Source organism: Gymnoscopelus microlampas (assembly GCF_963454915.1).
Source record: "Gymnoscopelus microlampas genome assembly, chromosome: 4".
Lineage (NCBI taxonomy): Eukaryota > Metazoa > Chordata > Actinopteri > Myctophiformes > Myctophidae > Gymnoscopelus > Gymnoscopelus microlampas.
In genome coordinates this window covers 9,544,741-9,688,919 of record NC_139941.1, presented here as the reverse complement: position 1 = coordinate 9,688,919, position 144,179 = coordinate 9,544,741, and the positions used below count along the sequence as shown (strand labels likewise).

Here is a 144,179-nt window from a genome sequence, read left to right as displayed (position 1 = left end):
CTCCAGAAAGATTAGTTTTTACGGCTGTTTTAAATGAGCCCAGCGAACTGCATTTTTTGAGGGATGGGGTTAGACTATTCCATACCTTGGTGGCCGTGCTGTAGAAGGAGAATTTGCCCATGTTTGTTTTATGGGTGGGTGGTACCAGATTGTTGTTTACGCTCCCTTTAGTTTCGTGACTGTGGGTGTCACTAACTTTTTGGAGGTATTTAGACAGATATGCGGGTATAGGGGGCATTTCGGGCAAATCTGCATTTACAATTTTGAAGACCAGTCCCATTTTTAGTTGTTTAACCCTGTCTTCCACCGTGAGCCAGCCTTTTCTGGCAAAGTGAGTGGGAGAGAGGTGGGTCATGGGCCCCAGTTGGAGAAGTAGTCGAATCAGTTTGTTTTGGGAGGTTTGAAGCTTAGTCTTCAGTGACACTGAGGTATTGGAGTAAGCATAGTCAAAAAGGATAGTCAAAAAGGGGCTGAATCAGGGCCCCTAGAGGGTCCTGAGGGTTGACAAAAGAGGAAACTCTGCCCATAAATCTGGTTCTCTGGTTTACTCTTTTGACCATCTTTGTTGCCATGCTTTCACCTGTCAGGTATTTGTCAAGCATACATCCCAAATAGGTAATCTCTTCTTTGCTAGAGATGATTGTGTCATCGACTTTGACCTTGAAGTCAATTACCTTCATCTTACTGAGGGAATGTTTGGTCCCAAAGAGAATGGATTCAGTTTTCGCAAGGTGTAGTGACAGTTTGTTATCTGTAAGCCAGGTACGGATTTTGGAGAGTTCAGAGCTGAGCAGAGCAGAGCTCTATGTACTTGCATACATTGCCTTTGTGTGTGTTGGATGTGCACGGAGCTAGGTGTGTGTGCTACATCTGTGTGTGTGTGTGTGTGTGTGTGTGTGTGTGTGTGTGTGTGTGTGTGTTTGTGTGTGTGTGTGTGTGTGTGTGTGTGTGTGTGTGTGTGTGTGTGTGTGTGTGTGTGTGTGTGTGTGTGTGTGTGTGTGTGTGTGTGTGTGTGTGTGTGTGTGTGTGTGTGTGTGTGTGTGTGTGTGCAAATCTGGCCCTATAAGTCCATAGATGTATATCAAGATACTAGCCCGGCATGGCCAGACTAATATCACTGCATAGATATTAGTCTGGAATCTCTGTGTGGAACCTGCATTTCCGAGGGGCAACTTCAAAAAATGCCTCTGGTGATAAACCCGCCCCATATTTGCATACTGGGCCCTGATTGGTCCCTCACAACTTCGGAGGGAGAGAAATACAATCTCTATTGAGAGGGGCCAGACCTAATCTGCCAAGGGCAATTTTTTTTTGCAATGGCAGATTCGTCTCGAACCAGGCTATTAAGATACCACATTATATAAACCCATTGTAACTTTAAACTCTTAACCATTTGAGATGCATTGAAATTGTTTACCTGGTCATTGTTTACCACCTGGTATCCTATAGTTTCAAATATATATAGAATGTTATAGCGTGTTATTTAAGACAGATGCTATAGGTTCATTATTTACCTGGTATCCTAGTTTCTGTGAGGCACTACACTGTTCTCTCTGCACTCTATGAAACTATTTACCTTATTGTTTATTGAGAGTTCATGTTTATGTAGAGGGTTCAGAAAATGCCTCTATTTAAAGTTTTGCAGTAAAACATACACCCCCCATTTTTTAAGATTATCAGAATTACTCTAACATTATTGTGACACTTTGTATGTGTTTTCACATCTTATTAGACTTCTAAGTCAGTAGATGGCGCCCCTGCGCTCCTGTGAATGACAGAGGAAACACTATAGTCTTGGCCCACGCATGCGCAGCTCAGTAATAAACCGCTGCTGGCTGAGCGAGGCAAGATAAAAGTAACGTGTCTGTTCCTCGTTTTTCACAGGTAATGATTTAACTATATAAAACATTCCTAAGGATGTTAAAACTAATGTGAACTGTCAGTGACATGTTTTGTAACGTTTTGAGTGTACCTGAAGTAAGTTTGGACGAGTAGTTTTATTGTTTTGTTGAGTTGAATAATGGCTGCTGCCAGGTAGATTGTTTCACTGTGTTTCCACACAGAAACCACACAGAAAGCACACGTGGTGCGCGTGCACGTGCGTGCGTGCTTGTGTGACTGAGAACATGTTACTAGTCAATGTGTATTTCAGCTAATGGTATGAAAGTAAGAGTATTAGATTTAGGAAATGTATTATTGTTGATGTTGATGGAATCTGATGATTCTGACCACAGTATTAAGTTTGTATCTTGGAGTAAGAATGCAGAATGTATTATTGTTTTGCACTTTTATTTTTGTTTGTTGAAGAGTATTTTTGCACTTTATTTTGGTTATTGAAGAATACATTGTATTTTTGCATTATTTGATTTATTGTATTTTTGCAAGTATTGTGAAGAGAAATGTCTGTTGGACTGTTAAACAGTATTTTGTGATATTGAAAGCATTTTGTGATATGATTGAAAGTATTGAGATGGTAAATGATATTGATATTTGTTGGGTAATAAACCGCTGCTGGCTGAGCGAGGCAAGATAAAAGTAACGTGTCTGTTCCTCGTTTTTCACAGAATACATGATCCACAGTGCACCATTGCCTGTGTGTCACTTGTACCGACCCAGACACCCCTAGGTCTGAGGCCGGTAACAATTGGGGGCTCGTCCGGGATACAGCGCCACCTAGCTGGGAAAGTGGGAACTGTCACGGAGAGAACCTGTGCCTAAAGCTTCAGGGAAGGCTGCATTGCTGTGCGTCATCCAGAAGAGTAGAGGCCACAGGGGCTAAAGATGGCTACCACAACCCCACGACGGATGCTGATCTTCAAGATCCAAAAGAGAATCTTAGCTTTAAGTACCAGTCAGTTACTGGCTTTTGCCAGTGCGGTTGATAAAGACTTAGACACTGAGGACCTTGCGGTCCTGAGTGAACCAGAACTATTTGATTTGATTGTCGATTTCCTAAGAAGTGAGAAGTTGAGAGGCATGGATGATGAAGGCATGTCTCAACTCCTTCACCTCGACGACATGCTCGATGACATGTTAAGAGCCCCGGATAAAGGAGATGCTGTGGGAGGAGCTGGCGTTGAAGGAGCTGACGACGGAGGAGTGGTCGAGGCTGCACCCCTCCAGGTGGAAGATACAGCGACTCGTCAACTGACCAGTTCAACTGCAGCAACCATGGACAGTCACCAGCAGTCCTCACCCAGGGAAAGAGACATTCACACACCTCAACCGACCATGGACAGAGACAATAACGCACCAGCCAGGAACCACGCCACTACATCACCAGCCAGATCCATCACCAACAGTGCAGGTGGTGCCCCTCCTGGCCGTGCCAGTCCGTCCTCCAGTATGGGTGAGCAGGTGGTGAGGTTTACTGATGTAGCCGCTCTGTTTCCACGCAGAGAGTTTAAACTTTATGGTGGTCAGATTTCTGACACAGGGTCTGAGATGTCATACAGTAGCCTTTGTAAACAAATGGATGAAGGGTTAAATGAAGGGTTTAGTGAGTCAGAGGTTATCCGCACTGTGCTTAAGATCACTAAACCTGGTACATTCAGGGAGATGTTAACTAACAAAGATGACCTTACTATGAGTGAGTTAAAACGTTTTCTCCGCTCCCACATTAGAGACAAAAACAGCACTGAGCTCTTTCAGGAGCTTAGTACTGCCAAACAGCAAGACAAAGAGGGCCCACAGCAATTTTTGTACAGAATCATGGGTCTAAAACAGAGAGTTGTTTTTGAGTCACAACAGCCAGGTGCAGATTTTTGTTATGACAGAAAGCTTGTTCAAGGTACATTCCTTCACACACTCTACCAAGGGTTAAATGAGAAAAATAACCATGTCAGATGTGATCTCAAACCTTTTCTCACAGACTTGCAGGTTAATGATGACCTTCTCTTAGAACAGATCACTAAGTCCACAAGTGAGGAGGCAGATAGGTTGAAACGCCTTGGTACAGTTACTAAAACCCGACCAGTGACTGTAAGTGCAGCTCACACTGAGCAGACTGACCAGACAAAACAGACCAAAGTTGACTCTGAATTACAGGCTAACCGTGCTGCTATTCTAGAGCTGACTGCACAAGTGGCCTCACTGACTAAACACTTTGCCCAGGGGGTCAAACCCACAGAACATGTGACTTCTGAAAGCCCTGTTCCACCCCCCACCCGACCCTCAATTCGACCCCAGACATCAACGAATGAGACCAGGGGCAGATGTCATGATTGTGTGCAAAAGAACATTAAGAGCTGCCCTCACTGTTTCATTTGTGGTCAGGAAGGACATAGAGCAGTTGGCTGTCTGAAAAGAAAGGCATCGGGAAACGAGAGGAGGTCACTGGAGTGAGGCTGCCAGTGACTGTCGCCAGTAACAAGCCTCCAGTACAGGTTAACTCCATTGAAACCGTAAACCCCGTAAAACAAACTACACAGTGCAAGCCAACACCCAGAAAACGTGTAGCACAACTAATTGGCAAGCGATGTATGGTCTCATGTGCAATTAATGGGGTCCCGCTCCAAATGCTGCTTGACTCAGGGGCCCAGGTGACCATGGTGGGGAGGGCGTGGATAGAGGAAGCGTTGCCCAGTGTCAAAATCCAGCCACTCTCATCCCTATTCCCCGATCAAAATCGATATATCGAAATATCTGCAGCAAATGGCACAGCGGTTCCCTTTGATGGATGGGCTTATGTTGACTTACAGATACGCAGTGAGAGCCATGGACATGCTGACATACAAGTGCCCATATTAATCAGTCAGAGCTGCCTTGACTGTCCCCTTTTAGGTAGCAATGTCATTGCAGAGATGATCAAAGAGAACATAGAACAGGTGGATATTACAGCCATACTGAAGGAAGCCATGAGTGTCAGTGAAAGCACAGTGGAAACCCTGATTTCTGTTCTCCAGATACTGGCCCCTGATGAAACGCCTCCCCAGTGCACTGTACGGGTCGGAAAGAAAGGACTAACTATCCTCGCTGGCCAAATCTGTGAGGTGAAGTGCAGAGTCAGAGCATGGCCCCAGGGCAGAACAATGTTATTTGAGCCCAGCCCAGAGAACCACTGTCCTGAGGGTTTAGACCCCTTTCCCTCTTTAGTAGATGTCCCCTGTGGCTCATCAAAAATGGCCAAAATCCCTATTCAGAATTTCACTAAACATGACATCTATCTGTCACAGAGAACCATTCTGGGCACACTTGAGGAAATTACTGAGGCCAAACCCATTAACCATTCCCCCAACAACCCAAAGCCCATAAACCGTCCCACTGCTCAAACCTGCTCCGCTCTGACTCGAGATAAATGGCACCCACCTGTCGAATTGTCACACCTCGAAGAGGAGGAACAAGAGATAGCCAGAGACATGTTATACCACGAGTCAGATGCATTTGCCAAGGATGATGCTGACATAGGTTGCATCCCAAACCTGCAGCTTAAGATTCAGCTAAATGATGAGACACCAGTCCAAAAGCGCTACAATGCAATTCCAAAACCCCTCTACAGAGAGGTAAAAGAGTATGTCCAGAACCTGCTTGACCATGGCTGGATAAGAAAGTCCACTTCACCGTACTCATCCCCCGTGGTCTGTGTCCGAAAAAAAGATAAGAGCTTGCGTCTATGCGTTGATTACAGGGAGTTAAACCGCAAAACTGTCCCAGACCGTCATCCGCTCCCACGCATTCAAGACCTGCTGGATAACCTGGGGGGCTACTCCTGGTTCTCACTACTCGACCAAGGCAGCGCCTACCACCAGGGCTTTGTCGATGAGAGTTCCAGGCACCTGACTGCTTTTAGTACCCCTTGGGGACTATACGAGTGGCTTCGCCTCCCTTTTGGCCTTACCAACGCCCCAGCGGCCTTTCAACGATGTATGGAGGGCGTCTTTGATGGCATGAGAGACGAGTGCTGCTCTCCTTATCTGGATGACGTGCTCTGCTTTTCCAAATCCTTCCATGACCACGTGGAGGACCTGAGGCGGGTGCTCCGTCGCCTGCGGGAGCATGGCATCAAGTTACGTGCAAAGAAATGTGAGCTGTTCAGACGACAAGTGAGATACATAGGGCGCCTAGTGACAAGTGAAGGTGTCCAGATAGACCCTAAAGACCTGGAAGCAGTGTTGCAGTTAAAAGAGAGAGAGCCAAAGAATGTGGGGGAAGTCAGAGGTCTATTAGGCTTCTTAGGCTATTATAGATCCTTCATACAGGACTTCTCTAGGATTGCACGGCCACTGTTTAAGCTAGCAGAGGGTCCCAGTCAGCCCAACCAGAGGCCTGTTAAAGATAATAATGCTGCACCCAAAAGAAATGTCACAAAGTCTGGCCAGCTCCCCTCTAAAACACCTGTCCAGTGGACCCCCGAACACAGTGCTGTTGTCTCTCGCCTTGTAGACATGTTGACCAATCCACCCATTTTAGCCTACCCAGATTTTAATTTGCCTTTTGTGTTAAATACTGACGCATCCAACGAAGGTCTGGGGGCTGTGCTCTATCAACAGCAGGGGGGTAAACTCCGCGTCATCGCTTATGGATCCAGAACACTCACGCCTGCAGAAAAGAATTACCATCTCCATTCTGGCAAACTCGAGTTTCTGGCATTGAAGTGGGCCATCTGCGATAAGTTCCGGGATTATCTCTACTATGCACCCACATTCACTGTGTACACAGACAATAACCCCCTTACTTATGTTTTAAGCACAGCCAAACTCAACGCTGTTGGACATCGGTGGGTGGGTGAGTTGGCGGATTTCCACTTCACCATAAAATACAGGCCAGGCAAGGCGAATGCTGACGCAGACACACTGTCACGGTATCCAGTAAAGCTCCAGGGTCACATAGGGGAGTACACTGAAGCCCTGCCCCCAGATGTAGTTTCCACCATATGGCAGGGGAACAAAGCGGTGGCCGAGAAGGATGTGCCATGGATGGCTGCACTGCAACTCTCATCTGGTGGTGATGACGACCCCTCTGTGACAGTCCCCACCATCACCCCAGAGGACATTAGAGCTGCCCAGAAAGAGGATGCATCAATCTTTGAGGTGATGACATTAAAGAGGAATGGATGGAACCCCAATGACAAAGACAAAAGACAAATGGGACAAGAGACAAGGAGACTAGTACATGAATGGAACAGACTCAAACTTGACAAAGGAATTCTGTACAGGCAATCAGGAAAATGGAAACAGCTCGTTCTCCCCAGTAAGCTGAAGTCCACCGTGCTCAAACACCTGCATGATGACATGGGTCATGTCGGGGCTGACAAAGTAATCCACCTGGCGAGGCAAAGGTTCTATTGGCCATTCATGCAGCATGAAATAGAGGACTATGTCATCCGCCAGTGCTCATGTATTAAGCAGAAACGACCCACCATCCCAGAAAAAGCACCCATGGGTTCAATCACAACCAGTGCCCCATTTGAGCTTATTTCTATCGATTATCTCCACCTAGAGCCAAGTAAAGGAGGCTTTGAGTACATTTTAGTCCTGGTAGATCACTTTACCCGCTTTGCACAAGCCTACCCGACTAAGAATAAGTCAGGCAAAACCGCAGCTGAGAAAATCTTCAGTGATTTTATTCCACGTTTTGCGTACCCTGAAAAATTGCACCATGACCAGGGACGAGAATTTGAGAATAATCTGTTCCAGCGACTCCAGCAGCTGTCTGGCATTTCCCATTCTCGAACTACCCCATACCACCAGCAGGGGAACCCTGTGGAACGCCTGAATAGAACACTGTTACAGATGCTCCGCACTCTCCAAGAGGAAAGAAAAGCTGAGTGGAAAGACCATTTGCCCCACATAGTCCACGCGTACAATTGTACGAGGCATGAAGCAACCGGCTATTCGCCCTTCTTTCTCCTCTACGGAAGAGCCCCACGCTTGCCCATTGACTTAGTGTTTGATCTGAGAACTGATGAAGAGGTGTCGAATCGACAGGAATTTGCACAGAAATGGGCTTCTCGGATGCAAGATGCTTACAGGATCGCCTCAGAGAATAGCCAAAAGTCCTCAGCAAAAGGAAAGAAATACTACGACCATGGTGTTAAAGGGATTGCACTTCAGCCAGGAGATCGCGTGCTTGTCAGAAACCTGTCTCAGAGAGGTGGACCTGGCAAACTCCGTGCTTACTGGGAGGAGAAAGTTCACAGAGTAATTGAAAGGATGGGAGATGGACCTGTGTACAAAGTGCAAGCAGAAAAAGGAGACAAAACTATCCGTGTGCTGCACCGTAACCTCCTGCTACCTGTAAATGACTTGCCATTTGAACAAGATGAGCAGCCCAGCCTTCCCCAAAAGAAACAGAAAAAACAGAGAGACAGACAGACTCACAGCAGAGAAGCAGCTGAGCAGGAGTCTGATGATTCTGCTGAAGAGGAAGGATATTACTACAGCCTCCGACCGTTACCTGTGTATACAAGGAGGCCAGTCAGACATCAGGCACCTCAACCTGAACCACACAGTAATCTCAGAGCAGTAGCACCTGAATTCCAACCTCCAAGACAAGCAACAGAACCAGGTGACGTGCAGCAGCGAGAGGAAACTGTTCCAGTTGTAGTGCCAGCATCAGCACGAGCACCAACACCAGCTGACACACTGCCTGCTGAGCATGTTCAGGAACAACCTATAATGGATGACAATGAGGGTGATACAGGTCCAGGGGTGCCAGAGGAGATGGTTGAACCTGACACAGAGCCACAAGGTGAAGAGGAACTGCCTGCAAGGAGGTCCACCCGGAATGTAAAACCCAGAGAAAGATTCACATATGAACATTTCGGTCAGCCGTCATACCAGCCCTGGAGACCCGGAGCAAACGCCATGTTCACATGTGTGCCTTACCCCATGACCCCTTACCCAGTCCTGCCCGAAACGTACTACTACCCTACCCCAACCGTATGGACTTATTAGACATAGGACAGAGGACTTGTGTTAGCATAGGATTTGACAGACACTGTCACACTGACTGACTTGACAGACATTGACTAACCCCAACGAAACTTACCAGACACTACACAGACCAGACAGATGACCTTTTCCTAGACTATTACCTGACTACTCATTGTTGGTTTAGTTCTAGATGTCAGGAGACATCTCTTAAAGCAGGGGAGAGTGTAGAGGGTTCAGAAAATGCCTCTATTTAAAGTTTTGCAGTAAAACATACACCCCCCATTTTTTAAGATTATCAGAATTACTCTAACATTATTGTGACACTTTGTATGTGTTTTCACATCTTATTAGACTTCCAAGTCAGTAGATGGCGCCCCTGCGCTCCTGTGAATGACAGAGGAAACACTATAGTCTTGGCCCACGCATGCGCAGCTCAGTAATAAACCGCTGCTGGCTGAGCGAGGCAAGATAAAAGTAACGTGTCTGTTCCTCGTTTTTCACAGGTAATGATTTAACTATATAAAACATTCCTAAGGATGTTAAAACTAATGTGAACTGTCAGTGACATGTTTTGTAACGTTTTGAGTGTACCTGAAGTAAGTTTGGACGAGTAGTTTTATTGTTTTGTTGAGTTGAATAATGGCTGCTGCCAGGTAGATTGTTTCACTGTGTTTCCACACAGAAACCACACAGAAAGCACACGTGGTGCGCGTGCACGTGCGTGCGTGCTTGTGTGACTGAGAACATGTTACTAGTCAATGTGTATTTCAGCTAATGGTATGAAAGTAAGAGTATTAGATTTAGGAAATGTATTATTGTTGATGTTGATGGAATCTGATGATTCTGACCACAGTATTAAGTTTGTATCTTGGAGTAAGAATGCAGAATGTATTATTGTTTTGCACTTTTATTTTTGTTTGTTGAAGAGTATTTTTGCACTTTATTTTGGTTATTGAAGAATACATTGTATTTTTGCATTATTTGATTTATTGTATTTTTGCAAGTATTGTGAAGAGAAATGTCTGTTGGACTGTTAAACAGTATTTTGTGATATTGAAAGCATTTTGTGATATGATTGAAAGTATTGAGATGGTAAATGATATTGATATTTGTTGGGTAATAAACCGCTGCTGGCTGAGCGAGGCAAGATAAAAGTAACGTGTCTGTTCCTCGTTTTTCACAGAATACATGATCCACAGTGCACCATTGCCTGTGTGTCACTTGTACCGACCCAGACACCCCTAGGTCTGAGGCCGGTAACATTTACTCTGCTTATTCTGATGTCATATTGTTTATTGACTAGAGTTCATGTTTACTCTCCTTATTCTGGTGATGTCACACTTGTAAGTTGCTCTGAATAAGAGTGTCTACTAAATGCCTGAATTGAAATGGAAATTGAAATTGCAAGTGGGACTGTAGTTTTTAATCAAAACAGACATGAAAACCTGCAGTGGCAAGTTTATTTATTTATTTTGTTCACTGACAGAATTGTGGCGGATCGAGGTTGAAGATGGAATATTCGACCCACGGTCCATTGGTCATTCTGTGGCCTCCGGGGCTGTCAGACTACAGTCAGAGTGTAGGAGTAGTGTAGCGTGCCGCCTTTCTGCAGGAAGCAGTCGTGCTCGTGCGTGCCGACCTCGATGGAGCGCTGACACGACCCCAGCAAGTCATCGAAGAGGAAGTCACTGTCGTGCACCTCCAGCCTCAACATCTCTTTCTCCTGCATGGGCCGAGAACAAGGTTTATTGTAGTTATCCAAAACTAACCAGATAACTAAAACTAGAATTGGAAAAAAGTTAATATTTTTGTTTTCGTTAACTGAAGTAAAAATAAAAACGAGGCAAAAAAACCTGTAACTGTCTGAAAATGTATTTTAGTCTTTGTTAATTTATTCCATACATAAGCCTAGTATTTTGATTGTATGTGAATGTTATACAACTGTGCCAGTTTTAATGTGAATACCTTTTTTAAAAATGGTAGGCTATGTTTTTCTTTTTTTCCTTTTTTACACAATACTTGCTCTGACCTTTTTTATATTTTCCCTTGGAAATATCCTATATTATGGGTTATATTATGCAAAGTATTTTCACAGAATTAAACCCGCTTTGATATCTACAGTATAAAAAATAAATAATGCAACACTTTTCTGAAATTGATAGTCAAAATGAAACAAAAATAAAAACGAATGATACTTATAGTAAAATAACCTGGGCCTTGAAGTAGGTGAACTCCTCCTCCCACCAGGGGTTGGCGTTGTTGTTGCGAACGGACGTTTTACCGAGGACAGCGGGACCGCAGAACACTTTGACGTAACCGTCGGTGGTGCCCAAGAGGCCGCTGGGTAGTTCACTGGCACGCAGGTCAAACACCTTCAGCTGAGTGTGGACTGTGGCCAGCTGGGCACACAGGAATAACAGCAGCAGGAGACTGACAGAGGATGCCATGCTGTTGAACTGAACTTATTCTGTGGAACACAAAAAAAACTAAAAAACAAAGGAGAGCGGTTGGTTGTTGGGACCGTGGTGGTGGACAGTGACAAAGTATTATTGATATTTTTTGGTACTTTGTACTTTGGTCAATTTTAAAAAAGCATGTACTTTTGAAAGTATTTTAAAAACTTTTAACTCAAGTACAAATTTGACAGAGCAACTTTCACTTGTTGTTAAAGGACGACTTCACCCATTTTCAACCTATCTTCATATTATCGGTCCTCACTAATGCCCATTATAATATAGCTGTGGACAGTTCAGAAACCTGCCTACCACTACCAGTGACATCATCGATGGGGAATCCAATCATATTCCTGGAACGTTAGCATGCTATAATGGAAGCCATTGTTCTTGCATTTCAGGTAGGGTAAGTGATTTGCTTTGGTTAAAATAAGTGTTAAATAGCTCTTTATTCTGATAGTACTCATTGCTATAGAGTGTTTGTTCAGTAAAAGGAGTCTCCTTGACTCTCCAGCTCTTTATAAAACAGAAAATGCATTTTCGTTTCAGTTTCAGTTTAATTTCCAATTTTATCCAACCAGGACAGAGAACTCAATCAGGATACAGATTAAAGTGAAATTGGAAGTGATGACACTAAGAAATGAGCAGACAAAATTGGAACTGGAACACTATATAAATTAAGCTTAAAAATGGGTACTTTCTCCTGATTGGCTGAGATTTTGACACCTACCGAAAAATGTATTTTCTGTTTATTAAAGAGCTGGAGAGACGGGGAGACATCTGTTACTGAAAAAACACTCTATAGCAATGATTACTATCAGAATATAGTATTTTAACCTTTTAACAAAATACTTTTTGTTTTAACCAAAAAATATCACTTACCCTACCTTTAATAAAAAATATTTGAAAACATAAAAGCCTGCCTAATGATGATGTCACTGGTAGGCGGGTTTCTGAACTGTCCACAGCCCTCCTATGAGACACAGACCGAGTTGAAAAGAATTGTACCATATTATAATGAGCATTAGTGAGGAACAATTATATGAAAATAGGTCGTCCTTTAGGTAATAGTTGACCATGAGTGTTTTGACTCAAGTACTGGGGTTGAGTACTTTGTCCCCACCCAAACAGTGGTTTGGTGTCCCGTTCTTTTGGATCACAAGATCCTGTGCGCCCCCCTATGGGTGTCAGTGAAATCGCTTTTGGCTCTGTGTTGTTAACATGAATCCAACATACACGGATGATAGTGCTGTCAAACAAGTCTATGAATCTATCAATGAAAAGTTTAATCTGCAACACAATTCTATACAGTATGTATGTAGTGGGGGTCCCTGCTTCATGTCTCTCTCAGCTAAGGAAAAGCCCTTGAAGACCCCTGCAGTAGTGTGTGAACAAGGCCAAAGAAAGTGTTGAACATGTGGTGTGTTTCTCACGTTGGACTGATGTCCCTGTGTGACCTGCACACCGTGCTGGAAAGTAACTAAGTACATGTTCTCAATTTTTTTAAATATATTTTCATTTCTACTTTACTTGAGTATTTCCAATGTATTTCATTTATTATTACATCATTTATTTATGCTTCTGCTCCACTACATCTTAGAGGCAAATATTGTAATTTTAACTCCACTCAAATTATTTGAGAAATTTAGTTACAAGTCACTTTATAGATTCAGATTATTATTACGAAGCATTTATACAGTAAATATTTGACGTTCGAAAATAGCCGATCTACATGTACAACAACGGCTATTTTGCTAACAAAAAATGTTTTAGCCAAGTAAAAGATTGAATACAGGACTTTTCCTAGTATTTCTACATTGTGGTATTGCTATTTTTACTTTCTTCCACCACTGCCAGCAGAGTTGCTGTGAAGTGTCCAGATGTAATATGTAATCTTCTATGGAAACAGGTGGCAACATTCACACACACTGTAAAAACATGTTCTAAATATAGGCTACCTCTAGAGCAGGGGTCTGCAATGTTTTTCAGGTCAAGGACCCCTTAGCTGAGAGAGAGATGAAGCAAGGACCCTCACTACATAAAATTGTGTTCCAGATGAAACTTTTTCATATAGGTTTCATAGATAGCTTCATAGACTTGTTTGACAGCACTGTCAAGAGTTCTTCTTTCCCTCTACACCAAACATCCGAAAATAGCCGATCTACAAGCTCACAACGCCTCGCAGCGCGAGGCGTTGTGAGCTTGTAGATCTGCTATTTTTGAAGACACCTGCTATTAGGGTAGTGGTTCTCAAAGTGGGGTCCGAAGACCCATAGGGGTCCTTGAGGGGGTTCCAGCAAAATGAGTTCATAAAGCATCAAATTCAGTCACTTTAACCCTATCTATTTGTAAATAGCCCATCTACAAGCTCACAACGCTTCACGTTTCGTCGCGAACTGTTGTGACCTATTCCCTGGCACAAGATATTTTCAAATGCGGGGGTCCGCAGCCAAATCCATATAAATGTTGGGGTCATTGACATGAAAAAGCTCGAGAACCACTGCTCTAGATCATACAGCAGATGTATACTCAACTGTGCATGATATGGACGTTAGTTAAGGTGCTAGAAAACACAAAATAGCTTTTACTTTTGTAAACCGATTCTATTTCTGATTCTACAGTCATGGGAATATTTGTTACTGCGATGTGTTTTGAGCTTCCAGGTCTGCTATGTTCACTAAGTTTGAGTCCCGGGATCCCTTCCTACAAATATAGTGGATTAAAAAGTACAATATTTGTCTTTGAAATGTAGTGGAATGAAAGTCATAAGTTTAAAACAAAAACAAATACTCAAAAATAAAGTAAGTACAGTAAGTACATTGCTTAAGTAAATGCACTTTGTTACTACACCACTGCTTGCATCTTATCACACAGCTAGCATCAGCAATAGTCCTCGACTCTAGTGTGTACGGAACATTACCCGATTAGTACAGAACCTATTATAGAACTCTCTTTGCTCAACAATTGCCTATAATTCAATTACAAGGAAAACCTTAAGTGGAAATCTTAAAGTGGAAAAGCATTTCAGAAAGAAACACAACAATGGAGGAAAAATGAAAGATGAAAGCTGAACGAAGTTCCATTGAGCGTGTTTACCTGCGCTGTAGTGGTCCTGCAGCGATCACAACCTGCTCTCATTCTGTGGCATCTGTCTTTAAAGCCACTCTCACACGCACGCACGCACGCACGCACGCATGCACGCACACACACACACACACACACACACACACACACACACACACACACACACACACACACACACACACACACACACACAAATGCCACCTTCAGGGTTGCATAATGCTAAAGAGACACAAACGGTATACGATAATACGATACAATACGTGGGCGTACAATATTGATACGATACAATATTATTATTTATTTTATTTATTTTTTAAATTTTGATGTTTAAAAGTGCTTTATTTATAAATCACAAAAATACCCACAAAAATAAATACAATTACACATGCTTAAGGGACACATGAAGTAAGTTCTCACTAACAGTAAACCACATTGTTTCAGAGGAGTGATAGACAATAACAAATATAATATAAATAATGCATGAATATAAATTCTACTAACCTCATAGTCATATTGTTGTTATCTGGACTTTACCAACCAATTGTAGCCTAGCTATTAACAACATGAGTTAATAACTTAATATGGGTGGGACGCGTGCATTTTCAGAGCATGTTTATTTTAATGATCAATAAATTTATTGTGTTCCACCGCGGATCAACTCAACTAATGTAGATTACTTTTAAGTTCTAAATGATTGGCATTATGTTTTGCATATTAATGTTATAATCCAAATCTTAGTCTTATCTGTGTTTTGACAATTATTTGGGGGCCCACTTGCAATACCCTCATGGCCCACCAGTCTCGAAGTGCAGTCCAGGTGCCCTCATAGTTCTGTGAGGGGGTTCCAAAAGGCCCCTTACAGGTGTGTGACCATAAGAGTGTACAAATGGAACCAAATGGGTCCATTGTACACTCTTATGGGGGTCCTTGATGAAATTAAAAAGATTGAGAACCACTGTGTTACACTAAATGGACCAGAGCTTTCATCGCATCTCATCTCATCTCATCTCATCTCATCTCATCTCATCTCATCTCATCTCATCTCATCTCAACAGCTAGAATAGACAAGGTGTACTTCGTTTATCAGTAGTGCAATTGCCTCTAAACTTTGCACAAATATAATGCATGCCATGGGAAATCCAATAAACAACATTTCATGCTCGCAACTTTGATATTTTCCGTACACTTTGTATTTGTATGAAACTATATTATTTCGCAACACTTTGCCATTAGTCCTCTGATTCAATATGTGTCTAGCATTTGATTATCAAATACAAATGAGATTTCCGGAGGGAGGGGTTTACCAGGCTAATATGTGTCAGGCTGAGCCCCTTTACTAATTCAGCTGTCCGGTATACAGTATGTGCGGCGGCGATAGGCAAACTGTCCTAACAACCTTGGACTGTATCAGCTATATAGATACTCGGCACTTGTGTATCCGTTGCAAATTCTTTAGACCTGCAAGCGCATATCAACACTGCATAGCACAAGACAGCTGTGGCTGTGCACGGCGAGAGCTCTTCTGCTAATTAAATTGACCGAATATGTTGAACCACCTGGCAAAGCAGAAGATACTGTGGTTTGAGGAATGGGCTATACGTCTCTTTTTCTACGATAAGCCTGAGTTATTTTATTTAGTTACAAAGCTGAATATACACATAAGTCAAGAGGCATACTTTAAATCACTGGTTCTCAAACTTTCAATTTCAAGGACCCCCATAACTCTGAGAGTGTGCAAATAAAACCAAACGGTCCGTGTGGTTCCATTTGTACACTCTCAGAGATACAGACCTGTAAAGGGTCCATTTGGAACCCCCTCAAGGAGCCCTGAGGTTCCCTGGATCCCACTTTTGAGAACCACTGCTTCAAATAAATACATAACTAATATACTGTAGGGCATATAAATTTAGGAGTAACATTTGTTTTAGATGTATTTAATTTTGCTTTTCATTTGATTTCATATGTACATTTGTTTTACAAATGAGGGGATAAATACATATAATACTCCAGCCCCCTTAATTATAGTACAATTAATGCACAATATTTCTACACATCTTCCTATATTAATGTCACCATGATGTGTGTTTTCTAACCTCAATGCCATCAGGCCCTGACAAATCAATCAGCCCCATATGGCCACAAAAGTCTACATGCCCATATATGGGCATACTGATGGTATCATGGATCTCCATATATGCCCATAAAAGGGACACGGACTGACAGATACAGAGATCTCCATACATGGGCATATCAGTCAGATCGGCCGTGCAACGTAGCTGTTCGGGCCTCTAGTTAGTATAATTGCATATACATACATACATAGTTGTACAGTAATGATTTAAGCAATCTATACAGGATTAATTAGAACGTTTAACATGCAATTGTTTTTTATTTATTTTGATTTTTAGTAACCAGTTATTTTTTACCCCCTTTTTCTCCCCAATGTAGCCGTCATGCCAATTAATTCCTCCCCACGCACATTTCTGTGTTGTCACTGCTGTTGTATCCTACTGCCAGTGAGGAGCCCCCACCGGGAGGACGTAGGGCCTTCGTACTACTCCTCCCGCCCCACACTCCCTTGCTGGCAGGTGCCACCCAAGCGCCTATTTGCCCATGGCCATGATGACATGGACACATTAAGGTTAGACAACACACTCCATATTTGGACTTTTCAGTCCCTCTGGACCTTCACCAAGAGTGTCTAATCAGGATTATAAAAGGAAACTGGTTTAGATATAGAAGGTTTCCATCTGACTGCGACAATAGGAGTATATAGTTTAGATCAGTGATTTTCAATTTCAAGGACCCCCAGTTTGATCTGCATCAGGCCCCCCATTTGATACCTTTTTTCTTGCTTAACTCTTGAGAGTGTACAAATAGAACCAAATGGACCCTGTCGGAGTTACAGACATGTAAGGGTCCGTTTGGTTCCTACATATCAATCATATAGTTGGCAACCCCATAGAAACCCCCTCAAGGACCCCTGGGGGGGTCTGTGCACTCTTGGAGTTACAGAACCATTACGGGCCCCGACATTGAAAACCAGTGTTCAAGCACTGGTTTTCCACCTAGCTTTCACATTTAACCTAGGAATTCAGGTAGTTTATTTTATTTATTTGCATTTTATTTGGCAGATTAATCAGATTTTAGATCTACACCAAGAGACTTCTTCTTTAACCAAATTCATTATTAACCACTTTACTTCATTTTTTTCCCCTGTCTGCCCGTGTCCCTTTTACGGTCATACTGTATGAATGAGTACTCTAAGGTCATCAGTATATGTCCTTAATATGGCATATTGGTTGGATTGGTGGTTCTGATATCACCATGAAATTGAAGTCACACACACACACACACACACACGAGTTTGAAGTCGGTCGGTCGGATGGTTCTCGAGACTACAGACAGACAGACTTTTTTAAAAGCACATACTTCTATTTTAACTGTAAGTACAATCTTTCACTTGTAGTTGAGTAATATTTACCATATACCAGCAGTATCTATACTTTGACTCAGGGTTGAGTACGCTTTATCCACCACTGGAGTTCTGCTCACAAGCTAGTCAAGGGTCTGAATGCTGTCCAGTAGCTGGGGTTTGAGAAGGGCAGGGCTTTTCCCGGCGGCACCTGCGATGTCCGCCTGCATGCCTGGATCCAATTTAAACGTCAGAAGAGCTGTGGGGACCAGGTTACACTCAGCGAGGGTGACGTCTTCAGACTCCTGTAGCTTGAGAGCTCCGGGAGCGACGAGCTCGAAGGGCTGCCAGCCGTCCGCCAGTGACTCCCGCACGAAGCCGAACAGCGCCGGCATCCGGTCGCAGGCATAGAAGGTCCCTTGCAGCAGGCTTCCATCGGGTAGCCTGATCCTCAGCACGGTGTAATAGTATCTCCTTCTCGCACTCTGCTTCTCTCTCATCGCCTTCGTACGCAGCATGCCGATCTTACACATCAGCTCGCTCCCCTCCTCCTGCTCTCTCTTGAGCTCCTCCGCCGTCCGGTTGTCGAACTCGGGCGACAGCTTGAAGTATCCTGCGTTGATGGAGGCTCTGAAGGCCTGGGGCCTTCTGTCCAGCTGAGCTCTGAGCGGATCCCCTCCCTGGAGGCGACGCACCCTCTCCATCATCAGCTTCAGGGCGTCGGCACTCTGCTCCGGTAACACCAGGAACTCCTCGTCCTCCTCTTCTCCCTCCACGGGGATCCTGGTGCTCTGAAAGCCCAAGGCCTGCAGAAACTCTCTACTCCCCTCAACGCGGTGCACCTTCTCCTGGAAGACCTTGTTGCTGACTTTGATTTTCCTGTACTTCTCTTCCGCAGGCTGCCTGCACGCGTTGTCGACATACTTGCTTATGGTGTCCACGGCAGCCTTCACTCTGTCTCGGTCTCTGTTGAAGGTGTGCACCATCAAGACAGAAGCCTCCACCGGGTCTTGCTCGAACCTCTTGAGAATGGCCTCTTTGAGGCGTGATTCTCTGTCGCTTTTAGTTAAGGTGGCTCCAGTCAGTGGACAGGTGAAGCGCAGAGAGAGAGAAGAAACCTCCTCCACTGGTACTTGGGATCCCTCCTCTGCTATTGCTGCTGCTGTCTTGTCCTTTTCATCCAATGCACCAGCAGCCTCTGCCAGTTCCAGTTCTCTTTTCACCTGGTTCCTGCTGTGGACCGTTGAACATTGTTGATGTCCAATCCTGGCCAGCGCCGCCGCTCCTGCCGCCGTCCTTGCGTCCTCTTCAGCCGTTGGGCTGGCGGTGTCTGAGAGTTTCTTACCAGGACCGTCAAATGCGGTTATAGTCCGGCGCGGGACCGGATCCTCCAAATTCTCCCTCTCCCGCTCCCTTCTCTCTCTCCTCTCCGCTCTCTTATCCTTTGACCTCGTCATTCTTCGCTTTACGTTGACAGCAACAGCAGTCTCTGCGAAGGATTCTTAGATTTAGTCTAGCTCGTCCTAGTAAACCCCATTATATATCCTCTGGTATGACGTCACACACAAACTAAACCGTTGCCTCTAGCCTCCAGACATGCACACAGCAGAGCCATTTAAGGAGAGTTGCGTCACCTCCGTTCACTTCATCAGGCCAGTCTATGAGTGTTAGTCACTATTTCGAGTTTACATGAGCCACGTGACTGGCGCTGTTTCTGCCCCCTCATTGACGTTACTCTCCAATAGAAGGCTTTTTTTGGAATGGCAGATTCGTCTGGAACCAGGCTAGTGCCGAGTGGGAAGTTGGTCGGGAAGGCAGTTGTCCAGAGTTATCTATAGCAGTGGTTCTCAACCTTTTCACGCTGTGACCCCCAAAAATAATCATATTTAAACTGGGGACCCCCCAAAATTATCATAATTGAACTTTGAACTCAAACATGTTTGGGGTCTACTCAGGCTTCCGTGAGCACCCGGGCCCAGACAGTTTTTAAGTTGCTTGATTCAGACACACACGCCCCCTTCCTATACAAAGCCATTGTAACTTCAAACTCCATTTTAACCATGATAGATTCATTGAAAACACCCATCCTTGGTTCCGGTGTCTGATATTGTCCCTAACCCATTTAGACCTGGAACCCCATTATGTACCTTTCAAGCCGGGAGCCCCTTTTGGGGTTCTTGTTGCTATGTACAGTATATAACAAGATCATTTATATATACGTAAATATAAAATGTCTTGCCAATTATTTGGGGTCCCACTTGCAATACCCTCGCCCTGGCCTATAGGTTTGGAAACAAATATGGAGATTCTCCATATTGTCTGTTTGTCTGTCTGTCTATCCCATTTATGCCCATATACTGTATGGAGATCCCTGATGTCATCAATATGGCATCATAGGTTGACATCATAGACTTTCCTCCAAGCTCTGACAAGTAGCTGTCAATACTAATATATATTAATAATAACTAGAAAAAGTGCTCCTCGGAGCACAAGTCTCCGCCAGCAGACTTGTGTTGGGAATGTTGGGAATGTTCTAATTCTTATGTTCTAATTAGAACATGTTACTGTGTCATAGTAACATGACACAAGTGTCCTATCCGTGTCCTATCCGTCCTGTCTGTATAAGTGTCCTATCCGTCCTGTCTGTATAAGTGTCCTATCCGTCCTGTCTGTGTAAGTGTCCTATCCATCCTGTCTGTGTAAGTGTCCTATCCAATTGTTACAGTATCCGCCATTTCTCAGCCATTTCGTGATTATTCCTGTCTTACCTCACTTTGAAAGAGGCAAAGACTCTTTCAAAGTGACACATGTATTTATAGCCCGTTATATGTCACTAGCCAATCAGATCACACTATTTCACCGTATTGTCAAGTGTCACGTGAGGCTCGACCAATGTTTGCTTGGCTGACGGAAAGTGAAAACAAACTCTCCTGGCGGAGACAACAATAACAATAAAATGAGAATAATATCAAATAATAAGAATGATACTATATTTATTATTATTCTACTATATTATTATTATTATTATTACCATTATTATTATTATTACCCTTATTATTATTATTGTCTCCGCCAGGAGACTATGTTTTCACTTTCCGTCCCCCCCCCCCCTCGGCCAAGCTAACATTGGTCAAGCGGCCTCACGTGACACGTGACAATACGTTGAAAGAGTGTGCTCTGATTGGCTAGTGAGACGCATGACGTATAGCGGCCTATAAATAGATGTGTCACTTTGAAAGAGTCTTGGTCTCTTTCAAAGTGAGGTAAGACAGGAATAATCACGAAATGGCTGAGAAATGGCGGAGTAACACTTAAGACAGGATTAATCAAGTAACACTTAAGACAGGATTAATCAGGAACAGTACTGGCGGAGACCTGTGCTCTGAGGAGCACATTTTCTAGTTATTATTATTATTATTATTAGGCTTACATGAGGCTCTGTATCTGTTTTCTCCATACATGGGCATGGTCACTTTGTGGTCTGGCCCCAGCCAAAAAAATCTGTCCCCAAAGTCTGTCCCCATACATGGGCATAGAAGGGACACAGGCTGACACGTCATGTGAAGTCCGGCTTAGCCGTGACGTAGTGCTCTGATCTTATAAAGTACTTATTCTGGGTCTGGCAGAACCAGGTCTCCTGGTCTTGTTATTATATATCTGCCTGGGCCTGCACTGTATAAAACTGCATTTGTGGGACTGCAAATAAAGTATTCAATCAATCAATCTGTGATAAAGTGCTACCCTTGTAGTTCACAATGTACGCAATATAAAATACACTACTGGTTTTCTTTACAGCAGCATATGGTACAGTTATACACACACAATCTGTCTGTGTCTGCTGACTCAACCTTTCCCGTCATTAACAACATCAACTGTACATCAAGCAAAAGACATCATGCAGAATGTCACAACGTGTCACATTGCGATGCGCTGTGAGCTTGTAGATAGGCTATTTTCGAATAGTCGAAGTATAAAACGCAGCTTAAGTCGTTGATGTAGATTTTGTAGAAATTGTGGTATCTTTAAAACCACTTACAGGTTTTAATGCAATATACTAATTGCCAACAACGCCATATTGTAAAGTTAGTTTGATGTTCCAGAGATGTGAATAGATGTTTGAAGAATGGATTTGAGTCATCACTCCATAGTGAGGTTCGTTGCTTCGGATTTATTTCATGGAACAAACAGAGTACAAACAGCTTTCCTAGGGAGCCTCAGCTATGCTAATTGTACCCCCACCCGGCCAGGCTGGAGCCCACAAATGGTCTGAATCCACTCTTCTGTCTGCAGCCCAAAGTAGACCTGCAATCCTATATTAATTCTAACATAAGGAAATATACTACAAAATAATCTAAATCTGTATAGCAACTTCAAGTTTTCAAATAACTGTAGTTGAGTAAAAATCTATCCATCCATCCATCCAGCCAGCCATCCGACCATCCAGCCAACCATCCAGCCATGAATTCATACAACTTTTTTTTTCTTTCAGGGCGTCGGCACTCTGCTCCGGGAACACCAGGAACTCCTCGTCCTCTTCTTCTCCCTCCGCGGGGATCCTGGTGCTCTGAAAGCCCAAGTCCAGCAGAAACTCTCTGCTCCCCTCAACGCAGTCTAAGACCTTGTTGCTGACTTTGATCTTCCTGTACTTCTCTTCCGCGGTGTGCCTGCATATGTCGTCGACGTACTTTCTTATGATGTCCACGGCGGCCTCTTTGAGGCGTGATTCTCTGTCACTTTTAGTTAAGGTGGCTCCGGTCAGTGGACAGGTGAAGCGCAGAGAGAGAGAAGAAACCTCCTCCACTGGTACTTGGGATCCCTCCTCTGCTGCTGCTGCTGTCTTGTCCTTTTCATCCAATGCACCAGCAGCCTCTGCCAGTTCCAGTTCTCTTTTCACCTGGTTCCTGCTGTGGCCCGTTGAACATTGTTGATGTCCAATCCTGGCCAGCGCCGCCGCTCCTGCCGCCGTCCTTGCGTCCTCTTCGGGCGCTGGGCTGGCGGTGTCTGAGAGTTTCCTACCAGGACCGTCAAATGCGCTTTGAGTCCGGTCCGAATCCCTCTCCCTTCTCTTTTTCCTTTCTGCTCTCTTATCTCTTGACCTCGTCATTCTTCGCTTTACACTGTCAGCAACAGCAGTCTCTGTGAAGGGTTCTTAGCTTAAGTCTAGCTCGTCCTAGTAAGCCCCATTATATATCCTCTGGTATGATGTCACACACAAACTAAACCGGTGCCTCTAACAACGGCGATGTGCACACGGCAATGGACATAACTGCACTCTTCTCTCTTTCCGTCTCTGCCAAGAAGGGTTAACAGAGAGAGTCTAAGGGCGGATTCACACTGCGGCCTTGGAACCAGCCTTGAGGCTGGTAGGAAGGAATACCTGGGAAGGAATTGGTAAAGCGTGTGCACTTTGTGAGAAGTTTTATAAGGTTTTCAATAGGGGGCGAGCCTAACTTGTTTGCAATGTTTTTTAAAAAGCTATACCCTTACCTAATACCATTCCAAAAATCTAAAACTTCTTACAAAGTACACTTATAATAGATGCTAGCTTTACCAATTCCTTCCCAGGTATTCCTTCCAACCAGCCTCAAGGCTGGTTCAAGGCCGCAGTGTGAATCCGCCCTAACAAAGCATAGCACGGTACATTCCTGACGCCATACGCAGGCGCAACTAAGGAGCGCTGTCAAATGCTACACCGAGCTGCTCGACAAAGAGAAAGTTGAATAACATAAGCAAAAGCTCTTGTTTTCAATCAATCGCTCCAGTATTTTAGTATTTTATTTTAGTATTTATACCACGCGATTGTGTGTTATTGGTTGCATGAAACCTGTGTGGACTCTTCAGAGCTTAGGCTGAACAACGTTGGCATCCAGGGGGCTACAGTACAGTAAAGTTGCTTGATTCAATATTTAGATATTTATTTGATCAGACACTGCCCGTTCCTGTATATGCCCATTCAACTTCAAACTCACATGTTAACCATTTTAGATTCATTACACGCCGCTGCTTCGGGTGACTGATATTGTCCTAATAAATGTGGAGACCTTCATTTTCTTCCATTTAGTAATTTCACGATGTTAATATTTTCTGTAATGTTGCATCAAGGAGTCCAAGTCCATGCATGAAATCCATGAAATAAGGAGAGAGCGTGTCCAGCGTGTTATATCAATGAATATCAATTATCTAAATATAGCTGCAAGCAGCGATAATACGGGGCCAGTGAATAGAGAGAGAGAGAGACATGGAAACGGAATAGATTGAAGAGAGAGAGAGTGACATGGAAACAATAGATTGATGAGAGAGAGAGATGGAAACATAATGGTTTGATTGGACATCTCAACCTACTGCCATTAACAGGATTCGAACTCTCAACCTTCAGACTAATAGGCTGCAACACTACCTATAGTGCTATAGCTTTGTCCAGGCTGATATTGTCTGTTGAAGATCATAAACTCTTGCCTTCTTTCATGAACCAAGCCCCTGTTTCACTAACACTAAGATCACTCGTTCACAAACCATTTACCAATGAAGAAATTGTACATCTCCTCAGAACCAAAACTAGTGAAAGTAGCCGATCTACAAGCTCACAAACCATGAAAGGTTGTGAGATTGTAGATCAGCTATTTTCAGAATGAAGTATGTCATACGTTGAAAAAACGTACTCTCAAATAAGCATTTCAGGTTATCTTTACCATTTGCATATGTATTCATTGATACAGTCATGTTGTTTGCAATTCAACTTAAATTAAGTCTGCATCAAGTGAGGCTTGAACTGGCAACCTTGGGATTGTGAGGCATTCATTTAAGGGAGACACCATTGGCCCAACAGACAAGTAACTGTGAAAAAGGAGATCACACAGATGATACAGTTTCACGCAAATAGCTGAAAAATCCTGGGTTTAAGTGTTTTTCAAACTGTTCAAAATTGCGGACAATCTAAGGGCGGCACTTACTGGTCAAAGCGATAGATGTGTTCCTCATGAGTCAAGGCACATGTGTAAGCAAGTTTCACGACTTTCGGCCAAACGAGGCATGACTTATGCCTGTTTAAAGTCTGCCTTTTCAAAAAATTGCTATAGCGCCCCCTTTTGGCCAATTGGAGTAAGATTGGTTTCAGTGATATTTGGAATGACCCTGTACATTTCTGCAAAGTTTCAAAGAAATGTGAGTCTGCATGTATGTTTTAGGCACAGATGAATAATTTTCATAAAACTGTAATAGTTAAAATCTATCTCCTCCTGGGATTTTTGAGCAATCTGCACGAAACGTTTAACACTTGAACTTTGGACCTCTGCATACAAAAATTTCCAACGGATTTTCCATAAGTGAAAAAATGCAGAAGTTAGGAGCCAATGACTGTTTTTCATATAATGCAAAATGGTGGGAGATCTAAAGGTCAGAGGTCAAAAGTCAGAGGGTGAAAGTTGTTCAGCATGAGGAGACGCATATGTGTATTCAAGTTTCATGGCTCTAGGTCAAACAGGGCATGAGTTGTACCTGTTCAAAGTTGCCATTTTCAATTGAGTGCTATAGCGCCACCTTTGGACGAAAGATTGTGAGAATTATTTCTTGATCGTTTTTCATGACCATCTACCATATGGCCGAGTTTCGTAAAAAGCGACTGCACGGTTCAGCCAGAACTGCGAAAAGTGGCAGAAGAAGTGACAGAATACTGCCAATAACAAAACAGGTCCAGAGCTGAGCTCTGGCCCCGTAATAATAGCACAATAAGACATGGAAAGGGAATAGATTGAAATTGAGACAAAGCAAATGATTCCAACAGGCGAAAATTCTTTTTAGCCCAACCCAGCTGAGGTGGTCATATATAGGACGCAGGGGGGCAATCCCAGGTGAAAAAACCTCACCCATTAACATCTCAACCTATTGCCATTGACAGGAATCAAACTCTCGACCTTTGGATTCACAGGCTGAGACACTACCTATACCGCTATAGCTTTGTCCAGGATGAGGTCATCTGTTGAAGATAAAAGTGAACCAGTGAAAGCAGCCGATCTACAAGCTCAGAAACATGTTGCTATCTGAAAAGTTTTGAGATTGTAGATCGGTTATTTTCACAATGAAGTTTGTCATACATTAAAAAAACATACTCTCTCCAAGACGCATTTCATCATTACCTTTAACAGTTGCACATGTATTCAATGATACAGTCATGTTGTTTGCAATTCAACTTAAATTAAGTCTGCATCAAGTGAGGCTTGAACTGGCGACCCTGAGATTGTGAGGCCTTCATTTAAGGGAGACGCCATTGGCCCAACAGATAAGTAACTGTGAAAAAGGAGATCACACAGATAATACAGTTTCACGCAAATAGCTGAAAAATCCTGGGTTTAAGTGTTTTTCAAACTGCTCAAAATTGCGGACAATCTAAGGGCGGAGCTTACTGGTCAAAGCGATAGATGTGTTCCTCATGAGTCAAGGCACATGTGTAAGCAAGTTTCACGACTTTCGGCCAAACGAGGCATGACTTATGCCTGTTTAAAGTATGCCTTTTCAAAAAATTGCTATAGCGCCCCCTTTTGGCCAATTGGAGTGAGATTGGTTTCAGTGATATTTGGAATGACCCTGTACATTTCTGCCAAGTTTCAAAGAAAAGTGAGTCTGCATGAATTTTTTAGGCACAGATGAATAATTTTCATAAAACTGTAATAGTTAAAATCTATCTCCTCCTGGGATTTTTGAGCAATCTGCACAAAACATTTTACACATGAACTTTGGACCACTGCCTACAAAAATTTCCAACGGATTTTCCATAAGTGAAAAAATGCAGAAGTTAGGAGCCAATGACTGTTTTTCATATAATTCAAAATGGTGGGCGATCTAAAGGTCAGAGGTCAAAAGTCAGACCACGAAAGTTGTCGGGCATGAAGAGACGCATGTGTGTATCGAAGTTTCATGGTTGTAGGTCAAACAGGGCATGAGTTGTACCTGTTCAAAGTTGGCACTTTCAATTGAGTGCTATAGCGCCACCCTTTGACGAATGAGTGTGAGAATTATTTCTTGGTAGTTTTTCATGAGCATCTACCATATGGCCGAGTTTCGTAAAAAGCGTATGCACGGTTCAGCCAGAACTGCGAAAAGTGGCAGAAGTGACAGAATAATGCGAATAACAATACGTGTCCAGAGCAGAGCTCTGGCCCCGTAAATATTGAATCAAACAACTTAAAAACTGTCAGGGGTGCACACAAAAGCCAGAGTAGATGGTAAAATGTGTTTTAAAGTGAAAGTATGTCAAGTTAAAATGTCCAATTTCCATTCATTCTACATGTAACCATTATAATCCAAGTAGGCTACCTCATTAAAAAGAACCGACTCTATATGGACCCTGATGATTTAGCTGCAAAGGACCCACCACATTGGTGTGTAGTGATCTACAACCAACAACAGAGGGTGCACTACACACACATTATGATTTGCTGTTATTATTTTGTCTAGTTAGGACCAAGTTTATCACAATTGTCAGATGGGATAACAATAACCAGATTGTATTTTAAAGCTCTCAAAAGGCTACTGTATATGCAGCAGCCATATTGGAAATTAATTGGGCCTCTTCCTTAGTTCCTTCACAGGTCTTACCAATTAAGGCTCCATTCCATTTAGTGTAAGGGTTCTCAAACGTTTCAATTTCAAGGACCCCTCATAACACAGAGGGTGTACAAATGGAACCAAATGGACCCTTACAGATCCCTTACGGGTCCATTTGTACATCCGTAAGGGACCATTTGGAACCCCCTTAGGGAACCCTGGACCACACTTTGAGACCCACTTGGTGTATCAGAGTGTTTCCAGTGAGCCAACATGCAACATCAGCACCCTGACTCTGTTTAACCAGAATGGAACAGAGCCTCATTAGTATCATTGGTAAGACAATGATATAACTAAAAGATATTGAATTTCTTTCCAATATGGCTGTGCACAGAGCCCATTGTAGTTCATTTTACTTAGCATAATGTCTATCTGTAAATCCTCAAGCCCCCTTCCTATACAAACCCATTGTAACTTCAAACTCCATTTTAACTACGATAGATTCATTGAAAACAGTGACACCCATCCTTGGTTCTGGTGTCTGATATTGTCCTTAAAATACGTGAGGAGGCCATGTTTTTTCATTCATTCATTCATTACAAGAGTAGATGTTAAAATGACCCCAAACTGTCACTGTCTCTTTCATAGACATATAAAGGTAGACGCCAGCATATGGTACAGTTATACGCACACAATCTGTCTGCGTCTACTGACTCAACCTTTCCCGTCATTAGCAACATCAACTGTACATCACAAACTGACAGATTGGAGCGACAGTTTCATATTTCGTATAATTATAGGTTTGTGGGTTTCCATGCAGGGGATACAGTACACACATATCCATGCATTTCCAAAGCGGAAAGCACAGAGCATGCATGCTAGATGGTTTCAGTTGCATGTCTAATCATTTCCATTGACAGCATCACCGCATTCTGTATTATTTGTTGACCCCTAGCTTGAAAGATAAGCAAAAGACATCATGCAGAATGTCACAACGTGTCACATTGTGATGCGCTGTGAGCTTGTAGATAGGCTATTTTCGAATAGTCGAAGTATAAACGCAGCTTAAGTCGTAGATTGTGTAGAAATAATCTTAATCTGTACAGCAACTCAAGTTTTCAAATAATTGTAGTTGAGTAAATAATTGGTTACAGGTATAGTTACAGTATGTATTGGGGTTCCACGTCTAAATGGCTTAAGGACAATAGATACCAGAACCAAGGATGATTGCTGTTTTCAATTAATCTATCATGGTTAATCTATCCATCCATCCATCCATCCATCCATCCATCCATCCATCTATCTAGCTCACCTTTATATTACTGGAGTATTCCCACTGAGATTCGGAATTTCTTTTATAAGGAAGTCCTGGCCAGATATCAGCAAAAAAAAGTGTCACATAAAATAGACAGCAAGATAAAAGTTTGTGTTTTTTTTCTTTTTTAAGAAAAGGAAAAAGAAAGAAAATATATATAATATAGGCCCTTTAAGTCAAATTTGCAATACCATAGTGTAGAAAATACCCTGTTTACTTGAGTAAAAGTATTGGCACAAGCTCAACAGCTGAGCAGTCTCAATAACTTCTCTTTTGGATGTTAACTTTCTATTCTGATGCCTGCATGCGGGAAATGCCAACGCAGTGGTTTCCTTTATTGGTAGATAAAGGAGTAGTTTCCTCCTCAGACGTGTTAATAATAGTAGGCTGTGATGGGATTCCTGTCTTGAGGAAGTGTTAAGGTCAGCTTTTTGGGGGGGTGATGTCTGCTTGGTACCTTTATTTATAGATGGAAATACCACTGATGCTATGTTCTTCTTTTAGTGGTGGAAGAAGTACTCAGTATTATCAATACCACAATATAAAAAAAAGTGCCGCATTCAAAAGTAAAGAAATATATATTTGCATCGAAATATACTAAAGTAGCCCAGGTAAAATTACGGCAGTGGCTCAGGAGGTAGAGCGGCCGCTTGAGAAACGGTTTCCAGTTAGATCTCTGGCTCCCCCTGGGTTAGTGCTGATGTGTCCTTGAGCAAGACACTGAACCCCTAACTGCTCCATTGGTGTGTGAATGTGTGGGTGAAAGAACATCGTAAAGCACTAGATAAATGCACCATTCACCAGTTTTACATGCCATTAACATTGAAGTAAATTGGACCACCTGGGTGCAAATCAAGTTTTGCACCCAGGTGCCCTGTGTAGTCTACGGCTACCCTGATTGTGACATGCGGTAGGTGGTTTGAAGACACCACTTTTGGTGTATCACCAAACAATGGCCAGTCACAGCTTTTAGAGTTACAATGTAGAATAAACATTTTCTCTTTCTTTTTCCAAATTGGGCCCCATTGCACATAATGGTTGAGCCGTCACTGATGCAGATCTGCTATTTTCACAATATTTATCGGTGGAACCGATAAATATTGTGAAAATATGTCTCAACTCCAACAATTCCAAGTGGTTGTCACTTCCACAGAAATGGGAGTTAGAATCTGAAGGGATTGGGTGGGAAACTGTACCGGATTGCCTGGTTGAGTCACCATTATTAGGAAGTGTGGCCATAATCAATCGCATGTGTCGGCTCGCTCATATAAGTTGCAATGAATAATAATAATGAAAACATATTTGTACTAAAAAATACTTCTGTAGTCTGTTGGCAGTGTGCATACAAAGTTTTGCCACTGACCGCGGTCAGCCATTTTGAGAGATTAGCTCCGGAATGTTTACACACACACACACACACACACACACACACACACACACACACACACACACACACACACACACACACACACACACACACACACACACACACACACACACATATGCAAATTAGACAACAGCCATTATGTGATTTCCACATATTGCAATTTTCCTCTCTGGTGCCAACACTGGTGCCAGCTATACTTTCATTTCTCTTCTGTCTGTCGGCTTCCTTTGCAGACCACAAACCCTAAATGCCTCTCATCATGGATGTTGGTACACAGTCATTGCAAGAAAGATCAAAGGGACACACTGATAATAATATTGGAACCACATATATACAGTACAGTAGGCCTGTAGGCCTACTGTTTATCATTGGTTCTCAAAGTGGGGTCCAGCAAAAGTTAACATAGCATCATCATTTTAACCACTTGATCCATTTATATGGATCAAGTGGTTTTCAAATATTTAAAAAAAGTAGCAGATCTACAAGCTCACTGCGCGTTCGTGCCGCACAGCGAGCTTGTATATCTGCTATTTTTTTAAATATTTGAAAAATATCGAAGACGTTTGGAAAAGTTTTTTCCAATACATCTTCTTTTATGGGGGTCCCTGGCACAAAACATTTTCAGATGGGGGTCCGCGACCAAATACATAAGTAGCATAGTAAAAGTACAAAATGTTTTCAAAATTTTCTTTTTGAAAAAATAGCATCTCTACAACATCTTGTTGCTTTTTTACCTTCTTTTTCTAGCACATGGGTCTTCAACAGGGGGTCTTTAGAGTTACTACAGGGAGGCCACCAAATGTTTGTGTGATAGGAACTTTTTTGTTGTATTTTCTACACTAGCCACTTGTGTATTCCGGGGGGAACATTCACCGGAAATAGCCGTACTATGAAAATAGCCATATTATAAGTGACTCTCTGCGAGGCCTCCTGTAGTCTGCGGTTCGCTCTTTGGTCTTGCAGACATTGAGGGCCAGGTTGTTCTCCTGGCACCATTGTGTCAGGTTCTCCATCTCTCTCCTGTGGGCTGTGATCAGGCCTCAGAGCTCCATTGGCTTCCATTATGAATTCAAGTTAAATATTAGGAAAAAGTATAAAACATGTTTGTGAAAAAATACTTCTGTAGTCTATTGGCAGTGTGCATACAAAGTTTTGCCACTGACCGGGGTCAGGCAGTTTGAGGGATTAGCTCCGGAACGACCCACGCGCGCGCACACACACACACACACACACACACACACACACACACACACACACACACACACACACACACACACACACACACACAGACAGGGGGAAATTATGTTTTTATGCAGTAGGCACTATGCAAATTAGACAACAGCCATGTGTGATTTCCACATAATTGCAATTTTCCTCTCTGGTGCCAGCTATACTTTCATTTCTCTTCTGTCTGTCGGCTTCCTTTGCAGACCACAAACCCTAAATGCCTCTCATCATGGATGTTGGTACACAGATTGCAACAAAGTTCAAAGGGACACACTGATAATAATGTTGGAACCACTATAGGCGTACTGTACAGTACATCATTGGTTCAGTTAACATAGCATCATCATTCTAACCACTTGATCCATTTATCATTATTTAATTGTTTTATTTAATTTTTAAAGACAGCTACAGTGTTACAGACAATACAAAAAACAACACCACGAAAAAAAAGATGCAGCTGTCTTTCCAAACACCCTCCAGGGTCTAGTTCTTACATCAGCCCATCTGAGAATATGAAAGGAGTCCATATTTTATCATAGATGAATGCAGCGATGAATGCAAGGTTGCTCAATTTTCTTTGGTAACTGTCACCATGTTTGAAATTGCCGATCAAGCAGAGGCGAGGGGAAGGCATCAGCCTAAGGTCAAGACAAGGTGACATAAAGAAACATATATCTTCCCAAAACGGGACAAGTCTATGGCAGGACCATAACATATGTACTGTAAGAAAGAACCTTTTTTTCCCTTACATCTCCAACACAAAAAGGTGCATTTCTGGGTGCATATCGTTCAATTTCACTGGAGTATAATGTGTTCTATGTAGGATCTTAAATTGCAAAAGTGTATGTCTCCAATGATATGATTCAGAATGTATGCTTGACCATATCTGTACCCACTCTTCCTCACTGATGCCCTCTCTCCCATCTGTCTCCCATTTTGTTTTTAGCTGGAAAAGCCTCTATCAGCCCATGGTACAATTTAGACAATAATTTTGCTGTTTTTTCTGTTTGTCTCAGGATCCTCTCCATTATAAAGGGTTCTGGTTCGTCAAGTGTATGCTGTGTGGACTGAATAAAACTTCTTAGTTTTAAAAAACAAAAAAATAGTGAGTTAGGTATACCAATTTTTTTTCTTGGATTTCTCTAAAAGAAAGCAAAATTCTGTTTTTATATAAATTTATAAAAGTTGAAATACCTTTGTCCACAAGTTGTTTAAATATACTACCATTGAAGATAAAAAGTAATGTGGGGTTTTTCCAACTGGGAGCATATGGTGATAGAGGTCTTCTCCAGTTCAAAAACTTATGGACAGAATCCCATCACACTTGATCCATTTATAATTTATATGTTGACTATTCAAATCTACAAGCTCACTGCAAGCTTGAACATCTGCTATTTTTGAAAATATCTGAAAAATATCAGATATCAATATTTTGGCTATTTTCTAAAGAATATGACAAATTCTGAAAACTTGTGAAATGGGACATTCTGCATAATGAGTACTTTTGGTACTTTAAGTATATTTTGATACCAATACTTTTGTATGTTTACTAAAAAATACAGTGCTTTAACTTTAACAGAGTATTTCTTCATTGTTGTATTGCTACTGTCACTTAAGTCAAGGTTCAAGGTTCAAGGTTGTAATTTATTGTTACATCTTGTGTACAGGTACATAAGAGTAAAACTTATTTTGGTTTGGCTTTCTTCAGACAATGCAGCAGCATACTGTAGGTAATAACAACAATAGAATAATGATAGAAAACGTAAAAAGATTTAAAGAAAAGAGAGTGCAAAAAGAGAATAAAAAGAGCATCATCAAATCAAATGTGCATAAAAAGTAAAAACTTGGTGGGTTGTACACGCCACCAGCATTTTTCTATTCCTCATGCTTTGCTGACACAGCGTTTTTTTTGACACAGTCAAAAACCTGAGTACTTCTTCCACACTGCACAGTTTTTACTTTCTTTTTCTTTTCTCTTTTTCCTGTGTGGGAAGAGTTTAGGGAGGGTACTTCCTGATTGGCAGCTTTATAAACCATGAGGACCGTGTTGCTTCTCAGAGACAGAGACCGTGGCTGAGTTTCATCTTCCCTCGATCCTCGTCAGAATTCCCCTCAAGATGGCGCTACTGAAACCAAAGCATGTGCTGACAGCTCTGATTGTCTGCTGCATGGTCGCCCTACATGGTGAGATAATGTTATCTGTCTTTTTTATACATTTACCAGGTCACTTTTCTGTTTAAATTATTATTATTGTTATTATTATTATTATTATTATTATTATTATTATTACCCTTATTACTATTGATGTACTTACTGTAAGTTCATTAGATTTTTGAGTGGTGCCGAAGGCAACCACTCCTATACATGACGTGTGTCCGTATGTATGTATGTATGTATGTCTGTCCACAAACATTGATGACAACATCAATACGGGGTTCAATACGGGGCTCATCAAAGGCACCACTCACTTCACACAGGGTGTGATTTTTTACAAAGCAATGTGATTTCAAAATTAAGAGCGTTATCAACCACCCAAAAATAGTTAATGGATTCAAATGTCTTCCAGCCAGTGGAAGAAGAAATACAATATACATGTATTATGCATTGTGAGCTAAGAGTAAAAAGTACAATATACTTTACTAGTGGAGTAGAAGTATATTTGAATGAAAAATGTAAATACACAGGTCAATTAAAAGTACTTCCAATTTGTACTTAAAAGTGCAGTACTTAAAGCGGCACAATGTCACCTTTTGTTAATGAATACATTTTAATTTTGTCCAATCTGTATGTTAGAGTATGCTAATACAATATAACTTATACAATTGGGGTGGTTGTATTTGGTCTCCCTGCTCTTCTATTGAGACATTTAGATCTGACATGAATGTTAACCTGATGGTGCAGCTTTAATTGTACTTTCCACCACTGCTTGCAGCCAATGGCATTGGACGCCCACAGAAGTGCAGATGCATCCAGACCTCCTCAGACTACATCGCTCCTCGATTCTTCAAGAAAGTGGAGATCCTGCCGGCTGGAGCCAACTGTCGACAAACCCAGATCATGTCAGTGTTATCGGTTATTATATTTACATCCAGACAGATATATCGGGCCATTTTTTGACTTTTTTGATGACAAAAGTATCTGATCGGCTATTTTTGAAGGGCTAAAGTGGTTAATTAAAATGTTCAGTTTTTCTGTATTTAATATTTACTTGTTTTCTTGTTTGTTGTAGAATTAAAGTTAAATATTCTGTTCATATATTGAAATGTAATATTTATATCTATCAAAAGCTTATTAGTGAGTTTTTTTAACAAGTTAATTGTTCTCAAATACTAGAAACCTTTATCAAATCTATGTTTTTAAACTTGTTTTGAATTGATTTTGCACTTTTAGACAAAAATATCAGTCATCTCTCTCCCGATCTATCAGGATCGGAATCGGACCCAAATATTATATTGTATTCATAGGTTATATCTATTCATTGACGACGCTGTGCAAAATATAATCGGGGGACAACTATTTAATTGACAAAGAGCTATGTGCAGTTTAATGAAACTATACATTTCCGGATTAGAGTGATCAAGCGAAAAAATAAAAAACATCTTTCTCTTCACAGAATCACCAAGAAAGACAACTTCTCTGTTTGTGTGGACCCAGAGTCTCCGTGGATCAAGAAGATGATTCACACATTTTTAGACAAGCAGCAAAGGTGAATTTCCAGTCACACACATTAACCATTCAGAAAACTGATGTGGACAAATTACAACATTCGACTCAAGTACAAGTACTGCTTGACTTAAACTTCACTCAAGCAGAGGTAAGATTAATAGGCTCTATGCACAGCACAGCAGACATATTGGGAAAGAAATTGGGCATCTTCCTTCACAGGTCTTACCAATGATACTAATGAAGGCTCAGTTCCATTCTGGTCTAACAGAGTCAGGGTGCTGATATTGTTGCATGTTGGCTCACTGGAAACACTCTGCTACACCAGTGGGCCCTGTGGTCCAGGGACCCTCATGGTTCCTGGAGGGGGGTTCCAAACTCTGAGAGTGTACAGATGGAACCAAATGGACCCGTAAGGGTACTCTCTCTGAGTTATGGGGGTCCTTGAAATTTAAAAAGTTTGACAACCACTGTACTACACTTAATGTAACAGAGCCTCAATTAGTATCATTGGTAAGACCTGTGAAGGAAGCAAGACAGACGCCTACAGTGAATAGAGCCTATTTGTGTTGAAAACTACTCATGTAAAAGTACAACATTTGCACTTTTGAACATCATCATTTTGTGAGAGTTACATTGCTACTGTGAAATGATCATTACTCATTAGAGATCCTGGCTGTAATAATTTACCCATTTAAACACTACATACTTCATTGATCGGGGCCCCCCAGGGTCCATACTAGGTCCATTTTTCCATCAACACCATCTCTAGTCTCTGGCAAAAACAGCTGACATATGCGTCATAAGCTCACATGAGACACGTTGAGAGCATGTAGATCTGCTGTTCTGGTTCATATAGTTAAACATGAGCCATTTACGGTATGGTATTTTTGCAGGAGCAGGAAGCGCAGGAATCCTCAGACCTCCACAGCTCAACCTCTCTGACCTCCAGCACGACCTCTCTGATCTCCAGCCTTGCATCAACGACCAGGATTTAACTTCAAATCAGCATTTCTCTTTCCTGTCATTTTTTAAAATCACTTGCATCTGGGGTTCTCAAACCTTCTTATACTCTCTGGCAAATTCTCTGGAAACCACTCACTTGATTTATGTTTGATATTAGGGTACATTAGGGTACATTAGCTGCACCCTAAAGCACAGCTAGTCTTCCTGGGGTCCACATAAAAACAATACATACATTTAAATACATACATTTAAAAAAGACAAGAAAAGAAAACAAAACTTTTGTTTTACATTAAACAATCAAGTGCATGAAGTTCACATATTGAGAACATAAATAAAAAAAATACAGTTAACACATATGGTAAAATCTGAGACAGCTTGACATCCGACAAATATGACATTCCCAGGTATTGCTTAATTTGCTTTTAAAATGTTGGTTTCTGTGTCAATTTAGTCATTAGCAGTGGCAAGGAATTCCATGTTTTCATTGCTCTGTAGTAGTACAATAGCGCAATTTCAAAAGTTGAAATAAAGCACATTAACAAATAAAGCATGCTTTGGTAACCTTGAATATCTGAATTTGTGTCCTATCATTGTTTAAAAGGTATGGAAAAGTGTTGCTGTACACATTTGTAAATGCAAACATGCATAGCCTATATCTGTTGTCAAAATCTTAAACATATATTCACAAGCTATATGCTTTTCAAAAACAAATAAATCACACTTTGGGGAAGAATAGATTGTCTCTTTTTCAGTTGTGGACCCCACCGTCCCTTCCCGCTTGGGGTCCCGACCCATAATTTGAGAACATCTGTTTTGTATTATTTTCTGTTACATTATATAAATAACTACTGTAAATGATAGTAAAGTTTTAACAATCCACCCAATATTAATCATTATTTTCTGTTGGCCTATAATCAGGATATGTATATTTGAGTGATTTCTAAATTGCAATACAGTAATACCATTGATGTTAAAAAAGAAAAAAAACTTTGTAATGTGTACTTTTGAATACTGAAATAGCTATTTTTTAAAAGCATATACCTTTGTACTACAGTACAGTACTCAAGTACAAATTTTACTGGGCAACTTTCACTTGTAGTTGAGTAATATTTGACCAGCAGTATTGACTCAAGTACTGGGGTTGAGTACTTTGTCAACACTGGTGGTGATGATGATGATGATGATGATGATGATGATGATAATGATAATGATAATGATAACAATGATTATAACCAATGCCTCCTTTGAGTATTAAGGTGTTTAAACCATCACTACACACTTCATTGCATCATTATTGGAGGCCTTTAGGCTTATTCGGTGAATTGTCCTTCAATTGTTTTTATTAATCAATGCAATTGATCATTTTTGGAAGCAGGATACAGTCTATCAAGTCAGGTGAAGTCAAACTGTATTCACAGTTTGTAAATGTCACGAGCAGACAAATCTCACTGTTCGTTGTGGGGAAATACACAACGCAATATAAAAGTGTAACTATCAGATGAAAGATGACATGGTATATCGTCTCCAAAAAAAAAAAAAGCGGTTACTCTTCAGGATTCAAATTCAAAAATAGCAGATCTACAAGCTCAAAACTCATCGCCTCGTGCTGCATTTCGAGCTTGTGGATCTGGTATTTTTGATACTTTTGTGCTACGCTGTAGTATCACGAAGTAGGTCATTAATTTACCAAAAAAGTTTAAATATGGAGGTAAGAGGTTTCTGCCCGACAGCAACGATATACAGTATATTCATTCAGTATGGGGAGGACGGTGTGGTGAAATAAAGACTCATGGACATTTATGGTGAATCAATTGTGAAACAAACTCAGTAGCCTACTGCCATCTTCTGTTGAACGATGGTTGTGCATCGGGTCAAATGGCTGCAAAACAACTGTCCCTGGAAACCTGAGAACCAATGGTGGAACGTATTGTGTCTGAGCAAGATGAAATGATAAGGATACCACAATATAAACATACTCAATAAGTTACAAGTAAAAGGCCTGTATTCAAAATTTTACATGAACGCAAGATCATCAAAATATTCGTATAAAGTACTGATATTTCTAAATGTGTCATGCTTTTTGAAAATAGCTGATCTACAAGCTCACAACTCGATGCATTGTGAGCTTGTAAATATGCTATTTTCAAATAGCCAAAGTATAAAATATGGTTAAGCAGTGAATGCTCGTTCTAATCATCAAAGTACAATATTTGCCACTGAGGTGAAGTGGAGTAGTATAAAATATCAAAGAATATCAAGTAAAGTAGCTAAATGTAGGTCTACCTCTAAATGTTATGTAAATATCTAAATGAAGAAATCTATCTGAATCTATGTAAAGTAACTTTACGTCTATTATTATAATAGATGTATAGAAGGGTATGTGAGCAAATGCACTTGAGTCGCTTGTTTTGCATGCAAACATACAGTAAGTGCTTCTCCTCTGAATGGGGCTGTAAACTGGAGCGTCATTATCCCATTCAATCTGAGAAAGCATGTGTCATTTTAGATTTTAGCGACTATTCAAAAATAGCAGATATACACAGCGAGCTTGTACATCTGCTATTTTTGAACATTTTAGAAAAATCTTGAAAGTTTGAAACATGTTGAATAATTTTGAATTGTTTAAAACAAATATCTTCTGGGGGTCCCCGGCACAAAACTATTTCAGACCGGGGTCCGCGGCCAAATATATATCAACCTGGAGGTCCTTGGCACAAAAATGTTTGAGAACTAGGCTACTGATGTAGAAGGCATTTGTAGAATCGGCCTCAAGTCTTAATGGGTTGATAATAATTGATGTCAGGAGACAGAGAAATTCACATATTTTCGGCATGCAAAGCACCAGCCTTCCTCCAGCAATGTCTCCCAGCTTGTCATCTACCATGTTGAACATGTGTTTGTTGAGTTCAGATGGATTTTGTTTGCAAGCCACATGTGCCTGCGTTGAGAATCTGTCTATATACAGTGCTACCTAAATATGCAGGGGTGTCAAACCCATTTTAGGTCATGGCCAGACATGGTCAAATGTGACTTCATGCAGACCAGAACAGTTGTACACGTGTGAGAATGCATGCACACATTCTGTGACACATTCTCAAATAGCACACGCCCCCCCCAACTAAACCTGCTCTCGTGTGTCAGTCTCTGCTATTTGAAGATTACTCTCGCTCTCTCATCATCTCCTATAAATTAAAGGTAGGGTAAGTGATTTCCTTTGGTTAAAATAAGTGTTAAATAGCTCTATATTCTGATAGTACTCATTGCTATAGAGTGTTTGTTCAGTAAAAGGAGTCTCCTTGTCTCTCCAGCTCTTTATAAAACAGAAAATGCATTTTCGTTTCAATTTCATTTCCAACTTTATCCAATCGGGATAGAGAACTCAATCAGGATATAGATTAAACAAGTGAAATTGGAAGTGATGACACTAAGAAATGAGCAGACAAAATTGGAACTGGAACACTATAAAAACTAGAAAATGTGCTCCTCGGAGCACAGGTCTCCGCCAGTACTGTTCCTGATTAATCCTGTCTTACCTCACTTCAAAAGGTATAAATGACCTTTTGAAGTGAAGTGACACACCTATATAGGTCTCTATTTCATCATGCGTCTCGCTAGCCAATCAAAGCACACCCTTTCAACAAATTGTCACGTGTCACGTGAAGCTTGACCAATGTTAGCTTGGTGGACACACGGAAGGACGAGAACGAAAACATAGTCTCCTGGCGGAGACAATGAAGCTTAAAAATTGGTACTTTCTCCTGATTGGCTGAGATTTTGACACCTACCGGAAAATGTATTTTCTGTTTATTAAAGAGCTGGAGAGACGGGGAGACTCCTGTTACTGAATGAACACTCTATAGCAATGATTTCTATCAGAATATAGTGCTTTAACCTTTTAACAAAATACTTTTTGTTTTAATAAAAAAGAAACAAAAAAACCCACAAAGGTCTCCACCTTTGCATACATTTTCCTCTCCCCTTCCCAGTTGGTCTTTGTTTACTGAACTCTCTTCCATGACTGTCTGTTCTTCTTTGCAGCCGTTGAGTTCCTGGCTGGCATCGACCGAGCACATTCCTGTGCTCTGCTTTCTTTCACGTCTGAATGAAAGGATCCTTTTTTAAGGGCGACGATCTCCTACGTCTTTCTCATTTATGCTCCATTATCTGGAGCTTGTTCTCTGTCATAGCCACCTTTCTTTCCTGTTGCAGTTGGTAGACATGGCTGCCAGTTCCCACCTGATGTCGTGTGGGAGTCCTGACTGCTCCAGACCGCACTGAATGATCGCTAGCTTGCACAAAGTCTTCAGACTGGGACTTAAGTCTAAGATGTACATGTCAGACACCTCGCCGTCATCTTCGTCTTCAAGAGCTTCCACCGATTCCAGTCCCAGGAATTGTGTTGTCCCGGGCGTGTATCTGTATCCTCCAAAGAGGATGATACGATCTCCCACCATGCAACAGCACATCCTAGACATCCAACACGGGCCTTTCCCCTTGGGCTCAACCTTCGTCCAGGAGAAGGTCTCTGTGTTGAATTTCCACAGGTCGTTGAAGCTCTGGTCCAGAAGAAAGTTGCGGCCACCTAATATGTACAGCTCTGTATTGTAGGCAAAGGCCGAATGTGCCCCGCGTCCTTTTGGGAGAAGCTGTATAGAAGGCGTGCTCAGCCAGCAGTTGGTTTCTGTGTCAAACACTCTGGCGTTCTCGTTGTAGTTGAATTGGTCCCCTCGGCCCCCAAATACAAACATCTTTGTCCCGACGATGGTGGCAGAGTGACACGACGACGCCGGTGCGGGCGTGCCTTGCGTGTTAATTAAAGTCCACACCATTGTTGTGGCGTCCAACTTGTGGATGTCATTGGTGTATCTAGTCAGCATGTTGAATCCTCCAAAGATATACATGACCTTCCCCAAGACGCAGGCTGAGTGGCCTCGCCTCGCCTCCGGGACGGACCCCGAAATCCGGAGCTCGAACCATCTGTGGTTGTGGACATCGATCGCATAAAGCACGTTGCAGTACTCCCCCGTGTAAGTGAAGCCCCCCCAGATGTAGATGATGTCCTCTATCAGCATGGCCGTGTGGCCATAGCGCATGGAGGGCACCTCGAGGGGATGTTCTCCCCGTCCGTTTGTCACAGGCGGCAACTTGACCCATCGCAACGACACGGTGTTGAAGATGTGCATCTCGATCTGACCATCGTACCTGTAGGTCTCCCCGTAATGGAAGCCTCCAAAGGAGTACACCTTGTGCCCTACTGCCACCGCAGCATGGTGCTCTCTCTTCGGTCGTCCTTTGAGGTGCACCACCCAGTGCAACATCACGGACACCAGCACTGTTGTGGTTGAACACAGATGGGTGAGTGTTGCTCTGTAAAAGAATGGAGTTAGATCCCACGCGCAACCATTTTATATTGGTACAGTGGCACAAACGTCACACAAAGGTTGGCCTGTCTTTGAAGCCAATAGTTTGGGTTGGTTAATCAGGTGGATTTTCCTCTTCGAAGAACTAAGCCAACTGTGCCATGTGGTGTAAAGTATTTCACAGGTTCTGGATTTGTTTCCACATGCTATGGCTCAGTTTAAGATAAGGTTCTCGGAATCTAATGTGGGTCCTGCTCAGGAGATAGTACTAGGCCTAGAAACTTTAAAAATGTAAAAAAAGAAATGCGGAAATAGGCGATCTACAAGCTCATTTCCGTCGTAAACAAAAAAGTGACAACCCAAGTGTGGTGTCAGACAGCTAGAGCAATGATTCTCAAACGTATTCATTTCAAGGATAGTTTGATATGCATTAGGCCACGGGACCCCATTTGATACAATTTTCTCCTTGTTTTAATTCTTTTTTTTTTACCCCCTTTTCTCTAAAATGGTGTCCTTTTATTTTGTTTTATTTTGTATTTATTTATTTACCAGGGACAGCGCACATCAATCAACATTTCAGTTTTCACATCTATGTAAATGTGCCAGAGTTAGCTAAAGGCAAATGTTCATTTGTAGTCCTTGAGCAATGGGCACACCTGGCAAATGAAGCCTAATCAAATTATGTTTGTGTCTTATGCTTGGTTGGGATGAAACAGTGCGGAAAAGATAAAGGAGACATATTTCATCAACAACCTCTAAGTATTTAGCAATGATCTGCTCTGGTGACTGGGTTAGGACTGCTTTCTACTAAAAACAATTTCCAAACAATTTCACTGTATGAACTTGTGTGTTTAACAGCTCTCTCTCACTGTCTCTCACTTGTTACGCACTGTGCTCTCCTTTTGGAGATGAACATGACATATGTGGGATATTATAACTGCTGTGCCTCGCATGCATTATTACTCACTGTAATAGGCCTCGCCCCTAGACATGTAATATTGACATGACCTCATGTGTAACCTACGGGTAGGCCTGCAATGGCTTCTTCAGACACTGCAGCAGCAAAGTAGTAATAAAAAAACGAAAACAAAAAAGGCAGCAGTCTAAGGGGAATAAAATGTAAATCAACATACAACGGATATATAGTGTATACGTATATATACAGCAACAGCAACGGCAACACATATACAACAGTCATTTATGTTAGTTGTAGTATAAATTATTTAAATATACATTTATAGATCTTATGCGGCTTAATGACCTTGCCTTAGGGACCTTTGTCTTATTGAACATTTTCTTTGTGGATTTGCATTTGAGGACCCCTGGTTTAGAGAGTCCTCAACGTGTAATTAAAATTTGGGGCAGATTGGACACTGTGCTCATTTGTGGCATTTTTTCCAAAACGCACGTTTATGATATATGCCTTTTTTGAGAAATAGGTCCCACCCACACTTTAAACAATCTAAGTATGGAGGTAACGGTATGGAGTATGTAAACCCTGTTTGAATGTCATTGTCACATGAGACACGAGAGCATTTGTGCCTAACCTCTGCAACAGTGATATTTGTAGCATTTGAGGTCAGTGCAGACCTGCGATGTGGTTGAACTGAAAGGCGGCCGCCTGAATGCGGCCACGGAGCCTCTGGACCTCCATGTCTCGGCAGTAGTCTTCCTCGTCGTTCTGAATCATGATCTTCTGCAGATCGCCGATTTCCTGCTCCATCCTGGAACGAAGCTCACGCTTCATCTTGAACAGAGTCTTTTCTTGGACCTTTCTCCTAATCTCGCTCTCCTGCCTTTCTTGTGCAAGTGATTCAGCCAATAACGAGAATCGGTCCTTGTAGTAGGTTTCCATGGACATGATCTGGTCCTGGTGTCGCTGCCGGTGCTGCAGCTGCAGGTCCTTTTCGTGGGCTCTCCTCTCCCGCAGTTGAGTCTTCTGCAGCTTCAGGCCCTCCTCAAATACCTTGCGAAACATGCTCTCCTCCCTTGTGCGTTCCCGCACGAGGTGTGCGCGGAACTGCATGTGGAATTCCCCGTGATACCTCCTGGTTTTGATATCATGCTGCTTCTGTTCTTTAAGTCTGTTCTGGGCTGATTTCTGCTGCTGGAAACACTGTTTAAAGTCCCTCAGTCGCTTGCTGTGTTCTTGTTCTTTGCGGGCGATAGCTTTCAATAGGTCATGTTTCTTCTGCGCTTCTTCCAAGTCCCGTATGCTGCGACGGTGTCTGTGGGGGGACGAGATGGCATGGAGTCTGTCCACCTGCTCCACCTGTTGTTCCCACATATTACCCAGGGTGTGGGGTGAGATGTGGAGATGGGGGGTTTCCTCCAGTAGGGATAGGAGGAGGCCATGTTCCTTCACCTTCATTGGTTGAGTCTTTATGGGGTAGGTGTATTGCCTGCGATCCTGTGTGGCCTGCCTGGTGTGTGGCGACCGACGACTTCGTCTTTTAGCCTGGGGAAGTTTGTGGGTCTGGGGGATGTCTTTCAGTCTGGTCTCTTGCTCCTTGGCTAAGTCTGCCCTTTCCCTATTCTCAAACCTTTTCAGCTCCTCCTCGTAGGCTGTACTCACCGGCTCACTGTATCTTATGTGACTGTCTTCGTGTGTCCGTAGCTCTTGCCGCCGCATGTGAGTAGGCACAGCCTCCAGGGAATGATGGGCCCGTAGTGGAGACGGTGAGCGGTGAGTGGCTTGAAGCTGAGATATACTTGTGTGTGGTTCATGCAAATCCATGATACTGTCACTGTGGTGGCACCGCTGCTCCTCCTTCTCACCCAGCGCTCGATTTACCATCTGGTCAAGGTTGTCCAGCCGTCTAGTTAGTTCGTCAGACATGTCGTGCAGCTCCTGCTCCGACAGAGGCTCCCTGTAACTGTCCTCCCCTGCCCTGCTACTATGGAAGCTTTGCACTGTGGGCTCCATGTCATCCTGCAGGGTGGGGAAGTGCACGTCTGACTGGCTGGTGAACAGGACCCTCCTGGGACCACCGGTAGTTGGCTCTAGTTGCTCGCCCTCCTCCATTGCCCATGTTCTCTGTTGACTGGAGGCAAAATTCTCAGGTGAGTGGCGCATGATAGGAGATAGTTGTCCACTTGTATAAAGAGCGTCGGCCATTTGCCTCGACCTCTCTGTTGTGACAGGAGTGGTTAGCTCCTCTGAGTGTCCATGACTGAGCCTGTTGGCTGGAGAGTACTGGCTGGGGGAGTATGGGTCTGTGTCGGGCCTGTTGGGCGTAGAGGTCTGGTAAAGGGGCTGTAAAGGCATAGCAGCTTGGTGCAGGGGTTCCCTCTGCAGAGTTTCCTGGCAGTCCAGACAGTCATCTTGTTTGGCTGTGAATGTGAATGCAGTGTCCCCGAGCCCAGCGCGTTCATCGAATGATCCCATGTCTTCCGTGTTCCATGAATGGTGGGAATAGCCAGCGGACTGTCCACTGGAAGACCCCAGTCTTCCACCGGACAGACTGCTGACAGACAGCGGACTGTCCACCGGAGAACCGGGGTCTTTTAGTGATTCCTCACTCAAAGACCCCAGTTTTCCAGTTGACAGTTCATTCTGTGACAGCCAACTGTCCACTCGAAAACGGGGCTCTTCCGGTGGGTATTCGCTCATCTCGTCATTTATCTCCCCGTCACGTATCTCATTGAGAAATTCCCACAGGCCATCAAAGATCTCCAAGAGGTTCCTGATGGACTGTCCGTCCCCTCTGACAATATTTTCCCCTGTGATGTGCGACAGGTTGGTCTGAAGGAAGTCGAGAGCCAGGGAGTCGATGACAGATTGAACGTTGTGTGCGTGGTCCTCCTGACTGGCCGGGGCAGCAATATAATTTGGAACTTCCCCCTTGAAGATCTTCTCATACAACGAAACAAACACTTTGGCATCACAGTCAGTCAACCTTCTCACCCACAGATGGTGCATGTGACACCTGCTCAGTAGGCCATTCGCCACATCCACCCAATCCCTTTCTACCTCTTGCGTTCCCATCAGACAGCTGTCGACAAGAGGTAGTAGAGGCTCCAAATCGATTTATGTTGACTATAGCTGAAATGTGTCTTCGAATAATTGTACATTTCTCAGATTTCATTCTTGAAATGTTTTGTTTTAGTTTAAATATAGTAGGGAAGAAGTACTTTTTGAGAAGTTGGCGTCTAATTATGGTGTGGGCCCACTGACTTCATGAGGCTAGTCTGTGATGTCAGCCATCTATGACGTGTCTATGATGTATGACACCATACTTGGGCAAGGTTTTGGTGGTCCAACCAGCAACCACCATTCACTTTCATTATTATTATAATATTGTAAAGTATTATTATTCATTAATTCATGAATGACAGTTAGATATTTCAGAAATATAAAACGTGGGGAAAAAATGATAATGTGGATCTCGAGATCTAGTACATGGGAACGATGTGGTACCAATGTGTATCTCAGACTTCATGTAGGTATGTGCTCATTGAAAATGTAATACTACTTACTTTAGTAAATGTAGCATACTACAGAGCCATGCAGAACCAGGTTGTGAAATAGACCATATCAGTTATTTTTAACAAAACCAACCCAAATGATCACAGAATAGTGCAGCATGTCTCTGTGTGTGTGCGGGTACTTCACAATAGTAGCTACGTTTCAAAAGAGTTCCTGTGCGACAGTGCGAGGTTGTCAAAGAAAGGTAAAACATTACTTTATCTATCTATGCGACCTGTACAAGTGATGCACTGCACGAGATTGTCAAAGGCAAAAATGATCCCATGGGCCGGGGTTCCAGTAGGTCCACAGCTGAATTTGTAAAATATAAATCAGTGAAACCACTTTCACCTATACATCTTCTTGAAAATCTTGAAAGTTTTAAAAAACATTTTAAAAACACTAATTTTGTATGGGGGTCCCTGGCAGAAAATCTTTTCAGATGGGGTCTGCGGCCAAATACACATTGTGGGGGTACTTGATTTGAAAGGATTTGAGAACCACCAGGTTTGATTATTATTACAAGCAAACATTTCCCACTATTCATTTCGGCCATTGGAAAATAGCAGATCTACAAGCTCACAAAGCATCGCAAATAAATCGACACTACTTTTACTGAAGTACATTTTTAATACCGAACTTGTACTTTTAACAGACTATTTCTACAGTAGGGTATTGATACTTTTACAAAAACTTGATATAACAACTATAACTACTACAACTAAGTAACTTTTTTTTTGTCAAAGGCCAAAAACTACCCTACGCGACTTGTACAACAAGTGACGCACTGCGCACGCGCGTGTCACTCAACGATGATGACCGCGACGTCGAGAAGATGGCGGACTTCGAGGAGCTTCGGGTAGGCGATAAAAGAAAAACAAAACACTGTCACACAGCCCTGAGCACGCCCACTGCCCCTAAAACGACGAACATTAGGACAAATAACGTAACGTTTGAGACAGCAGCGTCATATTGTAGACATGTAAACGCACGTTCACCCCGGACGACCGCTAAAGCCCCCGTTAGCTGTTGTGCTAACACTATTCCCTATTAAGTTCACCAGCAGCCAGTGATGCCATGTCCGTTTGTTTATAAGCCACTCTGGCCTTATTCTGTAAAGCCACTTGTGAATATTGTTTTTTTGATTGATTGATTGATTGATTGATTGAATTGTTTATTTAGAAGTTTGCAGAAAAAGTCACATGGAAGTATAGTTTAAATACAAGGTCAACTAAATGGGATTACAAAGCCCATGAAAGCCTAATGGCTTGTTACAAAGGGGATCCCTACTAAATTCATAGTGGTGTTTGCAGGTTGTTTCTAAAGTGTGCTTGTTTCCTAAATGTTTTTTTTAAACCAATGGTTTTTAAACATTTTCATGTCAAAGACCCCGATTTTAATACATATTGTCCACCACCCCCCCCCTCCATCTAAAAGTACTTTGTGACTCCTGTACCAGCTTTGTTGTTCAATTAAATGATTATTTTTTAAGTCAAAATTTCAAAAGTTTTTTACTAATGTCTTGTTGTTGAAAATAGCTGATCTACAAGCTCACACAGCGACGCGTTGTGTGCTTGTAGATCGGCTATTTTCAAATAGCCGATGTATATAGGTTTTTCAAAGTGCTAATGTGGACTATTATTTAAAGTCTCTAATTTTATGCTTGTTTTCCTAGTCGCTTATTTCTCTCACAAGACCTGGCAACACTGGCAGCTAACCCTGCTAGCCACCGAGCTGACGCTGTAGCTGCTTTTTGTCGTTGTTGCTGCTATATTTGCACTCATGTATGTGCCATTACACTAATGTTGGTCAACGTCGTTGCAGAGTAGGCTATACGGTTCATTTGTGTTGCAGAGATGTTGGAAAATGTAGAACATAACGGTACATTTACTGAAGGATGCTACAGTGATGTCACAACTAAGCGTCAAGCGTTTCAAACTCACGTGAAGCGTTAGTGGAGCCGTTGCTTGTTTGGAAGGTAACGGGATAGGTGGGCAACAGTGGTGGAAAAAGTACTCACATTTTTTACTTAAGTAAAAGTATCAATACTGCAGTGTAGAAATACTCCGTTACAAGTAATAGTAAGCTATTCGAAAATCACTTGAGTAAAAGTACAAAAGTATTTGTATCAAAATGTACTTAAAGTACCAAAAGTAAAAGTACTCATTGTGCAGAATGTCCCATTTCACAAGTTCAAAATGTATTCAAAATCGTTTGAAAGTTAGCAGATCTACCTAGGTGGGGACACCTGGGCACCTCTAGTGAAATTGGCTATTTTGTCCAAAATGTTATTAAGTACAATATTTGGAAAATGTTAGTAAAGTATACATGATTGGAACATGTTTCAACATTCGACAATTAAGGTCTAGTATTGCTACAATTGTTACGAAACCTGTATTATCCAGTCATTTTGGGGCATGAACAAGAAGTTAAAGGACCAAATTAAGTCTGATAATGATGTACCGTGCATGTTCACATCATGTATACTTTACTGTTACATTACTTCAGACCATTTTTCTAATATTTTATTGTTTTAACATTTTGGACAAAATAGCCAATTTTACATCGAGGTGCCGAGATGTCCCTAGTGCCCACTATCTTGTATCCGTTTGGAGCAGTGCCAATGACCCCCAAATTGATTTGTATAAAGCTGCGGACCCCCATTAGAAGAGATGAATTGCTAGGGACTCCCATAAGAAGATTTTAGCTTGATAGATTTGATTAAGTACATAATTCTACAACTTAGGTGGGAAGAGAGAAACCTATGATCTAACTGGGCACCTAGGAAGAATGAGCTCGATGTTAAATTGGCTGTTTCTTCCAAAATGTTAAAGAATAAAATGGTTTTAGGTAGCATATACATGATTAAATGTACCGTGAATGTTCATATCATGTTACCTGACTTCTAGCTCCTGAAATTATCCACTTTAATAATCTTCTGGCGTCCCTGTTTTGGACATTTCATTGGCAAAACGTTTTAGAAATGGCAAAAATAGCCGACCATGATGGGCTATTTTAGCTATTTTTCAGACTACACTATTCCAGATTTACCTGGGACTCCTTGGAACCCCCTTCAACGACTCCCATGGGTCCCCAGACTCATTTGACAATGAAATTATGACATCACTGGCTTATCCTTATTTATATTTATAGCTATATTTGATGTATTTTATTTCTATGTTGAAAGCACGAAATTGACCTTTAGCTAACTGCTGCCATATGATATTAAATGTCGCTGCTAACTACTTAAAGAAAGCTCAGTTCCTCTGAATGTAACAAGTTGTCACACATTTAATCTGGCACACTAATACACATTTAAAGAATAATGTTAATGTCTTATTTCCTAAAGTCAGAAGCCACATATTTAAACCCATAGCTGCTGGCTGTATTGTATTAAACCTATCTTGGGCCTGAACTCTAAAGATTATATGGGGGCAAAGGAAAACCTGCCAAGCAGGGACTTATCCAAAAGGCTGTCATCTCAGTGAACCACACAGGTGGAAGTTAGTGCTTAGCTATTTTTTCCCTACCTTTTCAGGAAGTTTCCAGGTTCTCAGATATTGAGTGATTTGTCTCAACCCTTTATGACCGGAAACGCATACTGTGTCATTTGAAGATTTCTTTGGGCTATTCAAAAATAGCAGATATACAAGCTCATAGCGCGGCACCGAGTGCCTTGTAGATCTGCTATGTTTGGGGGAAATCGTGAACATTCGTGTTTTTAAAGCGAACATTTTTAACTCCGATCTGTGCTTCTGGGGGGGTCAACATATTTTCTGGAACAACATATTTTCAGATGGGGGTCTGCGGCCAAATACATATCACTTGGTGATATGTATTTGGTAAAGATTTGAGTTACAAATATGTTCGCTTTAAAAAAATATTATATTCAAAGATTTGCACACATTTTCATGATTTTTCAAAAAATAACAGTTCTACAAGCTCATAGCGCAGCACTCGGTGCCGCGCTATGAGCTTGTATATCTGCTATTTTTGCAGAGCCCAAAGAAATCTAATAATGACACAGATTCTTTCCCAGTCTTAATGGGTTAAACCGTGATTAGTGTCATGAAAATTCAGTCGTGTGATGATTCCCCTTTTCTAGCAGGCACTGTTTACATTGTGACTCTAGCTGGAAACCTTTGCAGACCCCATAATATGATGCCATGCACTGTTATTTAAAGGCATAGTATGTAACTTTGCCTCGTGTTTACATAACTTTTTTTTTTAATCTCATCAATTTCCCTCTGTGCCAGCAGTCAGAAGCCACTGGAGGTGTGTGGTGGTGTTTACCTGCAGGCAGTATTTCGGTGTTTTAGCCCATTAAGACCTGAAGCCGATTCTACAAATGTCTTCTACGGTATTTTGAAAAACGTACGTTTCTATATCAGTGGTTCTCAAACGTTTTCATGTCAAGGACCCCCAAGATGATATGTATTTGGCCCCGGACCCCCATCTCAAAATATGTTGTTCCAGGGACCCCCCAGAAGCAAAGATGTGAGTTAAAAATGTTCGCTTTAAAAGAATATAAATATATTAATTTGCACACATTTTCTCGATTTTTCAAAAATAGCAGATCTACAAGCTCGTAGCGCGGCACTCGGTGCCGCGCTATGAGCTTGTATATCTGCTATTTTTGAATAGCTAAAGTGTAAAATAATGCTTTTTTAGCTCAAATCAAAAAGTGACACAGATGCGTCCCAGGTCTTAATGTTTTTTTTTGTACTGGAAGGCCCAAAACATCCCGTCTACCAAAACAAACAGTGAAAACACAAAAAAAAAAACAGCATCACCACACTACTCCAGTGGCTGATAACGGCTGGTATAGAGGGGAATGATTTGTATGTAAACACCGGGTAAAGTCACATACTTGCCCGTTTCTTTTTGCTTGCCTATAACCATAATACTTGTCTTCTTTTCATCCCCAAGTCAAGCTGCTCCACTGCTTACCATTTATCTGCCTTGTCATGCTCTCCCATGTCTTTATCTAATGGGTCTCACAATTATTCTCAACATTTTTAGATTCGTAACGGTCACATATGTTAAGGATTTGTAAGAGAAAAGGATATACACGTAAGACCAATCCAGCATGGACCATAGAATGAAGGGTCAGTAGGGGTTTTCTTACCTTTCTCTGGGGTTGGTCTTTTTGTGGGAGGGTGTTGACTTATGAAATATTGCTTAGTACATAAAATTGCACGAGATGTTTTGCTTAACTCTTGCTAATGTATATAATTTAAGGTTAACTGACATTGTTTTCTTTATCAGTTCATCAGTCATTGCTGTCCTGCAGAAACCTTTTAGCATATTTGAGATTTGTTGCATATTTTTCTTTTCCAATCCAAGCGATAGTCTCACCTAGTCAGACTATCAGAGATCTCCGCCTTACTGATACATCTGGGGAAATCTAAATCCATTGAATGGGCTTGGATGGCAGATAGAAAAAAAACGGCGCTAACAAATCTACCCCAATGTCTTTGCAGTTTGTATTGGTTCTGTGAAGCTGCTATTGAAAGAAATGTTTAATTGTTACCCATACCCACCCAATTTTAGTCCTCACTGCATTTAGATTTCCCCAGACATATCAGTTGGGGGAGATCTCTGATCGTCTGGCTTGGTGGGACTAGCAAGTAGCAAAACGATAGAAGCAACATTTAAAAATTGCCTTTAGAAAGTGTCATTACACGAAGGCCAATCCAAATGAAATTATGGATGACAGGAATATTAGGGCTGGGTATTGCCTACAACCTCACGATAGATATGTACTGTACCACGATTCAAAGGCCACGATACGATACGTGTTGATTTTGAATAATGACCGTGTCCTACTAAATTTACGTTTGCAGAAACCACCGATTGCTGTTGTTTTTGACCAATATATTGTCAGAAAATGTTACCTTAGTTGATAACATTTAAACAAAAAGCAAGGAAATAAATACAAATAAAAATGAATAATCCTTTGATGTATAAATGCAAATGCTATGCAAAACGCTATTGAATCATTAATAAATGCAAATGAAATATTCGCTTTACATTCTTTTTCTACTTCAACTCATGTCTGAGTCTCAGACACAAACTCACAAACAAAGCCGTGTCACACAGCATTTCCGGGCGTATCGATATAGTAGCCTTTGTATCGATATGATTATCGGCAAGGAATACGAAACGATTATTGCCTTATCGATTAATTGAACACACCCCTTATATAAAGGACAATGAACCAGATTTTCTCCATTGCTTGAGGTACAAGGTTTCTGTATGACAGACAATATGTATAGGTTGTTATATTCTTTTTTGCTGTTGATTTGTAGCTTCTTAATTGGCTTGCTATCATAATAACCTGAGTATTTGGCCACATTCTACAAAGTAAGCTTGGACTAAACTTTTAACTTGGCCTTGGTGCTGAAGCTTTTTATTTTTTTGGTTTTGTTGCTATAGCTTCTTGCACTTTTCTGTAGTTTTTTTTAATGATACACTTGCTGCACGTTTTCGCTGCACTTAGTAATTCTGTTGCGTTGTTTTTTTTCCCAGAGTATGGTATCAAGTTTCAGAGTATCCGAATTACAAGTGTTACTGGGCTTCGCCGGGCACAACAAAAGCGGGCGTAAGGAAGAGCTCCTGCTGAGGGCGTTGCATTTGTTGAAGAGCGACTGCAGCCCCGTGGTGCGAGGCAAAATCAGGGAGCTGTATCGACACCGCTACCCCAGGATCCTGGACGCCTGCATCCCCGACTTGGCCGCCATCAAGTCGTTGCTGTTCGCGGCGGAGGGCGGCGGAAGCGTGGCGAGCCCCGACAACATCCCTTCCAGAAGTGGGAGACCGCTCGTCTTCCACGAGTCCAAATTCAGCATGAATCTGCAGCAGGCCGCGCCCCTGATCCCCCCGGTCCACCCGGACGTCCAGATGAAATCGCTGCCTTTCTATGACGTCCTGGACGTTCTCATCAAGCCTTCGAGCCTAGGTCGGTGTTTGTTGTTGTTACATAGCAGTGTTTCTCAAATGTTTTCGTCAAGAACCCCCAAAGTGAAGTATTTTGCCACGGACGTCCAAAGATTCTGTGCCAGGGACCTCCTTAAACCATTAAGACTTGAGGCGATTCTTAAAAAAATCTAAATCCTAAACATTTTTTTCAAGATTTTTCCGCGCTATGAGCTTGTATATCTATATCTATATCTGAATAGCCGAAGAAATCTAAAGTGACACAGATACGTTCCAGGTCTTAATGGGTTAACCCATTTAGACCTGAGGCCGTTTCTGAAAGTTTCCTGAAAAACTTCAAATATGTTGCTATATACTGCACATGGCAACAACAACCCCAAAAGCGGTTCCCGTCTTGAAAGGTATAGTTACAAATGGGTTCCCGCCCTAAATGGGTTAAGAGGCGATTTTTGTTGTATGTTAAATGTTTTCAAAATGATTCAATCTTTCACAAATTTTCAGCAGGACTACAAGCTCAGAACGTGTCGCATCATCACGCGTTATGAGCTTGTAGCTCGGCAGTCTTCGAATATGCTAACTAAGTATAAAATAGGGTTAAAGTAGTTAAAGTGATTTTCATGCCATATTAACACATTTTGCTGGGGGGTCTCCAAACTCCATTTTGAGAACCACTGCTATATAGAATTAACCTAATAACCCTAAAGACCCAATAGGCTCTGTGCATAACTGTAGTCCTGGTTTTCCCAGAAGGTGGCATACCTAATATTTCCTGTTGTGGTTCAGTGTCCCATAGCTTTGTTTGATTGGCTCAGCAGCAGGTTTGCTGCAAATTTCGCTTAGAGCCTATTCTGGGGTCAAACATTTGGGAAATATAGCAGATCTACAAGCTCAAAACACGTTACGACACGTTGTGAGCTTGTAGATTGGTTGTTTTCGGCAAAGAGATTTGGTGTAGAGGGGAAAAAAAGAAGGGAGCCAAGGATAGAGCATTGGGGGTCAACTAAATACATAGGGTTCAAGTGGTTATGCATCAATACACCTAGAATATATTGTAACAAGTTCTCATGTCATCACCAATCTTATGTCACCTTTTGAAAAACATTAAAATGTGCAAGAGCTTAATCTATTCCAAATGAGAAGTGAGAACACCTGTTAACTTGTATAGGTTTACAGGAAAACCAAGGTGAATTTTATGTTATAAATTGGTGCTATGTCATAAAGAAATTATATTTCTGAGATGTTGACGCTAATGGAATGAAACCTGTTCAGCAGAACTGGTCACAGTGTGATTGTAACTGAGACTGATTTTTTTTCAGGAGCAAGCCAGGTGCAGAGGTACCACCAAGAAAAGTATTTCATCTTTGCATTGACGCCTCAACAAGTTCGAGAAGTATGCATATCCAGGTATAAGAGTCATTTCCTCATTAACACCACTTACTAATTATATGTCATTACTAGACATGCAACACTCAATTGAACTAATCAATTTAATTGATTATAAAGAGCAATTATCGAGACAATAATCGATTTTCAAACTTGGCCGATCTACAAGCTCATAACGCATCATGATTCGACCTGTTGTGCGCTTATAGATATGCTGTTCTTGCAATTTTTTCACAGCCTTATACAAAGATGTATAAAATGGGGCTTAAAAGTGGTTAATCAGACTAATTGACATAGTCGATTATAAAATATACATTAGGATCTTTCTGTATTGATTCATTAATAGACAAAGAAAGCAATCTCCCCAAAAATGCGCTTCTCGATTATTCAATTCATTTATAAAGTCATTGATAGAATAATCGCTAATAAGATAATGGATAGTTGCAGTACTCCTCATTATGCAGAACCGGTAAGGTAACAGTCTGAAGTGTAACGTTTCCTTTCTTTTTCAGGGACTTCCTACCAGGTGGCAGGAGGGACTACATGGTTCAAATCCAAATGAGGTAAGAATGTGTGAAATGTTGACAGCTGTTCACAACGACGCTCGCCAGCCTTTTTTGCACCACTTCCATATAGTTAATATTTTCACGCACCGCCGGTCGCCAGGGTTTGCTCTCTTCATATTCGCATAAATAGTGATATTTGACGACGTTGTCCTGAAACTGACATTATATGCATTACAGACAGACCCATGTAATTAAGTAAAATATATTTGTAGAGCTCCTTTCACAGGCGGCGACAGTCACAAAGTGCTTCATAGGTTTAAAATTCACAAAAGCATATGGATAATAAAATCAAAAGACAAAATACAACCATCACCATTTAGCCAATCGACCAGCAAATCCCAATACAGGACCGACACAACACAGAGCTGTAATCACTATACAACCACGAAAAAGCCTGTCTGAACAGGCGAGTCTGTAACAGACTTTTTAAAATTGGCAACAGAAGACGCAGCTCTTAGCTCCAAGGGGAGATTTTTCCATAGTCCATGGGCAAAACACACAAAGGCTCGATCACCGTTAGTCATTAATCTCATGTGAGGGACAACCATCAGGCCCTGGGATGAGGATCTCGGAGGCCTGCTGGCAACATATGGGTTGAGCAGGTGGCATAAACATGTGGTTACCTGACCACGGAGGGCTCTGTAGGTGATTACTTGAACCTTGTACATGATACTAAAATATATTGGGAGCCAGGTCAAGGAGGCCAGAATGGGGGTGATGCAACATAATCTCCTGGACCTGGTCAGTAGCCTGGCAGCAGCATTTTGAACAAGTTGCAAGCGTTCCAAGGATGATTTACTGAGACAGAGGTGAAAAGATGATTACAATAATCCAGGCATGATGACAGGAATGCATGGATAATCATTCATAGCTCTGGGTGTGAAACAACGGACCCATATATTGGTTTGGATGACATATCAGGCATTATTTGGCATCTGTATCAGCAATTTTGCAGCCGAGGAGTACTGATTTCTAACCACTTTTAACCTGGGGTCCCTATTTTGGAGAAAATGTTAAAAGGTTTTTTTTTTTTAATTGAGATAATAATTGCTGAGGAAATAATCAACAGTTGAAAGCCCTAGGCTATGTTCAGCGAATATATTTGTTGTAGAGCGGGGACTGACCTAGTATGGGTCTACAAAGTATAGTGTTTAATGTTAAGTTGCTTAACCTGTAGGGGTGTGCCGATATATCGTCCCGCGATATATCGCGATACGTTTTCGCGACGATATGTATCGTTTTGGAAAAAAAAAATATCGTTTTTGAAAAAAAAAAAAACTTTTTTTTTTTTTTTTTTTTTTTTTTTTTTTACAATCATAATAATCAGGCATGAAAACGTCCCCGAAGTGAAAAGAGTGACAACATGTTTTTTTTTCGGGTCAGGTGTCATACTATTTGGATTCAAAACGGCTATTGTAGCTGAAAAGCTACAAGTTTGCATGTCTGAATAATGCAAAAACAGAATTATTTGTTTGCATTTTCTTTTTTTCTCCTCCATATATTTTCATAATAAAAAAAGTGCGTATCGTATCGAAATCGTATCGAAGTTGTGAGTCAAATATCGTATCGTATCGTTTCGTGAAATTAGTGTATCGGCACACCCCTATTAACCTGTGTAAACTTTGAGCATATTTCTCTTCTATTTTTAGGTTTTGTTTGTCAGAGACAAGTTGTCCTCAGGAGGACAATTACCCAAACAGTCTGTGTATAAAAGTCAACGGGAAACTCTTTCCTTTGCCAGTAAGTGCTCACTTTTGTCCTTGGTAAATATTCGACTTAATTTAGAGTAATTTATTATTCATGCATACTGACATTGGGGACATGAAATCAAACATGTGTTTTTGGTTTTGTTTGTGTGTAGGGTTACGCACCACCACCTAAAAACGGAGTGGAACAGAAGAGACCGGGCAGACCTCTAAACATCACCTCATTGGTCAGATTGTCGTCTGCAGTACCCAATCAGATTTCGGTTACGTGGGCACCTGAAATCGGAAAAGTAAAATCAATTCATTTTCTCTTGGGGTTTTCTCAGACTGTTTCTGATAAAAGTAGGGGAAATACATAAATCTACATGCTCACAAGGCATTGCATCGTGAGGCGTTGTGAGCTTGTAGATCAGTGTTGATTTCGTCGACTAAAACTATGATGAAAAATGTTCGTCGACTACCTTTTTTCACTGAGGAAAACTAAATAAAGACTAAATAAAAACTAAGCTACGATGACTAAAACTAAGACTAAATATATTGACAATTTCGTCAACAAATAAAAACTAGATTAAAAAGTTAGTGAGGGACTAGTGGAGAAGAGATCCAGTAGAACTAAAAGACAAGTCGTTTTATGTTTGGTTGCGTTTGGGTGTTGCGCTCTGAAAATAGCAGATCTACAAGCTCACAACGTGTCGCGCTGCAACGCGTTGTGAGCTTGTAGATCGGCTATTTTCAGCATGCAACCAAGTGTAAAATCAGCCATAACGATGCCATCAAGGCACCGCCAAAATACATTTTAGTCGACTAAATCAACTGTAAATTTATTCGACTATAATCTGATGATGTTTAGTCAACTAAAACTAGACAAAAACATACATTTCAGATGACTAAAATATGACTAAAACTAAATGGAATTTTATTCAAAAGAGTGTGACTAAAACTAAATCAGGATTTGCTGTCAAAATCAACACTGTTGTAGATCTGCAATTTTTGAAAGGGACTGTGTACTATTTTTGTAATATAATATACAAGAGCTTGTGACTAAATAACTCAATTGGATCACAGGTTATTCATTCTTTTTTTCCATTTCCTGAAACGGTGACAATATGTGTGGTTGTGATAGTATGTTTTATTTCTTGCAGACGTATTCCATGTCCGTATATCTGGTGAGACAGCTGACGTCACCGCTGCTTCTACAAAGACTGAGAATGAAGGGCATCAGAAACCCTGATCACTCCCGAGCACTGAGTATGTGAGGCCACGGCCGCCAGGAAAGCCAGTTGGAAAGGATCAAAAATGAGGGGGGGGGTCGTTAAAAAAAGCATAACCATCTTAATTTCAATTCAAATTCAGTTGTGGCAGTTTAATCACCAGTTGAATTTAAACAATGGGACCCAATGCCTCCCTCCTTGGCACTCAGCATCAAGGGTTGGATTGGGGGTCCCTGAGACATACAAGGGTCCAGTGGGTGTATTTGTACAGCATGGCTGGGGTATGAACTTGTACAACAAGCTCTCTCATGCTACATAAACAACAGATAGGCTCCTTTCCCTATGGGCCTCATGTTCCCAAGGCTGCTTACGTTGTAGTCGAAATTGTTAAATATTTTTTCCCAAAATGTTCAAACGTTTTTTTAAATAGTTGAAAGAGTCAGGTCTACTAGCTCATAAAGCGTCGCATCAAGCTCATGATGCGTCGTCATGCAACACGTAAGCAATGAGAATTGGTGTAGAGGGGAAAAGGAAGGGGGACTGGTATGAACCCATGGGGGACTCCGGTCAACAAAGAATGTAGGGTTTAAGTGGTTGTGCCCTATATCATATTTTGTATGACAAATGGCAAGCTTGTTGATATAGCTATGTTTAGAAAAAAGAAGAAAAAAGTGCTACATGGTTAATGGTGTAATATCGTATAGACTAATACTGGTGTCTCGAATTAATGGCCATTGTATAATGATAGTTCCAGTTCTAAACCAAGAACCACAATGGTGATTCATAGACAGAGTTTTCAGTTGCATTTGGTTACTCTGGTCACTGAACAAAATCCTACCTCTACCGGTCTCATCATTTTTTGCCTGAAGATAGAAGTTTATTTGTACACCTTTGGACAATGCAAATTTCTACTCTATTATCATTCAGTCTTCTCATTGATGCTGCACTTTGTGTTTCAGTTAAAGAGAAGCTTACTGCAGACCCAGACAGTGAGATTGCCACAACCAGTCTAAGAGTCTCGCTCATGTGCCCGGTAAACCAACCATGTCACATTCTCTACAAATGTAACGGTGCCGTAAGTCAATGGTTCTCAATCTGTGGGCTGGGACCCCCAGGGCGTCCCTACATGATTTTGGGGTGTCCCCAGATGACAGTGAAGTGACAATTTAAGGACTTTTAAGACCTTTTTAATACCTAAAAAGAAAGATAATAAAAATATCATTACTGCATCAAAAGTAAAAAGTAATCCACAAATTATACTATAAAAAATGGTCAAACATTTGCCAAATTGTTAAATAATATAAGAAACGGGCAACACATTTGAAAATGGCAGATCTACAAGCTCACAACGTCTTGTAGATCTGCTATTTTCTCAATATTTAAATGTGGAACTGAAAATGTAATGCCTCAACTCCTACATTCCAAGTGCTTATCAGGGTGGGGGGTCCCCAGTTCAAATAGGATTATTTTGGGGGGTCCCCAGTTCAAATATGACTATTTTGGGGGGGGGGGGCAGGTGGGGGTCGCGGCCTGAAAAGTTTGAGAACCAATGCCGTAAGTGATGTTTTTTGTTGGTCTTACTGTGTGACCTCTGACCTGTCCCTCTAGCTGGGTAAGATGCGTCTGACGGTTCCATGCAGGGCGGTTACCTGCTCTCACCTGCAGTGCTTCGACGCCGCCCTCTACCTTCAGATGAACGAGAAGAAGCCAACGTGGATATGTCCTGTTTGCGACAAAAAGGCAGCATACGAGAGCCTCATCATCGACGGGTCAGTGGGCTCATTAACTCATTTACAAGCATCCTTCATTCTGAACATTAGGTGAAAATAGACAAAGATTTGATGATAAAAGCAGATCGAGCTTGTAGATGCTATTTTCATCAAATCGCCTATTATGAATAGGTAAACTTGTGCAGTTGTTCTGAATGAATTAGTTTATTTCAAACATTAATTAAAACAAATAAAATACCAAACGAGAGAAAAAAAAAACAAGCATAGCAACAACAATATTTGAAAAGGAGTAGGAGAAAGTCTAAACTTATAAACTCCTACCCCCCTTTTGCCAATGCAAACTCTATTCACTGATAATTATCACAATAATTATCCCCATGACCCCCAGAAGACAAGTATGTGAAAAAAGAAAACCATTTCACATAACGATATGCCCAAAATAGGGATTGTTTTTCTTCAATGCATTGACTGTATTAGGTGATTGATGAAACCGTGTGTCTTATGTTCAGCTTATTCATGGAGATTCTGAATGAGTGCTCGGATGTGGATGAAATCAAGTTCCAGGAGGATGGCAGCTGGTGTCCCATGAGACCCAAGAAAGAGGCGGTCAAGGTGTCCTCGCAGTCCATTCCAAAACTGGAGCGTAAGTACAAGTCTTTTTTGTTTTCTTTTTTAGAAACTCATGGATTAAAGTACTCAGTCGGCATGTCTTCTATGGGAGCACGTCACACACTGAAAATATGCTATCTACAAGATGGCCTATATAGGGTTGTTAGTTATTTTAATTTAACTTTATTGATGGTGCACAGTAGAGAGAGACTGGGAGTGACATGTAGCAGGCGGGCTCGGGAATCACACCCGGGTTAAGCCAAATTAAATGTAAAGCACAGTACAAAGCGTGCACGAAATGTTAATACATTTGGGCCATTCTAATAATGATTCATGATGATGATGAAGGCACGCTCTTGTTGCGCTTATTTCCGACGAGTCTAGGCTACAAAAGCCAGTCCCCTCCCCGGTAGGTAGGCTACTGAATGGAGCGGAGGAGAGCAGAGGAAAGAGGGAATAGCTTTTGCTTTCCTACTTGTCTGTTTATCAGCCACTGTACCTTTTGATGATAGCTGTATATATATTATGATTATATATTATCTCACAAGACCCAGCACTTGATTCTTACCTTAACCCGACACTGCACGTGTTACAGCAGAATGTGTACTCCGTGGTACGACGGGGTCGCGCGCCACAAAATATAGCAGATATACAAGCTCACAATGTGTTGTGTCCACGACGCGTTGTGAGCTTGTAGATCTGCTATTTTTGACACGCGACCCGCTGTACGGCGAATTATAACTCGAGGTTAAAGGACTGGGGATCTATTCTCACATTGCTCTATAGCGCAAATGTATCGTCAATCGGCGATTTTTTTTTTTGGCCGACGATGGCTGATAGGAATATTTTGGCATATCGCCCAACCTTAGTACAATCTTCCAGAAAACCCTATTGATCTTGGATATTTCATAAGCAAAGGTTAAGGCCTCAATCTGCGATTTCTTCAACTGGTTGGCTGTATGGCTTTTGCATATTGTGCTAATTGTTTATGAAACGCGCTAATGTGTGTGTGTGGTGTGTGGGGGGGGGGGCGGGGCTCCTTTCACGCTGTTTCACAAATCGCAGATTAGGATTTAGCCTAACAAGATTTTTAGGTCATGAGATTTTAATGTGCTTTCATCCATGGAAAACTGGAGTCATAGTTGTCTTACCCCAACGTGTGTCTGCCACCCCTCCGTCGCCCCGCAGCATCTACCCCCGTGCGACAGTGTGCGGTGGCACCGCACTCAGGCGAGCCCAGCGCCGCCAAGAAGGCCGACGTCATCGACCTGACGCTGGAGAGCTCGTCGTCGGACGAGGACGAGGAGCCCGATCCGCCCGTGAAGAAACGCTGCCTGTACATGACCAAGACGGAAGAGGGGATCCACAGCAAGGGGTCAGTGAATCCTACAACACAGCGCTCTGTCATTCTTTGTCTTCATTTCAGAACTTGGAGATGGAAGTCTGCACACTGTGTCTCAGCTCCCAGTAGAACATCTTGATTTAACCCATTCAAACCGGGAACACATCTGTGTAACCACTTTATGCATATTTTATACTTAGGCTATTCAAAAATAGCGGCACTCGGTGCCGCGCTATGAGCTTGTAGATCTGCTCATTCTTTTTTTCTTTTTTTTTTGAAAATTTGTGTGAATAAAGTTTTTTAAAGCGACATTTTTAAACTCAAGTCTTTGCTTCTGGGATCCTACAAATGTTTTCTAAATCTTAACAGTTTTTTGAAAAAAAAGTATGTTGCTATAATATCAGTGAAAACTGAAAACTTTTTCATGTCAAGGACCATGTGTATTTGGCCGTGGACCTCAATCTGAAAATATTTTGTTCCAGGGACCCCCAGAAGTTGTAACAGTTAAAAATGTTTGCTTTAAAAAAAAAACATATTCAAAGATTTGCACAAATGTTCACGATTTTTCAAAAATAGCAGATCTACAAGCTCATAGCGCGGCACTTGGGGCCGTGCTATGAGCTTGTATATCTGCTATTTTTGAATAGCCAAAGAAATCTTACAATGACACAGATGCGTTCCCGGTCTTAATAAAGGGTTATTACACCGACGTTACTTTCAACCCAAACAGGTCTTCGGCGGGCGGTATTATCGTTTTCGTGTTATTCATTGTCTCTGCTACGTTCTAGCTATGTTCTGCCAGACCACGTCTCCAGTTTCCAACACATTTTGATTTCACCCTAAAAATCGATCATGCCTGGACCCTTTGGATAGTTTATTTCAATTGTTCAGTATACAATTGGATTCGTTATTTGCACCCTATTTTGCCTCCATTGCTCACTATTGTTCTTGCCTTACAGCACTTTGCTGCCTCCCACAGGTCGGACTCGGTTTATAAACAACATAATAACTTCCGCTAAATGTCTTCTTCTTCGTTGTTGTAAACAGTTGATCTCATTTGAGCTCCGATCTGTGATTGGCTAGACCTGCTCATGTGGCGGAAGTGCGTCCCAGATCTACGACAGTTACACCACATTTGGTTACCTATCGAACCCAGTTTATCTGGGGTCCCCATATAATGAAGTGCCCCTTCCGCCTTTCCGAAACGCTAGCATTCTCAATGAATGAAAATTTGTATCTGAGTCTTGCATCCTTTATTTTGGAGTGCCGCTTTTTCCACTTAGGTGGTATTTGATTTAAGTTGCATACATAGCTTAGCTAAATTATTTCCTTGATTTCTACTATTTGATAGCTGAGCTAAAGTTTGGTGTGACCAGTAAGAGCATTTTCTGAAGTCTGCCCAATCCACGGAGTGCAAACAATCATATCTAACCCACAAAAAGTCTCATTGTTTGTTGGATTGTTTGTTTGTCTGTCTCTCCAGGGTGCTGACCTACCAGCCCTCCACGGTGCGAGTGCCAAACGTCCAGTCTTTGGACACGCCCTACCTGACGTCCTCGCTGTCAGACTACCCCTTCCACCACTCCGCCCTGGCCACCATACCCGCCGACATGCAGAGTGAGTGACAATGTAACATAATGTGCTGTAGTGTGCAGCACTGGTTCTCAACCTGTGGGTCGGGACCCGCAGGAGGTCTCCACATGATTTTGGAGGTGAAGTGGCAATTTATGGACTTTTAAGACATGTTTAATACCTAAAGAAAAAAAGACCATTAACACATTAACCGCCAAGAACGTAGTCCTACGGTCCTTTAAATCCAACTGTTAACTCATTGAGTGCCAAAAGACGTCAAAGAAGTCATGTGGCCTGACGCCCTGAGCGCCAAAGACGTCATGAAAAACATGTTCAGAACCCAAGATATGATGATTTGAAGATTTGCTGCTCCATCCACTCCTTGTTTAACCTATAACTTAAAAAGGCTGTATCTCGCTTCCTAAGCACTTTTTTTTTTACAATGAATTTGAATGGTGGCACTCAGAGCCAAAATTCAAAAATGAGCATGGCATTAAATGAGTTAAGCGCCGAGACCGTAGCGCTACGGTCTGTGGTGCTTTTTCCTTTTTTTCGAAAAAAAAAACTTTTTTCGATACGGCACATTTCAGTGTAACACCACCGGAAACGGAATTATTTGCGATCCGGTTTTGCCGATCCCGTCGGCCTCCATTCTAAAGCGCACACTAAAACCCCATTTTCTCCTTGTAGTTTTTTCTCCTCGGTGATCACTGTTTAACATAAACCGTTCTAACTACAACATGGATGCCCTGTTTGACACGTGGTCTTCACTGCTCGAACCAGGCAGATGTCCGCGATGGATACAAACAGTGCACAGCTCAATCTTACGGATTTTAACAAGGTCTATGGCGACGTGAAAAAAACAAAAAACAACAATAAAATGTTTGGCACTGGTGAGTACATTATGAGATTAACCTCTGGCGGTCAATGTGTTAATGTGTTAAAAGTGATCAACAAACTATGCTCTAAGAACTGGCCAAATTGTGAAATAATAAAAAAGAGTCAACATTTTTTTTAAATAGCTGATCTACCAGCTCACAATGCCTTGCAATGCGAGCTTGTAGATCAGCTTTTTTCACAATATTTATCTGTGGAACTGAGTCAAATAAAATGTGATGCCTCAACTCATACAATTTCAAGTGCTCGTCAGGTTGGGGGGTCCCCAGTTCAAATATGATTATTTTGGGGGGTCCCTAGCTCTAATATGATTATTTTGGGTGGTCCCCAGTTCAAATATGATTATTTTGGGGGGTTGAAAAGGTTGAGAACCATTGGTGTACAGCACTGTTTCTCAAATATTTACCAAATTGACATGTATGTGGGTGCAGACTCCCATTTGATGTTGTGCCTGATGTTGTGCCTGGAACCCCCATAAGAGAACATCTATATTTTAAGAAGGAAGCCCATCTACAAGCTCACAACGTGTTGCAATGATCTTGTAGATTTGCTATTTTTGAATAGCCGGAAAATAAAATGGGGCTTAAATGTCTAAACCCAGCAAAACGTCATTTTGCTGGGTTCCCTTTGGAACTCCCTCAAGGACCCCTGTAGGTCCCCGGACCCCACTTTAAGAACAACTGCTGTACACTATGCGGCGCAAGATACGCAATAAGTCTTTGGATCACTGGTTCACATCTACTACCGTTTCAAAGGACTATTGTAACCTTTGAGTAACATTTCCTAACGTGTGTTTTGGTTTCTCTTAGGTCTGGATCTGCTTTCCTTTCTTCAAGCAGATTCTCAGGTATCAATATTTATCTTGAATTCAGCACGTTGTCATTATTTAACCTCATGAAGATTTAGTTGGTGATTTCCGGTCCTGGGATGGTAATATGTTAGTTCCTCTAACAGAGGACGATAAATAAGACATAAATAAGTATTTATTAATAGACAAAGGTTATAAAGATCTCTGTAAATTGCATTAGCCTGAAGTGCTATATCAAACCAGTTCTATATCAGAAACGGTGTCAGGTTTACAAAACAAGTAAAGTCTAACAATAGACATGTAGGCAGAAATGTGTTGTGATGTGGAATAATAAATACTGGTCCAATTCACGTTAGATATTATTGAATGACATCTGTGTCATAAGACGAACCCAAGCCCACTTGCACATAATGTCCAGGAGATGGTGCAAACTCACCCTGCATTCTGCTTACTGCTTCTTAGTTTTTTGTTGAACAACCAGTTGATGTGCTGTACATCTGTACTGTATCACTTTAAGTTTAGTTTCAAATGTAAAGTGCACTATGAATATCATTGAACGTATGAGTTTTATTTATATACATTTCAGCATTACCTGCTAATAATATTATTATATATTATCTCTGAACTTATATGAATTTTATTGAAATTATCAAACTTACTTGAATGTTATTTATATGATTGAACTTACATGAATTGTATGTATTTATTTCAGCATTACCGTGCTAATTTATATTATCTATTACATTCTTGAACTGATATGAATTGTGTGTGTGTGTAGTGTGTATATATATATTTTTTATATTGAACTTGTATGAATTGTATTGATATGCATTTCCAGCATTACCGTGCTCCCATGTTCCTGGACAACCTGAGCAGCAGCCTGCAGAGCGCCGCCTCCTCCACCAGCTCGGCGCTGGTCTCCTCCTCCACCAGCCACTACGAGAGCTCCGCCCACGCCACCAGCTCCACCCACCACGAGACCCGCGTCATCACGGGGGGCGGGGCCGGGAGCGCCAGCCAGGCGGTGGGCGGCGGCGGTGGCTCCGGCGGCATTTCGGACATCATCTCACTGGACTAGGGGGGCCAGAAAAAAACATGGCCACGCCTCCCACTGTGACCACGGTGGGGGGGGGGGGGTCCTTGAGGGGGGTGTCCGGGGGTCCTCCCAGCTCACTGGTCTTGTATGCTCTCCAAGTTAAATGGGCTCTATGCACAGCAGCCATTTTGGAAAGTTGGGCCTCTTCCTTACTTCCTTCACAGGTGTTACCAATGATACTAATGAAGGCTCTGTTCCATTCTGGTCAAACAGAGGTCAGGGTGCTGATATTGTGCATGTTGACTCACTGGAAACACTCTCATGGTTCCTTAAGGGGGTTCCAAATGGCCCCTTATGGGTGTGTAACTCTGAGAGTGTACAAATGTCCATTTGGTTCCATTTGTACACTCTCAGAGTTATGGAGGTCCTTGAAATTAAGTTTTGAGAACCACTGTGCTACACTAAATGGAACGGAGCCTTCATTAGTACCATTGGTAACACCTGTGAAGGAAGTGAGGAAGGTGCCCAAAATTCTTCCAATATGGCTGCTGAGCCTATTGGAACTGAGGATTTTGTAGATTGGGGGTCGCAGCGTTGAAAATGGTATCGAATGGGGGGGTCTTTGGCCTCCAAAGGACCTTAACCCCAGACCCCCCCCCACCCACCCACCACCACTACCACCAGGTGATCCACACAGCAAGAGTGTTAATTTAACCACATGAACCCTAAGTGTCCATATTTTGGGTATATTGGGTCATATTATGACCTCGATGATAGTCGCGATACGAGGACATTCGGCAAATTATAGGCGAAACGTTCTGCAAAAATGGCATATGTACAAGCACCGTTGTAGAACGGCTGTTTGGCCATGGGATTTAGGTGTAGAGAGAAACAACGAAAAAAGTCAGCGAATTATATTTGGTAGGGTATACATACATTGATAAAAGCCAGTGGTGGACAGTAATGGAAGTACATTTTCTTTACTACTATTTATTTAAGTATATTATTTGAGTATCTGTACTTGAGTACATATAAATGACAAAAAAAACATAAACACGTCAATTTAGTCTTTTGACTGAACTAGTTGGTTTTTCATATATATATATATTTTTTTCTCCTCTACTGCTTGTTGGGGGCAGAAAGAAAATCTCTCCCACCCAGAAGAGTTTTTTGCTTTTTTTGTAATTGTAATTATGTAATTAATAAGTATACATTAAAATGTGGAATGAGTCTTTATTTAATTTTTAGTACGTTTTTTTAAAATTTATCTACATTTGCAGACGTCGTCACATGACAAACTATAAAATGGCGCTCGCTCGAGTGGTCAAATTAACACTGGATCACCGGTTCTCAATGTCAGGTCCGGGGACCACCAGGGGTCCAAATGGACCTTTTTACAGGTCTGTAACTCTTGAGAATGTACAAATCGATATGTACTTTCTGATTTAAGGGGAGGACCCCCCCTCCCCTCTCTCTCTCTCTCCATGGGTGGGTGGGTGCTTGGACCCCCCCAGAGACTTGCGTTGACAGAGCGACACCTCTTCAAACTGTTGATACCGTACACCCACCCTGTACGGATTATGCGGGTGTTATTGTGTGTACCCTGCAACGGACGGGGGTTCTTTTTTAACCAGCCCTCTCTCCACTCTCCGCCTCTCCCTTGGACACAGAGAAATGGGGGAAGTGACGAAAATACATTGTTGTGTTTTCATTGGCTACGATGGCTGTCAGTCGAACAATCCCCTTTGATGGAGTTGAATCACGTGGCAGCTCGTTTGTTATACTAATTAACTAAAGATCTATTTATGTTTTCCTTTTCTTATCCCATTAAGACCCGAGGCCGATTCTACAAATGCCTTCTAAACCAGTTGTTCTCACACTTTAACGATTTTTAAAAAAAATGTTCAAAGATAGCAGATGTACAAGCTCTCTGTGAGCAGTGTTGATTTTGTCGACTAAAACTATGCCGAAAAATGTTCATCAACTACCTTTTTTCACAGGCGAAAACTAAATAAAAACTAAACTATGACGACTAAGACTAAATATACTGACAGTTTCGTCAATAAATAAAAACTAGACTAAATGTTAGTGAGGTACTAGTGGAGAAAAGATCCAGTAGAACTAAAAGACAACACATTTTATGTTTGCGCTCGAGTGTCATGGTTGCGCTCGATTGTTGCGCTCTGAAAATAGCAGATCTACAAGCTCACAACGCGTCGCAGCCAGCTTGTAGATCGGATATTTTCAGCATGCAACCATGTGTAAAATCAGCCATTATGACGGCATCATGACACCGCCAAAATACATTTTAGTCGACTGTAGATTTAGTCGAGTAAAATGTGACATTTCGAAAACTAGACAAAAACTAAAACATTTCAGATGACTAAAATATGACTAAAACTAAATTGAATTGTATTCAAAAGACTATGACAAAAACTAAATCAAAATTTGGTGTCAAAATCAACACTGGCTGTGAGCTTGTATATCTGCTATATTTGAATAGCCAACGCAAAAGTCTAAAATGACACAGAATCATCCCGGTTTTAATGGGTTCATTCACCTGATCTAGGGCTGGCTATCTTTAGGACATTGTGTGGTATCAGAACCTTGAATATTGTTTCTATTGTATTGTTTTTATTGTGCAGATGAAAGCAATTGATGCAACTTAAAAGGTGCTGTGAGTGATTTTTGATTCGTTAAAATAAGTGTTAAAATAGCTCTATATTCTAAAAGTAATCATTGCAATAGACTAGAGCAGGGGTCTTCAACAGGGGGTCCGTGACCCCTAGGGGGTCCTCAGAGTTACTACAGGGGGGCCACCAAATCTTTGTGTGGTATGATTTTTATGTTTTACATTAACCACTTGAACCCTAGCGAGGCGTTGTGAGCCTGTAGATCTGCTATTTTTGGCAGAGAGATTTGGTGTTGAGGGAAAAAAGAGCAGACCAAGTAAAAAATAAAAAGTTTTGTACAATATAGAAGAGGTTCCTGCTTCATCTCTCCCAGCTAGGGGGTCCTTAGCCTGAAAATGTTGAAGACCACTGGAGTGTTTTATTTTTTAACAAGGGTCTCCCCGTCTCCAGCTCGAGTCGGGATACCAATCTACCAATCTAGAAATACTACAGGATGCTGTAAAGTAGAAGTTGAATGAATGGGTATTCCTTCCTGATTGGATGAAATTGACAAGCCACATATACATTAATAATAACCTGAAGATATACATTAATACTGATGTGAAGATAGGATACTGAACAAACACTATACTGTAGCAATGACTACTGTCAGAATATAGAGCGTAACTTCTTAACCCAAAAAATATCACTTGCACTACCTCTTAATTCTCTTTTCTTTCTTTTTTTAAGTCAGATATTTGCAAATAAATAATTGGGAAGGGGGGGTAATCCTTAGAAAGCCTTTAATCACGCAATTATCATCATTGTGAAATGTTAACTGATGAACCATCTATTGAATGAAGCTGTTTAGATGGAGAGATGGACTTAGAAGATGGAGTTAATTCTGTTTGAATATACCTGCTGGACTCGGATACCACTTTGAAAGCTCTCCGTCCCATCAGCTGGGTCCTGACTGGGAATGTATGGCAGTGGTTCTCAAAGTGAGGTCCCGGGACCCCCAGGGGTCCTCGAGCGGGTTCCCGGGGGTCCCCAGAAAAATGTGCTGATATAGCATCATAATCTGTTTAACCACCATAACCCTACATCGGCTATTTGAAAATGGCCGAGCTACAGATTTGCTGTTGTGAACATTTTAACAACACAAATCTTTTTATGGGGGGTCACTGGTACAACATCTTCTCAGACGGGTGTCCGTGGCCAAATATAACATTAATTTGGGGTTCCTTGACATGGAAAAAGTTTGAGAACCGCTGCACTAGGCAGACATTTGAGTTTTGGGATGTGGCCATATATGGTCACCAGCTGCTTCTTTTCACCTGACAGGAGTTTCACAGAGAGGACCTAAACGCATGTGGAGGAACATGCCACCTAGTTCTGGGAAATTAACCGAAGATACATCGAAACCGATATTTTAGTACCAGCGGGGGAATGTAACTGCAGTCTCCACGGGGGTGGGCAGGAAGTTTACCCGTGCACCACCCGGATGCCCCACCCTCTCTGAGAGCAAACTTGAGTAAAATGAACACACTTTACTTTGCTGTGCACCATCAAGTGGCCATGCCGCTGCAAGCATGTCGGTTGTAGCGAGCTGGCCTGTGGTTGCCACATGTCACAGTACCGTTTCAGTTGAACTCTTGGTTACCTTTTAGTTTTGATACCGTCTTTTGTTATAAAGTATCTTTAAAATTCTATACGTCATCTCTAGTTGCTTTTTTCCTTTTTAGCGTTGTGGAGTGGGGGGGAAAAAACATCGGAGATCCAGTAATCACAGAAGCCCGATTTATACCATGTCATACAACGGTAATGCACGGCGAAAATTGATGTTTCCTTTCACAAATGAACCTGAATGCAACTGCACTCTGACTTTGACGTAGGGCTGGACGATATAACTTAAAATCAATATCACTATTATTTTAAACCTTTGCCTCAATTGCGATAAATGCATGATTTGTTTTTCTTTTTTTAAAGAAAATGTCAAAATGGCAGATCTACAAAGTTGCAACGTGTCGCGAGGCAATACGTTGTCACAGTGTAGATTGACTATTTTCACTATTTTTGTACGCCGCAGTACGCCACCATTGCACATCAAATTAGAATACAGTGATATAATGCAAGTGGTTTATCAGACTATAATCGATTGAATCGCGTCTATTCGTGTATAAGAAATGTAAAAAACAAAACAAAAAAAACTGCTTCAATATTCAATTAACTTACATGAGCAAGATTAGTGTGGTTGTTGCTCATAAATATTGGTTTCTATATATTTACAGCCCTACTGTGACAGCTGTGGGAGGAATAGTCTGGCGTGGTCTGACCATAAGACCAACAACTGATACGTCAGATGGCATTAAATGAGTGGAAACGAGATTTAAATAACGAGGAACTTTATGGCGGTCGTTCATATCTGGACCTTGTCGGGATTGTTTTTCAAGGCAGTAGTGTAAGTTTGTTAGCTGTTCTAGCCAGTATATTGAATTTACATGTCACTAGACATACCAGTACCATAAACTAGTGCTATATTTAAAAGGTGATGTAAGTTATCTATTTATTGTTAAAACAAGTCTTAAATACTGTAGCTCTATATTCTGATAGCAATCATTGCTATATGTTTGTTCAGTAACGGGGTCTGCCCTTCTCTCGCCCCAAAAAACATTGAACTGGGGACCCCCCAACCTTGACAAGCACTTGGAATTGTAGGATTTGAGGCAGGAGTTTAATTTGACACGGTTTCACAGATAAATATTGTGAAAATAGACGATCTACAAGCTCACAACGCCATCGGCTATTCATTTTTTCTTTCTTATATTATTTGACACTTTTGGCCAATGTTTGACCATTTTTCTATAGTATAGTTTGTTGATTACGTTTGATGCAGTAATGGTATTTCTTCTTTTGTAGGCATGTCACTGTCATCTGGGGACCGCCCAAAATCATCACAGGTAGAGAACCACTGGTCTATGGAACATGGACACTGGTGGAATACTTTTTCTGAACTTGCCCATAAGTGGAAAAGTGAAAAGTCTTTGGCATAGCGGCCAAACCCATGGCAATGTATAGAAAGTTGGCAACACTACTAGCACGCTGAATACTTGGGTGCACTATTTGAAAAATAAAAGAAAGTTAATTTTTTAGTAGGTTTAGTAGTAGGCCTACTCGAGCAACCACTGGAATTGAATACTATTTAGTTATTTTACATATACGGTGGTTCACGTATTGATTCAAGGGGCTTCTGTAGTGTTGCCTTGATTTTGATTCTATCGTGGCTGGAAACCTATGTTCAAAACATAACCAGTATTCCAATGGACCCAACAGACACATTTTCACTTTCAAAATATTTGAAATAGCTGATCTACATACTCACAACATTGTGAGCTTGTAGATCGGCAATTTCTTTACTTTTTTTTTTTACATGAAACTCTTGTATGATGAAGCAGGGCCTACTTTACAGAATAACATAAGTTGAAATATGGAGGTTTATGTCCCGACACCGTAACCCAAATAAATTGTATAAATTTGCCACCACATCAAACACAGTACAACGTGCTATACTTTATTTGCTGTTAGAATCAACTTGGCACTGGAAGGACTATTACAAATGTATATTGATTCTTTCCACTATCTACAAACTTCATCCCTTCTGCCACTGTGATACCCACGTGTAGGTGTTATTTTACATGTTATGTTTTGTACGTATTGCATGGTCAGCAAGTGACCAGTTGCACTTGGAAGCCGTCCAGAAAGCAGCTACAGTTTGTCCAGGTAGTTATCGAGGGCGGGGACGCCTTCCTTGAGGCCCTTGCGTTTGCGGGTTTCGGCCACCACCTCGGCGGGCCGGGTCTTCTCGTCGAAGGGGTCGCCTGGCAGGACCTGCCAGTGGTCGAACACGCACTGAGGGAACGCCTGGCCCCCCGTGTTGGACCGCAGGTCTGCTGTGAAACCTGCCGGACGAAAAAGACAAGATATTAATCAATCAATCGATCAATCAAATTTATTGTCACAACAACACAGATACAAGGTCAAAGTTAAAATCTTCTTGGGGCACCCCGCTGGCCTAGCGGTCCAGGCGCATACCACATATAGGCTCTATTACAGCCCAACAGCGTGTCACGGGTTCAAATCCCGATCCCGACGACCTTTGCTGAGTGTCACTCCCCGTCTCTCTCTCTCCATGTTTCCTGTCAATCTCCACTGGTACTACCAAAGGCTGAAAAAGCTCTCAAAAATATCTAAAATAAGTGAATGTATGCAGGCTTTCTCTGTAGCAGTTTGAAAGACGGTAAAGGTAACACTTTACTTAAAGGTCGGGTCTATAATTCTTTATAATCACATTTATAATGCATTTACAAGGCTTCATACCACTCGTAATAAATGTTAATTATGCATAACTTATAACAAGGTTTATGAAGTATTATAAGTGCTGCTCATAATGCATTATAAGCTCAGCGGAACAGCAAATTATAACTACCATAACTTAAGTTTCTGATAAAATGGTAAAAAAAAAAACATGGGGGCTGTGGACACTTCAGAAACCCGCCTACCAGTGACATCATCGTCAGGCATGTTTTTACGGGGCCAGGCTTCCAGCATGGACCCGTTTTGATATTGGCATTATTCTGTCACTTTCTGCAGTTCTGGCTTAACCGTGCATACGATTTTTACGAAACTCGGCCATATGGTAGATGGTAATGAAAAACTATCAAGAAATAATTCTCACAATCTTTCGTCCAAAGGTGGCGCTATAGCACTCAATTGAAAATGCCAACTTTGAACAGGTACAACTCATGCCCTGTTTGACCTACAGCAATAAAACTTACATACACACATGCGTCTACTCATGATGAACAACTTTCACACTCTGACTTTTGACCTCTGACCTTTAGATCTCCCACCATTTTGAATTATATGAAAAACTGTTAAAATCTATGGAATCCTGGGATTTTTGAGCAATTTGCATGAAACTTTTTACACATGAACTTTGGACCTATGCCGACATAAAATAGGGAGCGGATTTTTTTTAAGTGAAAAAATTAAGCTTTAATGAGCCAATGAATATTGCAGTTTTATGACAATTATTCATCTACCCCTAACACATACATGCAGACTCACATTTCTTTGAAACTTTGCGGTAATGTAGCGGGTCATTCCAAATATCACTGAAACCAATCTTACTCCAATTGGTCAAAGGGGAGCGCTATAGCATTTTTTTGAAAATGCAAACTTTAAACAGGCAAAAGTCATGCCTCGTTTGGCCGACAGCCATTAAACCTGCTTACACATGTGCCTTGACTCATGAGGAACACATCTATCACGTTGACCAGTAAGCTCCGCCCTTAGATTGTCCGCAATTTTGAGCAGTTTGAAAAACACTTAAACCCAGGATTTTTCAGCTATTTGCGTGAAACTGTATCATCTGTTTGATGTCTTTTTTCACATTTTCTGTCTGTTGGTCCAATGGCTTCTCCCTTAAACGAATGCCTCACAACACCAAGATTGCCAGTTCAAGCCTCACTTGATGCAGGCTTTCTTAAAGTTGCATTGCACACAGCATGACTGTATCAGTGAATACATGTGCAATTGTTAGATATAATATGAAATGCTTAACAATATTTGTTTGTCAATTTTCTGACATAATTATGTTCTTGTAGAAAGTGAGCAACAGTCCACCTGGCCTATTCCCATGGATTGGATCTACCCGCCTCACCTGCTGTCATTCCCTCTCAATCCATAATCACACCTGCCCTCACTCACTCCTCATTAGTCTCTCTCTATCTCTCTCTCTCTCTCTCTCTCTCTCTCTCTCTCTCTCTCTCTCTCTCTCTCTTCATTCACCAGGTCAGGTCTGTTGGTCCAATGGCTTCTAGCTTAAGCGTGTGCCTCACAAGGTTGCCGGTTCAAACCTATAGATCTAGAGTAGTTAGCAAAACAGAGGACTGGTCCGTCAGGGACGGAATGAGTTATAAATATCAACAGACACTACCAGGGCTATCATATCTCTAGCTCAATGAGAAGAAAGGCAGCCTTGTAGTCCAGAGGTCACCGGTTCGATCACCGTCCCCGACGATGTGTTGAGGTGATCATGATTTGGCATTCGTAGGCTTACGCATAGTATTTCTTGAAGTTAGGGGAAGGCATAGTTTTACTGAGGTTAGGGTTATGGGTTTAAAATGCTCATTTGTTAATTGCATGGTCTTCTTTCTCTCGAGTTCAGTCTTCTATGTTTCTATGGCTTATTGTGCATATTACTTATCATTGCTTCTTTCTTTCTTCTCTCTGCAATCCCTGGCCCCGTATTATCGCTGCTTGCAGCTATATTTTTGTATTTGTTATTGCATTATTAAAATGGCTTCTATTAGAGCATGCTAACTTTCCAGGAACAGAAAGCCTGCAGTTTCTATTAGCTTGTACTCTGTCTCCATCTATGATGAAACTGGTAGGCGGGTTTCTGAACTGTCCACAGCTCTCCTCTGAGACACAGAGTGAGTTGTCAAAAATGGTATATTATCAAGAGCATTAGTGAGGACCAATTATATGAAGATGGGTTGAAAATGGGTGAAGTCATCCTTTAAGACTGTCAGGTGTTGACAGGCTATCAATGGACAATCTCGCAATGACAGCTGTATTTTCCAATGGTAATATGAACAAGTTTGTGAACTTACCAAAGGATTCATTGACAGGGAGGTATGCTTTCACTATAAAGATGGGCGTTCCGGTGACCTGACACTCTTCAAACACGTGTCCCCTCTTCCTGTTCAGCACACCGTAGATTCCTCCCACCACTTGTTCCGGACACTGTCACAATGACACCATTTAGGAGACATTTTAGGACAGTGTTTCTCAAACCGTTTCATCTCTAGGAGCCCCGGTTCGATATGCAATAGCCCCCACGGATTATTTGATATAATGGTTCATATCTGGGACCCCAAACTACACTGTGACATCCTAAGTGTTACTCCAACTGCGACAGTGTACCAAACGGGTCCATTTGGTTCGATTTGTACACTGGCGGAGTTACAGACCCCTAAGTTTTGGTTAATAACAATTTGGTTCATAGCTATTTAGCTGGGGACGCCACATTGAGAACCAGTTTGGGTTGTGAGATCTGCTTTTTTTTGGGTGCAGTGATTTGGTGAGTGAAAAAGAGCATACATAAGTACTAGGGGTGTGCCGATATATCGTCCCGCGATATATCGCGATACGTTTTCGCGACGATATGTATCGTTTTGGAAAAAAAAAATATCGTTTTGATATCGTTTTTTTTTTTTTTTTTTTTTACACCAATCAAAATAATCAGGCATGCAAACAGCCCCGAGGTGAAAAGGGTGACAACATGTTGGTTTTTTTCGGGTCAGGTGTCACACTATTGCCCTATTTGGATTCAAAACGGCTGAAAAGCTACAAGTTTGCATGTCTGAATAATGCAAAAACAGAATTATTTGTTTGCATTTCCTTTTTTTCTCCCCCATTTATTTTCATAATAAAAAAAGTGCGTATCGTATCGTATCGAAATCGTATCGAAGTTGTGAGCCAAATATCGTATCGTATCGTTTCGTGAAATTAGTTCGTGAAATTAGTGTTAAGTACGTACAGTTGCAACTCAGGAGTATAGAGCAGTGGTTCTCAAAGTGGGGTCCGGGGACCCCCAGGGGTCCTTGAGGGGTCCCCAGCTAAATGATGGATAGTTAGGAACCAAATGGACCCTTATGGGTCTGTAACTCAGAGAATGTACAAATGGAACCAAATGGACCCGTTAGGTTCCATTTGGTAATGAAATGCCATTAAGTGGGGGTCTGTAGCCTAATAATGCATGTCAAACTGGGGGTGCTTGAATTAAAATGGTTAAGAATCACTGCTAGAGCCGTAAAGATCTTCTTTTATGGGGGTCCCTGGCATAGATTTTTCAAATGGGAGTTCGCGGGATAACAAGTGTCATTTTGGGGGTCCTTGACATGAAAATGTTTTGAGAAGCACTGGTTTAGAGGGTTTAAGTGGCTGATGCATTCTGGGTACCTGGATCTCCACCAGGTAGACGGGCTCCATGAGCCTGGGCTGTGCGGTGAGCACGGAGGCGTAGAGAACACGTCGTGCGGTGGGAATGATCTGCCCGCCCCCTCTGTGGATGGCGTCCGCATGGAGGGTGACGTCATGGATGTCGAAACGGACGCCCCTCATGTTCTCCTCGCACAGGGTGCCCTGACGGTGGGCAGGGAAGGAACAACACTTTCATCAGTTTCAGTAAGAGTCAGCGACTATGAGTGGTGTAAAGTAACTAGGTACATTTAAGGACTGTACAATTTTGAGGTGTATATATAGCATTTCAATGTTTTGATACTTTAAACTTACTGTTCTTTTTGCACCACTGCATTTATTTGAAAACTTTACTTAATAGTCACTTTGCAGATTTAGATTGTTAATAAAAAACATGCACTTAAGCATGTTAAGCCAGCTATTTCTTTTGTTTGTTTTTGCACTGGCAGATTTGTCTGGTTTCCAGGCTTCTTAAGATCCACTCTACACTAGGCAATCACAGTTCACAGTTCACAACACGTCGTATCGCTATTTTGACATATTTCCAAAAGTTTTAATTTGGTTGCTGTAAGTATCTTTTGATGCCGATGCTTTTGTGCTTTCACTCAAGTACAATTATAATACAGATCTTTTACTGTATAAAGTTATTCTACATTGTGCTATTGCTACTTTTATTTAAAGCGATTTTCAACCGATTTTCTTATAATTGGTCCTCACTAATGCTCGTTATAAAATGGCACCATCTCTGTCTACTCATCTCAGAGGTGGGCTGTGGATAGTTTAGAAACCTGCCAATCAGTGACATCATCTGTATTCAGTTTTGGTCTTTTCAAACAAGATTTCAAACTTTTTTTTTTCCATGCAACATCAATGGCTTCTATTTCAGCATTCAAAATGTCCAGGAATAGAAAGGCTGTAGTTTCTATTGATAAAGGTAATGGGTCGCACAGTGGCAAGAGTGAGTTTCCTCTTATTATTTCTCACGTGTCAAATGAACAAACGTTTCGACTATCCAGCCATCGTCAGTGTGACCTTTATAAATGCTGTTGATCTAAGAGGATATCGCACCAGAGGCGTCAGAGCACGGTGGTTATTTGTAGTTTCTATTTGCCACCAATGAGACACGGAGAGTGAGTAGACGGAAATTGTGCCATTTCATAATAATGAGCACTAGTGAGGAGGACCAAGTATATGAAGATACGGTTGAAAATGGGCTCGTTCACGTAAAAAAAAAAAGTCCTAGTAAATAAAACACTTCTTCCAGCACTGTGGACAGGGCACTGACCTCCTTGGTGGCCCACTGGAAGCCGGCCACCACGCTGTCCTTGATCTCGTTCAGGTACTGCACGCCCTTGGACACGTCAATGACCATGTTGGGTCCCGTGCCGTCGGGCCCGAAGCACCAGATCTTGCGGGCCTCCGTCACCTCCCACTCGTACTTCTCGGCCAGGTAGCGCGCTCTCGTCTTGAGCTCCTGGCGGGAGCTCACGTCGCCTTTGTCCACGTCCTCGGCCAGGCCGTCCGGGAAGGGACGCGCCTTCATGAACAGGCGGTTGTGCTTGTTGGGAGACTTGGACAAGCACACCTGGTTGGACTCCTCGGTCACGGTCTCGCGGTAGGACACCACAGGGTCCGATTTCTGTCAAACAAACGCCAAAATATCGTTGCCGTTGGGGCAGAAACTCTTATCTCCGAATTCAAACTGTTTGTGTTTTTTTGTAAATTAATGCTCTACTTGATCATATTACAGCATCACACAAAAGTAGCGGATCTGCAAGCTCGAAACGCGGCGCGAATTGAGCTTGTAGATCAGCTGCTTTTGCTACTTTTGAATTTGAATCCTGAAAAGTCAAACAACACCAAGATATCGTCGCTGTCGGGCAGAAACCTCTTATCTCCATATTCAAACTTTTTTGTGTTTTTTCGTAAATGAATGCTCTACTTGATCACATACTACAGCGTCACACGAAAGCATCAAAAGTGGAAGATAAACAAGCTAGAAACGCGGCGCGAAGCGACGCGTTCCTAGCTTGTAGATCTGCTACTTTTGAATTAGAATCCTGAAAAGTAACAGTTTTGGACATATGAGGTTTCCACCCGACAGAGACGATATGACAGATTTTCAGCATAATACATGGCCATGTTATATATTGGTACAGAGTAGAGCTCTTCATGGGTCCAAAATGACAGACCCGAACCCTAATGGACCTGTGATTTTCTTTTTCAAATGACGGTCCCGGACCCGTGAGCTTCGTTCCGAGATCTGATTTGTTTTCTGAGACATCACAGACCCGACCTATTATTTTATGGACCCGACAAAGTGCCTTTCTAACAGGCTAGATGTCAGTCCATGATGGCACACGCAACGTGCGCATTTTGATTCCATGGAGGTATAGTTTGATGCGCTCTATGTCTGTGCGCTCTCCACTCTCACTGAACTGACAGCATTCCCAGCTTAACTTTGTTCCCCCGTGTAATAATATAGTAATCTGATTCCCGGTCAGTGTAATCATTGTAGCACTTCATGCTTTTCTCAACCGATCAGCGCTAAGAACGGGTCTTTTCGGATCAACTCTGGTATTATACCGAATGATAAACAGACGCGAGGTCCGAGACAATAGAACTGGAACCGACCCGGAGTCCGAGTGATTATGCTAAAACACGGATCGGGACCCGTACGAGTCTCGGGTCCTGTCGAGTATTTTCAGAATCGATTAAAAGTGTGGAAATCAATTGATTCTAAGGATGCACACACTGCATACCTTCAGGGGGATTCCTGCATGGTCCTCCTCCAGATCCTTCAAACAGATCTCCAGGTGCAGCTCTCCAGCTCCAGCCACGATGTGCTCCCCCGACTCTTCAATGATACACTGTTGGACACAAAATCACAAGGATGTTACTGTTAACAAAACACCCAAATGAAAAATACTGAATGATTTGCTCTGAACGATTTTATTGCAGATTCTGTTGTAAATTTAAATTGCTTCCCACTATACAGTATACTTGGACCGGACTACCCCTGCCCCAGGGGTCTAACAGTATACCGATTGATATAGCAGTTTATAAAAAAAAAAAAACACAGGAAAGTACATTTCAATACAAGGTCTGCTAAGAGGATTTTAAACCCAAGAAAGCCTATGGCTTGTTTCCACTGGGGTCCTTTGTACTCAATTCCTCAAAACATTTAATGACAGACAAACTTTGTAGGTTGGCTATTGTCACAGAATGTTCGCCCCAAAATAATTTGGGGACGCCCCTGTTTGGGAACCACAGTTTTAACCCTTTCAATCCGGGGACGCATCTGTCATTTTAGATTTCTTTGGCTATTCAAAAATAGCAGATATACAGTACAAGCTCGTAGATCTGCTATTTTTTTTAAATCTTTGAATATGTGTTTTTTAAAGCGAACATTTGTAAAACATTTAATTCCAGGGATCTCCAGAAGCAAAGATTTGAGTTACAAATGTCTGCTTAAAAAAGAAAATAATCTAATATTTGCACAAATGTTCATGATTTTTCAAAAATATCAGATCTACGAGCTCATAGCGCGGCACTCTGTGCCGCGCTATGAGCTCGTAGATCTGCTATTTTTGAATAGCCCAAAGGAATCTAAAATGACACAGATGCGTCCCCGGATTGAATGGGTTAAGTTAAAAAAGTGTACAGTGTACTTCAGGCATCTCCATGCCTACCTGAACCATGGGGTCTGACTTGGCCAGGCGCTTGAGGCCCTCCACCAGCTTGGGCAGGTCTGCGGGGTTCTTGGCCTCCACGGCCACCCTGACCACGGGGCTGACGCTGAACTTCATCACGCGCATGTTGTGAGCGTGCTCGAAGGTGGAGATGGTGCCCGTCTTCACCAGATACTGGTCCACGCCCACCAGGCCCACGATGTTTCCACAGGGAACGTCCTCGATGGGCTCCGTGTAGCGTCCCATCATCAGGATCGTCCTGTGGGAACGACAATGTAGGAGGGTGCAAAAACAATACCGGATATAAGCTATTTTGGCAAATATTTTTTGTGCAAAACTGTTGTAGAACGAACCATAAAACAGGGCTTCAAGGGCCACTTCACCCATTTTCAACCTATCCTCATGGCATTGGTCCTCACTAATGCTCATTATAAGATGATACCATTTCTGTCTACTCACTCTGTGTCGCAGAGGAGGACAGTGGACAGTTCAGAAACCTGTCTACCAATGACATCATCGGTAGGCAGGGTTTTTTTTATGCAAGAGCAATGGCTTCTCATTTCAGCATGCTAACTTTCCATGAAGAGAAAGGCTGAAGTTTCCATTAGCTTGGATTCCCCATCGATGACGTCATTGTTGGTAGGCCGGTTTCTGAACTCTCCACAGCCCACCAATGAGAACACAGAGTGAGTAGACAGCAATGGTGCCATCTTATAATGAGCATTACCGAGGGCCAATTATACGAAGATCAGGTTGAAAATGGACGTAGTGCTCCTTTAAGTGGTAAGGTCAGTTTGAGCTGGACAAACCTCTGAATGGGTTTCAGATAGAGGTCGTCCTTCTTTCCAGGCGAGTAGTTGGGGCCCATGATGCGGACCTTCTGCCCTGTGGACACCACGCCGGAGAAAACGCGGCCGAACGCGTAGAAGCGTCCCTTGTCGGTGGTAGGCACCATCTTGGAGATGTACATCATGAGGGGAGCTTTGGGGTCACAGCTCTTGATTCCTGACGACAGGTAAAGACATTGTTATTACTAATAACCAGTGGTGGAAAGTAACCAAGTACAAGTGCTCAAGTACTGTACTTAAGTACAATTTTTAGGTAATTGTACTTTACTTGAGTATTTCCAATTTCCAATACTTTTACTTCTGCTCCACTACATCGCAGAGGCCAATGTTATACTTTTACTCCACTACAATTATTTGAAAACTTAAGTTACTAGTTACTTTGTAGATTTTGATTATTATTACAAAACATATAACCAGTTCAGCCATATATACGTTTCGTCCATTTGAAAATAGCAGATCTAAAAGCTCACAATGTGAGCTTGTAGATCTACAAGCTCACAATGTGAGCTTGTAGATCTGCTTCAAAAGATTTTTATACATTTGAAAACTTGAAATGGGACACTTTGATGCCAATACTTTTATGCTTTTACTCAAGTACATTTTGAATTCTGGACTTTTACTTGCAACTACAGAGTAGTTCTACCATGCAGTATTGATACTTTTGCTTAAGTAAAACATTTGAGTACTTTTTCCACCACTGTTAATAACACAGAAATTATGATTCCATCTTTGAAAACAATGACTAGATCAAGTCTGTCACAGACCAGCCTCTGGCAGACTATCTTTCCCCCCCATAGGTTTAAGTTCAACACAGTGTTAATTTTAGATTATTTTTTTTTTAGATTTAGTTTTAGTCATAGGGCCCTATCTTGCTCTTAACTTAAGACCTGGAGGCGTGGCCAATGCTGTTTTGCTATTTTGAGTTGCCTAACAGTCTTTTCAATAAAATTCCATTTAGTTTTAGGAATATTTTAGTCAGCTGAAATGTTTTACTTTTAGTCTAGTTTTAGTTGACTTAAATATCATAAGATGTTTGTCAACTAAATCTACAATTCACTTAGTCGACTAAAATGTATTTTGGCAGGCCTTGGCGGCGTCGTAATGCCTGATTTACACTTAGCTGTGTGCCGAAATTAGCTGATCTACAAGCGTCTGTGACGCTTTGTGAGCTTAGTTTTTATTTTGTTTATATTTTGTTTTCGTCAGTGAACAAAGGTAGCGGATGAACATTTTTCGCCATAGTTTTAGTCGACAAAATGAACACAGGTTCAACAGCATGATGAAGAAATGTATGTTATGCTTGTAACTTGTAGATTCCCAGTCACCGGGGCAGGTGCTGGAATGGGGTTTCAGGCTGTATTAGAATGTGACACCGTCCCCTGCATTTGTTCTTGCATTCAGCCAAACACAAGGCAGGCAGGGCGGGGCTTGGTAGAATCTAGTTACCATTAAATTATACACGGGAGCATCTTGGGTGGATTGCTAGTCTGCAGAGCATATAACGGATACAGCTCAGTTTGCCTCTCCAGTAATTTAAGTTGTTTGTTTTTTTCCCCACTTTTTGTTGTCCTGGCTTGGATCAAATTGGTGATTTTTTTTAGTTTTTCACTGTTTTACTGACATACTGACATAAGACGTCCGAAACAAATTAAATCAATAATAAACATTCATACTATTTCAACATGCCTGATAAGTAAAACAGCAAAGAGCAATATGGGCACTGTAAATTCTGTGCAGTATTTTATAGTAGCTAGCTATAGTATGTCTATAGTATGTAAATAACGCACCCATTGCCGCCTCGTCGTCTCCGGGCCCCTCGTACAGCAGCTCACAGCGGTACTTCTGTGCCGTCACTGGGGATGGGAGGTGGATGGTGATCATCTGGAGTAGAGCGTCCCCTGCTGGCAGCCAGCGGCGCATCACCGCCTGAGGTGCAAGCAGCAAAAAACATACGCAGTCAACCTCTTATAAACCCTATATGCTTAGCTGATCGGGGTCCCCCAGGGCTCTATACTATGCCCCCCCCCCCCCCAACTCTACACCAAATCTACAGTATTATTGCGATTTTTTAAAATAACATAATATTTGTAATAAAATGTCTTAAAATGATTCCCTATAAATCCCCAAAATAGGGACACCAGATTCACCAATGTGTGTCACACGTCAACTGTAAATGGATGTGGATCGAGATTGAATAACCCAGATCTAAAATCTGATTAATCTGCCAAAAAGGTATACAATAATATGCGTAAAACAATTTAATTTGAGGTTAAATGCGAACTCTTCGGGGGTGGCAACTGGCGTAACTCATGGGACAAGCACCTTCAGAAGGGGTTTGCCTTCTTTCTCTTTGTCGTCGGCGTCCAGCTTCACGTCCAGCTTCTGAATCAGCTTCTGTGTCTCTTCTTTGTTGAAGTTCATGATGGCGTCGAAAACCTGGTAAATATCAGAGCCAATAGTTAAAGATACATACCTTTGACATGCGCTGACCAAACAAAAAATAATAATAATAATAATTGACTGTGAACCTTGAAAATGGGGTCCAGCACAAGTTGGCAGAATGTTCTCGGGAGCTTGGCGCCCTCTGCGTTAGTGGCCGTCTTGCTGAATTTACCAGTCGCTGGATCAAAGTACCTGGACAAATGGCATCACTCCTCAATTAGTGACACTTCTACCTGTTCATCTGTGCAATCTCAGTGTGTATATGGCCTACCGTACATGTCAGAAACACACACACAGACACACACACACACACACACACACACACACACACACACACTCACTTGTCTCCCCACAGCTTCTTCATCATCTCCTCGACCTTCTTGGCGCGCTCGAGTGGTGGCAGCGGCGCCTTCTTATCAGCCTTAGCTGCGAACTTGGCCACGTACATTTCAGCAAACTGCTTGAGAGTGAACGCCCAGCCGTGGAGCCCTGAGCCAAAACCAACAGTCCCCACCACTGGATCCAACTGCAGAGAGATAGAAAATGATCAACATCCCACCTCACTGGCTACAGTACGCATCAACAACATTAACAGCAGCTCCACTGCTGTAGCGAACTCCAAATATGTATTTATTTATTTATAAATATTTATTGGCTATTAAAAAATAGCAGATATACAAGCTCATAACGCAGCACCGAGTGCCGCGTTATGACAGTATATGAGCTTGTAGATCTGCTATTTTTTTTATTTATTTTTATTTATTTTTTTAGATCTGACGTTCATAGTGACAGAACACTGTAAACAAAAAAAAGTCTCGCTAGACAAGATCGAAATCTCGAGATTTCGATCTCGTCTAGCGAGACTAAGGTTTTTTTTTTGGTTGCATAGTGTTCTGTCACTATGAACATCAGATCTCACCCCAAAAAAAAAAGCTATTAAAATACGCGATCTAGCGCAAGGCCTATTGCCGCACGTTTTAAGCTGTGGCGGACCCGGGATGGAGTTATGAAAATGTTCTACTATACCATTCATCCTAAGATATCATAATGTCATATAAAAGGTAAAAAAAAACCTTAGTCCAAAATTCTCCTTTAAGTACAATTTTGAGGTACTTTTACTTTACTGGAGTATTTCCAATTGTCTATACTTTTACTTCTACTTCACAACATCTCAGAGGCAAATATTGTACTTTTTACTCCACTGCAATTATTTGAAGACTTTAGTTACTAGTTACTTTGCAGATATGAATTATTACATTATAAAACATGCATTAACCACTGTATCCCTATTTTATCTACAAGCTCACAAGGTGTCGCATCGCGACGCGTTGTGAGCTTGTAGATCTGCTATTTCAAACATTTTAGTACTTTAACTTTTTGTACTTTAAGTGCATTTTGATACCAATACTCTTGTACTTTTACTTTTACTACTTGAATTCCGGACTTTAACTTGTAACAGAGTACTTCTACATTGCAGTATTGACACTTTTACTTAAGTCAAACATTTGAGTACTTTTCCCACCACTGTGCGTCACTGACCATGATGTTGCCCATGGGGCCCGTCTCCGACTCTCCGTAGGTGCAGATGATGACGTTGACGTTCTCCACAATGCGCTGGAAGGTCTGGAAGAGCGCGTCCGGCTCCAGCTGCAGCTCCAGCAGCGCCCGGTCCATCTTGTTCATCATCAGGACCGGTTTGATCCGCTCGGCGATGGCCTGCCGCAGCACCGTCTCCGTCTGGACGCACACGCCTAAAAAGAAAGCCAATGAGCAAACAGAATGCCACCGCAAGGTCGCTGTGTTAGGTCAGGTCTGGAATGGAACACTGTAAGATGTCCTCGGTGTTAATTGAACTCTGAGACGGTACAAATGGGTCCATTTGGTTGCATTCTTACCCTCTCAGAGTCACAAGTGGATAAATGAACACTGAGGATTTTACCGTGAACAATAGGATGGAACAGAGGGAAAATTATAAGTATACAGTATATATATATATATATATATATATATATATATATATATATATATATATATATATATATATATATATATATATATATATATATATATATATATATTTACATATACTGTATGCACAGTATATATTATAAGCATATACTGTTGTTAATAGAACAAGCTAATACATGAATATGCAAATGCATACACAGTTTGTACAACATACAAGAATCATTTTTCTTTCTTTAAAAAAGAAGATATATATATATAACAGAAACATACAAACAAACACAACATATAACTACTGTGCAACGCAAAATCATGTAGTAATGTACACTGGAATAATCCAAGCTGTAATAGCCTACTACTATGGACAGTTACCAGACAAATAATGCACATGCAGCATGGAGTCCAATGGGGTTTTCATGTGTATTTTATAATAAACTTTCCGGGTTAGCATAAACAGAATATATACTAAAAGAAAAACAAGAAATAACCCAACTTAACGGCATACTGTCCTTCTCAATAGCATTCTATGCCTTCCTCCCTGATAATAACTCACAGATCAAATATTTGGAGTGCAACAGTCAAAAGTCAAATGTAATTGATTGTTAAAAAATAATCGATGAATAATCAATACCTATTTTGGGTATGTTATTATAGGCAACAGGTTTAAAAAAATATATATATTAGAAAAAAAAGAAAATACTCGATAGTTGCAGCCCTAAGTCCCCTTGCACTCAAGCATGCATGTGCCCCCAGACCCTGTTATTAACACAGCCGCTAAACATGTTCCAGTGTGTCTCCATACCATGGAGCTGTGTTTGTGCATTGTTGCTCGAGTTTCAAGACCAGCTGCAATGGCGTTTCGGGCACCATTATCATGACGCATTTCCTAGTGGAACGGGAGCTGGGTGCTTCTCAGCCAATCACAGCGATGGGAGCGGTGGGGGCGGGTCTGTTCACTGCCTGAACCAGTCAGCGAAACACATTGAGCCGACTGAATACTATACTTTTTGATAGTATTCAACGGTGTAACACTGCCCTTCCAGATCTACAAGCTCTAATGGTGCTTGTCATCATACTATTGGTTGAAAACAATGTTTTTGTTTGACAGGAAGTAATTCAAATCAAACCTTTATTGACTTTTAAATGTTTTACATGTCCCAATTATGAGCACAGATTTACTCTAAAAAGTGTGGAAAAACAAGCTAACGTAATTGTTTCATTTCAGCTGGTCTTTCAGTAGCCTGTATAGTAACTGTATGTCTTATGTTTGCAAGCCAAAGCTGAATTCTGGAAGCGTTACAAATATGACTACTACAGCACACACAGCAGCGTGTAGCGATGTGGCCTGCAGCGTGTAGTGCATAGCGGCCCAGCGCTCGCTGTTACCACCGTACCTGAGACACAGTCTACAACTACAAGCGCCCCGTCTGTGACCCGCAGGGCAGCCGTCACCTCGGACGAGAAATCGACGTGACCGGGTGAGTCAATCAAGTTTATGAGAAAGCCGTGGCCGTCCTTGTGCTGTTTGATGAAGGCCAAGTCATTTTCTTCGAGCTCATAGTACAGAGAGATTGCGCTGCAAGGGGGAGGAGGAGGAGGGGGGCGACACAATGACATAACAGCCTTTCAGTTCACTGGAGTTCACTGGTGGAGGCACGTTGTGGCTGTCAGTGGTGGAAGAAGAACTCTGATTTTTTTTTTTACTAAAAAGTAACAAATACGACAATGTAGAGATAGTCTGTGAGTAAAAGTTCAAAAGTGCTGGCATCAAAATATATTTAAAATACCACAAGTAAAAGTACTCATTATGTAGAATGTCCCACTTCACAAGTTTTTCAAACATTTTCAAAACATGTCAAAATCTTTTGGAAATAACCGCTCTACAAGTTATTTTCGAGTATGGAGGAATAATATGGTTAATGTATGTTTTGTAATAATAATCTAAATCTGCAAAGTAACTAGTAGCCTATTTAAATTTAATTAAAGTTATGAAGAATTGAAAAATGGACATACTCAAGTAAAGTAAAAGTATCTCAAAATGTAACTTAAGTACAGTACTTGAGTACATGTAGCCTACTTAAAGGAATATTTCACTTTCAAATAAAATAAACATAAAAAATAAATATGAAAAATAAATGAAAAAAGTAATGGACAAATCGTGGCCCCCTCACGCATTAGAATGTCCTTCCGTGATTTTTCAAAATTTTCAAAATGTTTTAAATATATTTTTCTAATGTTTGTTTTATTTGAAAGTGAAATATCCCTTTAATTACTTTCGACCACTGTTGGCTATTACTGCAAAACTACCGGTTTCTGGCACACCGGATGCAAGGGACGTCACGTCCAGGGCACAGGGCAGCTGGCAGCAGTGCAACAACCAACACTTGCATGCAAGTTTCCAGTACGTTCCCAGAGAAAAGGTCACATGATCAAATGGCTGAGACTGTGACACACACTTCCTGTCGTAATATAGTTCTTAAAGCTTTCTCTTAAAGCTCTCTCTCAAGCTCTTAGTAAACAGAAAATGCAAATTGCGATAACTAGATGAGCAGACAAGATTGGAAGTGGAAGACAAGCTGATAAATGCTCTTTGTGAGGTTCTCTCTCCTGATTGGATACATTTTGTAACCCATCTGAAAATGCATTTGCTGTTCGCTTTAACTTCACTTACAGCAAAACCTTTAACCCCATGAACCCTAGCATCCCTATTATGGGGACGAACATTCAACAAACATTGCAGATCTTCAAGGTCTAAATGCATTGCTTAAAGATCTGCTAATTTTGACGAAGAGATTTGGTGTTGAGGGGAAAAGGAACAGATCAAGTACAGAACCCCGGTCAACATAGCGACAACTAGTTAATGTTCAGTGGAGAATTAGAGTCCCAGTAAAAACTGTTAGGAATTACTGGAATACAAACTTAATATAGATACCTTTGTTTCTTTGCGGAATACAATTAAAATAACATCTAGTACAGTGAATTATTTGTTGTATTTCTTTTTTTCATTTATCGTTTTACTGTAGCCTAGCAATGTTCTACATTTCTTTGAAGGAACATGGACACTAGGGCTGGGCAATATATCTAAATTAAAGTATAATTGTGATAAGTACAAGCAAGTAAGTGTATGAGACTAGAGGCCCTATTTTCACCAGTGTCTTACCCGTTCGCAGTATCCGCTATACCCGTGAATTATGCACATGGGGGCTGGCACTGTCCCTAAGCGGTATCTTGCGGCCACTATATCCTCTATTCATTATGCTGACTCCGAAAGGGAACTCCAAAATTGCTATCTTGCCCACACACGTTTGGAAAGCGCATAGTGGATTCTAGAACCACCCGCTATGTCAAATTCGTTTGGTAGAGCGCGCCTGCACTGGACATGTCGAGAGTCGGGCCAGTCAGGCGCACAACGGCACAACATTCGAGGTCTCCCTCTCTCCTGATTCTCAACGAATCTCTGTGATTCTAATTTTCCTATAATCAGCAGAAGTGAGTGTCAATTCCTTGTGTCAATTGTGTTTATATAAGATGATAGTCTATTCAAAGAAGACAATTTGTGCTGCACACGATGCCATGCTCTCCAAAAAATTACACACAGTTTTATTCATCCATTGTGCAGGAAATAATTAATGGATTACAATAACATAACATTCTCTATAATCAGTAACATGTAGGTGATACTTATGTCTATGAAATATGGTTTTATTTAAATGCAATCAAAGGCTAGAGCGTATGAAGCAAATGTCGGGTGTGTATGGTATAATTTTATTCCAAGACAACGTCTCTCTTACGGCAGAGAGGGAGATAGCATAAGATTGCATTGGGGATAATGGCTTGCGCAGTCTTCTCTTAAAGGCAATGGCATTTGGCACGGTGATGGTTTTATTATAGTAACGCCCAAACCACACCTATGCATAATGTAACGGGTAGCGCAGGTGTTTTAGGGATAAGGCTGGTGTCCGAAGAAACTTTTGCACGGGAACGCCCCTTGCGCAATGCTAAATCCCCAAATAGTGGGTATAGGATCTTCGACCGAAAATAGAGCCCTAGATATCATCTGGGATTTAGTGTTGTCTTTTCTGGTTTTAATCACAAAATATATATTTTTTAAATCAATAACTGATCTACAAGCTCGAGCTTATAGATGCTATTTTTTCTCATTTTGAAAACAAAATATTGAAATGGATATAATCGTCACGATACGATATTATCATCACAATGTCGATATGGAGGTATTTGGTCAAACATATTGTGATGTTTGATTTTGTCAATATCGTCCAGCCCTAATGGACACCATGCAGTGATGGAAGAAGTTCTCATATTTTTTACTTAAGTAAAAGTATCAATACTACAATGTAGTAATACTCTTTTACAAGTAAAAGTCTGTTATTAAAATGTTATACTAAAGTACCAAAAGTAAAAGTACTCATTATTCAGAATGTCCCATTTCACAAGTTTTCAACCTCACAAAACGTAACGATGCGACGCGTTGTGAGCTTGTAGATCGGCTATTTTCAAATAGCCAAAGGGCTGAAGTGGTTAATGCATATTTTGTCATAATAATCCATATCTACAAAGTAACTCATAACTAAAGGTTTCGAATTATTGTAGTGGAGTAAAAAGGACAATATTTGCCTCTGAGATGTAGTGGAGTTGAAGTGAAAGTGTTGAAAATTGTAAAAGAATACCTCAAACTTGTACTTAAGTACCGTACTTGAGTAAATGCACTTAGTTACTTTCCACCACTGACACCATGAAGTGCACCATCATCAGGTGTGATGACCATTTTTTAAAAGCGCGCTTACGTGGACTTGATGGTGATGCACCTCTCCTGCTCGTCTTTCCGGGTGTCGGTGAAGCGGGTATCCCCCGCCCGGGCCGAGGCGATGATGCCGGCCTTGCTGACCAGGGAGTCGGTGAGGGTGGACTTGCCGTGGTCCACGTGAGCGATCACGGACATGTTCCTGATGTTGAACTTCTTGTCCATGATCTCTCGGATCTGGTCGACTGTAAAGTTCACCTGAGAAGAAGAAGGGCACAACTCTACTTACTAACCACTTTCTACCCGGCATCCCCAAACAAGTATTATGTTGGAACCTATGGGCAAACCCCCGGTGCTGGAATTGAAGCTCATTTACGGGTTCTCTTAAAGGGATGGTTCACCCCCAAAATGATGATCGATTAGTCACCCCATGGAGACTTGAATTCATGGATATTTTTTTGTTTTTGTCGCATTCCTAAGCCAATAATTTGATGACCGGCAGCGGTTCCGGTAGGAGACACAAAGAGTCTCCTTTGTGTAGGAACTGCTGCCTACCGGTCCTCTGGTCATCAAATTATTGGCTTAGGAATGCAAGAAAAACAAAAGAATATCCATGAATTCAAGTCTCCATGGGGTGACTAATCGATAGAAAAAAAATCTTTTTTGGGTGAACTATCCCTTTAAGGCCAAACCGCACCAACGCAACTAGTCGCAACTCCTTGCAACAAAACAGTTTTAAGGTCAATGCAACTCAAGTAGTTGTATGTTGCAAGGAGTTGCATGGCGAATCATTGGTGTGGAGTGGCCTTGACAGCATGCAGTTCCTATTAATGGCCCAGCTGATGTTGCTATTTCACCTTCTGCAGGGCAGTGCTGGCTGCAATACAATAACTCCCAATAGAAGTGAATGAGGTTTTGGCCGCCTTGACGCTTGATTTTATTACCTTGGTAAACATTTTCATAAACACTTTATGTTTTCAATCGCTAGTTTAAAGTCTTTTTGAAATCATCAGGATATGCGTTTAGTAAACTATGGTCCCAATCATTTTAAAATGAATGATAAAGTAGCCAATAGCAGTCGTTTCCGGTTTCATTTCGGGACCAGAAGTTCAAAGATGGCGGATTTCAATTAGCGAAATACTGGCTTCAAAGGAGCCACTTTTTCTGTAGAAACCAATGGGGCTCCCTTTGTCCATTCATTTTACAGTCTATGGTTGGAAGTTGGAACCCATTGTTACAAAATATGAACTTCAGATGCAAAGCTGCCACTTGGGTTTGAGTGAACTCAAAACTAAACTGAACTTGAGTGAACTAAAAAATACTCTTGTCCCATATTCCAGCAGTGTGTTTAACGTATTTCCGGCATTTAGGAACAGTTTTTTGTGGCACCAGTGCGTCACTGGTGCCACAAAAAAATGTTCCTAAATGCCGGAAAGACCAAGGAGATAATGATGAACTTCTGCATGCAGAGGCAAAGGTCTTAGACGACCCTCCTGATCAACAGAGAACCAGTGGAGAGGGACAGCTTCAAGTCCCCCGGGGTGCACGTCACCAAGGACCTGACTTGGAGTATGCACACCGAGGCTGTGGCAAAGAAAGCAAGGCAGCGCTTGCACCACCTCAGGCAGCTGAGGACATTCAAGGTGTCAGAGAACATCCTGAAATCTTTCTACTGTGCTGCTACAACCCAGAGACACCCGCCAGCGCAGGGGGCGTGACTTAATGGTCTGCATGGAGAGAGCTCTTTACCAGGACCTATACGAGTGCTGTGGAAGGTGATGATGAGGTCTGCTGAGTAGGCCTGTCAAAATTATTACATAATCGCCTAATCGCAATTATTTGAGATAATCAAATGTATTTTGCATAATCGTCATTTAATCGCCAGAATAATTTCCATGAGATTTTTATTTTCAAACCTTTTCAGAAATAGTGCAAATAGCAGATCTACAAGCTCAAAACGTTTTGAGCTTGTAGATCTGCTATTGCCACTATTAATGCTTTTTGAAATTATAAAGCTATTAAATAGGCCCATGTATGTTATCTGTCATATCTGCCCTGTGCAACTTTTGTTTACGAATCCTAAAAGCCAAACAGAAATGTAATATCTATTCATAATGTTCAGGGTTCCCACGGTCATGAAATTCCTGGAAATATTTTGAAATTAGAAAAAACGTTTTCCAAGCCCTGGAAAAGGTTTGGAATTAATCAAATGTTTTGGAAAATGTTCAAAACTGTTAGTTTTCAGGATTAAAATTCTAAAAGCGATTCTACAAGCGACGCGTTTCGAGCTTGTAGATCTGCTGCTTTTGGTGCTTTTGTGTGACACTGTAGATGAGAGGTTTCTCCCCGACAGCAACGAAATACTTTTGTTTTTGTCAAACATTACGTGAAAGACAGATAAAACGTGATAAAATGCAGTACTACTTGATACGTTGTTAGCTTGTAGATCTGTTCTTTTTGTCACGTGACACCTTCGCTCGAGTCCGTCTTGGGGCATTGATGGCACACCGGTTTAAGAGTCTCATTGTTGCACTGCATGATTTCTATAGTCCTGGAAATGGGGTAAAATACTTTGGAAAAGTTATGGAAAAGCTTTGAAAATTCATTGTTAAAAATGTGTGGGAACCCTGAATGTTCCAATGTTCAACGACAGAAACGCAATGAAATCATTCATCGCAATTATTTGAGCGACAATTAGGCTCTGTATACATTCCCGGATTCACATCCTGTGATTCCCCTAACTTTTTTTTATTTTTGGGGCGGTGTAGCCGCCCCCTATAAGTGAGTTTTGGACACCGACCAAAAACATTGTGTACCCCCTAACCCTTCCATTGTTAATGCAAATCGATACTTTTTTCATATCAGCCAATCACATCACAGCTAGTGTCATCACCACTAACTGTAATGTGATTGGCTGACTTTGCAAATTCAGGACTGTGATTGGCTAGCGAAACACATGACACATGTGCAGCCCTATGAATAGCAGTATGGACTTTTAAAAAAGTAATTTATCCTTTTTTTAAAGTGAGTCATGTTGTGATGACCACACACCGCCCACTTCACACTGGGTGTGATAATTATTAACTAACTTGTTGTTGTCTTGTATTGTTATGTTAACACAGTTCTGCTCCACCACTCAATCATCATCAGTGGGGATTCCAAGCTAATAGAAACCAGCCTTTCTCATAATAGAAGCTCTTGTTCTTGCATTTTATATAAAAACGGGCTTAAGGGAGTCATGTCACTATGACTCAGCCATAATTAACCATATAAGGAGTTCCCAATGCAGCTACTCCCAAATATGGAGTGTGTTGTCTAACCTCAATGTGTCATCATGGCACCAGGTGCAAACAAACCAGTCAGCTCCATATATGGGCACAAAAGGGGGCATGCCCATATACGGGGCATATACAGATGACATCAGCGATCTCAATACTGCATATGGGCATTAAAGGGACAAGGACTGACAGAGATCTCCATATATGAGCATAATTGGTCGGATCGGCTGCCCACCGATGATGTCACTGGTAGGCAGGTTTCTGAACTGTCCACAGCCCTTCTCTTGGAAACAGAGTGAGTTGACAGAAATGGTGGCATCTTACAATGAGGAGGACCAGTTATATGAAGATAAGGTTGAAATTGGGTGAAGTAATCCTTAAAGCCTAAAATCTGCTGAGTAATTCTTCTCCATCACTGACTATAAGACGATGCAGAGATTGCAGAACCTTTTAAAAATGCCCTGCTGTCGGTAGTGAAAAGTAAATAGGTACAGTACCATACTCAAGTACTGTACTTAAAGGACCACCTCACCCATTGTCAACCTTATCTTCATGTAATTGGTCCTCACTAATGCTCATTATAATATGGTACTATTTTTGTCTACTCTGTGTCTCAAAGGAGGTCTACTGGTTCAGAAACTCGCCTATACCAGTGACATCATCGGTAGGTAGGTTTGGTCATTTCAATTTTCAAACAAGATGTCAATTTTTGTTCCTTCCCATGAATAGATAGCCTGCAATTTCATTGATGATGTCACAGGCAGGCGGGATTCTGAACTGTCCACACAGACCAAGTAGACAAGAATGGTACCATGAAGATAGGTTGAAAATGGGTGAAGTCGTCCTTTAAGTAAAATATAATCGCAGATTCGCAGTACTTCTTCTTCCTGCACTGAGTATTAGTCAGAAGGTGCAGAGATCGCAGAGTCTTTTAAACATTGCCCTGCTGTTAAATGGAAGCATTGCCGCAGTGCAGTGATGCACTGTGATCAAGCACGATTCTGAAATATACTGAAATATAGGCTACTGGCTGCATGGCTGCCTCACATACTGTAGGCCTACTGTCATTCTAGCAAAGTGCTTCTCAACCTCTTTCCATTTCAATAACTCCCCATCTAACACCTTTTGTTTTGTCTCTGGGACCCCCAAATCTACGTGGTAAAAGACCTGTAAGTGTCCGTTTGGACCTCCCTGGGGGTCCCTGGCCCCTATGCATTATTAATATTAAATAATATCATTATTAATAATAATAATATAGGCCTAATAGTAGGCTTAATAATGAATAGGCTTAATAATAGGCCTAATAAGAATAAATCCCACATGACTTCCATGGCTTACACATGCAGCATTATGCATGCATGTTGCTGTCATTCATATTAAGCAGGACCTACTCGTCCAATCCATGGGCTCATGGGTCATTTGAGGCTATAGTGGGCGTGTTCGTTCCGTTCTATTAATAACATTGAGTAAGGTTATTGCAATATGTTGCACCCCCCTACAAGGATTATATGACAGCTACAGTATAGGGCTACGCACTTGTATAAGGCCTAATAGCCTATATTATATAAATAGCCTAGATCATATATTATAGGCTACCTAACGGTGGCGTTTGCCGACAGCCAGGATCAGATCAACTGTAGTAGGGCTTGTAGATCAGTTCTTGTCGGCAAGCGCCTCTCTGATCACGCTGTGGAATAGCCTCGAACATAGGCCAGTAAGGCCACATTATAAACTCAATATTATAAGCTTGTTATTAGATTATTCTGTAATAAAGTAGGCCTACATCCACACAGGCATTATTATTGACGATTATGTTGTCTGCTGTTGATAAATAATTTACTATAATAGCATTGCCGGCATATTTGTGACACATCGCACGCACGGCTATGGATCACTCCGTCACGACGGTCCTCTGTCACGACCGTCATGGCAAAACGTCAACCTGGTGTTTGCACTTTCTCCCTTTTTGGCCCGTACATCTACATAAACGTTCAAATTTCAAGTATAAAGTGCTTACCTCATGGCCACGGATGTAACAATTATGTACGGGTCCTTAGACGTACCCGTATGTTCCGTAGTGTTCAATAAAAAGCATTTTAACCCGATCGGTGGCCATTTTCTTCGTATTTTTGCCACATGCTTTCAACTGCGCGACCCTATCGGTTGGGAGATGTATCGCACTCAGTAGCTACATTATAACTCTATGAGAAAATGGCCACTGATCGGATTAAAATGCTTTTTATTGTACAATACAGAAGATACGGGTACTTCTGAGAGCCCGTACATAATTGTAACATCCGTGGCCATGAGGTAAGCACTTTATATTTGAAATCTGAACGTTTATGTAGATGTACGGGTCAAAAGAGGAGAAACTGCAAACACCAGGTTGATGTTTCGTCATGACTGTCATACAATATATGACAGTCATGTTTCAGGGCTAACACAAAATGTGCTATAATAGCCACAATTGTGAGACACACACACACACACACACGCACATATAAAAGTCATAATAATATCACATATATTCACATGATAATCGATCACATAATCCATATTAAACAATCACAATAAAAATGTATAGGCTATGATCTACCATTTTGGCGGATGGATGTTGTTGCCCGGCTCAGTGCGGGTTGCGACGGCCGGCTGAAGTAGTGTCTGTGCGTGTGTCTCGATCCTGTCCTCTCCGTCGGAGGATCTGGGCGAGAAGAGAGAGAGAATGACGCACTGTGTCGGTTTAATGCTGCGGATCGGATGGTGTCGTGGTGTGTGTGGGTCATGTGGACACGGTCATATGGACCCAGTGGTGTAATAAAAGTACTCACATGTTTTACTTAAGTAAAAGTATCACATACTGCAATGTAAATATACTGTTACAATTAAAAATGTACTTGAGTAAAATTACAAAAGTATTGGCATCAATCGATTTTGGCTATTACATCTGACCCGGATCCAGTCCAGTCCATTTTTTCTATCTGGGAATATACTTAAAGTAGCCTACCAAAAGTACTCATTATGCAGAATGTCCCATTTCACAAGTTCAACAGACACATCTTTTGAAAATAGCAGATCTACACGCTCACAAGGCGTTGCATTATGACATGTCATGAGCTTGTAGATATGCTATTTATTTTCGAATGGCCGATGTAGGCTATATCCTAAGGCTAAAGTGGTTAATGCATATTTTGCAAAAATAATCAAAATGTACACACTAAAGTTTTCAAATAATTGTAGTGGAGTAGGCCTACAATATTTGCCTCTATGCAGGGGAGTAGAAGTAAAGTATTGACAATTGGAAGTCAAAAATACTTCAAATTTGTACTTAAGTACAGTATTTGAGTATGTACTCAGTTACTTTCCACCACAATGTGGACCCGAACCTCCTGTCCTGAGGGCCTCTGGGAGGGAGAGTCATGTAATGAAGACTGACTGAGTTTATAATGCTTGGTTGTGGTGCTGCTGGTGTCGTGCACCCGAAATATGATTATGCTGATCTACGAGCTCACAACGTGCGGAAATACTATATCAATGTTTGATACAGTCAGAAATATGAGAGAGAGAGGGGGGGGGGCACGGAGAGAGAGGGGGGAGGGAGGAAGGGAGAGAGAGAGAGAGAGAGAGAGAAAGTGAGTGTCACTCTCTCACTCTAGAAAGAGACAGAGAGCAAGAGAGAGATGTGGTTGAGTCAAAAGTTAAACAAAAACAAATCTTTGAAATGTATATAGTTGCATGAAAGTAATAAGTATCCAAAAATACAAATGCTCAAGTAAAGTAGGCCACATATGGGCTACTCAAAATATTGTTTCCTGTTTTCTTTGGTGTACTCAAATCTTTACTTCACGGCCTGCTTTATTTTGAAGTACTGTCCCTTGTGTCTCCATTCATAGTTTAGCCTCACCTACCCTGTGTTGTTAGTTTGAGTCACCTGTGTCCTGTTTCAGTTTGCCCCAGACAATCCCTATGGTGACTGGACAGTTTCTGCATGTGTCATCTGTCAGATGATCCTGTGTTTGTTGAACCCGTGTTTTCTGGCAGTTCTGCCACCTTGTGTTTTGTACGTACTGTGGAGAAATAAAACTTAGTTTTCACTCTGTTTTCCTGCGTTTGGGTCGAGCTTAGAAAAGCCCTGACAATCCCTTAGCAATAGGCAGACAGAGGAGGAGAGGCCCATATCCTGAACCTCTAGTGTCCTAAACCAGCAGTTCTCAAACCTTTTCATGTCAAGGACCCCCAAATTAATACGGATTTGGCCGCAGAGTCATACCCCCATATGAAAATGCTTTGTGCCAGGGACTCCCCTTCAATAGTTGCGTTGTTAAATGGTTTCAAAATATTCCAATTCTTCCATATGTTATTGAAAACTCTTCAGTACATATATTTTTTAAATAGATCTACAAGTTCAAATAGCCAATGTCTATAGGTTTAAAGTGGTTAATGATGCTATATTGATGCTATATTAAATGTTTTTGCTGGAGATCCCCTCCACTCCTCCAAGGACCTCAAACCAGACAACTATTCCACGATCTTCAAATGCTATGCTGCTGTGCCTCCTGAAAGTTGCGAATTTTCCAATTCCATACACTTCCGTTGTATGGAATTTTTGAAAATTGTAAAAAGAAGAAATTAAAACAGTATGTCTGGAAACAAGGTACTGAGCGGATAAAAAAAAAAAGTTTATATACACACACACACACACACACACACACAAGACATTTGATGCTGATCAGTGTAGTTGTTTGTGAGATAAGCCACAGACAGACACACAGACAGGGCAAAATCTCCCTCCTGCCTTCGGTCTGGAGGTAACAAAAAACGTATGTTACATGGCCTGTGCACAAATGTTGATCGATGTAGCCAGATGTTTGCCAGATTAGCCGCAGAAAGACACAACAGAAGGCCTATTTGAAATTGAAATCCATCCAATCATCTAACTCAATGGTTCTCAGCAGTGGGTCCAGGGACCACCAGTGGTCCAAGCGGACCCTTATGGCCAATTTACACGCAAAGCGACACGTGTCGAACGACATGGCGTGCAATGAAAGTGGCGTCAAAATGACCAAAAAAATTGCCGAAGGTGTCCTAAGGACGCAGATGCTTCATAAAATGACGAGTACTCTGCCTGGTTGGAAAGACGAGGTAAGCTCCGCTACCACAGTGATAGGGTAGATCACATTCACCAACTTCATTGTTTTTCAATATCTCGCTAGCTTCTACAGAGAAACCGTGCAACTGTCCGCTGCATTTGAAGCAGCCAATGAAGATGTGTCTTGACATTGGGTCCAGGGACCCTTGGAGGTCCTTGAGGGGGGTTTGGGGTCCCCAGCTAAATGATTGATAGGAACAAATGGACCTTTGCAGTTATGTAACTCCCTGAGTTTACAAATGGAACCAACACTAAGAGCATTCTACAGTGTAGATTGAGGTACCAGAGATAAAAAACGTGCATCAAATGGTGGTCCATGACCTAAAGCATATCAAACAGGGGGTTCCTTGAAATTAAAAAGGTTGAGAATGACTGGTATATTATCTGTTGTTCTTGTTGTTTTGGGAATTCTGGACCAAATTGACAGAGTAGGATCCCGTGTCGTTATTCTGGTTGACCTGGAAGCTACTGGTGGACAGTCCAAACGGGCGTAGGAACATGTCGCCCAGGTCCTTCAGCTTACCCAACATCTCTTCCTTCATCTTCTCGTCCCTGTCGCGGATCTGCCGCGGCAGCCTCATGCAGGCCTCCCTGGCTGCGCTCTGTCCCGGCTCTTTCTCCAGGACCGTCTTGTAGTCTCCAAGGGCCTCGTCCAGCTTGTCCGTCTTCTCGTAGAGCTCGGCCCTCCTCAGGAGAGCCCGCACATAGTCCGGGTTCAGCACTACGGCTCTGGAGCAGTCGGCGATGGCCTGGTCCTTCAGATCCAGGTGGAGGCGCGCGGCGGCTCGGTTGGAGAACAGAACCGCCCTGTCGCTGCTGAAGCACACCGGGCATACGCCCAACGCCTCCGTGTAGTAGCGCTCGGCCTCCCGGTGCTCGGCGGCTTTGAACCGACCGTTGCCTTCCTCTTTCAAAGCCAAGCTCTCCTGTCGGCGATTCTCTCTCTCCTCTTCGGTCAGGTTCTTCTCCGCTTCCCTGAGGCAGTCGTCGTCAAACTCCGGAGGAGCCCCGTTCTTTTCTACCTTCGGCGCAGCGCCAGAATCCGTCCTCCCTCCAACCTCATCGTCGCACTGTAGTTCCTCCTCTGTGGCTCCCTCATCAGTTTTCTCCTCCTCTCCTGTGCCATCACACGCAGACTGACCTCCCACACCCTGTCCAGGCTCTGGGAGGTCAGTCTGTGTGTGATGACCGCACACTAATCCTCCCCAACGGGCTTCTCCTCCCTGCAAACTCCTCTCCGCGTCATCCTCTTCTCTTTTCCCCTCTTCCCCTCCCTCTGCTCCCTCCTTGTTCAGAACCTCCAATGTCTCCTGGCAGTCATAGAACTCCTCCTCGGTCTGCTCCTGCTCCTCCTCTTCCTCCAGGTCCCAACCTCCTCTCCGTCCCTTAGACCCTGCTGTTGAAGGATCCATGAGCACTTAATACGTTCCGATCGCTAGAATATGGTAAATGTCAGCTGTACAACTACGTTTCCCTCAGCTCATCACTCTGAGTCTTCTTTAAATCGAGCTGGCTTGTATCTTGCGTCGCCAAAAATGATGTCAGTTTTGGCCAAATATGGAGTTCCACACTGCTCCAGCTTCATTGCTCGACCAATGGGCTCAAGGTAATTCGTGACGTAGACGTGTTAAGGACGCTAATGCTTATATGGCGATCACAATGACGCAATGTAATACCCAGAAGGCCCTGGATGAGCAACTCTGTTAAAATGGATTGCCCGGGATTTCCGGTCCGCATGCTAGTTTTTATAAACCTCTATGCTCCAGACTAGATTTGGAGGACTATGTCAGGTCATCAAAGCTAACATTCAGTACTGCGAGAAGAAAAATCATCTCTATGATTTACAGTACGCTGATAAGACGTAACAGGGTGTTACTTTGTATCAAATTAGACACTAACTCAAAATAATAATGTTCTCTATAAGACACTCATCTTTAGGACTCCAAAACACACTGTAATGTGTAACGTCTTCAGTGTTTATTTAACAGAGTAAAAATGGAACCAAATGGACTCTCAGAGTTACAGACCTACAGTATGTAGGTCCATTGGACCCCTGGTGATACCCGGACCCCACTTTGAGAACCAATGGTCTATGAGATACATCGGGGGATATTCAACCATATAAAGCAGGGGGCCACAATATTGTAAAATGACTTGAGGTCGGGCCACAGGATTGTGACAACAAAAGAATAATTCACTACTCATGAACTGACCCACTGAGGAATTTGTTTGGTGATAGGGTCAAAGTTCAAAGAAATGTATGTGATGAGTTGTGTACGTGATTGTTGAAGTGGGATTTGTCCAATTTGGCACAGTATGTGTCCATGCGTTTCTATGGTTTCCATAGCAATGGTGAAATGACTGCTGAGGAAATGTTATGAAAAAACTTTCAAAATGGTCATCCCTATGTCATTGTTTTTGGTACAACCAACCATCAAATCATTGTTTGTAATGCATATTTTTACAAATATGCATGGAACGTGGAATGTGCCAATCATGGCCCACGGGCACATTTTATATGGCCTGTAGTTTCCTTCCTTAAGTGTATTATTTACATAATACGCCAGTATAGTCGTGTGAAATTTTTACATTGTGTTTTGAAATTAATAACTTGGGCAGATAGGCTATTTCTCAGTCAAATTTGGAAGGATTCCAAACTGGTTGTTCCTTGTGTTGTCTCATTCTCAAGATGTGAAAGAGAGGCCATTTCTTTTATTGTATTTTATTTTATTCAGATCTTTGTATAGAGTCTTTTTTCCCCACATCTGGTTACATTTGGCTACACTGTCATTTTAACAAAAGACAATTTATTGGAGTGTAGCCTAAATATAATAGCAATATAGTGCATGCATGTAAAAAAAAAAAAGAAGGCTGAATTGCTTTTGTTTTATCCACAGCACGGATGAGTGGCTTACATTTGACTTCCAACTAAAGGCTATTGATATTGCACTGTAGATCAATACAATTGGTAATGTGATGAATATGTGACTTTTCCAAAAAGGCACAATAAAGGTTAGTAATATTAAAATATGGCCTCCTTTGAAAAAAACCTCTACATCTCTGCATTATAAAGTTAATAATGATAAAACCCTGATCAGACCGATATGCCCATATATGTGCATAATACTGTATGACCACATCAGGGATCTCCATCCATTCATGGGTATAAAAGGGGGCATGGACAGACACAGAGATCTCCCCATATGGGCATAAGGGATACAGACAGGCAGACAGGTACAAAGATCTCCATATGTGCTTACAAGGAACACAGACCTATTGCAGACCGCGGTACAATGGGTACTGTGACAGTGGGTAAAATGGGTCAACAATTCAGAGTATCTCATAACCAGGTGGGGCATGCATTCCCAACTAATCGTTCCCAGCCTGCATGTTCCCGATTGGACAGGCCTAATATTTCAAAAGTATAAAAGATTCTGTCCTCGCAATATGTATCCGGACAAGGCTAGACAGATAGCTTAAGAAAACCCTCCAAATATATAAAACGCATTATGTGAGGTGTATCAATATAATACACATTATGTGAGGTGTATCAATATAATACACATTATGAAATGACAATAACAATGTAAATATGTTAATTTACAAAATGCACATTAACAAAAATAATAATAATTATGGTTTACTGGCAGCATGCACAATACATTTGGCACTGTACAGCACCAGTCAGCAAGATTATCCCCTGACGGACGGACGGACGGACAGACGGACAGACGGACGGACGGACTTGGTTCATTTTTCCTGAAACCAGCCCTTGACATTGTTCAATTACGATGTAATTGGTTTCATTTTTCCTGAAACCAGCCCTTGACATTGTTCAATTACATCCAGCATGGGTTGTACACTCTCAGAGTTATGTAGGTCCTTGAAATGAAAAAGGTTGAGAAACAGTATCATAGAAATTCTTCACTACACACAAGGTTCCTCTTTTCATCATAGCCTTTGGTGCTGTTCTGCGCAGCCAAATAAGCCCACGGAGATTTACTGGTGGCTGCGTCCAGCATGGATTGCTTCCGGGCGATGCTGACCTTGATGTGGACGTCTTCCACAGTGCTCCCATTCAGCTCAGCCACGGCCTGGTCCGCAGACTCCATCTTCTCGAAGGTGATAAACGCACAGTTGCGCACGTTGTCGACCCTCAAGTGGATGATGTTGCCAAGTGGAGAGAAGACGGGGCGCAGGCTGTCCTCCGCGAGACCACCACACACATACACCGTGTTTCCCTTACGCACCTCTCTCCGCTCCGGGTACGAGTCTGACCGCCTGAATTGTCCATCTCTGTCTCTTTCTCTGTCCCTGTCCCTGTCTCTGTCTCGGCTGTGTTGGTCCCTGTCTCGAATTAGGTGGTTTGTGTCTCGACTGCGGTGGTCCCTGTCTCGACTGCGGTGGTCCCAGTCTCGAATGCGGTGGTTCCTGTCTCGAATTAGGTGGTCCCTGTCACGACTGCAGCGGTCCCTGTCTCGGCTGCAGTACCTGCGGTCGTCCGTGACTTGACTACGGTAATACCTGTCTCGACTGTGGTGGTTCCTGTCTCGACTGCGTTGGTACCTGTCTCGAATGGGGTGGTCCCCGCCTTGAACAGGGTGGTCCCCGCCTTGAACGGGATGGTCCCCGCCTTGAACGGGGTGGTCCCCGTCTCGAACGGGGTGGTCCCCGTCTCGAACGGGGTGGTCCCTGTCTCGAACGGGGTGGTCCCTGTCTCGAATGGGGTGGTCCCCGTCTTGAATGGGGTGGTCTCCGTCTTGAAGGGGGTGGTCCCCGTCTTGAATGGGGTGGTCTCCGTCTTGAAGGGGGTGGTCCCCGTCTTGAATGGGGTGGTCCCCGTCTTGAATGGGGTGGTCCCCGTCTTGAATGGGGTGGTCCCCGTCTTGAAGGGGGTGTTCTCCGTCTTGAAGGGGGTGTTCTCCGTCTTGAATGGGGTGATCCCCGTCTTGAATGGGGTGGCCCCCGTCTTGAATGGGGTGATCCCCGTCTTGATTGGAGTGGTCCCCGTCTTGAATGGGGTGGTCTCCGTCCCGGTGGTCTCTGTCTTGACTGTAGTGGTCCCTGTCTAGACTTTGGCGATCCCTGTCTTGACTGTGGTGGTCCCTGTCTTGACTGTGGGGGTCCCTGTGTCGGTGGTCCCTGTCTTGACTTCCGTGGTCCATGTCTCGGCTGCAATCCCGATCTCGGTCCCGATCGCACTCCCCGTCCCTTCCTCGGTCATGGTCTCCATCCCATTCCGGGTCTCTGTCTCCGTCCACCTCTCGGTCACAGTCCCTATGGCGGTGGTCTCCGTTCGGGTGGTGGCCGGACGACATGCCCCTCCCATCCTCCTCCTCCTCCCGTGGCCGTTCATCACCTGGGCTGACAAAGCTCTCGTACCGGGGTTCTCTGTGGGCTCCGTTGTTGCCAGACTCCACTTGACCTTCACCTGTAGGGGTGCCCCTTGGAAATGGTAGGAAAGCTGCAACTGGGCCTTTCTCTGGGTCCTTGAGTTTGATGGATTGTCGAGAAGGTTTAAAGCCTGAGCTTTTGTACTTGATGGCACTAATGGCCCCGGATTTAAAGAGTTTCTTTGCCTGCTCCGTCGCCTTTGCTGTGTCAACCTTGTGCCTGTCAGACAAGGTTTTTCTCAATCCACTCTGATTGGTCTGGCTGCTGGAACTCTGCTTGTTTAAGGACAAGAGGCTTTTTTTCTTCTTTTTGAGTTTAGTGTATTTCTTCTGCAGGGTCTCCTCTTCCTCCGTGAAGGCGTTTGGGAAAACAGTAATGAAGGCGATCTCTCCGACAGACACAGATGCTTGCTTCTGCTTCTTCTTCTCTCCTCTTGGTTTCTTTTCCGTTTTCTTTTCTGCCATGGTGCTCTGCAATGCCATGATGTACCCAGCAACACACAGGTGGAGCCTTCTTATTCTTGAAGCTGGGTGTCTCTTTTAAACCAAATTGCGTCAAACACGCATCACCAAGCATGACGTCATTCTTGCCAAAATATGGAGTTGCAAACAGCTCCTGGGCAATTAACCGAAAATTAAACCAATATTTAGAACCAATACCGACTTAATATTGCTCATTCATGTACGTTAATTGACCAATAGAGATTTTTTTTTCTCTTATATATCATATCAATGAATCGGCTCAAAAAAGTGTAATTACTTTTTCGATTAGTCATATATTAAACACTTAACACTGTATTATACTTTGTTGACGTTTGTTGACATGCACAAATGGAACCAAATTGTGCGCTCTCAGAGTTATGGGGGTCCGGGGCCTAATGCACAGTAAACTGGGGGTCCTTGAAATTAAACAGTTTGAGAATCACTGATCTAGATACAAGGCACCGGTGTCAGATTTTTGATACTTTGAGTTAAATAAACACTGAGGATTTTACATTGCCAGATTGGGGCCCGAGATAACTTTAAGAAAAAGTATCTAATGGGGGTCCATGGCCTTGTACATATCAAACTGGGGGTCCTTGAAATTAAGAAAAAAGAAAGAAAGAAAAGGTTGAGAATCACGGCTAAAAGCCTAGTTGGTCCCTGAAGTTGATGTGGGTTGGTGGGGTAGTGACATACGTAGGTCGCTGCTGAACAGGCACTGCCAGCAAACCTCTTTTTTTAAAAGCTAGTTGATCGAGTTTATTGAAAAGCATTAGTCATAGGTGGCCTTTGCTGTAATGCACCAAATTTCAAGTGAACTAGGTGTCTTTTTTCACTCCTCTCTCAACTCTGACCTACTTCACTGTCAATGGTGCTGAAGAGGGTGTATAGCATAGGCAGAATGTAGTTGCATTCCAGTAATACGCTTGCCAGACAGGTGCAAAACACGTTCTGTGGACATGAATCCTACGACTTAAAAGTATATTACTGTTTTGATGCCTGGATTTCCCCTAGTCTACCCACTCTTCCCAGGTCTGGTGCCCACATTTCCCTAGTGCCCACTCGTCTTAGTGCCCATTTTTTCCGGTGCCCTCTCTGTTTTGGTGCCCAGATTTCCCAAGTGTGTCTCTTCTCACCCTAGCCCTGTTTGAAACCTCACCCTCCTCCTCGGAGCTATTCTATTCTGGGTGCCCACATTTCCCTAGTAACCACTCTTTCTAGGTGCCCAGAATGTTTTGGTGACCACCTTTCCTGTTACCCATAGTTGGCCTATATTAAAGGAAAGTTACCAAGTTGCAGTGTTATATTTGTATTTCCATTTTGCACTATTAAAACAACTTGATTGTGTCTAGCTAGCATGTGCACAGTTCTGTGTGCTCTTGACATGATATTAAGCAGTCGATTTATCAATCAATGTGGGCTTTTGAGCTTGAGAAGCAGTCTTTAGTTGTTTTTATTTATATAGGTACATATCAAATGTGTTGTGCCCCCCATTGCACCTCTCTTTAATTGATTCTGGTGCTGGGCCTGATATGTTCATGAATGACTAATTTGTAATTAGTCTGTAAAAATGTGTGTTGTTGTGTAGTGTTATATAGTGATATAGCCTCTTTATTATGTTTGTTTGCTAATTATGCTTTGGTGGCCTGTTCAGTACATTTAACCTAGCTGTTGTCCTTGTATCAGGTGAGAAATAGCCTATAAACGGTTTTCTTATTCATACTCTTGTCTTTCTTAATATTGTTGTGTTTTCAACTCAGTCCTCGATTCTGGGAAAAGGTTGTTTATGCTCAGCGTCTTGTTTGGCTTGAACAGTTTGTCTTGGTCTGAGGCTGCGCTACTTAGTTTTCCACTTAAAAAGGCGACTGTAAATATTGTGTATAATTTTGAGGGGCCCCCAGGGCCTGTGTTTTTAATCCGGCCCTGGAAACACCTACCTAAGTACACCTAAGTACTACAGTGCAGTGATGAAAAGTAGTACTGGTTAGCTCGCCAGATGTATAATTGAGATGAAGAATGAATGAATTTGTTTATTTCGAACATAAATTAAAAACAAATAAAATACAAAACTGAAGGAAACAAGCATAAAGACAGAGGGCTCTAGGATGACCGAGAGGTCTGAGCTTGCAGATCTGCTACTTTTGATGCTTTTGTGTGACGCTGTAGTACGATCAAGGGCGTTCATTTACGAAAAAAACAAAAGATTGTTAGAAGAGGTTTCTGCCCGACAACAGCAAAATGGTCCTAATGCGAATCAAAGTAGGGGTCCTTGAAAAAAAAAAGGGGTTAATAATCATTGTGTTAGTAGAAACCGAGGATCACTGAGTTTGAGGTTGCTGTTCTGGTTCCGGGTCTGTTTCTGCCTCAGTCTCCGTGTCCAGCTCGGATTCACCATCGTCCCCCTGGAGCCGCTGGGCGGCAGCCGGCTGCAGGGTCAGACCTCCATCCTGTGCCGTGTTGTAGGAGCCACAGCCGGCACATTTCATGCCCAGAACATGGAAGGGCGCCGTGCCGCGGGCCTGGCAGTCGTTGCACATAATCTCGACGGTAGCGCCCTGGTACTCGGCGGGCATGGGAGACTGGGCGATCTCTTCGTCTCTCAGCTTCCAGTTGACTTCCAGGTTCCCGGCGGTGTGCATGCACATAGGGCAGCGGTACCCGCCGGACTTGTACATGTCATCTAAGCACGTGCTGTGCAGGAGGTGGCCGCACGGAAGAACGCTGGCTCCGATCCTGGACGAGTGAATGTCCTCCAGACACACGGAGCAGTTCTGTCTCGACACGTTCTCCACGCACTTGTGGCTCCCGCGTATATTGACGCGTAAGCACAGGTTGCATTTTTCGCAGTGGAAATAATCCTCCCTCGGCCCGATCCTGCATATCCCGCAGGGCTGACAGTGGTACTGTTGCTTGTCTTTGTCAAACAGGTGGCAGATGTCGCAGTAATACTCCCCGAACTGCACTTGACACTGCCGACAGGTCTGCTGTGCCCGCTGCATTGTGTGACACTCCTCGCACTTGACCTCTGTGACCCGGAAGCGGTCCATTTGATGGTTCTCCTCCGCATCGTGGCACAGTCTACAGACGTACAGTTTGTCGCAACAGGGTGCTTTTAATAAACATTTGCGGTCATAGTGGTCACATCCGGCAGTGGACGCCATTCCTGTAAATCACCACAAGGCTTACGGCTCATAGTCCTCGGTTTTGTCTGTTTTAACAGAGCTGCCTCCAATCTGATGTCATGAATATAGGTCATCACCCTCGCCCCCGAATATGGAGTTCCACACAGCTCCATACTGGTGTGGGACAGTGGTTCTCAACACATGGGGTGCGGGGTCCTCAGGCGTCCTTGAGGAGTTACAGGTCTGTTACTTTCAGAGTGTACAAATGGAATGGACCCATGAACTAAAGGTAGTGAAACTGATTTGTTTGTTTGTTTGTTAAAATAAGGGTTAAATAACTCTATATTCTGATGGTAATCATTGCTACATTTTGTTCTGTAACAGGGGTCACTCCAGCTCTTCAGTAAACAGAAAATACATTTTCAGGTCGTTATACCAGTTTGATCAAACTAAACCTACTCGGGGACCATACAAGTCCGAATGGAATGATGCGAGTTGGGAATGGATGCCCCTCCCGGTTATGCAATGTCCGTTGTACCCGTTGTACCCACAGTCAGTGTACCCGTCTGTCTGTCTGTATCCATTGTATGCTCATAAATGGGCATAGAATCGATACAGACAGACAGACGGGTACAGACGGATACATCTCTGTATCTGTATGTCCATGTCCCTTTTGTGCCCATGTATGGAGATCCCTGCCGTCATCAGTATATGCCCATATATGGGTACATAGGATGGATGGTTCCAGACAACCGCAGACTGACTTCACGCCAGGGGCAAGACTACAAGTACACAGAGGTCATACCAGAGGTCAAAAGGTCAACAACAAGCCAACTGAAACCACAATACTCGGAATGCAACATTGTTTGCATTCCGAGTTTTGTGTTTTCAGTAGGCTTGTTGTGTAGGCCTAGTTCAGTGATGCTCAACCTTTTTAATTTCAAAGACCAACAGTTTGATATGCAAGGCCTCAGACCCCCATTTGATACGATTATTTTCTTCCCCCTCCGTGTTAATTTAACCCTGACGGTGTGCAAATGGAACCAAATGGTTCCAATCCCACGCTAAACTACTTGATAACATACACCTAGGACTGCTTGTCTGCTTGTATTAGTCACTGCGCCTACAGTAATGTACGTCTTAGTTTACAATATTCACTCTTGTGGCTTATTGCGGTTTTCTTTTCTTTACACTTTTCCATCCTAGCCCGTGTTGTAGGAGCCACAGCCTTTCATAATATGAGAGTATACAATTGTACACTCTCAGAGTTACAGACCCAACAGCGTCCATTTGGATCCCTGGTTATCAGAACATGCACGGTACATCATTAACAGACCTTTCAACTTATTGTTTATAAATGTTTCCCACACGTTTTCCGCCATGTTGCGTTTTCTTAACCTCCATCCAATATTTTTCAAAGCCCACTTCATGTTTTGGCCAATAGCTCTTGAACCATAGGTCGTACAATCAACATCTTTTTTCCACTGGATTCCTTGGATCGTGATACAACTTATAGGCCTTGTTTGAGACAGATTACATTTTCTGCGTGCGTCTGATGTGCGTTTTCTTCAAAACACACCTTTTGCCACTACTCCTACAGATTGTGTCCAAAACTCACACAAATCGACACATTATCTCTGGGGTCATGTGATCAAGATATATGGGGCCCTGGGTAGGCAACCGGCCTGGCGGGTTTTACATTTTGGGAATAAATAGCCAATTTAATTGCACATTGAGGTGCCCAGACATCTTAAATGCCCACTTCCTGTTAGCTTTCTAGGGCCTTCACTTCAGCAGACTCTACATACATGGTGTTATCTTATTCTATCAATCACTTTTTGTAATGAATCAATTTCATTAATTGATTCTTTATTTTTTTGCTCTTTTAAAAAAAAGCTACATTTTGTTTAAAAAAACAGGCCTGAGGAGATTTTTTTAATCAGAGGTATCGGTTCTAGGCTTCTCTGATAGGTCTACCAGACTCCTTGAGTGATAGGCAGGGCGTCGCGTGACGTTGGTGGCAGGCTTTGCACTGATAGGCTAGCAGTAAAAAAAAAATCAAATTATATATACCCTCTTTTGTGACGTAAACATAAAGTTTGTACAACATAGTCAATGACAGAAGAAACCCAACAAGTATATAATTATGAATTGTTTTATATAATGGTCAATGAGTCAATGGGGGTCAGGGTGAAATCTTTATATGGTAATATGTCATTACTCATGACGTGTTAATGGATGATCTGAAAATGTGTCAGGCTGGCAGTGGTGGACCGTTCTGTGTTTTACTTGAGTATTTGTCACTCAAATGTCACTTAATGGACTCAGTGGAGTCAAATGACAAATATTGTAATTCTGACTCCACTGCATTTTATAGTGAAAATATAGTATTACTAGTATTTTTTAAAACATGTACTCAAGTACAAAATACAGAGAAACATCAACGTCGGGTCTGGGGACCCTTGGGGGGTCCAAATGGAAGGAGGTACCTCAATGCAATGTTTAAAAATGTACTGGGGCGCTGGCCTACTCTGGGCCATGCATGTCCGGAAAGATTGCAAGTCTCCCCTATTTTGTCTCACTCACTGTTCCTTGGATTTGATAAAGATGCATTCCTTCTCCATCCCAACATCTCGGGTTGGCCAATCAGGGACGCCATATGTGACATACGCCAGGTTTGAGACCGTTTAGTCCGACACTTTCCAAGTTACGCCCGCCGCAGAGTGGCAGGCAGACGAAGATTTGGTGAATGTATAGAAGGATGAATGTTAATTGTGCAATGTAAGTGAAAGGCGGTGAAAGGCGGTGGGATCTGGCTTAAATCTTGGACAAATATGCAGTCTTATGTCATAGATACATCATAGATGACTGTCATCAGACGCTTGTTTTTGTGTGATTTTATGTTTCACATTTTGTGAATTCATAAATCTTCAGATCCATCGTCCCGCAGATCCACCGCACCAACCGCCAAGTTTTGCCCAAATATGGAGCCATGTGTGTGGAGCCACCCGGTTCGATCCCCGCCCGGCTCCCTCTGGGTTAGTGTTGCAGTGTCCTTGAGCAAGAGCAAGTGGTTTAATACTATAAATTACCCATTTACCATTTACGTCAATATCAATTGAATCCCACATGTAATATTCTATGGGGAAAATTGGCAAACAAATGTCATGTCTATCGTGGAGAAAATTGAAAAAGGAAAAAGGAAAAAAAAAAGAAAAAAGAGAGGCTGATGTTGATTTTGCAGCAGCATTGGTATTCCACGTTCTGAGAAAGCGGCATATTGGTTCATTCGGGCATTGTCTTTGGAGAGGCCGATTTTACTGCTGCGGCAGGAGGCGGAGCCAGCAAATAGTGGAGCGGTACAGTTGAGAAAGGTTAAACTTTGCCGTGGGACAACTAGAAGCTTTTGCAGTGTTAGATTTGGGGTTCCAGTATAGTTCAGTGTTTATCAACCTCATCATTTAAAGACCCCCAGTTTGATATGCATTAGGCCACGGACCGGAGCCAGGCTACCACGGACCCCAATTTGATGACATTTTTCATATATGGGACCCCAATCTACACTGTAAAATCCTCAGAGTTAATTTAACTTTTGAGTGTACAGATGGTCCTCACCCACAGCAGACGCTGGGAACCAGTGGTTTGTATTACTCCTCCCTGCCGGTGAGCTCTCTTGCAGGGTACAGCTTCTGGTTGGTGCCACCCCGTGCGGCAGAGCTGGAGCACTGGATCACGACTCGCTTATTTATGAAGGTGTCGCTCACAAGATAGAGAGGAAGGTCCAGATTTGATGTCATTGGTGCAGGAAAGGGGTCAGGTCTCCAATACAATTGGAGAGAGGGAGCAAAAGTCTTGGAGAAGGGTACAGAGAAGGGATGGGTGGGTGGATGCTTTAACTGCTGGGCAGTCTGCACATTTCACAATGTTGTGTGCCCGGCTGGTTCATGAAGGTGCAGTGGAGGCACGACCATCCGGCCGAGGAGAAGGCGGGGACAGTGGGTGCTCCGCCCATCGCTCCGTACTCCAGAGAGCTCGATGGCTGTCCGGCTACCGTGCTGCACAGCTGCTCGATGGCGACCCACTGCTTGGATCTCTTCCAAATCTGTGCCAAGCCCTCGCTGGAGGTCTTCACCGCATCCAGCAGCTGACCAATGCTGTCCCTCGGCACGATCTGGTTGGTGACCAAAAAGAGGAGCAGATGGAAGTCGGAGACGGCGTTCAGGAATGCGGTGGAGGAGCACTGGGCGAGGTATGTGGCTAAACTGTGGTAATCTTGTCTCTCTCCCAGGGCATTACGGTTTTCAATGGGGAAGCCCTGTGAGGAGGATGAGGATGAGGAGGAGAAGGTGTACTGTGGGTCCTTGGGGAACGTGGTGGAGATATCAATGAGAAGATACTCCACAGGAAGAGGCTGAGCAAGTAAGGTGACATCATTTCCAAACTTGTCTTTGTCCTTGTAGAAGACGTCTGGAACATACTGCTCATGACTGGACTCTTTGGCATAGCCCAGCTCTGGAGCATCTCTGCAGGGCAGTAGACACTCATCTCTCACCAGAGCCATGCACTGGTTGGACACCTGGTAGCCCTCGAAGTGAACCTGGTTGTCTGGACCACCCGTTGCCAACACTGTGACAAATTTAGATCCAAAATGGCCATCTCTTGAGAGCCTGCAGGGGTTTGGATGTTGATTCTGGAAGTATCCAGCCATGATGCACTCCTCTGCACTAAGGAAGTATGAGTCCTTGTTTCGACTGTAGCGGACAGTACCTCTTCTCATATCCTGGGAGATCACGTCAGTGAAGATCCATCCAATCTTGCACAGGCCCAGCTTGGCAGCCATCTCCTCCACAGCTGCAGCGTTGGGGTCCTCCAGCAACTCAACTGTGTTCTGCGTGGCGTTCTGTGGGGGCTCGTAGATAGCAGCCACTTCGGCTCGTATGCTCAGAGGGATGTCTTTGTGCTCGGTGTACCTACCGTACAAGTATCCAATCCTTTGGTTCCCCGTGCTCCTCCAGAAGTTCAGGAAGCGTTCGGCAATGGTGTGGTTCTCGAACATGATGTTGTCTACGTGTCTATATTTTTGTCTGTTGAGGGTGATGGCACTGGGCTGGCACTTGGTGCAAATGCCCTCTGGCCACGGAAGGTGTCCCTCACAACCCGATTTGATCTTACAGCTGATATTCTCTAGAGCTGCAAACTTCCCTTTGTCAGAGCCACCAGTCAGCTTGCGGATGTAGGCATGGAATGTCATGTGCTTGACTGGGGGCTCCAGGTGGTTTAGGTAGTCCTCATCGAAAGGCTCTAACGGTACGCAGTGCACACACTTTCCGAGAGCGCTGTGTCGACACAGCTGTGAATCTCTGTTGCGGTAGATCCTGCCGTCCTGCTTGGCCAAATACTGATCGATCTCATCTTCCTGGATCTGGGAGAAGGATGGAGCAGAGGAGGTGGATGATAGCAATGAAAAGGATTGAGTGGCTGTGTCCATGACCTCTCTGGAAACCCCCGCTGAACCCGCGGGGAAAAGAAACAGCATGTCGCCATGCTTAATCTTAAGAAGACTGAGGGTCTTGTTCTGGGATAGGATCTCGCCAGTCTTGTTCCGGTTTAGGTAAATGGAGAAACCGAACCCGTTGCAATTGGAACTGAACTCCTTTTCCACCTTCCTCAAGAAAGCAGCTGTAGTCTCCGTCTTAGTAGACTGAATTCTCTTAATTCCGTCAGGGGACTGTACCCGAACGATAATGGTGTCTGCCATATTCGTCAGGTAATTGTTTTAAACTTTATTCCTGTTACAAAACAGACCAGGTGCCAGCTGCCTTATATTGGCTGACCAGAGCTAGAGTGTTGTGAGCAATGCAAGTGACATCGCACACACAACACAACCTGTTGCCATGCATGCCCGACAACTGTGATTTGCGCAGGCCATGTATTAAGACCTCGAGTGGACACTGGAAATCCCGGTCCATTCATTTCAAGGGAGCTGTTCACCCAGCACATACCCCCGTGTTTGGGTGATGATGTCGCTGGGCCCTATCGCATGTGCAGTGGTGTCTGTGGGGCGTCTTCGCATGCGTAGTACCGTCCTTTATTTGTCTGTCACAAACTACCCTCTGTGCGCAAGCTTGTGAGTCAAGCCCATTGGTCGAAACCGGTTGCTCGTTCATATAGTGGGCTCCAGCTGTGGTTAAGTTACAGTACCAGAATCAGCCACCAGGGGTTTGCTGCTTCATTTAATTCTCCTGCCTAATCTCTCAGTGGGGCAATTATTGTGATGTCGACTATAGCAGTGCTTATCAAACATTTGTACTTCAAGGACCCCCAGTTTGATAGGATTTTGACCTCTGGGACCCCAATGTAAACTTGTCAGTGTTAATGTAACTCCTCAAGGTCCCAGAACCCCACCTCAAAGTGGGTTTCGGGGACCCTACTTTGAGAACCACTGGGCCACAGTGACCCTTTCACTGGGTAAATTAATCTAAGTCAGCTAGCTAACTTGACATTGTCACGTTGGATTGTACAATTTGTGTTTTCTGGTCACCTCACATACAGGGGTGCAATGCTCACTGGACGGCCTTGCACGCCGTGCCGGAACCTATTTGACCAGGAGCACGCGCAGGCACACGCATAGATTTAAAACTACTTTAAATTCGCACCTCAACAAAGTTTTCAAAGGCTCCCGACTACACCTAGCGAATTAACATAGGAATAAGCCTAGATGCATATCAATTGTCCATTGTGTGACTTGCAGTGTAGGTGTTAAGCGACGTGCGCGTCACGTCATTGAAATAGAGTGCAAGAACATACCAAATGAGCATTGCATGCCTGATCGCAAAACCGGTAACAAAATAGATGGCCAGGATTGTTAGTTAGGCTACATAATGTGCAGATTTTTTTATAACTGTGGGTTGTAATGCATAAGTGGGTCAGGAAGTCAGGTGGGTTGCTAGATGGCCATAATAAACACTTGAATGTAGAGAAAACTCAAGAAGAACCTCTACAGGGAGCACATAATGTGTCTCTGTTAGGCCGCATGGAACTGTCTGACATCCACAGCATGACAATCTATGATGTAGCCTACGGTTCCATATTTTGGCAACGTTTCATCTGACCACCATTTACTTCCATTGCATAATTCAGTGTTTCAAAAAATATGAAACTTAAAAAATATGAAATGCATGGTGTTACTTGAAGAGTTAATCACATTGATGACTTAACATATCATGTACAGAACGTGACAGATGAGAACATTTTATACTATATAATATGAAACTTTGTCTTCTCCAGATAAAGACAAATTGCCTATGGAGTCTTTACTCACGACTGGCCTCGTGATGGTTAAGGGCTGGCCTCGTTCACAGAAGTGCAATCCACACCAGTACGTTTGAGGTGCCAGCCAACGGTAAAGATTTTAAAAACATTAAAAAGTGTTTTGGGCATCTTTTTGACTCCCAGAACTAAGTGAACTATGCTGTGCCATGAAAGGTATTTCACAGGTTCTGGATTTGTGTCCACACACAAGGCTCGGTTTCAGCTAAGATTCTCAGAACCTCATTTGGGCCCTGCTCAGGTAGTAGTACTAACCGTGAGTTCTGGGAACCAACAACTTATAATTTAAAATGTTTCAAAAGTAGTGAAAATATTCGGTCTACAAGCTCACAACGCATCACATCACGTCATCATTGTGAGCTGGTAGATTGGCTATTTATCACTTTCTTATGAGGTTCTTTTTCATGATGTAGCCTACCATTAAACCTCCAGGTACTTCTGTTCTGGTTATAATCGAAAGTTAAAAAAGTAGTTTGAGGTTATGGAAGGTTCTGGCTTTAACCCAAATGCAGAGAATCCTGGATCAGACACATCACACACACAGACACGCACATGCGCATGTGCACGCATACGCACGCACGCGCGCGCACACACACACACACACACATTGTGACTGGCACAAATGTGACGCAAAGCTTGGCCAATCCGTGGAGCCGAGTTTTCCAATCAGGGACAGACTTAACACTTGACGAGATGGTTAAGGACAAGGAAACTATCAAAACAATAGGCGACACCAACGTTTCGGAAGAGGTAAAACAAAACAAAAACAAATAAAGGAAAAAAATATAAAATAACATAATATAGTAAAATAACATAGTGGCATGGCACTCATAAACTGTAATTATTATGTATCTTATTTTGAGGTTGCTATTGGTGCTGTTGTATACATAATACAAGACATCTGTATACATGTTTATGCCCTATTGCACAACCAAAAATGACAATGTCAGGCAAGATATTTCCCGGTTTTCTTTTCCACTATGCCCCAACTTCAGACACAACCCCTCTATGATAAATGGAATATGACAAGGATCTACCTCACAGAATGGTGCAGGAGAGACCAGCCCAGTAGATTTTAATACTACGGCTGTGTCTGTCTGTCCCCCCTTACTGAATAGACATGAATTCCCACTCCCAATTACCTTTATTTTTTACATGCATGATAAAGGAGAGTTCGGTCAAACTTCCAATCAATTGCCAGCTTAATTTGTCTCCTTTTCCTTCTGCCTGCTTAAGCAAAGTAACTCACCCCTATTCTTTGTATGCAGGTATGTGGGTATGTATGCACCTTTAATAGCCCAGTGGATTGGGGAAGACTAACTTCCCCAGGCAATGCTACGGAATGATACCCCGAGATAACTGTTGCTAACCATACGGACAACCCTCAAAAAGAATAAACACAGAGAAAACTAAAATCTATGCATCCCCCTGATGTGGAAGCGTTGCTTCTACCAACTGTGGCAATTACTTCAGCTCCAGCCATCTAGTAGAGTGACTTTATAGATAGCTGTAATCATCCCCCTGATTGAACATTGAGTGTGGATAGCACTTACCAACCATCCTTGGGGTGCCTCCCTGTCACAATGTAACCAGCCAAAGCATCTCCAAACTGTTGCAACCAAACCGGATTGTCAACCAATAACTAACCTAAAATGATCAACAACTAAAAATACTGTCATTCTTTGCACACCCTGCCTCACGATTGGGTATTTCTCTTTACCAAATCTGTTCAATCTCACATTATACCCTTGCAGTAGGCCCCATTGTTATGCCCGCTCGTTGGAGTCACAGCAAACAAGAGGCGTCCTCAAGGTGCAAGTTCGTCCAGACCAGGAGTAGGTAACCTTAGGCACGGGGGCCAACATTGGCACAGGGGAGGGTGATCACTGGCACACTAGCATAAGTGTGAGAGAAAGGATTGTTTTGTATTTGATATTCCCCCAAAAACTAGTCAGTTAAAATAAGTCCCCTCACATCTATATTCAAATTACATCCTGCACATAATTCTACATTCATTCAAACTCTTATTGCTCTAATGGCCATTACATCCTGAAAAAAAAAGTATTGTATTCATGTATAGTGTATGGACAATCACAATCTGTTGGAAATATTACATTTTGATTTGTTCCAGGTCTTAATCAGCTGCAGGTGAACAGGCTTGATAGACAAACCGGTGTAGACAGGCCCAGTGCCGTCACAACTGGGGTGAATTTGCTTTGCAAGTTTGCAGTTCTGGTCTGGTCCGTGCATGTAGTATGCTGAAATTAATGGCATTGAGACAGGAATTGACATGGATTCATTAATCCAATCCTGAATTTAGTGTGGAGACGCTGGTGCTTCTTCATATTATCTAACTGATTGAAACTCGTGTCACACTGGGTGCAGTGGTATGGCTTTTCTCCGGTGTGTATGCGCTGATGTCTCCTTAGACTACCCAACTCGTTGAAGCTCGTGTCGCACTGTTTGCAGTGGAAAGGTCTTTCCCCACTGTGGATACGCTGGTGTGTCCTCAGAGTGCCCAACTGGCTGAAACTCTTGTTACACTGGTTGCAATGGTAAGGTTTCTCTCCAGTATGGATACGTTGGTGTACCTTCATACTACCAAGCTCATTGAAACTCTTGTCACACAGTTCGCACTGGAAAGGTTTCTCTCCAGTGTGGAGACGCTGATGTGTCTTCAAGTGACCTAACTGACTGAAACCCTTGTCACAATGATCACAGCGGTACGGTCTTTCTCCGGTGTGGACGCGCTGATGTGACTTCAGGTGACTTGCCTGACTGAAACTCTTGTCACACAGATTGCAGCGGAAAGGTTTTTCTCCAGTGTGGACACGCCGGTGTGCCTTCAGATTACCCGACTCTTTGAAACTCTTGTCACACCGTTCGCATTGGAAAGGTTCTCCGGCGTGGAGACACTGGTGTGACTTCAGGTGATCCAAGCATCGGAAGCTATTGTCACATCGTTTGCAAATATGGGTTTTCCTTCCTGCGTAAGTCGGCTGATGTGTCTTTACTTCTCCCGGCTGAGTTTCTCCTTGTTTCTGTGTGGTTACAGGGCAGATGATTTGCTGACAGGCTGCTGAGGGGATCTGTCCATTCATCTTTTGACAGTAGAGGTCACTGTGGCTGCTCTGTTGATGGAAGAAGACCTGAGACATGAAGGCTTATGACCACTAAGAACAGAGGCCAGTAGCTGTAAGAGTTGATCTTATATATCTTATATAATGATCTCTCTTTCCTCTCTGCCTCTATCTCTATCTGTTCTGTCCTCCCTATTGCTGTTCACACTCTGACCGCTATGCTTTTCTATCTCTCTGGATATGCGTGTCACTCACTTGGTCAGATAGAAATATAAGCCTGAAAGCATCTTTACGTCTTATGTAGGCTATGCATAGCTCTGGTTTGTTGTTACACTCAAGACAAACCATTGCCATGCATGCATGCATAACAACCACGATTTGTGCAGGTGCCACTGCAGTGCACCTGATGGTCGTGGCTGGGGTCCTTGAGGGGATTCCAGCGTCGCATCACGCATGTACTAGAGGTTTCTTTGAGTTCATCCCTCAATTTTCATTATGGGGTTCAATTTTCATTAGGGTTGCAACTGGACCGGAGGTCCGGGGCGAGACTAGTCGATCCTCCTTTTGTCTGTGCTGTCCAACCAATCACGTTGCATATAATCCTGTGTCTGTTCTTGGTTAAGGTTTTTAACCAATCATGTCGCTTATATTAGTTCACCTGAGGCGCATCTCAAAGGAAAATCCTTGACAAAATGCACTGAGTGCTTATCGGATGCTTGCGGTTATCCTTCTCCAAGAACCTGTCTGCAGAATCACAACCTGACAGGTTCTTGGTGAAGGAAAAAAGCACTGCTTTTATGTTCATCAATGTTTTAATGCAGCCAAGGAATGACATCAGAATGTGCATCATGCCGGGATGGATGATGGTAAATTGACCGTTTTCTGATTGTACTTCACAATTCACATTCACCCATTGGTGCACACATTCACACACCGATGGCAGAACCAACCCATGCAAGGCACCATCCTACTCATTGGAAGCAGTTAGGGCTTCAGTGTGTTGCTCAAGGATAGGAGGAGCTGGGGATCTAACCTGGAACTTTCGGATTCCAAGATGTCCACTCTACCTCTTGAGCTGCTGCCGCCCTACATGATGACATACTTCCATTGCACAGTCCACTGGATTAGACTTGTCATGAAGTAGAGATGCAGGTGCAGTGTGGTGTACATACTGTACTTTCATGGCAAAGCCCAAAGGTTGCATGATTTAAGTTATGGCAAGAGATTAATTTATGGACATCAACACATACAAAAACAATAACCTTTATATGTTGATGTTGACTAAACTGTAGCCATTTCCTGATTTTTACCAATTTTTTAGATAATTCATGCAAATTATGCTATTGAGGAAAGGTTTCATGACTTCACAATATTAGATGAACTTCTGGACATCACAAACATGGTCTTGGACTCTTAAATCATCTTTCTATGATTATTATGCTAATTGCTCAAATTGCACAGCATGCAACTTTTAGCAACCAAGCTTAATCTCATCTGCTAAGCCTATAGATGACATTTGAATCATACAAGTTTAGAGAAAACAACATTTCTGGGTTTAACATGGAGGTTTCCAGTATACTATATAGATAGAAGATGTGGACTGGCGGGATAAAGAGAGGGCCAAATCCTTGCTAAACACCTGACCATAGACTGTTCCTGACACAGGTCATGATAGTGAACAGGGATGGAAATCACATCAACTAGTTCAAGATTTGATGGAGCAACAGTGACCTCAGCAGGGCGCAGAGCAGATTGCAGGCAGGAGGAGGGACAGGATTGACTCCAACTGACAATCTCTCCATTATGGTAGATACCATAGGCCCCTGTGTGCACACCCAAATGTCCAGTGGGTACATGCATGGGTCAACATAAATAAGCTACTTAATACTTCCTCGTGCGACTGTCTGTATTGCACAAAAGTAACTGATTTTCATCTGAAAATGTTGACGTGTCACATCAAATTTAAAATAAACAAAATATAAATTAAAATGTATTCATGATCATGCACATGACAAATTGGCCACATCTCAAGTCATCATTCACCTGCGTGTATGTGTGTGTGTGTGTGTGTGTGTGTGTGTGTGTGTGTGTGTGTGTGTGTGTGTGCGTGCGTGCGTGCGTGCGTGCGTGCCTGCCTGCGTGCCTGCGTGCGTGCATACAGAGGGAAGGTATCTCACAGTGATGTAGTATGTGATGCTGTGTGACCTGCAGGGTGTTCTCAACATCCTCTGAGGTTCTGCTCGTCTCGGCATCAGTCCAAATATCCCCATTTGTTTTCATTTTCAGTGTGAACAGAGTGTCCAGAGTCATAACAATTTGTCCCGTTGCAGTGTTACTCCATTAGATCCTTTTTAGTAGGAGGGTCGACAGTGACCCTATACTGCAGAGTCACTGTGTGACTGTGTTTGAACAGCTTTAGCATCTGGGATAAACTGATGCTATATTCCACCATCTCCTTACTTAAGCAATGAACCACTCACAACCTATATCTTTTGTTGATCATGCAGTCCCCAAGAGGTCTGTACTTGGTTAAACCAAATTAATTAAATAATACAATTAAAGGGTACTTTCTACCTATTTAAACTGGAAAACGGGTAAAAAATGTCCCTAACACAATAGAAGGGTAAAGACCTCAGGCCGATTCTACAAATGCCTTCTAAATCAGTAGTTGTCAAACTTTTTCGTAATTCAAAATTATTCAACATTTTTCAAACAATTTCAAGAGTTTTCAAAAATGTTCAAAAATAGCAGATACAAGCTCGCAGCGCTGGACAAAGTGACGCGCTGTGAGCTTGTAGATCTGCTATCTTTGAATAGCCAACGCTAAAATCTAAAAAGCTTTCCCGGTTGTTTTAATGGGTTGAAAGTAGACAGTAGCAGGAGCCCAAATGTCAGGGGTGTAAAGAATTGGGCTAACTGAGACCCTGGTCTTTGGTCAGCCCCATGGTCTCTGTCCAGCTGGGCATGCCTGGAAAACCTCCCTGGGGGAAGGCAACCAGGAGGAATCCTTACTAATTTAGATGCCCAAACCACCTCAACTACTCCTTTCCACGTAAAGGAGCAGCAATGCAGCATATATATACGCCGAGTCTCTCACGGACTGAGCTTCTCACTTGATAACTAAGGGAGATGGATGCCAGCCACTCTCCTGAAATAAAAAGCCCATTTTGGTCCCTTGTATCCATCATCTTGTCCTTTCGGTCATGACCCACACTTCATGACCATAGGTGAGACTAGGAACAAAGATTGACTGGTATATTGAGAGCTTTGCCTTCTAGCTCAGCTCTCTTTTCATCACAACAGTGCGGTACCGCTCCTGCTGCTACGATTCTCCTGCTGATGATCTCCCACTCTGTCCTCCCCTCACTCGTGAACATGACCATGAGATACTTGAACTCCTTCACTTGGGGTAAGGTCTCATTCCCTGCCTGGCGTGGACAAACCACCCAGTGTTTCCAACCATCCCTTGAAATACTGGGACACATTTTTGTTTCTTATTTTGTGGAATCAATGACACACATCTTACAACAGCTGCTCATATACATACTGTGTACTATAATACAGGTTGTTAATAAATACAATATACAAAAACATATATATATATATTTACATATATACATTGACATTTGATCTTTTTTCTGGTTGTCCCTTATTTTTCTTGGACATAAGGGATGCCCGGCTGGATGTCCCTTATTTGAATTTCAGGCAGTCGGCGACCATAAATCCCCCGGTTTCCTGCTGGCGGAGATGATTACAGTTATTTGTTGGTTACAGGGAACTGTAAATAGTTCTCGGTAACCTTAATGTTTGCCTACAGGCCTGTTTGGTCACACAGTAGCCCTGTTGTGGGCCTTGAGTACACAAAGGGGAGGGATCTGATAGAGCTCACATGGGAAAAGCATTTTAAAGCCACACCTGTGTACCTTGTCAGTCATACACCAGCTAGATCCTGTACCTAGTCAGTCACACACCAGCAAGATTCTCAAGTGACACATCGTGGAGAGGAAACCATGGTAAGAGCAGTGGTGGAACTCAGTTTTTATTATTCTTTTGTAAAAGTAACAATACCACAATATAGAAATACTCTGCAAGAAAGGGTCCTGCAATAAACATTTTATTTGAGTAAAAGTACAAAGGTATATTGGCATCAAAACATACTTACAATACCAAAAGTAAAATAACTCATTATGCAGAATGTCCCATTTCACACGTTTCTTTTTTTCTCAAAGGTTTTCAAAAGCGCAATCTACAATCTCGTCATGATATGATGTGTTGTGTGAGCTTGTAGATTGGCTATTTTCGAATAAGCAAAGTATAATACAGGGCTTAATTGGTTGATTTACTGTATGTTTTGTAATTAGTGTTAAATAGCTCTGTATCCCATAGTAATTATTGCTTTTAGACTAGAGTGACCCCTGACCCCTGTTGTTCTGTAACAGGGGTCTTTCCAACTCTCCAGCTCTTTAGTAAACAGAAAATACATTTTCAGGTCAGGATACCAGTTCCATCCAATCAGGGGATATAACTCATTCAGGATACAGGACAGAGAAGTGACTTTGTGCACCAACAAATACATGAGCAGACAAAAATTGGAACTGCATGGAACACAAGTAGTCTAGATGGAAGGTGGGGGCCCCAAAAATCCACCCTATGCGAGTGGACCCCACCAGGTAAACTGGCTGAAATAATGTCCCATGGGGTTCATTTTAACCCTTTACTACACATATCCTGAAACCAAACCAGAAAATGGAGAAAATAGAAAAGAGCAAAACATTTGAAGGAAACAACCTACAGAGACAAATATGTTTTCCCCCATACAAGTTGGACCCAAGGAATTCAACAAAGTGGTTATTATTCTGATATAAGTATACATCTGAACTATTACAGGATAAAAAAAGCAAAGATGAAGCGGAAAATGTTCTGATAGTTCTGTTTTGACTTAATACTTAAGGTGGATTTTTCTTACCAACTGCATTTTCTCAATCCTTGAAGTGTGTATTTTAAGATTTTACCAGGTACCGGGCTGAGATAATGTCCCATGGGGTTTTAACCCTATCTTACACATATCCTACCCAAACCCAAAAATGGAAAGAAATTGCAAATAGCTAATCTTAGGAAGTATATAACATATAACAGAGACAAATGAACAAATTTTTCCATACAATGCAGACTCAAGGACTTCAGTAAAAGTGGTATTATTAAGATTCAAGCATATCTTGAGTCTATTTAAAAATAGCAAAAAACAGAGCCAAAACTGTTCAGATTACATCTATATTTGTGTTTTACTAAATACTTGATTGTTTTCTTGTCTACTAGTAGTGTGTGTGTGTGTGTGTGTGTGTGTGTGTGTGTGTGTGTGTGTGTGTGTGTGTGTGTGTGTGTGTGTGTGTGTGTGTGTGTGTGTGTGTGTGTGTGTGTGTGTGTGTGTGTGTGTGTGTGTGGAGCAGGCTTAAAACTTTCCTTCCATTTGGGGAACAACAGCACCATCATCATCCATAGTCTCTGTGCTTTTTTTGCAAACTGCTAATAAAGTATTCAATCAATCAATCAATATGTTAAAGCCAGTGCAGTGCCACGTTTGATTACCTCATTAACAAATGACATGACCTGCCTGGTGAAACAGGTTTACAATCACTCTTAATCCAGAGCGATTTACAGTAATCAAGGTAAACATGAGGTATCAAATGCATAGAAATAGTATAGGATGATAGGTAAACCAAGAGCCTATAATCAGTCAGTGTAATATAAAACAAGTTAACTATTAGCCAAATTCGGCTAGCGCTCAGACGAATCCACTGAGAGAGGCGTGTCTAGTCCCATAGCTTGGGAGGACGAGGCCGCCCGTTCAGAGTATGGGAAAGTATCCCATTGGCTTAAACGACAGCCAATCACGCAAAAAAAAGTGTCGAATACAGAATACATGTCGGAAATCTGTTGAGTGGGACTCGTGCTGTCTGTAGAGCCGCTATGCTTTCAGCATGCGGCTAACAATCTGTACTTTGAAACTTTACATACTATAGGATGCCAAGTCTACAACCTGGCATCTGTCTACATAACATGTTATCTAAATTACATTTTAGCCTCTGCATAAGCCTGCAAGGTTGCCAAGGCTAGGTCAAGTTGTTCAACAACTCTTATGAATGTGTAGTGATGAATGTGTATGAATGTGTACATTTTATTTGTATGGCACTTCTCACAGAGAGACATTCCACAAATGCTTGTTTAAACAGTGGTGTTTTTAAGTGGTTCTTAAAAATGTCCTGTGGAAGGGCATTCCATATCTTTTTGGGACCAGTTAGGGGTTAAGTATCTTGCTCAGGGACACTTCGAACCTCAGGTTTCCCAAGCGGGCTCATTAACCATTCAGAGTCGAAATGTCCCTGAGCAAGACACTTAACACCTAACTGCTCCCCCCTCCGTGTACATATTTGTTTTATGTTTGTGTTTTTGTTGTTTTTAATCATTTGAATGCTTCATACTGTGTCTTTATTTCTGTATGTAAAGCACTTTGTAAGTTCTCTCTGTGAGAAGTGCCATACAAATAACATTTACATGTATTACTTCACCACACTACACGTTCGTAAGAGTTGTTGAACATGTTTCACCAGGCAGGTCATGTCATTTGTTTATGAGGTAATCCAACCTGACACACTGGCTTTGACGACATTAAAGACCATGGATGATGATGTTGCTGTTGTTCCCCAAATGGAAGGAAAGTTTTAAGCCTAAATACAAACTAAGGATTATGAGAAAATAGTAGGCAAGAAAACAATCAACAAGAAATATTTTGTAAACAGAGAAATATAGATGTCATTTGAATAATTTTTTATCTCTGTTTTTTTCTATTTTTGCCCTGAAATAGAGTCAAGATATGCTTGAATCTTAATAATACCAATTTTACTGAAGTCCTTGAGTCCACATTGTATGGAGAATGTATGATATATACTTCCAAAGATTTGCTGGTACCTGGCAGATTCTTAAAATACACATTTCAAGGATTAAGAAAATGCAGTTGGTGAGAAAAAGCATTTAGTAAAAGCAGAAATATATATGTGATATGAACATTTTCGTCTCCGTAATAGTGTAATTTGTCCTGTAATAGAGTCAAGATGTGCTTGAATTTTAATAATGACCACTCTAATGAATTCCTTGGGTCCAAATTGTATGGAATTTTCTTTTTGTCTTTGTAGGTTTGTTTCCTTCAAAAGTTATGCTCTTTGCATTTTCATTCCATTTTCGGGTTTGGATTCAGGATGTAATAAAGGGTTAAAAATAAACCCATGGGACATTATTTCAGCCCGTTACCTGGCAGAATCTTAGAATACACACCTCAAGGATTAAGAAAAAACAGGTGGCACTTTCCATCTAGACTAAAGCTGTTACATGGTCTTCGTGTAATTCTCTTTCCTGATTGGATAAAATGTGTAACTCCACCTGAAAATGTATTTTATTGAGCATTAATTGAGCAGAAAATGGAGCTTTAGATTTTTGACAATAAACTTTGTTATAACAAATAAATATCACTTACACCATTGGTTCTCAAAGTGGGGTCTGGTGACCCCCAGGGGTCATTGGGTGGGGTACCAGGGGGTCCCCAGCAAAATGTGTTAATATAGCGTCGCAATCATTTTATACTTTGGTTATTAAAAAATAACAGATATCCAAGCTCATAGCGTGTCACTTCATGCTATGAGCTTGTAGATCTGTGTTTTTTTTTAAATAGTGAACATTTGTGCCAATCCTTGAATATACAGTATATTATATACTGTATATTCAAGGATTGGCACAACTCCTGTATACATACACATTTCTATATTTTTATACTCAAATATTTGCTTCTGGAGGTCCTTGGCACGACATATTTTCTTCAGATGGGGGTTTTCGGCCAAATACAAATTTGGGGGTCCTTGACACGAAAAGGTTTGAGAACCACTGAAGCGATGGGGGGGATTGGATTAGGCCTGGAAAGCATTAGTTCCTAACATCATCCACAAGAGGTCCCTAAAGCTCTGAGTAAAGAAGGCTTACAGCCAGGAATACACATCATCAATGTTGTTGTTGGCTGTCAGTCGGAAGTAGTCGACTCTCTCTCTCTCACTGGAGTTCCTCGATTGCAGCTTCTGATCCACCCGGCTTTTTTAGGACATAAATGGCCGATCGTGTGTGATAATAAAATGGGTAAGACTGACTGGGAGTTTAAAAATACATTAAAACGAAATAAACTTTATGAAGGGACTTTGCTTGGTGCTTTGTGCATGCATGTTGTAACTGGCATTTCTGCATGTTGTTCACATTACAAAGGCTTAGTAGCAGCACGTCTGCCAAGAAGAACAGATCTCCAAGCTGACGATCCGATCTGTTTCTTTCTTTGTCGTGTGACTGACACGACGGCATGCTCGATGAGCCACGTGATCCCTGGCTGGGGCGATGATTACAAATGTATCTATAAATAATGTTTCGAGAATTCGAGGAGAGTGTGTTACGTGTCACACGCACACGCGATCGCACGCGCGCACACTCACACATCCGCTTGTTGCCAGTTGTTGCCATGTTTTGCGAGAGAATCAAGCAACCAGGCCTATGAAAACACCACATGAGCACTTTTAAAGCGACTGAAAATAGCAGATCTGCAAGCTCACAACGCAACGCGTTGTGAGCTGTAGATCTGCTATTTTCAAAAACTCTTGTAATAAAATGTGGATTTTTTGGAATATTTTTTTCAACACAAAATGTTCTCTGGCTGTGGCATACAAAACATGTTCATGAAAATAAATTGAGAACCACTGGTTTATTAAATAATAATAACATTTTGTAAAGAAGCCTAAACAAGCAAGTACACCTTAGAAACAAGCACACAAAAAAACAGCAACCACCTAATATTTACAACAAGCAACTTTACAGGAAAAAAAACAGCCCAAGGTCGCTTATAATAACCGGACGTGGCAACGCTGCTTGTCGCGTACTCGCCTGTGTGTCTAAATGTGTCCGCCTGTCCTGTCTGTGTCTGTGTCTGTCCCTGTCCCGTCGTGCTGTCCCCAGCAGCAGCAGCGGTCTGTCCAGCAGGGGAGCAGCGCCATGCCCGTGCCCAGGCTGAGGTTGGTGGTGACCGGGGATGACTTCGGCTACTGTCCCCAGAGGAACCGGGGGATCGTGGACTGCTTCCAGGCGGGAGGGGTGTCCAACGTGTCGCTGCTGGTCAACGGCGGAGCCGCCCGGGACGCAGCGGACCTGGCCAGGAGGTATGTGTGTGTGTACTGTGTAATGTATGCATGTGATGTAATGTAGCCTATGTATGTAACCTATCAATTATTCTTTTTATTTTTATTATTATTAATTTCAATTAAAGTGTATTATTATTATTTCTATTACATATTATTATTATTATTATGAATAATAATAATGTGTTAATGAAAGATCATTATTACATACACTTTATTATTACATATTATTATTACTTATTATATATTAGTATTATTAATAATAATGATGTATTAATTAAAGACTATTATTATTACATATTATTATTGTTTTTGCAAACTACATTTTCAAAGTACATTTTAAATCTTGTAGATCAGCAGTTTTTGCCAGACAGGGACTAAAACATAGTAAAGCAATGAAAACAATACCATTTGTATTTTTTCATTGTACAGCCTGAAATACCTTTTTCTTTAATGGCTTTGTTTCTTGTTATATGATACCTCTAGTTATGTAGTTTTGTATTGTCTGGTACTTTTGTTGATGCTTTTGTTGAAAGATGTTTGTATCGTGGGAAATTGTAAAAGAAAAGGATTTGAGTGTGTTATGTGACACACACACACACACACACACACACACACACACACACACACACACACACACACACACACACACACACACACACACACACACACACTCTCTCTCTCTCTCTCTCTCTCTCTCTCTCTCTCTCTCTCTCTCTCTCTCTCTCTCTCTCTCTCTCTCTCTCTCTCTCTCTCTCTCTCTCTCTCTCTCTCTCTCTCTCTCTCTAACTTGTAAAGCCAGAAATAATGAGAAGCAATGGGTTCAATATATTTGGTTTCCTTTTATTTTTATTCTGGACACTTTCTGGGTTGTTTCCTGGCAGACATCACATTCCCATTGGCCTCCATGCCAACCTGTCAGAGGGCGTACCGGTGTGCCAGAGTCTGCGGCTGGAATCCAGCCTGGTCAACAAGGAAGGCTTCTTCCATGGAAAGATGGGCTTCCGTGAAGCACTGCAGAGTGGACACATAGCCATAGCAGAGGTACTCCACTGCACCATGGATTGATTGATTGATTGAATACTTAATAGACTCTATGCACAGCAGCCATATTGGAAAGAAATTGGGCCTCTTCTTACTTCCTTCACAGGTGTTACCAATGATACTAATGAAGGCTCTGTTCCATTCTGGTCAGGGTGCTGATATCGTGCATGTTGGCTCACTAGAAACACTCCATTTTGGTTCCCAAATGGCCCCTTATGGTGGGTGTGTAACTCTGAGAGAGTTATGGGGGTCCTTGAAAATAAGACAACCACTGTGCTACACTAAATGGAACGGAGCCTTAATTAGTATTATTGGTAACACCTGTGAAGGAAGTAAGGAAGGGGCCCAATTCATTCCCAATATGGCTGCTGTGCATAGAGCCTATCAACACGTTGAAAACAGGTTTAACAAGCTATGCTAAAAGGATAACACTATAAGCCCTGGGGTCTTGTTTTCATTGTGGTCCTGTACTCAACTTTATTATCAAGACATGCAACACTAGGTATATTTAGGGGGAGGGGGCAGAGGAAGACCGCTATAATGGCGGTCTGGCATTCTATAAATATAAGTTTGTGTTAATTAAATCTGCTGACATGCTATTAGCCCTCATACTGAGAGGACAACTGCTTAGGTGACACAGGACTCCTTCACCTGTCAGTCACCAGGATGTCATGTGCCTGTTTTAGTTTGTTCCTGCGGTCCTGAAGGAAGGGCCTTTTTAAGGACATGTGTCACCACTGAGTATTGGTCTATTGTGTGTCTTATTTGCATTTAGGGGCATGTGTTACCACTAAGTGTGGGATCTATTTCTGAGCCTCTCGACCTGTATAAGAGAGAGTTAAAAAATGGATGTGGGGGCTGAACTATACTACGGTATAGGGCTGACTTTGGGAGCGCTCCTAAATAAATGGAGATGGTGTTTCAACACCTCTCAAACCTTTCTTTCTCGATGGAATTCAGATGTTAGATCAGTTATCAGATATCCATTATAGAGAAAGCTAGTGGGGGATAAAGTTATCTAAGAGTCCAATTGTAATTTGCGGACAGCTGTTTTTTTTTTTAGGTCAGTTTTGAACGTAGATAGGGAATGGAGAGGTTTGATGGCTGATGGTAGGGCGTTCCACACTTAGGACACATAGCCATAGCAGAGCTACTGTACTGTACTGCACAGTGGACTCAGTCTCCCCGAGACCCAAACGTACAAACATGAACCACTTAAACCCTATTTAATAGGGAAAATAGCCGATCGCCAAGCTCACAAATTTCACTTTTTACCGTGGAAATTGGTAATTGTGGACATAAAAGAAAAAGAACAATAATATTGAAAGCCTACCTTAGCATTACTGTAAATAAAGTGTCAGTTTTCTGTTCAATGACGGCAAAAAACAACAACAACATAGTTTTGACTTGTCAAACCCATCACGCTGTGTGTTTGTTGGAGTGGAACTCCAAACAATACTTATCGTACTCTGTGTGCCATACCAGCATTCTCCATCTCTGACCTCGTTGTGGGACTGATTGCGTGTGACATAGTGTGTGTGTGTGTGTGTGTGTGTGTGTGTGTGTGTGTGTGTGTGTGTGTGTGTGTGTGTGTGTGTGTGTGTGTGTGTGTGTGTGTGTGTGTGTGTGTGTGTGTGTGTGTGTGTGTGTGTGTGTGTGTGTGTGTGTGTGTGTGTGGAACGGCAAGAAGGAGAAGTAGCCAAATCTGATCTGGTATAACAACTATTCTTTTGTTTTTTCATACAGAAAAAAAGATATAAAAATGAAGAAAACCCTGGGTATTGATGTTTTAATGTGGGGGATCGATACTCATTAGGAAAGTGCAATATCAATATGTCAGTATCGATACGGTCTGTACACGACCCCCTGTTTTTTCTTCTCTCTCGACATGAAATCTCTTCGCCGAAAATAGCGCTGTGACACGTTGTGAGATTGTAGATCGCCTATTATTTTCAACAAATGTTTGCCTATTTCTGCCAAATGTTCACATATTATGACATGTCCACAATAAGGATTGTAGGGTTCCAAGTGGTTAAGCATCAGCCAAAACCAAAAAACGTCAGCTTGCGCGTTGGTTGCACCTCCTCAGGCGTCATGTACAGTATGTACAGTATGGTTATTGGTTTAACTTCCTGACGTGAGGCGGGGGAAGGGAGCTTAACTGGTTCAACTGGATTGACGACGAATCTTCTTCCTTTTTATGCTAAAAGCCAGCACTTTGTGAAGGACTGCAGTGACAGGGGTCTCTCCGTCTCTCCACCTCTAGCAGTAGATATGGGCGGCAGTGGCTCAGGGGTAGAGTGGCCGGTAGGGCCGCCGGATGGAAACCGCAAGGTTCCCAGTTCGATCCCGGGGTCCCCCAGAGTTAGTGTCGAAGTGTCCTTGAGCAAGACGCTGAACCCCCTAATTGCTCCCGATGAGCAGGTTGGTGCCTTGCATGGTTTCCTCTGCCATTGGTGTATGAATGTGTGTGTGAATGGGCGAAGGGGTGAATGTAATGCACAATCTATGTAAAGCGCTTTGGATAAGAGCGCTATATAAATGCACCATTTAAATACATTTTCACGTCAGGATACCGGTTTCGTCCGATCAGGAGAGAGAACTCATACAGGATACGGGATAAACAAGTGAAAGTGGAAGTGATGAAACAAGAAACTAAAATTACAAAACGTATAACCCTCCTGAAAATGTGTGTTTGTGTCTAGGTGGAGACATGGGAGGTCCTCATGTGTATAGTAATGTCGCTGTGTGTGTGTTTGTGTCTAGGTGGAGACATGGGAGGTCCTCACGTGTATAGTAATGTCAGTGCTGTGTGTGTGTGTGTGTGTGTGTGTGTGTGTGTGTGTCTCTAGGTGGAGCTGGAGCTCAGAGCTCAGGTGAAGCTGTTCAGGGAGCTCACGGGTCACCTGCCCTGTCACATGGATGGTCACCAACACGTCCATGTCCTGCCAGGTACGCTACTATCTATACGTGTGGGGAGCTTGTTTGGCCGCAGGGCTAAAGTACCTTTCCAGTGTCCACCACTGCAGGGGTTCGAATCAGTGTTTGCATCAGATTTTGCAAGAGAAACAAGCAACCAGATTGATGAAAACAAGGCAAAACAATAAGCAAAAGCAGCGACTATATGCCAAACTTTAAACCTATATACGTCGGCTATTTGAAGATCTACAAGCTCACAACGCGTCGCATCGCAACGCGTTGTGAGCTTGTAGATCTGCTATTTTCAAAAGGATTATTGGAAAAAAATCTGGTACAAATCTGGTACGGGGGTCCCTGACACAAAATATTTTCAAATGGGGAATCCGTGGACAAATACATATTCATTTGGGGGTCCGGGAATTTAAATGTTTGAGAACCACTGGTTTAAATAACATTAGGAAAACAAGCCTAAATAAATACACACTACACTTTAGAAACAAGCCCAAAAAACTGCAACCCGCTACTACCAGTAATTTACAAGCAACTTTACAGAAAAACAAGCCCAGAGTCGCTTATAATAAGCGGACAAAAAAGTGTCATTTATACAGTGCCGTATGACGGTGTAGCATGCCAAAAATAGCCTCACAATGCATCACCATGCAACGTGTTGTGAACTTGTAGATCGGCTATTTCCAGGACATACTGTAACACTGTCGTACAATGAAGCATAAATATATATACTATATATAATACGTCACCCATTTTCAACCTTGTCTTCGTATAATTGATCCTCATTAATGCTCATTATAAGACCTTTTCCATTTCTGTCTACTCACTCTGTGATTCATTGGTGGGCTGTGGAAAAGTTCTGAAACCTGCCTACCAATGACATCATCGATGGGGATTCCAAGCTAATGTAAACTACAGCCTTTCTCTTCCTGGAAAGTTTGCATGCTGAAATAGAAACCATTGTTCTTGCATCAATAAAAAACAAGCTAACATTTTGTACAGCCGAGTTGAAAAATATAGGGAATTCGTTTTTGAAATGTGTGTGTGTGTGTGTGTGTGTGTGTGTGTGTGTGTGTGTGTGTGTGTGTGTGTGTGTGTGTGTGTGTGTGTGTGTGTGTGTGTGTGTGTGTGTGTGTGTGTGTGTGTGTGTGTGTGTGTGTGTGTGTGTGTTGGCCGCGTGTGACAGAGGTGCGTGAAGTCTTTGCACAGGTCCTCAGTGACTTTGACATCCCGTACACGCGTGTCCCTGTGGAGCCAGGCTTGCAGGATTGTCCGTGGCTGCCGCTGCATCTCCGAGCCTTCTATGCACAGGTGGAGAAGGACGCCCTCGAGTCCGTGCACGTGTTCACACGCTACAGAATCAGGTACATAATGTAAATGGTGCATTTATGTAGCACCTTTATCCAAAAGGTTTTACAATGTGCATTACATTCACACATTCACACACCAGCGAGTCAACAGAGGAAACCATGCAAGGCACCACCTGGTCATGAGTAGCAATTAGAGGTTCAGTGTCTTGCTCAAGGACACTTCGACAGTAACACAGGGGGAGCCCGGGATCGAACTAGGAACCTTCTAATTCCCAAGCGGCCGTTCTACCTCCTGAGTCACTGCCTCCATGAGCTTTCGAGTGTAAACCTTGTATGTCCAAAACTCGTACTTTTCAGGAAGTGGGGCAAAACATTTTTTTGTTTTGTGAAAGTGAAATGGTTAAGTGTGTCTGTGGGTTTTATAGATATTGAACCAATGGAAAGTAAGTATTAACAAGAGCTTGTGACTAAATAATAACTTAATTGGATACATTGAAACCCAGCCCCCCCCCCCCCCCCCGCCCTCCCCTGTTTCCTGAAAAGTAACAGTTTTGGACATACAAGTCTTTCTGCCTGACCATTGATATGACTCAATGTCAAGTGACCAGCAGCAGTTCCACAGTCATGTGTTTTGTTTGTGCCAGTTCGCTGTGGATACACACAGCTGAGAGAGAATGAAATGTCCACAGTTCTTTTTGTCCCCATTGTGTAAACGTGGCCTTCACACCAGAATACAGCGATAAGCTGATACGGCTGGAACGTTAGCAGCACAGTGATATTATCAGCCTGGCTCCTGTGTCACTTGACCTCTTGTTGGTGGCCTTGAGGGTGGGAAGGGTGATACCGATGCCACAATCTGCGTACACCTTTTCAGTGACGTAGTGGAAATCACCTCGCGCACCTTTAGGCACCTGGCTAGTTAGTTGGAGCTCTGATGTAGTAGGCGCTTCTCGCTTCTGCCCTGTTTTATGTACTTTGCACTGTGGCCTGAATAGACCTTTGTCTTTTTTTCACGGCAGCCATATTGACATAAATACCGTAGTTGAGTAATAATGCTATACCAGTAATGGAAAGTAACTAGAAAGAAAGGGGTGGAAAATAATTGCTAGTGCAGAGAGAACAATGTAGATACTAGGATACCAGGTGAACAATGAACCTAGCATCTGTCTAAACAACATGTTGTAAAAAACAAAACAAATCTTTAACTAAGACATTACAAGAAATGACCAAGATGTATTCACATGTAAACTAGCATCTAACGAACAAAGGTGACAAGAAGAGATACAAGGAGAGAGAAGTGCTAGGGGGTGAGGTGGAGTGAGAAGACGTGAGTGCTAGGGGGTGAGGTGGAGTCTGAGGAGGCGAGTGCTAGGGGGTGAGGTGGAGTCTGAAGAGGTGAGTGCTAGGGAGTGAAGTGGAGTCTGGAGAGGTGGGTTTATTGCACAGCCATGAGGGAAAAGAGTCTAGGTTTCAAAGTGGGTGCTGTGGCACCCTACGTTGCCACAGAATACTTTGATAATATTTGGAATTGAATTCTGTTCTTACCGATATTACCTGACAGCAGATGTCTTAGGCTGGATGAAAGGGAAATATGGATAGGTTTCTATTCAGCAACTGACACTGGAGACTGAGTCTGGTGAGTCAGGTGCAGCGAAACTGAGGCTTATGGTAGGACCACAATGGAAACAAGCCCTCAGGACTTTTAGCATTATTGTATAACTGTTCCTCTGTACTTTTTGCAACCTGTTAATAAAGTATTCATTCAATCAATCAATGGTTTCAGCTGGAGTGGTGGTCCTACCTGCCCCACACCGGTATGCTTGACATGCAGGGAAGAGTTGTCAAATACAGCAATGGTACCAAGCAAATTAGACATCCAGGATACAAGTCCAAAGACATTGAATATTTTCAGAGATTGAAGTTACACAATGAACCCCCCTTTGGTCAGTCATTTTTATGTCCGGAGGTGAAATGTTTTATCCCTTCTTCTGGTTACACTGAATTAGATACATGCATTTCCTTTTGGGAAATGTAGACTGTATGATATAGACAGGGTCAATTTTCAGAGAAGCATAACCCCGAAGGCATTTCGTGTTTATTTTTGGTATACAACATTTCTAGGGGTATTAAGGGGTGCTGAATCCAAATCTGCTGTATACCCAGCGCAAAAATGTCAATTAAGGCCTCAAAATTGAGAAATTCAACATGGCCGCCAGCGCCAGGACCTCTTTCCAAAAAAACAGGTGCTAAACCCACATTCTTTATTCTACTGACATGAAACTTTGCACAGAACATCTGCACTTATGGGGGAAGAAAGTAGGAATATAGCTGGGGTGCAACCATGAGAGTAACAGGGTGTTTTTGACTGTCTAACTGTAATCTTTGTATAGGCGAGGATACAAAAATGACATTTCTTCAGTGTTTGCAGGAATACTACAGCAATTTGGTAATAACTGTACAGTGTTGGACACCAACATTGGAATCCCCCAAGTCTTAGCTTTCTTCAGGTACCAAGTTTATGCCAGTAGCCCTTAGTCTGGATATATAAGCATTTTAGTGTAAGCATGCTGTTTTATAGTAGGGTCCGAAAGTGAGGTTCTGTGACCATCCTTTGGCAAGTATGTTTTTACGATTGATTTGACCTCTATGGACCCTTTAGAAAAGATTTAGCCCCCAGGTCCCTCCCAAAAATCCCGGCATTTTTTGCTAGACAGCCAAATTCAAAATGGCGCCCGGCGCCATCTCTAAAAATTAACTTTTGATCTGGATGACCTAGAATCATGTATGAAGGCACTTTTCCATACAAGTCAACCATGAGGATTCCAAATCTGACACAATTTTAATTGTCAGACCTCGTTTTGACTCAGAAATTCAAGATGGCCGACATCCAGTACAGTAAAAACTTATACCCAGGGGGCAAAGAACCAGATGGGCTAGAAATAAAAACGTGGTGTCTATTTCATGGTTTCAGAGCATGAGAAACTCAATGGAATACTTATCTTTATGATTGGGTGTGTCTGGACCTTTAATTTGCATATTTCCAAGATGGACGCCACGCGAAAATGAGTTTTACTATGACTTTTACAGTGACAGCTTACTGTTATGGCAAAAAGTCTGCTTTTTAAGCAATATGAACACATTTGGTCAGTTTGCGCTTTAATTTATATGTTGTCAATATGGCTGCAGTCATAAATAATGTATGGTATTACATTTTCCATTTATTGATTTATAGATCTATAGTTGTGGGGATGATTGCAGAGAAAAATCGGAGAAAAAGCCCACAATGTACCTTATGTATCATTTTAATAAACTAAATACAATATAAACAGACACATGCACACTCCAAGACTTGCCAAAAACTTCAACTTTAGGGCTATACAAATTAACATAGTGGTATGCATTCAAGTAACATAACAAAAGATAGACTACTTAGTGACAAATAGAGTAAAAGCGGAGTTGAGGTTGCCTACAAAAGGTTCATTTTGACCTCTATGGTTCAGTCTTGCCTGCTTCTAAAGCCAATGATACTATGGTACAATGCTATTCACTGTCACTGTTGTCATGTTGCACTGATCCTGCTGCATCGTGTCTCCAGTCCCTGGCAACGGCATCCTAAGTAGAATGGAATTGCCTTCTTTGCACGGGAACAGTTTTTCTGGCAGCCTTTGATACAGCTGCATGATATTGCCTTGTTCATTGACACAGGCCAGGCTGGCTCGGTAGATGCAAGGGGGACTGCATTGCTAGCACTGAGAGAACATCCATACTCTGTGAAAGAAGGAATATCCGGCTTGGCGATATGTGCACATTTATCTATTATGGTTGCTAGAACAGCTCTTCTCAGGTGCAGGTCAAAGGAATTATCTGTCGGGGGCAGCAGCTTTAAGAGGGTTGATCTATTATTGAGGAACTTGTACACTCTAAGCTTACTCAGGTCAAACTCCTCCTGGTGGTCCGCTTTGGATGTATATACAGCAATTGTGAGGTCTCGTGCCTGATTGATGGACGTCATCTGAGAGGGAATCATAAGAGTTTTCACCAAACTCCTCAAGTGCAGAGATCCAGACGCATGATGGCCTTGAACCATGCCTTCTTCCCAGTGAAGAAGGGATAGCTGGTGGTACAGTATCTCTGCCACTTAAACTATGGATAAAGGGCAGGGCACGACACTGTGCGAGACCCAGTGCTGATACCATTTGATGGATAGGAAGGTATGCATTTTGCTCTGTTCTCACACACAGCTCTGGACGGCATTGGAGATGGGTTGCTGCATAGTAAAGGCACATGATGATGATGTCTGTGTCATTGGCATGGATGACAGCGCCGCCCATGGCTGCTGTGGTGTTGGGGAGTGTTGTTTCTGTCTGTTGTAAACTGTGCTCCGCTGTACCAAATGAAATTCCTAACATGTTCACATGTCATGGCAATAAAGTCTTCTGATTCTGATTCTGACAACTCTGTCAACTTTGTCATTCTGGACACTGTACAGGGTGTGGAGTATTATTCTTCTATCAGCCTCCTGTTTTGTGGATTCTAGTGCAGGGACATCTTCAATAGACCCCTCCTTGATCACCACACTCCTTGTCTCTTCTTTAAACCCCCCACCCAGGTAAAGATGTGTTGGACCAAGGGCCGACTTAAGTTTCTCATTTTCAGACCATTCGTCACAGAGGAAACTCAATAGGTTTGCCTTGTTAGCTGACACAGCAAAAAACTCCTGAGGATCTGGAGCTGTGTAATGCATACTGACTTCATATTCTTTGGTAGGTTTTGGTCAAGCATATCTGTGTTCTTGCTCAGCTGTCTTAAGACTAGGTCCACAGTACCGGTCAAAACAGAAGTGAATGATCTCTGTGCCAGCAGGCACATCATTCAACAGCAGACGTTGGTATCGTTCAGCGATTGTTCCAAATGCTTCACCTTTCAGGAACGACCAATGGCGCATGGCATACATGGCATCAATAACTACTGCTGTTTTTCTGTCTTCTGTAGGCAGGTCAGGGATACATGCAACTTTGGTCTCCTCTTTCAGGACCTTCACAAGGCTTGCCTTGGTACCTGTTCTCATCCTGCCATCTTCCTGGAAGAGGGAAGGGGGGAAGTCACTGCACTCGTGGTTGCCTATAAAGTCAACAAGGTTGAGTTCTCCACCACTGGCTATGATTAGGGTCATGCGCAGGAGGGCAGTAATTTCATTGCTCTTGCCAGGTGCTGAGGTTTTCCCCTTAGATTGTTTAGATTTTGTGTTTTGAGTGTAGAAAGTGTTAAGCTTCATTATTCTTGTCTTCTTCTGTTCACTGGACAGTGACTCACACAGTGCCTTCAGACCCAGTTCTTTCACACTCATCAAGTCGTCCTTGACTGTGGATGTGGAATCAGCACACTGTCCTGTAGATATGTTGATCATGGATGATGTGCTCACTGTAAATGGGTTAGTCTCCACTGCTGCCTTGACTACCATCTCTGCATCCCGGATTACACGACTCTGACCAGACTCATGGTGTGGGTCTGCCATATTGACAACATATAAATTAAAGCTCAAACTGACCAAATGTGTTCATATTACTTAAAAAGCAGACTTTTTGCCATAACAGTCAGCTGTCACTGTAAAAGTCAAAATAAAACTCATTTTTGCGTGGCGTCCATCTTGGAAATATGCAAATTAAAGGTCCAGACACACCCAATCATAAAGATAAGTATTCCATTGAGTTTCTCATGCTCTGAAACCATGAAATAGACACCAAGTTTTTATTTCTAGCCCATCTGGTTCATTGCCCCCTGGGTATAAGTTTTTACTGTACTGGATGTCGGCCATCTTGAATTTCTGAGTCAAAACGAGGTCTGACAATTAAAATTGTCAGATTTGGAATCCTCATGGTTGACTTGTATGGAAAAGTGCCTTCATACATGATTCTAGGTCATCCAGATCAAAAGTTAATTTTTAGAGATGGCGCCGGGCGCCATTTTGAATTTGGCTGTCTAGCAAAAAATGCCGGGATTTTTGGGAGGGACCTGGGGGCTAAATCTTTTCTAAAGGGTCCATAGAGGTCAAATCAATCGTAAAAACATACTTGCCAAAGGATGGTCACAGAACCTCACTTTCGGACCCTACTATAAAACAGCATGCTTACACTAAAATGCTTATATATCCAGACTTATAAGGGCTACTGGCATAAACTTGGTACCTGAAGAAAGCTAAGACTTGGGGGATTCCAATGTTGGTGTCCAACACTGTACAGTTATTACCAAATTGCTGTAGTATTCCTGCAAACGCTGAAGAAATGTCATTTTTGTATCCTCGCCTATACAAAGATTACAGTTAGACAGTCAAAAACACCCTGTTACTCTCATGGTTGCACCCCAGCTATATTCCTACTTTCTTCCCCCATAAGTGCAGATGTTCTGTGCAAAGTTTCATGTCAGTAGAATAAAGAATGTGGGTTTAGCACCTGTTTTTTTGGAAAGAGGTCCTGGCGCTGGCGGCCATGTTGAATTTCTCAATTTTGAGGCCTTAATTGACATTTTTGCGCTGGGTATACAGCAGATTTGGATTCAGCACCCCTTAATACCCCTAGAAATGTTGTATACCAAAAATAAACACGAAATGCCTTCAGCATTTTATACAAGCACATTTTCTGAAATTCTGCCTAGTCTAATATGTTTGACATGTTTGTTTTATAACATTGCAATTTAACAATTTAATTAGATATGCATGTTAACCACATTGATCCTGGCATCCCTATTTTGGGCAAATTTTCTTGACGTTAATGTTGTCAAAAATAGCACATCTACAAGCTCATTTGTTCATTTCTTTGTATATTTTATTAAATGATATTTGATTTGTCATGTCTGCCCCAATCTTTGTTTACAAAAGCCAAAAAGGCAAACAGAAATGTAATCTTTATTCCAACATTCAATGCTCGAAACATGCTTAAATCCTCAATCGCAACTATTCACATGACAATTCATCGTCAACAATAAATGCCATGTTAGTGACAGCCCCCCTAACCGCTACTCTCTCTTCCCCAGGTGGCCTGACGTCTACCTGGGTCTGACCACCATGGGCCAGAACATGTCCATACCCAACCTGCAGCGGTCGCTCAGCCACGCCCTGGAGGCACAGCCTTCAGCCTCTACCTCGTCCAGTGCCACATCCTCCCCCTCCCCGCCGGACCTGTCCGGCCGGCTCACCGTCACCGCCGAGCTGATGGTTCACCCGGGATATCCCAGCCACCCCCAGGAGGGCGGCTGCGGCCAGGGACCCGACGCCTTCTCGCAGTCGACCGACAGGCAGCACGAACTGACCACGCTGACCCACCCCTCGCTGCTGGAACTCTACGCACAGCAAAGAGTTCAGCTCTGTGCTTTTAAAGACCTCTGAGTGCCGCGTGGTATCTGAAGCCCCGCTTCATGCTTGGTCGCGCGCGCGCCAGTGACATGCGGCAAAAAAACCCCTGCAGATCTACAAGCTCGAGTATAACGGGCCATGTCCACAGAAAGCGTTTTTGAGTGGAGGAGCGCTCTGGATGTCACGTGGAGGAGCGCTTCTTAGTTTATTAAGGGCATGGAGCTGTGCTCGAACGTTGTGTCACCTGCGTTTATGTTCGAAAATAGCAGATGTACAAGCTCGCAGGCGGCACAAAGTGACGCGCTGGGAGCTTGTATATCTGCTATTTTTACCAGCTTGCAAAGCTGGTCTAGGAAGAGACAGACCAACTTTCAACATATTACAGATTTGCATTCAACACATTACAGATTTGCATTCAACACATTACAGATTTGCATTCAACACATTACAGATTTGCATTCGACACATTTGTGTGATTGGCTGTCCTTTAAGCCAATGGGGATACTTTCCCCTTTCCCATACTCTGAACGCCCCCCCCCCCCTGCAACAAGCCTTAGGGCCATTAGCTGGGCAAACAAAAGACCTGCTTGAATGGAATGTTAAGGAGGCATCTCTCTCTCTCTCTCTCTCTCTCTCTCTCTCTCTCTCTCTCTCTCTCTCTCTCTCTCTCTCTCTCTCTTCCCCCCCCCCCCCATTGGAATGGCTGAGATTTTATTTTAAAGACAACTTTTACATTTTGTGCTGCAGATTGGGGCAGAAAAAGCCTCCCGCAAGCTGGTATATTATGACTTTGTCATTTCTTGTTTAATAGCCAACGTATGAAATCGAAAATGACACAGATGCTTTCCCGGTTGGGTTAGCACAAACCAACGGTAAACATGGACTTCTCACCGCTGTGGTTACGATTCAAATTCAGGTGGTAAATGACCGGGTCGTCACACACAGAGCCAGGAGGATCAAAGGTGACGTTAATTTGCAGCGCTCCTCTAAAAGTTTAACTTCACTATCTTCTTCTTGAAGTGCCCTGCGGCAAAAAAAACGCTAGATGCCGAGAGCGCTGAAGTACGGCAGAAAGGCGCTGGCAGCTTTAAAAAGTCTTTCTGTGGACATGGACCCTGATTCTGGCATAACAACACTGATCTCTTTTAGGTCTACAAAGCAGAAGGGGCAACATTTATCCCTGAAATATGTGTGAAACAAATGACACTTTCTTTTCTCCACGTTTTTCATACTAACTGGAAGCATTCCACTGTACTCAGTTAAGCCGTTTCCTGTTTTAATCAAATTGTCAAAATTATTTATTGATAATTAACCACCTCTACTATGTGAATATTTATGTTTTAGTAGGGCTGCTTTAGACTATCCATCTAAATGATATACTCCAGAGACTATGTCTGTCTGTCCGTCTGTCCTTGGCATATTTCAAACTACTATTCTCCCGATCGACTTCACACTTGCAGTGTTGAGTCGATCGGGTGAGTATTTCTTTCTTTTTTTTACTGGCATTCCAAACGGTGGCATGTCATGAACGGGCACTGCACATGTTAAAGGGAGTGTGAGTGATATTTCTTTGTTAAAACAAGCGTTAATTTGGCGTTCTCAGAAAAGGGAAAAGAAAATGGAAATCCAAATCTACCCCGACCCAACATTAATTAGAGCAGTTATCAGGAGTGGAAGAAGGCCAACCTGGTAAACGCACCTAAACTCCCTGTAAACAAGTACAAAGGATACTTCAATATCAATATATAATAAAGTAGAGTAGAGACTCTTCAGGAGCATTGCAAATATATCTGGTTTTGAATGCTAGACATGTCCAGTGTACATTTATAGGCCAATATTGTCCTCAAAGTAGTCAATGCAGTATGTAATGTCATCACTGTGCAGCTCCATTCTGCTACGCATAGGTTCCCCCCTTCAAAATGTCACATTTCAAGTAATTTAAGTAATTTCCATATAATTATAATGAAAAAAGAAACCTGAATCTAGTGTCTGTCACTGTATGTTATTGAAAGGTGCTGTAAGGGATATCTTTTGGTTAAAACAAAAAGTTGTATTGTTAAAAACTCATATAGGATACAGTATAGACAAGAACACTATCACATTGAGCCTGATAAATGCATTCTCTCTCCTGATTGGATTAAATTGGTATCCCGTAGTAACATATTTTCTGCTTACTTAAGAACTGGAGAGACAAGGAGACCCCTGTTACTGAACTAACACTCTATATAGCGATTATTACTATCAGAATGTAGAGCTATTTAAAGGTAGAGCGCCAGATAAGGGACAATATCTTGTATTTACATACTAGTCCATATCTAAACAACAATGGTTTCTTTTTTCATTATAATTATATGGAAATTACTTAAATTACTTAAAATGTGACATTTTGAAGGGGGGACCCTACATGTAGCAGAATGGAGCTGCACAGTGATGATTCAGGTTTCTCCATATTGCTTAGAATTTTTTAAATGTAATGATCTTTGGTGTATATATTTTCTACTTCCTCTGGGAGAGGTTCCATGGAATTATGTACCTCAATTTTCGTCTTTTTCTACATTGAGGGAGCTGTCGAATTCATAGTTCGACGGGCTGAGGGAGCCGTAGAATACAGTTTATGAGTCCTTATAATACTAAGAGCAGTGGTTCTCAAAGTGGGGTCTTTGAGGGAGTTCCAGGGGGTCCCCAGCAAAATTAGTTAATATACTGTAGCATTAAATCACTTTAACCACTTTAACCCTATTTTAGACTTGGGATATTCGAAAATAGCCGATCTACAAGCTCGCCGCAAAGTGTTGTGCGCTTGTAGATGGATGGTATTTTCAAAGAATTTTGAGAAAGTTTGAATAATGTTGAAACATTTTAACACAAATATTCTCTTATGTGGCGGCCTTGACACAAAATGTTTTGAGATGGGGGTCCGTGACCAAAATTCTGGGGGTGTTTGAGATCAAAATGTTTTAAAAACCACTGTCTTAAAGGCAGTGCTCAAGAGAAATTTGATGTCTCCCCAGGACCCCAAACTAGTGAAAATAGCCGATGTACAAGTAGATCAGCTATTTTCACTACTTCTTAAAAGTCTTTTTGGATTTTTTTTGTTTTTTGTTTAACATGTTTGAACAATTTTTGTTTTGTTTTTCTCGAGAGTTTGTTTTGAAATTATTTTTAAAACATTTTAGGAAACGGAAAAAAGCGATATTTACTCGACTCATAAAAATAGGTCCGTGACCCAAAAATGGGTCCCGGCCCAGTGTTTGGGAACCACTGTCTAAGGGAAGGACTGATTATTATCATCTCAGGACATTTATCACTACATCTTTGATCCATGCACATCTGGAGTGTGTGCCAATGTGATCAATGCACATCTGGAGTGGGTGCCAATGGGGGAAAAAAGCCAAAATGGGGTATCCCGTCCCGGCGTGGATGGGCTAGTATTTTTCAAAGCGATTTTCAGACTCTATTCTCCATGTTGTTAATGTCTTACATTGTTAAATAAAATAAAAAAAGATATATATATATATTTAATAGTTTTCTTGATTTGTGTGGCAACACTATTTAATGCTGTGCTGTATTGTTTTGAATAACGGATATGTAAATCGGACAGCCAAAGGCAAATTTACAAGGCCTAACATTATTAAATAAACCCTATTCTGCTACAATGCTCTGAAAAAATGAATACTTTATTAACAGTTTGTTATACAGTTTGTTACAATACTATTATTATATCAGTGTGGAGAAAATGAGTAAATGCCACACTATACTACATCGTTTAAAAAAAATATGCCATGAATAATTGATGTTCAGTGCTGTTTATACAGCCCTGCATTGCCCTTTTTCAGCCAGCAGGTGTCGCGGCAACAACATGAGACCAAAATACTAATAGTAATATTTGAGCGCAGAGACAGAACTAATAATAATAATAATAATAATAATACCAGCTAACATCCCTGCCTTGTTGACATAATTATTTTAGCCTGGTTTACATCATGTTCTTTATGGTAGTTGGTTAATAACAATCATATCTTTGATTTATTGAAGTGAGGGAATGTATTCTACTATTTCTTGATACATTTCCAGTAATCCCATCAGCGTGTTTTTGCGACGAGGTGTGACTTTTTGATAGTTACAGCCTGTAAGAGACATCAAATTTCTCTTTTGGGCCTTGAGTCTTGGGACTTAAGGCCCAAATGAGAAATTTGATGTCTCCCTGGATCTAACTGGTTCGTCTCAAGACTCTTTTGGGTCTTGAGTCTTGGACCCTCTACTCGCCCTCTACTGGCAGTGACGTCAGACTTCGGTGCCCTGTATCCATTGCCATTGACAATGCATTGGTCGCTTAAAGTTAAATATCTCAAAAACTACAAAACATTTCAAAGTAAAAAGTTCAAGCATTTGTGTCCACAGTAAGATGAATTATAAAAAGTGTGAATGGAGTTTCTAGGTGAAAGCGTTGTTTGAGGTGCCAAAACTTTTAGAGGAGTACATTTCTAAACCGAAACCAAAGTTAAATCCGAAAAAATCATTAAGTGTGGAGGCCAAAATCGTCCCCCCAAAAACCTGTTAGGAGTACGTTTCAGGCAATTTAG

At 42.2% G+C, this 144,179-nt stretch overlaps 10 protein-coding genes across 13 annotated transcripts; 3 read left to right on the top strand and 7 right to left on the bottom strand.

Moving 5' to 3' along the window:
* Nucleotides 1-17,968: 17,968 nt before the first annotated feature.
* On the bottom strand, nt 17,969-19,282 carry LOC311043924 (UBX domain-containing protein 6-like; the record flags this gene model as incomplete). Its single annotated transcript, XM_084055348.1, has 1 exon — nt 17,969-19,282. The coding sequence occupies one exon, from the start codon at nt 19,280-19,282 to the stop codon at nt 17,969-17,971; it is 1,314 nt and encodes a 437-aa protein (XP_083911474.1).
* Nucleotides 19,283-33,367: 14,085 nt separating this feature from the next.
* Nucleotides 33,368-36,170, top strand: LOC311043587 (interleukin-8-like). Its single transcript, XM_084054892.1, has 4 exons — nt 33,368-33,478; nt 34,227-34,353; nt 34,908-35,000; nt 35,854-36,170. The coding sequence occupies exons 1-4, from the start codon at nt 33,412-33,414 to the stop codon at nt 35,900-35,902; spliced, it is 336 nt and encodes a 111-aa protein (XP_083911018.1). The 5' UTR covers nt 33,368-33,411; the 3' UTR covers nt 35,903-36,170.
* A 3,934-nt stretch (nt 36,171-40,104) lies between these two features.
* Nucleotides 40,105-41,241, bottom strand: LOC311043923 (kelch domain-containing protein 3-like; the record flags this gene model as incomplete). Its single annotated transcript, XM_084055347.1, has 1 exon — nt 40,105-41,241. One exon carries the CDS (start codon nt 41,239-41,241, stop codon nt 40,105-40,107), a length of 1,137 nt encoding a protein of 378 aa, XP_083911473.1.
* A 1,621-nt stretch (nt 41,242-42,862) lies between these two features.
* LOC311043922 (centrosomal protein of 95 kDa-like) lies at nt 42,863-45,271 on the bottom strand (the record flags this gene model as incomplete). Its single annotated transcript, XM_084055346.1, has 1 exon — nt 42,863-45,271. The coding sequence occupies one exon, from the start codon at nt 45,269-45,271 to the stop codon at nt 42,863-42,865; it is 2,409 nt and encodes an 802-aa protein (XP_083911472.1).
* A 1,299-nt stretch (nt 45,272-46,570) lies between these two features.
* Nucleotides 46,571-65,629, top strand: pias2 (protein inhibitor of activated STAT, 2). Of its 2 annotated transcripts, none has more exons than XM_084054093.1 (15): nt 46,571-46,610; nt 50,774-50,859; nt 52,283-52,712; nt 54,007-54,094; nt 54,586-54,636; nt 56,289-56,379; nt 56,501-56,635; nt 57,488-57,593; nt 58,516-58,589; nt 59,165-59,325; nt 59,796-59,929; nt 61,084-61,270; nt 62,721-62,854; nt 64,516-64,553; nt 65,353-65,629. In XM_084054093.1, exons 3-15 carry the CDS (start codon nt 52,286-52,288, stop codon nt 65,590-65,592), a joined length of 1,866 nt encoding a protein of 621 aa, XP_083910219.1. In that variant the 5' UTR covers nt 46,571-46,610; nt 50,774-50,859; nt 52,283-52,285; the 3' UTR covers nt 65,593-65,629. The 2 variants fall into 2 exon arrangements, with proteins under 2 accessions (XP_083910219.1, XP_083910220.1); XM_084054094.1 differs by lacking the exon at nt 46,571-46,610 and adding an exon at nt 47,542-47,619.
* A 6,083-nt stretch (nt 65,630-71,712) lies between these two features.
* On the bottom strand, nt 71,713-95,950 carry LOC311044486 (elongation factor 2). The gene is made up of 15 exons (XM_084056108.1): nt 95,792-95,950; nt 89,961-90,175; nt 86,550-86,731; nt 84,730-84,941; nt 83,532-83,716; nt 83,277-83,382; nt 83,071-83,184; nt 82,536-82,674; nt 80,710-80,905; nt 79,901-80,159; nt 78,971-79,078; nt 77,494-77,847; nt 76,191-76,373; nt 74,840-74,972; nt 71,713-72,121 (listed from the first exon to the last, which is right to left on the bottom strand). Exons 1-15 carry the CDS (start codon nt 95,792-95,794, stop codon nt 71,928-71,930), a joined length of 2,583 nt encoding a protein of 860 aa, XP_083912234.1. The 5' UTR covers nt 95,795-95,950; the 3' UTR covers nt 71,713-71,927.
* A 2,771-nt stretch (nt 95,951-98,721) lies between these two features.
* Nucleotides 98,722-99,753, bottom strand: LOC311043921 (tetratricopeptide repeat protein 1-like; the record flags this gene model as incomplete). The annotated part of the gene is made up of 1 exon (XM_084055345.1): nt 98,722-99,753. The coding sequence occupies one exon, from the start codon at nt 99,751-99,753 to the stop codon at nt 98,722-98,724; it is 1,032 nt and encodes a 343-aa protein (XP_083911471.1).
* Nucleotides 99,754-106,535: 6,782 nt separating this feature from the next.
* Nucleotides 106,536-107,378, bottom strand: LOC311043920 (RING finger and CHY zinc finger domain-containing protein 1-like; the record flags this gene model as incomplete). The annotated part of the gene is made up of 1 exon (XM_084055344.1): nt 106,536-107,378. One exon carries the CDS (start codon nt 107,376-107,378, stop codon nt 106,536-106,538), a length of 843 nt encoding a protein of 280 aa, XP_083911470.1.
* Nucleotides 107,379-111,231: 3,853 nt separating this feature from the next.
* On the bottom strand, nt 111,232-113,097 carry LOC311043482 (nuclear protein localization protein 4 homolog; the record flags this gene model as incomplete). The annotated part of the gene is made up of 1 exon (XM_084054738.1): nt 111,232-113,097. One exon carries the CDS (start codon nt 113,095-113,097, stop codon nt 111,232-111,234), a length of 1,866 nt encoding a protein of 621 aa, XP_083910864.1.
* A 12,705-nt stretch (nt 113,098-125,802) lies between these two features.
* On the top strand, nt 125,803-140,208 carry ydjc (YdjC chitooligosaccharide deacetylase homolog). 3 transcript variants are annotated; one of them, XM_084054740.1, is made up of 6 exons: nt 125,803-125,926; nt 126,791-126,987; nt 127,851-128,010; nt 130,863-130,962; nt 132,125-132,302; nt 139,278-140,207. In XM_084054740.1, exons 2-6 carry the CDS (start codon nt 126,824-126,826, stop codon nt 139,627-139,629), a joined length of 954 nt encoding a protein of 317 aa, XP_083910866.1. In that variant the 5' UTR covers nt 125,803-125,926; nt 126,791-126,823; the 3' UTR covers nt 139,630-140,207. The 3 variants fall into 3 exon arrangements, with proteins under 3 accessions (XP_083910866.1, XP_083910865.1, XP_083910867.1); XM_084054739.1 differs by having other exon boundaries at nt 125,809-125,926; nt 126,788-126,987; XM_084054741.1 differs by having other exon boundaries at nt 125,840-125,926; nt 126,794-126,987; nt 139,278-140,208.
* Nucleotides 140,209-144,179: the final 3,971 nt, after the last annotated feature.

Coding starts and splice junctions, on each gene's coding strand:
- LOC311043587 (XM_084054892.1), top strand. CDS start 33,412: ATGGCGCTACTGAAACCAAAGCATGTGCTGACAGCTCTGATTGTCTGC. Junction 33,479..34,226: donor CTGCATGGTCGCCCTACATG/GTGAGATAATGT, acceptor CACTGCTTGCAG/CCAATGGCATTGGACGCCCA. Junction 34,354..34,907: donor TGTCGACAAACCCAGATCAT/GTCAGTGTTATC, acceptor TTCTCTTCACAG/AATCACCAAGAAAGACAACT.
- pias2 (XM_084054093.1), top strand. CDS start 52,286: ATGGTATCAAGTTTCAGAGTATCCGAATTACAAGTGTTACTGGGCTTC. Junction 59,326..59,795: donor GAGAGCCTCATCATCGACGG/GTCAGTGGGCTC, acceptor TCTTATGTTCAG/CTTATTCATGGAGATTCTGA. Junction 62,855..64,515: donor CATACCCGCCGACATGCAGA/GTGAGTGACAAT, acceptor GGTTTCTCTTAG/GTCTGGATCTGCTTTCCTTT.
- LOC311044486 (XM_084056108.1), bottom strand. Junction 82,675..83,070: donor AAGGCAAACCCCTTCTGAAG/GTGCTTGTCCCA, acceptor CTTGCACCTCAG/GCGGTGATGCGCCGCTGGCT. Junction 80,906..82,535: donor AGACGACGAGGCGGCAATGG/GTGCGTTATTTA, acceptor ACCTGTCGTCAG/GAATCAAGAGCTGTGACCCC.
- ydjc (XM_084054741.1), top strand. CDS start 126,824: ATGCCCGTGCCCAGGCTGAGGTTGGTGGTGACCGGGGATGACTTCGGC. Junction 128,011..130,862: donor GACACATAGCCATAGCAGAG/GTACTCCACTGC, acceptor GTGTGTCTCTAG/GTGGAGCTGGAGCTCAGAGC. Junction 130,963..132,124: donor ACACGTCCATGTCCTGCCAG/GTACGCTACTAT, acceptor CGCGTGTGACAG/AGGTGCGTGAAGTCTTTGCA.